The sequence below is a fragment of the Talpa occidentalis genome, unplaced genomic scaffold, assembly GCF_014898055.3.
Source record: "Talpa occidentalis isolate TD23 unplaced genomic scaffold, MPIMG_talOcc4v2.1 talOcc4.3, whole genome shotgun sequence".
NCBI classification, from domain to species: Eukaryota; Metazoa; Chordata; class Mammalia; order Eulipotyphla; family Talpidae; genus Talpa; species Talpa occidentalis.
This window is the reverse complement of record NW_023603184.1, coordinates 49,696,189-49,813,798: the sequence shown is the minus strand read 5'-3', so window position 1 is coordinate 49,813,798 and position 117,610 is coordinate 49,696,189. Positions and strand designations below refer to the sequence as shown.

At 36.2% G+C, this 117,610-nt stretch overlaps 1 protein-coding gene and 1 non-coding gene across 19 annotated transcripts; one reads left to right on the top strand and one right to left on the bottom strand.

Moving 5' to 3' along the window:
* The first annotated feature begins 21,004 nt into the window (after positions 1–21,004).
* On the top strand, positions 21,005–110,403 carry PICALM (phosphatidylinositol binding clathrin assembly protein). Of its 18 annotated transcripts, none has more exons than XM_037523083.2 (22): positions 21,115–21,276; positions 53,676–53,818; positions 56,853–56,928; positions 60,400–60,502; positions 64,655–64,748; positions 66,549–66,660; positions 68,077–68,183; positions 70,216–70,257; positions 72,433–72,518; positions 74,525–74,648; positions 74,913–75,049; positions 77,461–77,564; positions 82,430–82,558; positions 89,769–89,876; positions 92,037–92,168; positions 92,261–92,291; positions 92,461–92,560; positions 95,245–95,268; positions 96,648–96,707; positions 98,487–98,591; positions 107,526–107,628; positions 108,801–110,403. In XM_037523083.2, exons 1-21 carry the CDS (start codon positions 21,147–21,149, stop codon positions 107,616–107,618), a joined length of 2,040 nt encoding a protein of 679 aa, XP_037378980.1. In that variant the 5' UTR covers positions 21,115–21,146; the 3' UTR covers positions 107,619–107,628; positions 108,801–110,403. The 18 variants fall into 18 exon arrangements, with proteins under 18 accessions (XP_037378994.1, XP_037378987.1, XP_037378988.1 ...); XM_037523082.2 differs by having other exon boundaries at positions 82,409–82,558; positions 92,052–92,168; XM_037523081.2 differs by having other exon boundaries at positions 82,409–82,558.
* LOC119256368 (U6 spliceosomal RNA) lies at positions 52,887–52,993 on the bottom strand. The gene has a single exon (XR_005127709.1). It is a non-coding gene; the product is annotated as a U6 spliceosomal RNA (small nuclear RNA).
* Positions 110,404–117,610: the final 7,207 nt, after the last annotated feature.

Here is a 117,610-nt window from a genome sequence, read left to right as displayed (position 1 = left end):
TATGTCTTGTTACAGTTCACATATTCTTCTCAGCACTTTATTCAATAACACAGATGTTTTCAAGCACTGCAACCATTGTTCAAGGTGATTATCATTTTACAGATGAGGAAACTGAAGCAAAGAAAGTGTAAGTAACTTGGCAAAGTTATACAAATAAATAGAAAAGTTGGGCTATGAACCCAACCACTAAGTCTCCAGAGTCTGTGCTTTCGCTATTACATTGTAGCACAACAAATAGCTTAATTCTTTAATCCATGAATCAGTCCCTGTGTTTGAGAAGGCCCCACATTTCACAAACACAAGAAATAAATTTATTAAAAAGCACATGGACCCTTTTGTCACACTCAGTCTGGTGCTCAGCATTACTACAATGTGTCTTTAAACATTCATTTTCAAGCTTAATAACATTCAGTTCCCAGAGAAATGCTGTTTTATATCTCTTGTCCTCTATTTTTTTGCATCTTTTAAATGAAAAGGCAGTAGTGTCTAAATGCTGTGAATTCTCACTCCACCAAATTTGGAGATGAAGACCAGCAATTTGGGTGAATTTGAAGAGTAGAAACATCAATGTAGGAGAAAAACCTAACTTTTTAGATCCTTCGTCACAGACAATATGACTATGAGTTTTTTTTGCATAGTGCAGTGTCATTTTCCAGTGAATAGTGTTTGATTTTCTTGTTTTTCTTTATATTTTAATGTGTGTTTCCAGAAGTACTCATGAACTACTACATTTTTGCAAAATGTCAATTGAACAGGGTGGCTGAGAGACATTTTGCAATATAAGACAATTCATAATTCTTGAATGTGTGTATATGTAGGCTAGACAAAGCATACATGAAACATGATATCAATTCTTCACTTTGCTCACTAAGTGGCCAATGGCAGAACTGGGAATAGTTTTATTTTTAATAAAATATTTAAATAGATGCAAATAAATTTTCAAAAGTTTTGATAAAGCTTATTTAAAATCCTGATATTCAACAATTGCAAGATTTTTCATTTTCAGTTTTAAGAAAGATAATTTTGAATGCTTTAGAAAAATCATTTTAAACACAAAATAATTGTAATTTTCCAATTTTTTGCTATGTAATTGACATAACTTGTGTTAGTGTAATATGTACAAAATAATGATTTGATACATGTATATACTGCAAAATGATTAGCTCAATAAATTTAGTTAACATCAATCATCTCACAGTTACAAATTGTTTTACTTGTGATGAGAACTTTTAAAATCTATTCTCTTTCAACTTTCAAATGTGCAAAATAGTACTGTTAACTATAGTCACCACTGTATATTACACACATCTTATAACTGGAAATTTGTAATTTTTGACCACCTTCACCCAAAGATGATTGCAACTTTTCAGGTTTTTTTTTTTTTTTAATATTTACCCTGCATTTTTTATGGGATATATACCCCAATTCTGAACACTTGGAATATAATTGCATTTTTTTTATCTTTTAGAGAATTGAGAATGAGTGGAAGTTAAGGCCTAAAGGGAAATAGAAAATATAAAAGTGAAATTCAGAAAAGAAAAAGGCATCGAGGTGAAAGGACAGAAGCTATTTTTTTTCTAGAAGTCTGACATGTAATTTTTAAATATTTAGGCATATGATATGTAAGCCTCTATCCCACCTCCACAAATGTTAGGTGTGTACCTTATAGCACGGTCCAAAACAAGCACGTTGTAACCTAATTGGCATTGGCCTGTCTAAAATAATAGAATTATATCATTAACAGCACAAATAAAGAAGAGTCACAAATAAGGAAAATGAAAAATCAAAATATTCAACACAATGTAAGTAACGTGGGCAGGATTACATGATAGAGAAGGTGTTTTAAGTACTATATGGTTTTCTTGGAGAAAATCTCTACACTGTGTTCTGAAATGATTTCTAAGAAAAAAAATGATCTTCAAGTAGAAAAAGCTTGTTAAGTGGGTGGTTTTTTAAAAAAATATTTATTTATACAAGAACCAAGGTACAGGCCAGATGTGAGAGGATTCACCAGAGACAAAGCGGGGAGCAGAACAGGCAGACAGACTGAAATACACTGCTGAGGGGAGCAGCGGGCAAGACAGGAGAGGTCTGCTGTGCCATGTGGGACTCTCCCAGGCCAGTCGGGGATCGAATCCGCGCTGCAGAGGGTGGGGACAGCTTCACAGCTCTGCGCTCAACCGCCTGTGCCACCAGGGAGGCCCGAAGTGGGTTTTCTTGAAGAAATGTTTCTATTCATTTGATCAATAAATAAATGTGTAATGGTGCTCATGTAATGTGCTGCAACACAGCCAACAATGGGGGTGGGCAGTTGACAATCTAACTGAAGAAATAAACCTTGGGACAACTAGAAACTAGATGCTAAGAGAATCATAATATGTGAAGTCCAAACAAGTGTAATGGAGGGTCAAAGTAGAGAAATATTGGTATGATCCTGAATTGAGCCATCAGGAGGGCTTCACCAAGGAGTATAAGAATGAGACTACTAATTCAAGTCAATGGAGTTAGAAGGTTCATGTATATCCAGGGAAATCACATGAACTGTGGGCTCTATTTTAAGACAAAAAAAAATTGCCATCCTTCTGTCTTACTCCTCTCCTGTAGTAGTTCTATAAATGTTCCTAGTGTTATCTAGTCCTTTTTTTAATCACTGAGGGACCTATGTTGTATGTGTGGGGTGTGTGTGGGTGTATGTGAGTGTGTGTGTGTGTGTGTGTGAATATGTTAAATAGCAGTCTTTTTTTTTTTTCTACCTGACTTTGGAATCAGCTGAGAGACAGAGGAGACATACAAAGATTAAAATATTAATAACAGCTTTATTGGTGGTAAAAAAAAAAACAACTAAATTTGAAGATATGGCTTTAATTTGAAGTACAATTTCACCCCAGATTGAATACACTTACACATCTAGACACAGGTTCACCAGATACCCCCAGGCCTTCCAAGGCAAGCACAGGCAAGCACACAACCAGAGAGCAGACTACACATTGGTCTCTGCAGGCAAGCAGATCCAGCCACAAAAAGGTTATGCATAGGGCTAGAACTAGAATGAGGTAAGTGCAAATTTCAAGGAGGCCCTCATTTCAGGCTCATGAACACATCTGTTTCCAGACTCTCAGAATGAGGACTTCCTTAAGTTTTGTGCCCCAGGTGCCTCACTGTTTACACACTAGTCCAGACATGTCTTCCTTTTTTCTGAATTCACCATCAGGAAAATCCCTCCTCTGCCTGCTCTAGGAAGAGTGAGTATGGGGGTAAAGAAAAGCTAGGTGTGTTACTCTAATGGATGTCGCTGCCTTTGGAAAGAGGCTAGGGCAAAAGACCTTCCCCTTAAAAGGGTCATAGAACGAAGTTTTTTGCCAAAGCCATACAATGAGTGGAGGCTAGACCCTAGGATTCCTGATTCTTCCTCATTAAAAAATATGATATGATATAGCTTTGAGTAATTTAACCCATTTTCTAGAGCACTCAATTTTAACTTAACCAGATCTTTTATTAATACTATTGTTATTGTCATTTATTACTATTTTGTGTCCTTGACATCTTTAGGTGGCAAGTGTATACATAAACTCATGGAGCATACTGGGTTGATAGTGGTCCCCTAAAAAATAGGCCCATACTCTGGAACCTGACAATGTGAACTTACTTGGAACAAATGTCTTTGCAGTTGTAATTAAATTAAAGATCTGGATGTGAAGTCATCATGAATTATCTGGGTGGTCTCTAAATCCAGATAAGTGTCCTATGAGAGACACACAAAGGAAAGACACATAGAGAAGACTGTTAAATGGGGGGCAGAAACTAGAGGGATAGAGTCACAAACCAAACCAGGAACCACCAAAAGCTGGAAGAGGCAAGGAAGGCTTCTCCCCGAAACCTTCTAAAGGAGAATGTGCAGCCCTCTGGCTTGATTTTGGATTTCTGGCCTCTGGAACCATGAGAGAATAAATTTCCATTGTTCACAGAATGTTTGTAGAGTAGGAATTTGGGAACAGCTTAGCCTGGTGATTCTGGCACAGGATCTCTTTTGAGTAGTCAAGGTTGTAGTCAAGATATTCCCCGGGGCTTCTGAAGGCTTAGCTATGTTTGCTTCCAAGATGGCCCACTCACAAGTTGGCAAGTTAATGCAGGCTGGTGCAGGAAGCTTGAGTTTTTTGAAGGGGAACATCTCCATTGGACTGTTGGAATCTTCTCATAACAGGGTGCTTGACTTTTGTCAGAGTCAGTGAGCAAAAAGAGAACAGAGTGGAAATTGTGATTTTTTTAAAAGATCTAGCCTGAGAAGTCACATCATCGTGTTCTCAATATTCTATTGGTTAGATGGGTCATTTCTATTCATTGTAAGAGAGGACTGTACAAAGTTATGAATACTAAGAGGTGAGGGTCATTGAAGTCCATCTTGGAGTCAAATTAGCACAAATTCTGAAAATTCAGAGCAGTTATGAAGCCAGAATATTTTCTGCATAATCACTTGAATTGTAATGCTAACCTTTATTAAATACTATTTAGAATGATGAACTTGGGTTACTACAAGTTACTCCACTATTCAGTTCAATTTATTTTCACATTTTCATTTGGACATATAAAATATGCTATTTTTGTAGATAAAAAAAAATCCAATATTAGAAAGCTGATGTTTTCAATCTACTATTTATTTATTTATTTTTTAAAGATTTATTTATTTATTTATACAAGCACTGGGTATAGTCAGAAGTGTGGGAGGGTGAGTGAATTCACCAGAGCCAGAGCAGAGAACAGAACAGGCAGACTGATGAAGTACACTGCTGAGGGGAGCAGCGGGCACAGCAGGAGAGGTCTTTCGTGGCATGGGGGACCCTTGCCTGGCAGCTGGGGATTGAACTGGCACTGCAGAGGCTGTGGGCAGCTTCGCAGCCCAGCGCTCAACCGCTTCGCCACCGGGGAGGCCCTCAATCTACTATTTATAAAGGTGGGACTATGAGCTATGATACTTTAGATAAATTTTTAAGAAATCATAAATACTAAAAACCCTTTTCTTGCAAATCATGCGATAAATACCATTTAAAATGAACTAGACCAAACTATTCTTTAAACTCTCTGGTTATTTGAAATATTAGTATAGTTTTGATATTCCCATAAAGATCTGTCATGTATCAGTGTGAGTTCCATTCCTGGTAACAATTTGTCCTATCTGTAAATGAAGGAATTGGACTAGATGACATCTAGGCAGACTTTCTGGCAAGAAATTCTTTTTTTTTTTTTTTTTTTTTTTAAACTTTTTTTTTTTAAATAGAGGCATGTTTATTTATTAATTATAGTTTATACATGCACTGGGTACAGTCAGAAGCGCGGGAGGGTGAGAGAATTCACCAGAGCCACAGTGGGGAGCAGAGCAGGCAGAAGGACTGAAGTACACTGCTGAGGGGAGCAGCGGGTGGCAGGAGAGGTCTGCGCACCATATGGGACTGGGAACAGCCGGGGATCGAACCGGCGCCGCAGAGGCCGCGGGCAGCTTCGCAACCCAGCGCTCAACCGCTGCGCCACCGGGGAGGCCCCTGGCAAGAAATTCTTAAGTAGTCTGTATATGTATGTGTATGTGTATATATGTATGAGACGCCACCAGTTCCTTCCTTAAATTCATAGTGTGAAGTACATATTTTTAAAAAAAGTACATATTTAATTGATAGTAAGAAAATGTCTTTAATTCAATATGTCTGCTTATTAAGATTAAACATTAATAGTTAAATTTTACATTAAAAGTTAAATTCAAGATCCCTAATGTTTTGTTTGTTTGTTTGTTGTAACTAATCTGGAGAACTTTTTTTCTCTCGAAAGCATAGACTACCCACCAGTAAATCAACTTACTTAATTTGACTTCCTATATTTGACAACATTTTTGGGGTTTACATATTTTTTTCTTGTGCCAAGTACTGCATTTTTCATTTCCCACAGAATCAGGACAAACCGTACATCCCCTGCTGTGTCCAGGGCAGATCTGGCTAAATGTCAACTATGTTAATTGGTATAGAGAAAACAGCAGCCCTATTTTTATCTGATTAAAAATCCCCACAAACATTCTTCTCTAAACTAAAGCTATGTCAGTATGAAGTGATTTAATTATAATATAAAGTTTGGCAGATGTGTTCCTTCTGCCTTCGTATTACTGTAGCATGAAGAAATGCTGCTGTTTCCTGGAGTCTTTTAGCATCTAAAATTTTACTCCTACATTTGTGGGTTTAGAATTTGGTACTTAAAACTTTCTCCTGGCTGCCAGTTGAAATCAAACATCTTTGCTTTACAGTGATATGTTTAAACTGAAGATTTACAGGAGAATCTGTAGAACCTTATTTTAAAAAGCAGTTTGAAAAATGTAGTTTGAAATATTTTATTATACTTTTAAAAAAGTCTCCATGTTAAAAATTGCCCCAGGATGAACAGATTATGTAATATAATTACTTTAGTTAATTGAGGTGTGGGAGGTGTGGGTGTAAAGAATAAAAGGTAATGAACTTTGATAAATTTATATGAGCAATAACAAGGTACCAGGGAAAACTTAATTTTATCAGAGAGTGACTGTATTTTTAGTGCTCGTTCAATATTATATGCTACCTCTTTAATGTTGGAATTCCCCGGGACTTTTGTCTCACTCCTGGGAGCTCATTCCCAGGTTAACCTTATATACTCCATGTTTTCACCAACAACTCGTGCAGTCATTGTTTGGGGCTGTACTTCCAGCTTACTGAAAATCACATTAATATACTTTGGTATACTGGACAGCAACATTAGGGTATCTCATGAGCATCTCAAAAACATGTGTCCAGTCTTCAGATTTCTGGTCCCACATGTACACAATTTAGAAATCACCACTCAGTTGTAACAAGTAAAAGGCTGGAAGAAACTGAAAAATCAACTCTTCTTAGATCCATTAGAGAAGTGAGGTCACAGGACAAGCCACTGCTCCCCAAACTGGAAGACAGAAGCAGACACAGATTCATAACTTACTGAAACAGATACCCATAAGCAAAAACTTCCATAGGAACAAGTTCCAGATTAGGGAAGTCTAAACTATAATTGACAAATTGATGGAGGTAGAGTATGGGCGACTTTGAGTTAAAAACTCAAGGGGACTAGGTATGAGGGGAGGGACAAGCTTTTGTGAGTTTTACCTCCAGAAGCTCTACCAGGCACTCACAATAAATACCGGAGAAAATCTCCCTAATGCTTCCAGGAGTATGGGAAAAAGAACCATTTAGAAAAATACCAGAGTATTTTGTTCTTCTTAATAAGATTTACCCTTTGGATAAACTATTTTACCAGAGTCTAACCTGCTAGGGTTTTCTGAGAGCCTCACCTACCTGGGGAAGGAAAATATACAACTTCAATCCCTACTGGTCATCCTTCCCAGCTAAGGGGTAGGAAGTAGGACTGAGAAGCATTAGTAACATCCACAATTCATGGGCACAGACTCACCAAAAGACTGAGCCCTAATCATGAGATTATAGAACACTTTACCTCTCCCAATACCTCACCACATCATCCAAGGCCTCCTTACTGGAGTTCCTTTCACCCAGTACATCATATCTGGATTTCAATGAGAAATTCCAAAGAGCACTAACAGGCAAAAACACACTTTGAAAAGTCTAAACAAACATCTAATTAGAGTCAGATATGGTAGGTATGTTGCAGTTACCAGGCTGGGGGTGGGAAAAGATTCCACTGAATAGTGAAGGAAAAGAACAAAATTGGAAAACTGATACTACTCAAAGTCAAGACTTACTATAAAGCTACAGTAATTAAGATGGCATGCTACTAGAAAAAGAATATACAAATAGATCAACGGAACAGAATGGAAAACCCAAAAATAGAGTCACATAAATACAGTTAACTGATATATGACAAAGGAGCAAAGACAATACAATGAAGCAAAGATAGACTTTTCTATATATGGTGCTGACATACCTGGTCATCCACATGCAAAAAATAAATAAATTTACACATAGACCTTATACCCTTCACGAAATTAACTCTAAATGGTTCATAGACGCAAATGTAAGATGCAAAATTATAAAACTCCTGGAAGCTAACAGGAGACTATCTAGATGGCTGTGGGTATGGAAATGATTTTTTAGATATAACACCAAAGGCATGATCCGTGAAGGAACAAATTGATAAGCTGGACTTAATTAAAACTTCTGCTCTGTTAAAAACAATGTCAAGGGAAAAAGAAGACAAGACAGATTGAGAGAAAAATTATTTCAAAGAGACACCTGACAAAGGACTCATCCAATGCGTGTAAAGAACCCTTAAAAGTAACAATAAGAAAATGAACAATTCAACTTAAAAACATGGGCAAAAGACCTGAACAAGAGATATACGGATGGCAAGTAAACATATGAAAAGACATTCTACATCATACGTCTTTAGGGAATTGCAAATGAAAACAACCATGATCTACCTCTACACGCATGTTATAACACGCCAAATCCAGAACACTGAGAACACCAAAAGCTGGTGAGGATGTCAACCATAAGGAACTCTCATTGCTTGTTGGTAGAATGCATGTGGATGACCAGGTATGTCAGCACCATATATAGAAAAGTCTGTCTTTGCTTTATGGTATTGTCTTTTCTCCTTTGTCATATGTCAGCCATTTTGGAACACAGTTTGGCAGTTTCATACAAAATTAAACATACTTTTATCATAATCTTCAGTAATCATGCTTCTTGGTGTGTACTCAAGGAACTGAAAATGTCTACACAAAAACGTGCACATGAAAGTTTATAGCAGATTTATTCATAATTGCCAAAACATGGAAGCAACCAAGATGTCCTTTGTTAGGTAAATGGATAAATACGCTGGTACATCCAGACAATTGGTTATTATTTTGCTCTGAAAAGAAATAAGCTATCAAGCCATGAAGAGAGGAGCAAACTTAAATGTACATTAGTAAGTGAAAGAAACCAATCTGAAAAAGTTCCATATGGTGTGATTCCAACTATGTGACATTCTGGAAAAGGCAAAACTCTGAAAAGACAGTAATAAGATCTGTGGTTACCAGTGGTAGGAGTTAGGGGAGGGAGAGATGCACAGAGAATGGACAGAGCACAGAAGATGGTAGATGCATGCCATTCTATATTTGTTCAAACCTTTATAATGAGCAATACCTAAGGTGAATTCTCCTGTAAACTACACTTTGGTGATCATGTCATCTGTCCATGCAGGTTCATGGATTATAACAAATATATTACTGTGGATGTTGATAGTGGGGGAGGTTATACATGTGTGGAGACAGAGGCTTATGGTAACTACCCATACTTTCCACTTAATTTTGCTGTGAACCTAAAATTGTTCTTAAAAATATACATTTTATTGATGAAAAAAAATCAACACAATGAGCTGAATGCATCTTTCTCTCCCTGCCACCTTCCCTACTTCTTCTCCTACCTGTATTTTCCTTTCTAGTGAATAGAATCATGAAATATACAGGTAATCCAGATTAGAAATCCCAAAATCAACCTAGACATGGTGTTCTCCCTTATCCATTATATGCAATATTTTTAGCAAGCCCTATGCATTTTACCTCCTATCTCTAGAACCTATACCTTTCACCTCCTCTCTAATGCCGCTGCCACAGTGCCCTCTACCCACCAGTCAATTTTCCCTTGGCCAGTATTATGAACAAGTTTCAACTATTTTTATGAGCCCTTTGTTTCTGAATCTTCTATAAGACAACTGTTAATTGCCCAGTGCAGATATAAGATACAAAACTTAGCTCTCTGGAATTTCTTGATAGCTTATCTCATAATAAGACTGTAATTAAATTTTAAAAACAAAGCATTACATAGGTAGAGAAATGAGGGAAGTGCTGGGATAAAGGTTTATGGTTCAGGGATATCTTTTATTTTTTTTAATTAAAAAACTGAAACGGGTCATAAAGTTCAACTTGTCCTCTATGATGTTCCTGTACTTACAATCTTTTGATGTATTCTCATCACCTTCAGGACAATGTCCAGACTCCTTAACATGGTATTCATGACTCACACATTATCTTCTTTCCAACATCAGCTGCCCCTATTCTGCATTCAAAAGTTGTTAAGACCAAAGTCCTAGTAATCACCCTTTATGGTCTCTTCTTTAGTCACCATCCCCAGGTTTTACTCCCCACTACTCAATCCACCAGCAAAATAGGTTGATTCTGCACTAAAAATATATCTAAATCTCTACTTTACATTTCTAAGCCTTCCACTATAATCCAAGTCACTGTTGCTGCTGCTCTCCTGATCCATAGCAATTCCTTCTTACCTGGTTTCCTTGTTTCTGATCTTGCTTTAAATTCCATTCTACTTACAGCAACAAGAATGTACATACATTTTTTTTGAGATCATGGTCTTCCTCTTTTTAAAAAAAATGATTTCTGGGCCTCCCTGGTGGCACAGCGGTTGAGCGCTGGGTTGCGAAGCTGCCCGCAGCCTCTGCAGCGCCGGTTCGATCCCCGGCTGCTCCCCGGCCACCAGAGGAGGGTCCCACATGGCGCGCAGACCTCTCCTGCCGCCCGCTGCTCCCCTCAGCAGTGTACTTCGGTCCTTCTGCCTGCTCTGCTCCCCGCTCTGGCTCTGGTGAATTCTCTCACCCTCCCGCGCTTCTGACTGTACCCAGTGCTTGTATAAATAAATAAATAAATCTTTAAAAAAAAAAAATGATTTCTCATCTCAGAATAAAACTCAAATCCCCACCAAAACTTTCTGTATTAGTTTCCTACTGCTGATGTAACAAAACCACCACAAATTTGTGACTGAACAAAACAGAAATTTGTTTTATGTAGATCCTAATATCAACCCTTATGGAACTAAAATTAAGGTGTCAATGGGCTTGGCTACATATTAGTAGCTCCAGGGGAATCTGTTCCTTGCTTCTCCAGTTTCTAGAGGATGTTGGCATCCTTATCTTGTGGGAACATCACTCCAATTTCTGTTTCTGTTGTCACATGGCCTTCTCCTTCGGAGGTCCTGTTTCATCTATGACCCGTGATTATATCAGCCCCACCCCGAATAATCCAGACACATCTCCCCATGCTTAATAATATCTGCAATTTCCTCTTTACCATGTAAGACAACATGTTCTTAAGTCCTGGAGGTTAGGACATGGACATCTTTGGGCAGGTGAGGGGTCATTATTCAGTCTAGCATTCTTCATACAAACATCATGAGAAAACATGTTGATCATAAAATCTGAATTTGTTAAAGTTGCTCATAAGGGAAATGTCACAGTAACAGAATATGAAAAATGTCTCAAGAGGGAGTAATGAGGGAAAGATATTTAAAAGATTTAGGAAGGGGCTGGTGTTAATCATGGGGTGACTTGTGGGAGATACTACAAACGTACAAGCCTACAAGGTAGGGGTTGGTTAGAATTTGCAAATTAGTGCATTACTACAACATGAATCTGTGCAGTTACAGTCATATCAGTTTATTTATGGTCATATCTTGTAATATATGGGTCTAAACATGCTGAAGCAATAAGAGTTTAGATAGCTTGTATTGTATGTCATGGAATGGTACATTTGATCATTTCAGTTTTTGATTCATATCATTTTGCAAATCATTACTTCTCAGTTCTCCTTCCTTTGGTCAATCTTCAACCTAATTGAAAGAAAGAGCATTATTTTTCTGGGCCCATGATCAATGCAGACCTGCATTGCAATTTAGTAAGTCATAATTATATATTGAGTTTTTCATGGTAGTCATATTGACCTCTGGAAGTAGCAGGCCTTTTTTTTTAGCTTGTAAGTCATTTAGTGTTGCAGAGGTTTTGCAGCAATATTTAAAACTCAGATCATACATCTGTTAATTGTAATGCAGACAGATACTAAGAAATTATTAGAGTTTGCAAGGCACTTCAAGACCAAATCCCTAGATTTTAGAAATTGTACAATGAAACCATGACATATCTATTTTGATCTTCTTTATGTAATCAAGTGTCTTTTCCTTTTAATATGCGTAGCATTTGTTCGACTTTACCAGTGCATGAAGAATTAGTTTTTTATGTGGTAATTCTCAAGATATACATCTTGTATATTCCATGAATAAAGGACAGGGTGTCTATGAATAATCTAGCACCCCAGTCCAGGAGAGGGGAAAGTAAATAGCAAGGAGAATAAAGATATAAAGCCAAGGGGATAAGCATGCAAGAACATGGCAATGGGTTCCGAGTAGTTGCAAACAACCTACTTCATATAATCAGTGCTGTTCCAGTGACCTGGGGCTAGCTGTCTATTCTCATTAGACAAATACTTCTGGCTATTTTCTATGCTCCTCAACATGCCTTATAAAACCCTCCATGAACTGGCCATATCTCTGAAATCAACTCCTAAATTTCTTCAGCCTTCCCCTGGACTCATAGGCTTTGCTGTTCTGCAAGCAAGTTAATCTTGTTCCTGCCTAAGAGCTATTATATTTATCGTTTGCCTTATGCAAAACTATCTCAAACATTTGTGTTGCTGACCACCATAAGGCACTCAAGTCAAATACTACCTCCTTAGAAAGATTTTTCCTTGTCTTGCAATTTAAAATTCTCTTCCTCTTTTATTCTTGATTGTTTTACTTTGCTTCATTTTCTTCATAGCACTCTCCACTACCTGCACTTCTTCTTTTTATGTGCTATATGCTCTGCTTGAAAAGGCACACATTCAAGAAGGCGGAAAACTTTTCTGTTTTGTTCACCAGTGTGCTTTCAGGACCCAGAATACTGTCCAACACATATAGGTACTCAATATCTGCTTGCTGACTGGATGAATAGAAACCTCCCACAAGGTCTCAGTCATAAAACTATATGCAGTCCCACATGGCTCTTTCTTTTGCATAAGTGGTTTTCTTCTTCCTGTAATGATTACTCTTAGATTCCTTCACAGTTCCTAATCATCCTTGAGGACTCAGTTTGTATCACTGCCCCTTAGCAAATTTTGAGTCTTCCATGAAGAAAGGGGTGTCCTTTTACTCTATCCTAATAGTACTTTATGCATAGTTCTATGATATTACTTGTTACACTGTATTAATATTTGGTCTAATTGATCTTTGTATTCTGAGAGTGTAGCAGTGTGCGCTTCATCCATAATAAATTAAGAGTAAATGTTGACTGATTTTTTTTTTTATTGAGTGACAACTGTGTATCAAACGTTGTACTATTTTTTTTATGTATGTTATTTTAATCCTGGAAAGAAATCTGTGAGCTGGGTACTATTATCCTTGATTTATATATGAGGAAATTGGAATAATTTGCCTGGAGTTTTGAAGTGTGTCTGACTCCAAATCCAATACTTCTGTTGCCTTAAATAAGTTACTAAATTGTTCATTTTACCAAAATTTACTCTTTAAAATTCAATATACTAATTTTAACATTAACACTAAAGCTGTAATCTTTCTTTAGCTCAATGTTGCTCATTCTAATACATTTAAACTTTATTCAACCTCTCTAGGTTACCCCAGGTAACTAAATGGCGTAGGTATCTCACTTTTCATTCTGCTTCAAAATGAGAGTTTTTGATAAAAGAATTGGATTTAACAACTTTACATCATCTTTCAATAGACATAAAGGATCAAAATATGTTGTAAGTCATATTGGAATTGTAAAATTAATACATCTGAAAGAAAGGAAAGTATTATAGGAGTGAGTTAAAGAGAGTAAGGGAGCCTCATATATGAAGGGCACCCTGATAATGCTTTTCAGCATGCTAGGTAAAGAAGTATGTGTTTAAGATGACATGGAACTTTTATGAAGTTTTTAGAATTACGTGAAAAAGTATAAGAAACTCAAGCAGTAAGGGCTAAGGATCTAAAGTCAGACAAAATTGATATATAATCTTAGTCCCTCTACCTAATAACTAAGCATATTTAATAAGCAAGTTATTGTAACATACAGCAAAATTTCAGAGGAACTATTGAAAGTGGTGTGAAGATTCCTTTAAAGATTAAGAAGAGGGCCTCCCTGGTGGCGCAAGGGATTAAGACCTAATCTATGAAGCTATTAACAGCCACTGTAGCACAAGTTTGATCCCTGGCCAGGGAGCTCCCCACATGGCATGGCAGACCTCTCCTGACTCGCCCACTGCTCCCCTCAGCAGTGTGTTTCAGTCAATCTGCCTGTTCTGTTCCCCACTCAGTGTCTGGTGAATCCTCTTATCCCCCACACCTATGCCCTAATGCCCTATACCGCAGTTCTTGTATGCATAAATAAATAAATCTTTCAAAAAAAGATTAAAAATAGAAATAACATATGACCCAGCATACCACCCCTAGGTATTTACCCAAAGAATATGAAAACATCAATTTAAATAGGTATAAATACCTCTATGTTGCTAGCAGCATTAGTCACAATAGCCATGAAATGGAGTTAACCTAAATGCCCATTGACAGATGACTGGATAAAGAAATTGTAGTATTTATACTCAATGGACTACTACTCAGCTATTAAGAAATATTGACTTTTGAGACAACATGAATGGAACTTGAAGTGATTATGTTAAGCAAAATAAGTGAAAGTGAAAGACAAATACTGAATGGTCTCACAAGAACAGTTTTTAGACTCTGAACAAAATATGGTGGTTACCAGAGGTGGAGAGGAAAAGGGTTGGAGGAAGAAGTAGAGGGGGTCAATCTGCCAGTGGAAATGGTACTTTAGAAATGTGAAGGGGCCTCCTTGGTGGTGCAGGCGGTTGAGTGCAGCACTGTGAAGCTGTCTGCAACCTCTGCAGAGTGGGTTCGATCCCTGCCAGCCTCAGAGCAACCCGCATGGCGCAGCAGACCTCTCCTGTCTGGCCTGCTGCTCCCCTCAGCAGTGTATCGCGTCAGTCTGCCTGTTCTGTTCCCTGCTCTGTCTCTGGGGGTGAATCCTCTCACCCTCCCATGCATCTGACCTGTACCCTGGTTCTTGTATAAATAAAAGAAAATCTTTTAAAAAAAAGAAAAAAGAAATGTGAAGCTGTACTCTGAAATTTATATGGAATTGTGAACCAAAGGTAAATCAATAAAACTCTACTAAAATTTTTAAAGGCATAATTGTGTATAACTGGGGAGTACCCAGGGACCCCAAACTGCTAAGGGGTACATGCTTTAAAAGGAATTTGGTCGTCTGTATGTACAAAGGCAAAGGAAACAGACTTTTAGAGTAATAGGTTTTGAATAGAATTGGTGTGCATAGAATGAAGAAAAAGAAAACATTTCAGTTAATAGTTTCCCAATAAAATTCCAAAAATTTTCCATCTTCCTATAATAAATGCCCAAAGAAGATAGGCCCAAAGTGGGGCCACTGAGGCCAAAATCTTGCCACAAGTCTACAAGATCTCCTGGTGGGGAACCACAAGGAAGAGAGTAGGCAGGTTCCAGAGAGCTGTGTCAGGAGAAACTGAAAATTCACAATAAACCACATCAAGATAATGGCCGCCATTATCTATGCCAAGGACCTGGAACAGCCTTTTGTAGTGTCTCTCACCCCAGTATTTCTTCCAACTATATCCCCATGCTTTCTTCTAAATACCAGGGTGAAGTCACAGTAGGAACAGCAAGAGAACAAGAGCATGCATACGTTCAGTTATAATTCAAGCATGGCTGCTTCATTCTGCCCCTAGTTCCCAGCAGTCCCCCATTCAGGTTCATAGAATGCTGAAAGTTGTAATCCTCATCACCTGCAATCTCTTCTTTTTAAAAAATTTATTTATATATTTTACATCATTGGTTATTTTTGTGCAAGTTTTATTTCCCCCTTCAGGTATAATCCCTATAAAATTACACCATAGTCTCTTGTGCTCTTCCCTCCCCACTCCTCCCCTGTTGAATGTCTCTGATTTTTTGTTTCCTGCTAGTTTTATCTTTTCTTCACCCCATCCCTTGTCGGGTCCCCCTATATTCCTCCTACAGGTGAAACCATCTGACATTTTTCTTATTCCTGTAGATTTATTTTACTGGCTCCATCCATCTTGCTGCAAATGGCGTGCATTTATCTTTTTTGATTCTAAGTAGCATTCCATCACATCTATATACATCTTCTTGATCCCATTATGTTTTGGAGTGTTTAGGTTGTTTAGGTTGTTCCCATATCTTAGCTATTGTAAATAGTGCTGCAATAAACATAAGTGCAGGTTTCCTTTTGAATTAATGTTTATGTGAACTTTGGGCATTCTCCTGGGAGTGGAATTGCTAGGTCACATGGTAGCTCCATTTCTAGTAGTTTGAGGGTCTTCCACACACCTTTCCATAGTGGTTGTGTTGTAGAACAACCCCGATACAAAACGGGGTGCCTGACTATGGGTCCTCACCCACGCACTTAAAAGGACTTATCAATGCTCTACTGCAGGCACACGCGAAAGGTTAATAAAAGGTTTATTTACAAGGGAAGGGGAAATGAGGAAATGTACAGCTCTGGGAGAAAAGTGGGAGACAAAGTTTTAAATGGGTCCGACCCGATCCGCCGATCAGGAATCCCAAAATGGCACTCTGAGAGCTGGCCGCCAGCCAGGAGCCGTGAAGCCAGGAGGTGAGCGATAGCAAGAGCCCCCCAAGGCCCATGTGTTTGGTTTTTATATCCAACCTGGCTGCCCAACTCCACCCTCAGGTCCCAGCCACCTTCCCTTTGGTGGTGATGGGATTTGTCTTTCCCAATGTCTTGATGGCTTTAGTCTGGAGTGGGGGTGGGGTCCACAAAGCCTGTATGGGATTAACTCAGAACATCATTTCCCCCTAACAGTTGCACCATTTACCCACAACCTCTTCTACATGGAGATAAAGGTGGAGGCTGTGAAAACATCAGGGGGTGGAGTTTGTTCAGGATCTCCTGGTGGGGAACCATTCATGGCCTGAGAGTTTGCTCTTTATTGTTCCTTAAACGTAATGTAATAAAACAAGTAAAACCCAATATATTATCTTGGATATGCAGTTCTCCTGGGGTGTATTCTACTAATGAGATTAATTCAGATTTCTTCCATTTTGTGGTTTTCACCTTTTCTAAATTCTTTGAAGTCACATAGCCTCAGCTAATTGCAAAGGTATCTGGGAAATGCAGTCTGTGCTCTCAGGAGAAAAGGAAACAGTTCATGGGACACAAAGCTGTCTGTCACTGAAGGTCATGAGGTCGTTTTAGGGTTTAACTGAGATTAGGCATGTAGTATGCCTAGCACATGGTAAGTATATTAATACCATCACAAGTATGTACACTCAAAGCCTGAATAAAGGTTCCACAGTTGGAAGTGGTGTACTTGTATGCAGGTTCCAGCAAGAGAACCCAGCTACAATCAAAGAAAAGTCCTTAACTTTTTGAAGGGTTTATAAGATTATGATCTTTAAATGATCTGGCAGTATCAGGAAGTGTAAACATTGGAAGGTAAAGGAGAAAAGGGCTGCCAGGTATTCATATCAGCTTAGCTAACAGAATGTGAAAGATTATAATTCAGATAGCTGTAATGTCTAAGAAGAGTGGGAACAAGGAACTAGAAGCCTCCTTTGGGTTTGGGAATCTTGTACATAGAAGGCATAAAAAAAAAAACAAAACCATGTTGCTCCCCCTCCTCTCCCTAAACCCTACACCTTTGTGCAACATACTTTTAAATCTGGGAACCTAGGGAATAATGCATACTAGTGAAGTTTTGCCTTCTGTTTCTGGTTCAGTTCATTTGTAATTAGAGCCTTCAAGTTGGTGATCAAAGCTAAGAGCTGACTAGTTCTTAAAAGGAATGACGGGTTCACTGTTAGAACAGTATCCAGCACCTAGCACAGGGCCTCACATGGAAGATGTGCGGTCCAGGTTTTTTGAAAGAGTGAGTGAAATAAAGTCTAGATAATTATGGGATGGAATACTGTAAGTGTGAAAAAGTGGGGGGGGGGGAAGGATTTATCAAATGAGAAGTTTCATGTTTTGAAATGAGTAACTTCAAAGCGCTCTCATTTATTCAGTCAGCAGTTTATTATATGCCTACTATACTAGCAAGGAGATATCTCTGCTCCCTATGCTTGTGCAATAAAACAATTTTACAAAAATAATTAGATAGCAGGATATATCAGATACTACCTGATTAACAAAAGAAAGTCACTAACTGCCTATGGGGGGCGGAGGGAGATCAGGAAGGGCCTTGTATGCTAGGCTGAAAATTTCAAATTGTGTACTCTAGAGTAGCAGTGGGGATGCTATGGAAGGCTTTAATGCAAAGAAAACACTGTCATATTTTTGGTTCCCAAAGACCTACGGCATTTAAGAGTTGAGGTAAGAGAGACAGAAATCAGCTAAGACGTTATTAGAATAGCCTACGTGGGAAAGAGCTCATAAAGACCAGAACTATGGCAAAGAAGTGGTGGTAGAAGGTGGGTCTGAGAGACATGGAAGAATGAATCACATTTTTCTCATATCGACTTTTGGGCAGGTGAGAGGCCATTAAAGGCAGGTGTTTCCCATTAAGGGCAGACGTTTCCCATTAAGGGAAACAAGGAACAAAGACGATGAAGATGGATTACAGATATGGAGCTGACAAGGACAAGAGAAGTTTGGTTTGGGTCATAGTGAGTTTGAGTTACCTGTGGAAACTGAGGTAAAGGCATTTCTTGACTAAACCAAGGAAAGTGAAAGACAGAGAAACAACCATATACTACAGAGAGAACAGTAATTCCTACCCTTAAAACAAATCCTCATCAACTTGTAAATTTCTTCATATCTTTTAATTCACAACTATACATAAACCTTTAGAATGATGACTAATGTTTGCATATTTAGGAACTTCTAAAATGTACCCTTTAAAAAAGTATGGTGGGGGCCTCCCTGGTGGCTCAGCGGGTTGAGCACAGCGCTGTGAAGCTGTCCACAGCCTCTGCTGCACCGGTTCGATTCCCAGCCGGCCAGGGAGCTACTCACATGGTGCTGCAGACCTCGCCTGTCTGGCTCACTGCTCCCCTCAGCAGTGTCTTCTGTCCATCTCCCCGCTCTGTCTCTGGTGAACCCATACCCTCCCCTGTTCCTGGTTTGTACCCCAGTTCTTCTATAAATAAATCTTTAAAAAAAAGTATGGTGGAATTTCTGAGAGAAGCTAGTTTATTAAGGCAAACAGGGCCACAGTTACTGGAATAAATGTAGTTTGTAAGAACGTCTTTGGTGGAAGTTAACAAGGAAATACTTCCCTAGAATGTCATTCATAGTAGTATAAAAAATACAACTTTGCTGCTGTGTGTTTAGGAATAACTTTTACGTTTTCTCTAATGATGAAGTGCTTAGCTATTGATAGCCGAATAATATGCTCATGTTGACCTCACTGGGACTGGGGTGGGGGTAGGTGGGGTGTCCTGTTTATCAGTACAGAGGTTCTGGCCACCCCGTGAGTGACTCCAGCGTCCACAGACAGGTTCTAAGGATGGCTTTACAATGTGACTTGAGAGTCCGGCTGCCTAGTGGACACGGGGAAGCAACCTGGGCCCTGAGATGCAGGAGGATTGCAGAGGCATTACAGTTTTGTGAAACTTGGGGCTGCCTTGACAGAGAAGAAGCCTGCTGGTTTAATAACTATGTTCTTGGCAGAAGCAAGGGGCTGCAGAATTTCAGCAGCCATAGTGGGGAACAAAAGGGAGGAGGGGAGGGACGAGACTACAAAATACGAGATCCCATACATAAAATGTGAGCTATTAGCTTTGCGTCTTTTGAGAGTCACCAGATTGACGCCCTGTATTTCGGATCTGGCTGGCAGATGGTGCGCACAGCCTCTGTGAGTATGTTGGCATTTCATCTGCAACTAGCAGGACTACAGAGGACTGCCATGGCAGTTTAACATTCACGGAGGTTTGGAATTTGTCCCCAAACCCGTGTTAAATGTAGGGTCCTGGAAACATGCAAAGACTTTGTTAATAGGCTACATCTCAGGGGCGGTCGCAGAACACAGGAATTCCTCCAAACGTCCACAGGGCAGTGGCAGCGTCGTCTTCTTTTTGAAAACCTGGAACACCCCAGAGAACAGAGCACAAGGGGGGCAAGCTGCGGCGTCCGGGTTCCCCAAGGGGCTCCTCCATTCACCAGCCGGCTTCCTTCCCTGGTCGAGGCCTCTCCCCCGCGCAGTGGGCGTTGCGGGGTCAGGCTCTGCAAGACGGCGCTGACCCCGGCCGCACCCCCCTCCGCAGACTCCAGGGGGCCGCTGCCCGTCCCGGCTGGCCCGGGGGTCCGGCTGGCCCGGGAAGGTCCGGTTGGCCCGGGGGAGGTCCGGCTGGCCTGTGGGGGGGGGAGTCCGGCTGGGCCGGGGCCCGGCGAGGGGCTCGTTCTCGGGGGTAAACACGAACAGCGGCGTTTCCAAGTCGCAGGGGAGGGGGTGCCAGCCCGGCCCTCCCGGGGCGCAGGAGCAGGGGGGCTTAGCAGCTCCGTTCTCGATTCGGAGCCGGGGCGCTGCTGCCTCAGGGCAGGGGACGGCTTTGGGGGCGTCGCCGCCTCAACGTCTCCCGGGCCGGGACCGCTCGGACATCGCCGACGCCCCCTCCTCTGGGGGAGCCGCGAGGGTACCTGCTGCGCCTCTTCTTTGTCGACGCTGGTTTCGACGGGAAGCGCCGGGACACCCCGCGACCGCGGGGCGAACGGGAGAAGCTGGGGTCCTTCCGGGCCTTCCCCGGCGCCCCGCCCCCCCTCTGTGACCCCGGCCCGGCCCGCGGCGGCCTCCGGGCGGGGCGTCACGTGACCGGCCGCGCTGTCCCTCCCCCACCCTCCCCCACGGCGGCTCCTGTTGCGCCCGCGGCGGGTTCGACGCGTCACGGCAGGCGCCGCCCGTTCTCCCCGCGCTGAGCGCGGCCGGGCGCGGACGAGGAAGGGCAGGGCCGGGCGGGCGGCGGCGCGGGAGGCGGGAGGCGGGGCGGCGCCCGCGTCACGTGACCGGGGCAGCCCGGAAAGCTCCGAGGAGGAGCCTGGCGCCGCCATTTTCCCGCGGCCGCCGGCGCCTCAGCCCCGGCCCGGCCCCGCTGAGCAGGAGGGAGCGCCGCGCCGAGGCGGGGGTCGGAGCGCCCGACGCCGGCCCTGACCCCGCGGTGACGCGAGCCGCTGCTCCCCGGGCCGGCCGGCGGGGCGGGAGGCGGGGGGGTGGGGGTGCGGTGGGGGGCGGGGGGCCTCCGGCGCTCGGGGTCCGGGTCCCCGCCGGCCGCCGAGCGGGGGGCGGCGGAGGGGCCGCCGCGATGTCGGGCCAGAGCCTGACGGACCGCATCACCGCCGCCCAGCACAGCGTCACCGGCTCCGCCGTGTCCAAGACCGTGTGCAAGGCCACGACCCACGAGATCATGGGGCCCAAGAAGAAGCACCTGGACTGTGAGTGCCCCCCACGCCCGTCCCCGCCGGCCGCTCCAGCTCCACCTGCCGCCGCGGCCTGCGCCCGGCCTGCGTCCCCGACAGCCCCCCCGGCTCGGGGACCCCCGCTGCCCGCCCCGGCGGCGCGACGCCCCGTCACACTCCCCAGCCCCCCGGCGCCCCCCGCCCGCGCAGCCGCCGCGGCGCCCCAGCACACCCCGCGGGCCCGGCGCCCCATTGTTCCCGCGGCTCTTTTCGGGGACCGCGGCGCCTCTGCCTCCGCAGCTCGAGGGGCCGCCTCCCGTGGGGTCCCCACGCCCCTGCGCCCCGCGGGCCCGGCTCCCGGCGCCCCCGGGGTCGTGCCTGCGCCCTGGCTCCGGCAGTCCTGGGCGGAAAGTGCGGGCGCGCGGGCGCGGGGAGGCTTTGTGGGCGCGCGGGGCTGTAGTGGCCTCTGCTGGAAGGGAGCCTGCGCGCCTGCTCCCCTTGGGGGTGAGCGGAGCGTCGGCCGCCGCCCCCCGCGCCTCCTGGGTGTGGCGGGGTCGCGGGCCGAGCCCCGGCCGTGGCAGGTGGGGCGCGGCTGGAGCCCGGCGGTCAGCCTCGCGCACGGCCCCCGGGGCCGTGTCCAGGCCCCCGGCGTGGGGTCCCCCGCCCGCCCCGGCCCGGGAGCTCCGGCCTGCAAGTTTCCAGGGAGAAGCAGGGAGGAGGCGCGACGGCGAGTTCCTTTCCCCGCGGGCGCGGGCGCGGCCGGCTGGCGTCCGGCGTGGAAGCTGCCGCCGGGCTCCGGGCCGGACGCGTCCCCAGGGGCCTCCCGTGCGCTCGGGCCACGATGTTGGCATTTAAAAAAAAGTGGGTTCTTCCTAGACCCTGCCCTCCTGAGTGCTGTTCGAGCAGGTCCGTGCTGCGGACAAACCCTTTATTCCCTGGGACTTTCTGCTCCTCTCTGGAAACGTGTTTTTTTCTTTCTTCCAATCATTCCTCGTGGCGCTCTCGTGTGCAGATCGTGCTGCCGCTGCTTACACTGTCAGCCCTCGCCTGGAGAGAGAAGACTATGTTGAAAGGGTGGCCCTCTCTCCTATAAACAGAAAATACATCGTGAAGCCAGAAGTGACCTTTCTGGTGCGGGGAATAGACTCCTTCCCCGCGAGGGACGAGCTGGCCTGCAGGACCCTGTCCTGTGGCTGCTCTGACTCTGCTCGTCCTGGTCGTAGTTCCTTCCCCACCCTCACCTTTTTTGATGGGGGAGGGGGCGCAGGCAAAGAAACTTTTTGGGTCTGTGAACTAGTTTCCTCTTCCCTTAAAATGATAAGTTATTAAAAGAAGATAGAACTTTTTAAAGACCTTTCAAAGTTTTTTGCCTTCTTGCAGACGTAGCAGTGGTTCTTGTAATACATTGCACAACTAGGGTAGATAAGGTGAGGAGGGAGATATATACTTGTGGTTTCATAAATGCTCGCCTTTTCTCGTGATGGCCCCTGCAGGTGCTAACTGGGGTTAGGCTGGGAGATAACCTCGCGTTTGCAGTTCATTTCTCTCTCACTGCTGTTTATAAACTCCCACTTCTCCACATTGGAATGTTCCTGCTCCTATTATTTTTTGTAAATTTGTTTTAAGGTACCACTCTACCTCTTTTCATTTAGATTTTGAAATACGGTGATGTTGTTTTCCCTGTATTACTGCTTAAAATGCCTGTCCAGCCAGTCCTCACTAATGTGAAATCAGCGTATGTTAAGTCTGACCAGTGAGTGGTTTTCTAAACCCCTTTCTCCAAAATACACTTTAGCATGCTTGGAGAAAATTGAAAGGCTCTTACATACAGTTCTGGGTCTTTGAACATCATGAACTTTAGAGTTTCATTTAGACATAATTTTTCTCTATTTTAGGGATTTTTCTTTATAGTGAAAGCTTGGATCTCTTGCACCTTTATAACCCTGAAAGATTAATGTCTAATTAGGTGATTAGTTAATGAAAACAATTTCACTTTTAAAATGTTAGTATTTAACAAAATTATGCTTGGGACTATTGTTTTCCTGTAGACCTTTAGAATGTGGAGGTGGTTTGTGTGTACTTTGCCAGTGTCTTTCCATATTAGGAAGTGATTATTATCCATGAATTTTGGCTTAATTCATACTACATTATATACTTGCTTAAGAAAGATCTTTTGGTTTGCTGGTGGTGGTTACTGGATAATGATGTTAACTAGTATCCTTCGTGTGAAGGGAGTTGTCAAAATGGAAATGTTTGTAGAAATAAATATGATTTGCATTTAATTTCAGGCCTCTAATCAAGGTAGAAGAATAGCAGCCCTTAATATTTGAAGGATTTCAATATGCCAGGCACCTATTAACCATTATTTAATGTAATCCTCTCTGGTAGCTATGCAAGCCATTTGCACAGACAATAACTTCCCATGCCATATAGAGTATATAGAATATTTAAAATATCCACAATGACTGAAGTCTACACTAAACACAATTTTTAAGTGTTTAAATTCTTAAAAAACTTCCTCATTTCACAACCTTTAGTCTTTTCTTGTTATGTATGTGTTTAATTTATTGTTCTCTTGGATATTTACATTGTGACATGTTTTACTGAAATATATATATGTAATGACTATAATGGCTTCACTGTTATCCATATTTTCCTCTTATTTTCCAAGGGCACTTCATTCCAGTCACATGCTTTACAACAAAATCAAGATCATGTTCTCATTAAGCATCCATTTATAAGCGTATCTCTGTGGTAGCTACAGCATATAGCATGGACCTTTGTGTGTAGAATACTAGATCTAACAATTTTTTAAAAAGTAAGAATTTGTGAATGTGCAATTTCTGTTTGTGTTTCAAATGACCTTTGAAAATTATGTGAAATATTAGTGTATCCAAAATAATTCCCTATTTGAATAAGTGTGTTGATTTTAAATGTTGATTTTAATGTCTTAGTGCGATTCTTTGAGGGCTTTGTTTGCAGATTGTCATATAGGTAATGGGCTCTGATTGGCAGGAAGATGCATGTGAGGAAGAGAGTAAGGAAGATCTGCCCCAAGATGTCTCTTGTTGAGAAATAGAATAACTTGGACTTTCCACATGGGTCTTAAAGAGGCAGTTCTCTGGCAGTGTATGTGTGGGCTTACTGTTATTATTCCCATAAGAATTAATCATTTGATTGATATTTTTATTTTCCCTTTCCCATACTGCTGAAATATACAAAATGTCAGTGGAGTCATCAAAATGTTGTGATATTTGACTAGATAGGTCACGTATCTGAAGTATATGGCAGAACTCCACAAGTATAAGTTTTTTCCTTCCTCGATCTAGTTATGTTTGTGAATTGTATGTGTTTTTAAAAGTGAAGCTCTGAAGAGAATTTGTCATATGGTCTGGAAGATGCCTTATTAACTAGCAAATTAAATTTTAAAATTTATTTGTAAAGCAATTAGTCTTCACTGGTAGACTGATTTTAAAAAATACTTAGGCTTTATGCATGTAGCTTTTATTCTTACAGCGATGTTTTTTCTTTAGTATATAGTATATATATAAATGATTTTAAGATATCTATTTAGATTGGCAGGTGAGAAATGAAAACTTCAAATGAAATGATTTGACTTTTTTTCCTCATTTGATTTGTGAAACACTTACATGAAATATTTAATTAGATGTCTTAAAATGCATTGTTAAAAATAATCAATTTTAATCATTAGAATTGCTTTAATTTAAATGTAATTGTTTGACTCCAGTTGTCATTTGGAATATCATGTGAAAGCTTAACCATAATGCATTAACGTCTGTTTTCTTCAGTTTCATTTTATGATTTTCCCCTTAAAGTTAAAGAAGTAAGAAAAATAAACATTTCAAGACTTCTTGGCATGATGGTATAGCCCTATCAAGAAGTAGAGTTACATTTTCAAAGTATAGGCTTAGTATTCGCTCTTCCTGTTCTTTTGGTGGCAGAAGTGGCGTTTCCGTTACTTTGTCTTGTGGCTCAGTATGTTCCTAAACTGCTTTATGCGTTTCTCTAGAGAGTTGAAATTTTTGGATTTGACCTTTCAGTTTTGTACCTTCATTGTGTATATGGCTATTTTTATAGAGAATTGTTCCTGGGCAGTTGGATTTTACTAATGATTTTTTTTAATATATATTTTTTAAGATTTATTTATTTATGCATACATGAGCTCTGTGTGTGTGTGAGAGGGGGGGGGGGATTCACCAGAGACAGAGCGGGGAACAGAACAGGCAGACTGACTGAAATACACTGCTGAGGGGAGCAGGGGGTGAGATGGGCGAGGTCTGTTTTGCCATGTGAGTAGCTCCCTGGCTGGCCAGGGATGGAACTGGTGCTGCAGTGGCTTCTGATAGCTTCATAGGTTGTGTCCTAATCCCTTGTGCCACCAGGGAGGCCCTAATGATACCTTTTTTCAAGTGGATTTTGATGAGTACAGAACTTTTTATTAAAAATGACATTCAGAGTTGGATTTGGCAGGTTATCAGAATATTAAGGATTTCTCAAGTAATATTAAAATACAGTGGTGATACAGCTAGGCATATTCTTTGTGCTTATGCGTACACTGATTTTATATTTATTAAGCAAATATTTATTTGTGATTATTTATGCTGGGTGCTCACCCTACAAAGCACTTTACTTTTAGTAACTTGTTTGCTCATCTTAACAACTTTGTCAGAGAGTTTTGTTACCACCATTTTACTGAAGAGAAAGCTAATGTGCTGAGAAGTCGAATAATTTGCTCAAGGTCACTCAACCAGGTAAAGACTGGGATTTGAACCCAGGCAGTGTTGGCATTCAGCCTGTGTCTTAGTATGACTTTTTGCATAATGCTTTTTTATTCAGGGAAATAATAAACCACAGTCATTTATTTATGGCATTGGTTCTTAAAGTGTCCTCCTGGCATTTTGGGAATCCCCAAGACTTTCAGTATGGCCTTGAGGTAAAAACTGTATTTACTAAGAAATTATCTACCTTTTCCATTTTCGTTCTTTCACCACCGTACAGTGGACTTTTCCAGAAGCTGTGTGATTTATGGCATTGCAACAGATTGGATGTAGTAGCAGATGTTGAAGAAACTAAGTGTTTTCTATTAAGATAGTAAAGACTTTTGTAAAAATGCCATTCTAAGTTCTGGTTTTGGAAAGTACAGTATTTTTCACATTGAAAATATTAACAGCTGAGTTTTATTATTTTAAAATTAAGTTTTTCAGTTTTAATTTCTTAGCACAGTAAAGATCAATAGAGAAAACCCACATAACTAAAGCTCTTTAGGGTTTGCAGTTAAGATTGTAAAGGTTCTGAGAGGATTAGAAGTGAGAAAAGGATACTGTACTTACAAAGTCCTTTAAACTGAGGAGTAATTTTGGGTTTTACTTGGGTAACAGTGAGCCCAACAGTGGAGGATTTTGAGCAAGAGATATGGCATAATCCTTTGATTATGTCATATTTTTAAGTAGATTGGAAGGAATGTGCTGTGTGACCTGGAAAGGAGACTGCTGGGGGATACAATGTAATGGTAATGTCTAATTTTTCCCCAAAAGATCTTATTAATAAAGTGTCATTAATTGGTACTCGTCCATTTTTCATCACTTTTTTTTTTTTAATTATCCTGTGCCTTTTTTCAGCTAAGCGAGTTTTGTCCCAAATTGTGCCAAAATGAGTTCTTGGCTTCCAAAGTATTAACCTTTGCACATACCATTCTTTGGGCACAAAGTATCTTAATTTCTCTGTCAAAACAGCTGCTTCCTTTCAAACCTTCTTTGAACTAACTTAGTTGCATATAAAGTAACCATTTTTCATAAAGACTTTAACAAATAGCTCCTCCTCCTGGTCCTGTCATTTCAACATCATTTAAAGTTTAAAATTCAGTAAAACTATAGTTAGTATCTTGCTTTTATATATATTTTGGGTTCATGTTTGTTTTCTGATAGAATAGCCGAAGGATTAGGGTCAAAATAGGGGGTTGCAATTGTATGGGGAATATAACTAAAATGAAAATGCATACATTGTGCAACAATGAAAAATGATGTAAGAATTATATAAAATAAAATATTAAAAAAGAAAACCTAATCAGTGACCCTGTGAGTACTCAGTAAATATTGAATGATTGCACAGCTCAGAGTATTCCATGAACAATTTATGGACACAGGATAGAGCTATATTTCAGTAGACATTTGATATTACTTTTTATGGTGTTTATCTTAGTTGTAATGAATGGTGATTATGCAGTTACAAAATTATACATTAAGTTAATCAGTAGCATTAATGAAAACATTGCAACAAATTGCTATGTATTTCATGGAACCCATGAGGCATAGAGAAGTTTTGTTTAGAGAGTACATGTTGTTTTCCAAAATATTGTTAGATCAAAATTTTTTTTTTTTACTGTGGCTACTCAGTTTGAAAAGCAAGTTAAAATGTTTATGTTGAGGGATGTGTTCTTGAAAGTAGCAATATAATTCTAAGAATTAAGTGGGACCAGAAGTGGATTTGAAATACTTCTTACACAATTCCAAGAGGTACTGATCACATTGTAGTCCCTCCAGAATGTAGACTATATGGCAGACTCATTTGAGATGAAAGGAAGGATAAAATACACTTATAGATAATGTCAAAACATACAAAAAAAGAAATGACAGTTTTAGAATGAATCATTATGAGAGGCAAGGATTGAAGTAGGTATTGGGGTAGTGATAGTCATGATAGCAGAACCAATAAATCTAGACCATCAGTTGATTCCAGGGGCTAGAGTTTTGCTGAAAGGTTTTTTCTGAACACTAGGAATTTCAGCAGTGATTTCTGAAATGGTATTGGTGTTTATAGTCATAAGTTTATTACCTGAAAGCATCTTAAGGGCCCAAACATTACTCAGGGTCATTTCTTTGAAGTAGTGGTTAAGGAAGCTGGCATGTTTTCTAGATTCTTCACTAAATATTACAAGGACATTTGGTATACTCAGTTGCTGTATTTTAGTGTACATGTTTCTGTGGAAGTATAGGTTTCCTCATGTGACTGTAAACTGAGAAAAAAAATTGTGTATGTTTAAAATTTTGTGTGCTGGTGATAAAGACAATTACCTTGTGAATGCTTAAGAAGTACAGATGTACAATATTTTAAATATCTAATATGTGAGACTTATTGAAATTGCAGTATAGACCAAAAAAGTAAAAAGCAAGGCTGTATTCACATTGGAGGAGATTGGAAAAACTCTCTGTACTCGAAACAATTGTTTGAAAAATTGGATTCTTGCTTTGATGGTATTAAATAATTTGAAATATTATCAGTTAACTAATCCAAACGTAATGCAAAAAAGGGGATTGTAAGGCAAGGTGTTTTTTTTTTTTTTCATTTTTTAAAATAGAGATGTAATTCATATAGCAAAATTCACCATTTATAAGTGTATAATTTTGTTGGTTTTAGTAGATTCACAAAGTTGTGTGCAACCATCACTATTACCTAATTACAGAACATTTTCCTTCTCCCCACAAAGAAACCACATATCTGTTATCAGTCATTCCCAATCACTCCATCCCTATTTCCTGTCAGCCATCTGTGGATTTTCCTATTATGGACATTTCATATAAATGGAATCATAAGCTATGTGACTTTTTATGTCTGATTTCTTTCGCTTAGCGTACTTTCAAATTTCACCAATGTAGTGTGCAACAGTACTTCATTATTTTTTTATAACTGAATAATATTCCCTTATATGGATATGCCACATTTTGTTATCCATTCATCTGCTGATGGACATTTGGGTTGTTTACCTGTTCTGGCTGTTTAAGAATAATCCTGTTGTGTACAAGTCTCTGTGTATGTTTTCAACTTTGTAGTGGAATTGCCGGGTCATATGGTGATTATATGTTTAATGTCTTGGGTAACCACTAGACTTTGCCACAGCAGCTGCCCCATTTTACATTCCCAACAGCAATGCATGAAGGTTCCAGTTTCTCCACATTCTTACTAACCCTTGTTATTTTCAGTGTTTTTTTAAATGGAATTTGTCTTAGTGGGTGTGAAAGTGGTCTCTTGTGGTTTTGATTCCAATTTCCCTAATGTCTAATGTTTTATGTTGGGCTCCTTTAATGTGCTTATTAACTGTATAGCTTTGAAAAAAACTTTTCCGATCCTTTGCCCATTTTTAAATTTGTTTTTTCCATATGTTTGGGATAGTAAAGGAGTTCTTTACATATTCTGGATATTAGATCCTTATATGATTTGCAAATTTTTTTACTGTCCCAGTGTCTTGTCTTCACTTTTTGCTAATGTCCTTTGATGCATAAAGCCTTTAATTTTGTGGAAGTTTATTTTTCTTTTTTTTTTCTTTGTGCTTTTGGTATGATTTATAAAGAAACCATTGGCTATCCAAGGTTGTGCAGACTGACACCTGAACTGCTCCTAAGAGGTGTTTAGTTTTTTAGCTTTAATTTTTAGTTTTGATCAGTTTTGAATTTAATTTTGTATATTACAGCTTTTGTGTGTGTATATGTATAATTTTTGTATATGAGTTAATTTTTCTTAAGGTGGTTTAAAGGAAAATTGAGGATATTTGAATTATTTCCCTTCTTTTACAGTTGTCATGGAGTTCAGCTCTACTACCTCTGTGTAAAGTGGAAATAGAGATTAGTGAGAGAAAAAAAATTTCCTGCATGGTAGTCTCCATTACTGGATATGGTTCATTGATAAGTGGAAATCTGAATCAACCCATTCAGCTGGATGGACCACTTAATCTAATCCAACGTATATTTTGTTTTAAGCTCTCAGTATAGTCTTTTAAATATGTGATGAGATCATCTGTAGTTGCAAGAGTATCAGTATGTATTTTGGTCTATACAGAAGAGTGTGTTTCCATAGTATCTTGTACTTCACCACAATGACACTTTTTTTTTCCTTAAAGATTTATTTATTTATTTATACAAGCACTGGGTACAGTCAGAAGCATGGGAGGGTGAGAGAACTCAACCAGAGTCAGAGCGGAGAACAGAGCAGGCAGACTGACGAAAAACATTGCTGAGGGGAGCAGTGGGCAGCAGGAGAGGTCTGCAGGCCATGTGGGACCCTCACCTGGTAGCCGGGGATCTAACCGGTGCTGCAAAGGCTACAGGCAGCTTTGCAACCCAGCGCTCAACCCCTGTACCACCGGGGAGACCTGACAATGACACTTTTAATATGTTATAAATTCTCTATATAACTTCTATAATTATAGTTGCTTACAGAGAGTTCTTGTGTGCCATCTTAGTACATTAAGTATGGCATGTAGCAAGTATGCAGTAAAATTGTTGAACGAATGAAGGTGGAATGAAATTGTCATGAGGGGTTTCTAATAGTATTATCGAACAATGTTTTGGGAACTTTTACAGAAAAGAGGAAGATTGTAGAATTAATAGTTTTTGCTAGGAGCAGTGATTTTTTTTTTTTTTTTATAGAGGCATGTTTTCTTTCTTTCTTTCTTTTCTTTCTTTTCTTTCTTTCTTTCTTTCGTTTATACATTCACTGGGTACAGTCAGAAGCGCGGGAGGGTGAGAGAATTCACCAGAGCCAGAGCGGAGAACAGAGCAGGCAGAAGGATGGAAGTACACTGCTGAGGGGAGCAGCGGGCGGCAGGAGAGGTCTGCGCGCCATGTGGGACCCTCCTCTGGTGGCCGGGGAGCAGCCGGGGATCGAACCGGCGCCGCAGAGGCCGCGGGCATCTTTGCAACCCAGCGCTCAACCGCTGCGCCACCGGGGAGGCCCAGCAGTGATCTTTTTTAAACTTCCTTCTGTTTCCATGAAGTAAGTTTCTGTCCTTTATTGTTTGAAATGTGAGGAATTATAAAAGGTGAGAAATAGTTTTATAAAAAGTTAGGGCAGTTTATCATAATAAAAAATTATTTATTCCAAAACCTACACATTATTGGTATATTTGACTTCAAACAAATTTTCATTAAATCTTGGGTTTTCTTCTGCTTTGCTTTTCATTATTACCATGAGTGTTATTTGCTTTGTGTGTGATAGCTGAAAGTGAATTCCAGACAGACCTGATTTTAGATTTTACATTGTCTGTGATAGTCCACACCTGATAGCAGAATGTTGTAAGGTCTTGTTTGCTAAGCACTTGTGGGTGTTGGTAATGGACATTGGCAAAATACTTAAAGTAAAAATATAGTCAAACATGAAATATGTCTTTAATATTGAATGAGTTTGATTGGCTTTTTCCTACTACCCACTTTTGGTATGATTGTTCTCTGTTGGACTTAGTACTCTGGCGAATTGTCTGTGGAAATCTAAGTTAATTTTTTTTTGAAGGGGAATTGCAATTAATCTTAATTTCTGTGTAACTGGATACCTGAGAGTTTATCATCTTATTTACTTTATTTTTCTTGGCAAAGTCTAGGAAAAGGAAAATTCTAAGCAAATATTTTTAAATTTCGTGTTATTTTTGTAAAAAACTTGTATTAAATTTTTTTTTTTTTTGCTTGCTGTATAAGCAAGAATATGGGGCAAAATGTGTAAGATAAAGTTTTGTTCAATATTGAGCAATACTGGTAAAAACCCTAGTCAGAAGTATTAAGTGCAATGCAGGGAAAAATAATTACAGTCTATAAAAGAATGCAAAGATGAATGACATGTAGGGCATATGCTGAGATAAAGGCATAATACTCCTTATATAAAGTACCAAAGTAGGACTTAGAATTAGTAATTTTTTTAATGAACAATAAATTATTTTTTTAATTTTATTTTTATATTCCCCATACAATTGCATCCCCCTTATTTTGACCCCATTCCCTCCTTTCCCCGCCCCTCATAGTGTGTCTCTGGTTCATAGTTGTTTGTTGATTTTGATTTTTTCTTTGTTATAGTTATTCTTTTTCATGGTCCCATATTTAAATTTTCTAGATTCCTGCTATGAGGGAGACCATCCAGTATTTTTCTTTTTCTTTCTGGCTTATTTCGCTGAGCATGATCCCTTCCAGTTCCATCCATGTTGCTGCAAATTGCATGAGTTTATCTTTTTTGATTGCTGAGGAATATTCCATTGTGTATTTGTACTACGTCTTCTTGATCCAGTCATCTATTTTTGGGCATTTGGGTTGTTTCCAAAGCTTAGCTATTGTAAATAGTGCTGCTATAAACATAGGGGTGCAGGTGCTCTTTGGAATTGATGTTTCTGTGTCCTTTGGGTAAATACCTAGGAGTGGAATTGCTGGGTTGTATGGAAGCTCTATCTTTAGCAGGTTGATGAATCTCCACACAGCTTTCCATAGTGGTTGGACCAGTTTGCACTCCCACCAGCAGTGCAGGAGAGTTCCTTTCTCTCCACACCCTCGCCAACATTTCTAGTTGCTAGTTTTTTTAATGTGTGCCATTCTCACTGGTGTGAGATGGTATCTCATTGTAGTTTTGATTTGCGTTTTCCTGATTGCAAGTGATGTTGAACATTTTTTTGTATGCCTGTTGGCCATTTGTTTTTTTTTTTTTTTTTATAGAGGCATGCTTTATTTATTTATTTATGTGTTTGTTTGTTTTTTTTTGTTTATACATGCACTGGGTACAGTCAGAAGCGCGGGAGGGTGAGAGAATTCACCAGAGCCAGAGCGGGGAGCAGAGCAGGCAGAAGGACCGAAGTACACTGCTGAGGGGAGCAGCGGGCGGCAGGAGAGGTCTGCGCGCCATGTGGGACCCTCCTCCAGTGGCCGGGGAGCAGCCGGGGATCGAACCGGCGCCACAGAGGCTGCGGGCAGCTTCGCAACCCAGTGCTCAACCGCTGCGCCACCGGGGAGGCCCCTGTTGGCCATTTGTATTTCCTGTTTGGAGAAGCTTCTTTTTTTAGCTCTTCTGCCCATTTTTTGACAAAGGAGCAAAGAATATCCACTGAAGCAAAGAAAGTTTGTTCAATAAATGGTGCTGGGAAAACTGGGTCACTGCATGCAAAAGAATGAAGCTTGACCACTACCTCACACCATGCACAAAAACCAACTCAAAATGGATTAAAGAACTAGACATAAGACCTGAAACTATAAAATATATAGAAGGAAATAGAGGCGAAACACTACATGACATGCACCTCAAAGACATCTTTACAGACACATCACCCAAAACAGTGATTGTGAAGGCAAAGATAAACAGCTGGGATTACATCAAATTAAAGAGCTTCTGCACAGCAAAAGAGACAATAACCAAAACAAAGAGAAACCCCACCAACTGGGAGAACATTTTTGCACACAACACTAATAATAAAGGACTGATCACAAAAATCTACAAAGAGCTGACGAGACTCAAGAAAAACAAAGAAATAATCCAGTTAGAATTAGTAATTTTGAAGGAGGAGGTGACAAGAATTTTAAGGATTAATAGTAGTTTGCCAGATGGATAAAAGGCTAATCCTAAGATTAGCACATGCAGTGACATAGAAGCAAGAAAGTATATTGTGATATGTATGTAGAAAAATTCAAGTTGTTCTGTTTGGTGGAATGTAAAGTGTTAGTGAAAAGGGTTCCGGAAATGAAGCTGAAGGAACCCTTATGGCAAGGGGTTATTAATCTTCCTGGACTTTGGTCTTTTCCACCATTCTCTCCAAACCCTCAGGTTAGGTCCCCTTTCTTCCTGTTCATCAGCTGTTTTCCTCGCTGCAGATGTGGGTGCTAGGTATCACAGGGGTGGTTTTCTTCCTTTCCCATATAGACTGTAGTTGGGAAAGAAGGAGTGCACTATTTAGTTGCCTTTGGTGCAGGAGACTGCATAAACTCTAGCACCTGAAATTGGACCTCTGAATAGTTTGGGGGGTTTAATGCAAAATAAGTTATATCAGGTACACTGTGCTCGCAATTTTTGTGAGCTTCTTTGGAAGTTGAGTTTGAGTTCGCAATTTATGAATGAACATAAATGCAAACTCTTATCTGATGAAGCCCAGTGTGACTAGAAAGAGCTTGATAATTAGTAAGATTCTTGGGGGCATGCTTGACTTACATAATCTTTTCTTTTAAAGATTTATTTATTTATTTATATAAGCACTGGGTACAGTCAGAAGTGCGGGAGGGTGCGAGAATTCACCAGAGCCAGAGCAGGGAGAAGAACAGGCAGACTGACGAAGTACACTGCTGAGGGGAGCAGCGGGCCTCAGGAGAGGTCTGTGCGCCATGTGGGACCCTCTCTGGTGGCTGGGATGGCCGGGGATCTAACCGGTGCTGCAGAGGCTGCGGCAGCTTCACAGTCCAGCGCTCAACCGCTGCGCCACCAGGGGAGGCCCTGACTTACATAATTTAACTATGTCTGCAAATAATACATCAATTTTTAGTCATTCTTAGGTTTTTGAAGATGAATCTTTACCAAACTATTCTTAGCTGCTTACATATCAAATGACCTACTGTGAATCCAGTTATTGTATTGAGAATCGAAAATTAAAATTGCTGATCACGTTCTCAGTCTAGTAGGGAAGATGACATATACAGAGAACTGTATTTCCAGGCCATGTGAGTTAAGTACACCTTAAATGCCATTGAAAAATAAAGGACAGCGGTAACTATCTTAAATTGATGAGTAATGAGAAGCAGTCAACATTTTAGGTGGCATGAAGAGCATGAGCAAACGCCTTTTGATAGGAAGACTGCAACTGTGTTTGGGGAGCAGAAGAATCTGTTTAACTCTGGAGGGTAAATGGGGTGCTTCAGGCCTGGGGGAGGGACAGATTGAGTAAAAGGAGAAATACAGTCAGAGCAGTTATCTGAGGTTAGATTGTAGGGGAGTATTGGTTTAAGGAATAGCTAAAATTTAAGGTATTCTTTCTGTCTTGAACATAACATGATTTAGCACAATTAATCTTTATAAAAAACTGTTGAATAGGTAGTTATATTAGCTCTATTTACAGATACATAAACTGAGACACCACTAGTAAAAGAATGAGAATAAATTTAGCATTTAAATGACAAGAGTAATTTTTGATTGGAAGGCAAACTGGGAGATCTCTTAGGTCACAGAATTTTTAGGGAATGGGATATACGTAGGAGAAAGCCTTTCTTTGAGAACTATAATTTTGATAAATATGTTAACATTTCATTTTGAAAAATCAACTTTCTATATGTTTTAGAGTAAATTATTAATATGCTTCAAGAGGAATAATCCCTGAGTTGGAATATGGGGTGTGGCCCCCAGTTCTCTGCAACCTTAGGAAATTCCCATATTCACTAAAATTGATTATTTTCTAAATTGCCTACCTGCTCTACCATTCTGTGATTCTTATTGCCAAGGATAGGCAGCATTGTTTTAGGTTATTTTAAGAGAAAATGACCAATAAAAATGTGAAATTTCTTCCACCTTTATTAAAAATATGTAAATAACGTAAGATCTAAAAATACTTGATAATAGAAGTCTTTCTTTCCAATCTCACATACTTGTTTTTCTGAATTTTTCACTTCAGTCAGTCATGAAACAGACTATATTTATCTCCTTTTTGGATTGCTGCCTTCTGCATGTGTGACCCTACCCATTTTGGGCTGGATGTCCTTAGTGGGTAAGATAGGGAAGCCCTTCCCGACAGCCCCCCCAACACACACACACATTGACCATCCCTGGCGAGTTACTAGTGCAGGTATCCTGAGACTGCTAGTGGCAGGTGTCCTGAGACTGCTTCCCTTGCCTCTGCAGAGGCTTTTTCTTTTTGTTATCCCCGTTACCCAGAATGCAGTGCTTGGTGCGTAATGGTGTCCTGATAAATACTTTGCAGATCTTTGATAGTAAATTTAGTGTATGGGATTAGAGAACTATTTAGTCATCAGCTTTTTGTTCTTGGATAAAATTAATCTTTATATTGAAGATACTCAGCTATGAGCTTGGGCTTGAGCTAGTTAGTTCATGTGATCATGTCATAGTGATCGACAGCGCATTTATTGTGCAGTTGTTGACCATTAGTGGCCATAATGGGAAAGCAATTGAGGGTCTGTAATAGAGCATCACTACTCCACTGCAATAAGCTCATATGCACACCAACATCTTAAAATTATTTGGTTAAGTAATGAACTTATGAATTTTTGCTGAAATCTTTTATTTCATAGAACCATAGATATCTAGGCATTATCATTTCAAAGATCCTTTATTATTAGAAGGACTATGTTGGAGTTTCCATACATACTGTGAATGGGGTTGGGTGTATCTACTACTTATTAATGCTAGACTAGCTCTATAGCTGTTCATTTACTTTTGACTTGCAACCTTTTGTCTTCCTGTGACAATCTTTAAGAGAAGACTGGGGTGGAAAGGGGTGTGAGGGAAAAGCTTTTATTTGCAGTACTTGGCTAGGTAGCTAGTTTTGAATTAATTTGTCAAATACAGTATAAGCTGTTTTCCTCTTTGGCCATTTTTAACCTTTTCTGACTTGAAATTACATGAACATCTTATTGGTGTAATTTAGAAATCCTTCATTGTATTCTATCATGTAATTATACCAAGGATACATGTTTTAATAGTTGTTGGTACTTTTTCTACTGCTAAGTTTGTCATCCTTACTATCTTTGGAAAGGGAGGGGCAAGATTTTGGAAAGATGTAGCATTTATATTAGGTGAATAGGCCTTGATTTATAAGTCCAATATGAAGAATTGCTGGTAAATTGAAATTGAGTGGATTACTGTGCAATAAATTTGTTTTAAAACTGCATATTCAAGAGAGTTATTAATACAGCTATATTTGATATTATAGTTAAAGTGGAGGAGAAATCTGGTTTATTCTTTACCTATTATTGTGTCTTCTGTTTTCAGATCTAGGCGATGTAACCACATCCTATTCCTATTTGTCCATTTCCTTTTAAAAGTAAAATCAGCTGTTTAGTGACTGAGAAGTTAAGGTATAACATGTAATAATTCCTCCTGTTTTACTCCCCACCATCTTTGTAACTTTTTCATTCTTTTTTTTTTTTAATTGAGGTAACACTGGTTGACAACGCTGTATATGATTTAGAGGTACGGGGTCATAAATTTCAGGTTCTTATAACTTCTTTACAGAACTTTGTGAATCTGTATTAATTAGTAGGTTTGGAACTTAGTATTAATTCAGTGTTAAGATTTTAGATTTGGTATAGTATAAACCTTCATTTAGTTTTGTTCTTCAGTATTCTTATAAAATACTGATGACCTAAAATCAGCCAAGGCTTTGTTTTCAGGCGATTTCCGTCACACACCCCAGGCATACTGCGTAATATAGCTGAGAGGCAATTACGAAGAATGATAGATATTGACTTAAAAATTAATTAATGAAGAGTTACATTGGGCAGCTAAGTTAGACAGCTACTTACAAAATAGTTAAGGAGGCAGACACTCCTTGAGCAGCTACCATAGGTGTGTAGGAACCAGAAGCATTTCTTCAGGAAATGAAAACCTTTTAAGTGAAATCTTTTCTGTCTTTAGGCTTGTAGACTTGTCCTTAAAAGTGCTTTTCCTTTGACTTTCTTCATTCAAGTTAATGTTTAACTAGTGATAAAACAAGAAAGTATTGCAGCGTTTGAGGCCCCTTTTTAGCTTATTTTCTCTCTCCTGTTAGAAATGGGAATGATTGCATTATTGGCCCAGAGGGGCAGATGGAAAACTATGTGTATGTTTCTCCATAAAATCGTGTAAGTTCTACTCACCTAAAATTTGGTGAGTTGATTTTGTTTTATATCATTCTTGATTATTTTAAAGCTTGCAGTTTCTGAGGCACTAGAGGTGGGGATGCTCAGAACTCTTAAATCTGTTCCTTGTGAACTTGAGTTGAAGTATGTGATTGTCTTCCCCATAGCCCATCAACCTCAGTTTATTTTAGCCAAATGAAGATGATGATGCCAATGAGCAGAATGTATTGAACCGGACAAGGGGTGGGGGGTTACTGTCTTTTCTGAGAATTATATTTGTAAGGACTAAAAAAGAGAATGTGAACTTCAGAATAATCAGTTATTGATGACAAGACTCAAACCCCTTGGAATGAAGAGAATTGGGAGGAAAAAAACGTCTACAAATATCTCCACCCATCCCTCTAGTAGATTTGTTTTAAAGAATATAGTTCCAGCACAGCCATTTATGTTACTTTATTTAGGTAGGCTGTTTGTTTTCTTGTTGGTAGGCAAGTGTTCAAATCTTTACAGTGGTGCTAAAATAGAGCATTCCCTGCTTGTTCCAAGGCTATTACATGAGAAGAATGAGGATATGAAAGAATTGTGTAAAGTATGAAGAAATATGCAGGTATAAAGATTTTGCCACTCTTACGATCAAGTGTGAGTTAACTATTGTCATACTTTCCAGTTGAAGAAATGGGACTTTATAAATCTGCTAAGTAATAGGTTTTGTGGAAATAGAGTTTGAGAAGGAAGTTACTGAGTTTGAGGAAAAGGAATGAAACAATAATTTAAAGTGAGGGGAAATCACTAATATATGATGCTAAGTAAAACTAATATTTGTAATGCTGCTTTAAAGCTTACAAAGTACTTTTAAGTCTATTTAATCTTGCAATATATTTTGAAAATTGTTAATATTCCCATTTTTCAAATGGAGAAACTGAAACTGATTGGCTAATTAACATACCTAAAACCATAATTGTAAATGGTGAATCTGGAATTTGATTCTAGATCCTTTGTTCATTCTGGTACTACTTCATCCTGTTGTGTAGTACAATCCTGGCACACAGAAGTGGATGGGATCCTGCATAGAAGCTAGCATTCTCATCTTTACTATTTGAAGCAGAGATTGGGAAGGATTAGAATTTAGGGCACTCTAGTAAGTAAGGGTTAAAGAAGAGCTCTAATAAGGAGAAACTAACTTGAAAGGAATAGAAAGCGCTAAAAATAGAAAGAGTAGTATCCAAAATAATTTGTTGTTAGCTGACCAGAAGCTTTATTTGGGGAGCTTTTGTCACCATAGCAAAAATGAAATTGGTGAAAGATTAGTATTGTAGAATGAAGGAAGGTGGCTTTTTTTTTTTTTAAATGCCTCGATCATTTAAGATTTATCGTCTCATAACAAACCAGGAGAAAGATACGTTCTCTCAGAAATTTAAGACAGTATCTACAGATGGATCAGATAATATCCACAGATGGAATGTGCATTTTGAAAATATATGTGATCTTTTATTATGTGTTACTGTTATTGTGTTACATAGAAACAGGACTAAATAAAAATCCAGTTAAGTACCATTTGTGTGTTAAATGCATTTTTCTAAATTCTCTAACAGCAGGTCTGTTTATCAAAATGCCTTGTATTGAAATATACTTAAAGCTTATCTTTAGGAAAAATAATTATAACTCTGGTGTGCAAAATAATTTGGGATCATTTTAACTTCTAATAGAAGAGATTCTCTTAAATTATTTGCTGTAATATACTTAGATTGATAACTTTTGACTATAGACTGAATCAAATAATACCTTTACTTTGGAATTTAAATAGACCGTGCCACATATCCTACACTTGTGCATAATTTTGAAAGTTTTTCCCTCCCAGATTAGCAAACACTTTTTGATGACCAGAATTTGAATTCCTAGGTTTAAACAAATATCTTTCCCCGTTAACATTGAGGCATAATTTACATGCATTCTTTGTGAAAAAGTAGCATCTTCACTTTAATTTGGCAGTTTATGAAGTATATGTAATTACGTTTTTTTTTCCTTTTCGTATTAACTGAGAAATAGGCAAACATGGGTCATATGGAATTTTATAACAGTTGAATATTAGGAAATATTAGCAAAAATCTTTGGTTTTATTTAAGGTTATTATTACTATGTTAATAATTGCTCACATTTTTCACTTGTAGAATATTCTTTCAAAACTTTGAGCCTTAGAGATATAGAGTATTATTTGGTGCTTGCTTGCTATTTCTGGCTATCTCTCTACTGTTTGTAGTAGTTTTCAGAAATGGCTTTCATTTGTTACTCAGTAGCTTGGGGTGGGGGAGGCTTTCTTAATGCCTACCTACCTACCACAGTGTGATACTTCCTGAACTGTAGTAACGACTGGTATGACTTTTGATTCACGTAAGGTGAATAGATTATTTTGATTCAATTGCAGAGAGTGTGAAAGAATAGATGAGGTTCCCACTGTCTCTACTTACAGTCTACATAAAACTAGAGACTTAGCAGAATCATCAAGAGAATATCCTGTTCATTGTGACTTTGGTTTGGCAAGAATAGAGCAGACATGTAAACTGTGGAATGAATGGAATGCCTCCCTGCTTCCCCAGCATGTGGAAGATCGTCAGTTCCGTAGACTGCCAGGCTACTGTACTACATTGTGTAATATGCAGTACCAGTGTTACTGTAGTTTTCAAAAATCATCTTTATGTGAGATTTTTGATTATCATATATGAATAGCAGCCTCCCCTAAACGCATGCCCCATTTTTTTTTAAAGGAAAGTCTATTTTTTTTTTTTTTTTAAGATTTATTTTATTTGTACAAGAACCGGGATACAGGCCAGATGCCCGGGAGAGGATCCACCAGAGACAGAGCGGGAAACAGAACAGGCAGACTGACGAAGTACACTGCTGAGGGGAGCAGCGGGCGTGGCAGGAGAGGTCTGCTCCCCATGTGGATTGCTCCGAGGCTGGTGGGGATCGAACCGGCACTGCAGAGGCTGCCGACAGCTTCACAGTGCTGCGCTCAACCGTCTGCACCACCAGGAAGGCCAAGGCCCCACACATGCCCCCATTCTTAAGTGCAAAGAAATCTCTTAGCATTTATCACCATCTGACAGATACTCTCTTTTTTGACTGATTGTCTCTCCCCACTAGTTTATAAGCTTCATTGTGGAACGAACTTCTTCCAGTGTTAGATATTTCTAACTCCTAAGACAATTTGACATTATGTAATAAGGGGGATTTTTGCTCATAGTGAGGCACAGGAAGACGGAATTTAAAGATTCTGTTGTTCCACTTGCATTGGGGACATAGAATTGGTATTTTTCTGGGTAAGGGAGACTAGCAGAGAGGCTAATGGCACTTTATTTTCTCTGACTTGGCAGAATTTAAGAAAAGACACATTCTTTTGGATGCCTATAACTTTTTAGATATGACTTGGCTATTATAGAATAACAATAGCTTAGCTATGGGGAAGACTTTTCACCTGGTTTCTTCTGCTTTTCTCCCCTTGGATCTTGGGAGAATTGAGCTTTTATTTCACCTATAAAAACACAAATATTTATACCATCATATCAACACATGTATGGGGCATTGTGGCACACATTGTAGGAGATACGAGAAAATGGCACATTCTTGAACTTATTTTAATGAAGTGAAAATGAATCTTCATTCCTTAAAACAAAAATCGGACAGTTAGGTTACAGTTAGGATTATGTTCTTATTTTTTTAAGTGTGAGATATTAAGTGTGGGATAACAGGTAAAAAATTCTAATATAGTATTTCAGCTCCCCAAAGACCTTAGACTGATTTTCAGAGAAAAAATTTCAGAATCATTTGCATAGATTTTCCTTGACATTCAAAAATTAGATGGTTTTCTCAGGGTAGAACAAAATAGAACCAGAGATAAATGTTAAAAATTGTTCACAAGTTGGGAGTGGAAGGAGAAGAGAAAATGGATAGAATAAGAGCATGTTTGTGTTTTATAAGACTGGGGAAGGACCGGAACTGTCAGAACACCAGGAGTAGATGGTGGTGGTGTGTTGATTCTTTAGCTACATATAGGTTTCGATGAGGTGATTTTTATAACTAGAATGATGTGTAATTTTTATTCCAAACTGGGTCACTTCTGAGAATTAAGGGGTATGCTTGTCTGCATGTGACACTGAGGCCATAGATTTAACCAGTACTGTTCAGGAAAACCAGGACACTTGATCAGTCCTGCTAATAACATTCTTTTAGTAGTTCCTTGAACCTTTTCAGATAATCTTTTTTTCCTTTAGAATACTGTGATCAGTATTTGCAGCCTCTCACACTTTGATAACTTTTTCTTGGTATTTTTGGAGTAAAAGAATTCTTTACATTTTTTCTGCTCCCACCCTGGACTATTGTGATTTATAGCCTTGGTGGAGGTAAGTACAGTAGTCATAGTTATTGTCAGTTGATCTTTATTTTGCTAAGGAAATAGGGTTTTGTGTGTTTCTGATCCAGCATTTGGTTATTTTTGAGACTTCTTGGTTATTTCTCTTTTAATTAGCCTAATGAATTATTAGTCAGTTCTTAGAATGTAATAGAAAAATAAAGAATTTATAACTTTGGCATTTACTCTAATATTACTTGACACTTAATAGGGTCCCATCCCCTCCCCATGGGATTGTAATTCTGACATTTAAGATTTTCAAAGATGGGAAAGAGAACACCTTGTGTTTGTTTTATACCATGGACATTTTTTTTCCCCCAGTTTGAGCTTTGAAATGCTTTCATTTTGTTGCCCTATTCAGTTTATTTATTTATTTTAAGGATTTATTTATTTATTTATTTATTTATACAAGCACTGGGCACAGTCAGAAGTGTGGGAGGGTCAGAGAATTCACCAGAGCCAGAGCAGGGAGCAGAACAGGTAGACTGACGAAATACACTGCTGAGGAGTGTGGCAGGAGAGGTCTGTGCACGTCAAACCTGCGCTGCAGAGGCTGCGGGCAGCTTCGCAGCCCAGCACTCAACCGCTGCGCCACCAGGGGAGGCCCTGTCCTGTTCAGTTTAAATAATTTTTTTATTCTTATATTAAGTGATGTGTTTTTATTCAAATAAACAATTTTTTTATTCTACATTTTCTGGTACATTAGCAGTATCCGAATATAGAGTATAACAGTTACCTTTGAGACGATGCTTACCAAAATATGGTTCTCCTCATTCCTAAGGCTCTTATTTGGATTCTGGCATGGAATGAACGTGTCTAGGTTTGGAAATCACCACTTTGGAGTACTGGATGAAAACTTAATCTTAAAATTAAGGAGTTTGTTTATAGATGAGCCTAAACCCAGCTGGTTCCAGTGTTTCTCTGTGCAGTCCGCCATCTAGTGTTTTGAATGCAGAATACAGCAGACTACTAAGGAGAATCTCTGGGTTTTCAGACTTTTATTAAGAATGCGAACATAGTACGCGAAAACATTTTGATTTGGGGGAGAAAAAACAGCCCTTTCACTTGAAAATATGTCCGTGTCAGTGAATTTTGGGAGTTTTCCAAGGAAATATTTTTTTTCTGTAGGGATATTCATGACAAACTTTTTTGCTCTTACAAGATTTTATATATTTATGACAAATTTGTAGATGAAGAGGCAAATGCATAAGTAGTGATAGGAAATATTAAGAAACAGTAGGTTGGACTGATTTGCAAAGGATACTTTGTATATTGATTAAAATTTTAGGACAGTTACATAATGATTCCATTAATTAGAACAATTTATTTTGTGCTTAAAATTACACCATGGGCAATTCTGCAAACTTGGCTTATGTTCAGCTGTGACTTAAGAGGCTAAATTTCAGCCAGATATTAATGTAGTGTGTCTTAGGATTGGCTTTGTTTACCTACCACCATCTGGATTCTTTTCCTTTTAGGTTCCACTTAGTTCCACTTTTTTCACCCTTTTTAGTCCCTCTTCTTTCTTCTGCTACAAATATAAAGGAGGTCAGTCCTTTTTCTCTTGCTGCCTTTTTTTCCTGAAGATGCTCTCAGTACGCTTGACAGTTTGTGTAGTTATGTCCTCAGAAATACTTACCTAAATCTATGTCAAATTTTTATTTTTCTAAAGAAATTGAATGTTCAATTGTTTAAAATAAACAGCCAGATAATGAGAGAATTTCTGAACACTTACAGTAACTTTTCATTGAATAGTTTTTAAGAGGTACAAAAACTCTCCTTTTACGTGGTGATTTAAAAAATTGTATATAAAGAAAGAAAATTTATTACTCAAGAACCAGGTTAACTTACTATGCCTACTAAATTGTAGTTGTTTTTCTATTAGTTTTCACATGTGTGAATCTTTAGTCTAATTTTGCAGAGAACATATGGTGATGGCTATATAGTACATTTAATTATGCTGACATTGGTTTTCCTACAGCTGCAGTTCAGTCCCCCCCCCCCCCAACTACAATGGGACTTTTCCTTACTTCTTTTTGCATTCTAGGGATGTCTTAGTCTCATCTACCCTGGTGAGAGATTGATTTTGTATTCAAAATACAGTTTATCCTGGAATAACACTAGTTTAAACTATGGGTCCACTTAAATATTGTTTTTTTTTTTTTCTCCCCAATGAATAGGACAGCCCACCATGTCTGAGGGGGTGGTGTGGGAGTGCATTCATGTTTTCAGCCAACAGTGTATGTCATCGGTTGACTCTGTGGACACTAAACAGCAGATTATGGTCATCTCTAAGGAATTTGAATATCAACAGATTTCATTGTCCAAGAATATTCCTGAAACTATTCCTGTAAATACTAAAGAATGTCTATAATTAAGTTTTTTGGGAGAATCAGAAGTTACACAGGAGTTTTCAAATGTGTGGGACTCGGCACCCCAGCCCCCCCTTTATTGACCTATTTATGCAACAGTATCTAACAAATTTACATCTGTTAAACCATGCAACTTTTGTGCTTGTATCATCTCTTCCTCATGCCCTTGAAGAAGTAAGCAGCGTATCATAACTGTACTTTCTGTAATTTATCATGATGCTCTGAAGGGTCTGGAATCAAATTTAGTTCAGAATCAGTGCTTTTATGAGCTAAGAAGTACTTACTGATATTTGTAAGTTTATGGAAATAACAGCAATATAGTTTCATAAGATAATAATGGTATCTTAATTGCTGAATAATTTTGAGTGTTTACTTTTTTTCCCCATTACCATGTATTTGGACAAATGTAGTCTGTATTCAAAAATATTACATATTTATTTTTTAAAAAATGGCATCTTAGTCTATATTGTTCTTTAACATGGCTTTCATTTAATGTACTATATTATTCCTGTTAGCTTCCCCCCTCCCCTGTGCATTTATTGGCCTTATGGTAGTCCTTGTCAGATTGTGCTGTTATTTTTTTTTTTAATTTTATTTTTTTAAAGAGGCATGTATTTTTATTTATTTATTTATTTGGTTTTTTTGTTTGTTTGTTTATACATGCACTGGGTATAGTCAGAAGCGAGGGAGGGTGAGAGAATTCCCCAGAGCCAGAGCGGGGAGCAGAGCAGGCAGAAGGACCGAAGTACACTGCTGAGGGGAGCAGCGGGCAGCAGGAGAGGTCTGCGCGCCATGTGGGACCCTCCTCTGGTGGCTGGGGAGCAGCCGGGGATGGAACCGGCGCCGCAGAGGCCGCGGGCACCTTCGCAACCCAGCGCTCAACCGCTGTGCCACCGGGGAGGCCCTGTGCTGTTATTTTTAAACAGCGAATGATGTACTCCATTATTGGACATTCTCTTAGATTGTGACGTTCTCTTCGTTGCCTTGGTTCACGGTACCACCATCAAAATCATTTCACCTTTGCCATTTCTTTTTAATAAAAACTTGAATTGAGAATTTGATATTCTGTGATTCTTTCCTTGGTTTTTAGTTGATATGTTGATTACATTATTTTTTAAGGTATAAGTGTGAAAACCCTGTTTTTGAGTTAGTTATAATGAAAATTATGGGCAAGTGTAACATTGTGTTTTTCATAGAGAACCTCTCACAAAATTAAAAGATAAAATTTTAACAGTTACATCTTAATTTGGACTGTCCCTTCTTAATCCTAACACAAAACCCAAATAGAGTAAGATAAAAGATTTTATTACATTTCCCAGACATTTCACACTCATGACAAGGGCAGATTTGTCTCTATGTGTAATTTCTTCTGACTTAAGTCTGATTTCAACTTGCATGTTCTCTAAATATTTTCAAATTTTTGCTAAATGAAAAAGGCTCCTATTATGTATCAAAAATCCAGAAATTATTTTTTTACCCTGTAGTTACTATCTTGGTTAATATTTGCTCTTTTTATTTGTGCACCCACCTAGGAAAATTTCAAAGATCTAATCAGTGGAGCAATATTTGATGGACTACTTAATTTGTTTTCCAAATTGAGTGTATCTGATTTTTTAGGTGATTGAAGAAATCAATCTTTTGTTACTAAAATTGATTCTGAAGGCAGTTGTGAAAGATTATCTTTTTAGTGGCCCTCCTGAAAGAGAGACTATTTGGCTGATTATGATATGATGCATTTTAACGAATGTATTTGGCCAACCTTATTTATTAGAAAATTTTTTTAGGGGTCAGCATAATTTTGATGCTGTTTAGGTAGGAACTCAAGGTCTCTACATTCTGCTAATGGTGCATGCCATCATGGTGCACTGGTTAGGTTGCTTCTCTTACTGTGCAAGTGAACCTTAAGTGCTCCATTTCTAGAATTGGGAGTGCTGCCTGGTGAGATCTTCGCAGGCTTCTGGTCTGTAAGGAATATGGCTATATTAAAATTAGATTAGAAACCATCTGATAACTTACAAATTTTGTGCTTTCTTGAACATTTCCCCCTGAATATAAAAATACTTTTTTTTTGCATTTTACTGTTTTGTTTTTAAATTGATTAGAAATTTGGACTTGTAGTAAAACAGCTAATTGCCCATTCATTCAGTATATATATTCAAAGTACTCTTACCATAAACCTGCCATTTAGTAATGAGCTTCTGTGACCTATGGGACAAAGTCCTTATTTGTCTTAATGTAATTCACATCTGGTTAACTACTCCAGGCATTGTTTGTTGGAAGGGCATATAATAAAGTAAAAGTGAGAACTTTTTGTGTGCATAGTAGGGATTGGTTCCTTCCACTGTCTGTCTGGAAAACAATGTTCTTCACTTCCAGGATACGTCTGTTTTCTTCCTATCCCTAAATACTAGATAGAGCCCCTGATAAATTCTCACCTATATCTAAAACAAAGGACATATATGCCATGAGTAAAGTTGTTTTTTTTTTTTTTTTTGAGTCTGAGGTTTAGGACTTGTTAAATATTTGTATTCAAAAAGATATTACAGTTTTTATATTTCTAAGATAAAGGAAAATATGTATCTACCTTGGAACTCTTTTGACTGATGAGACAAGTTTGTGTTTCTTAATAACTACTCCTGAATTGAGAAAGGGAGGGAAAGCAGTAGCTATCGCTGTTCCCATTATGCCTTCAGTTTTTATTTGGATTAGAGTTGGAAGCATTTTCAGGTTACTTCTATAGTGCAAGCGTTGTGCAGAAGAAAAGAAAATGACTGGTTGAGTTAAATGTCATGGGAAAGTATATTCTGCAGAGTTTATGAAACTACTCAGTAATATTTTTCCAACATTATTAATATAACTTTGGTTTTAAATTTGGTTTAGCTTGAATTTATAACCTCCACATTAATTCTTATTTCACTTTTCCTGTTATATGTGCAATGTTAGTTTAGCTTCTGGAGTTAGTCTGCAATATGTCGTCATTTCTAAAACATACTGTATTTTTCACAATAAAGTCCTTTATTTGTTAGATCCTCCTTATCTTTTACCTTGAAATGTTTTCACATATAATATGGGCTCAGGCTTGTTTTTCAATATTTAGGGACTAGCAGGTTGTGCATATAGTTGTAGATTGTTGAGTAGTCTGTGTAAAAAAATACATTTTGGATCCCCCTTTTAAGAAAAATCATCTTAGGACTGTTCTGGAGATACTTTAATGAATATTTAAAAAGTGTGAGTGTCCAACCATGAATGCATGGTACTGTAGTAGGCCTTTGGGTGGGATACAGTAGAGGACAAAACAGTCTTTCCTACATGGGGCTTGTATTTTAATTGGGAGAGAAAGGTATTAAATAAATATAGATGAACTAGGGATAAGTGCTTTAGAAAGAAATAGAAGAGTAAGGTGGGAATAGTGAGGGTTTGGAGGTAGAGTTGTGTCCTAAGGCATTGTTATTCTGTATAATATAAATATTCAGAAAAGTCTGTCTGTTAGGATAACATTTGAGCAAAGATCTCTGGAATCTGTAGGAATAAAGTGAGGGAGCAAGAAGCATAGATAACTGAGAGATGAGAACGGCTAGTGCTGAGTACCAGAGGTCGCAGTTGGGCTGGTGGAAGGCATTGAAAAGAAGCCATCAGTGTAACTGAAGCAAGGTCATTACAGAGAGAATGTAGGGTAGATAGAATATCTATATTCTGATAAAATCCGATTGTTGAAATTGAATTCTCTATTTTCATTGAACATCAAATCCTGGCAATTTACTTAGCAACCATGATGAAGGGGACAGGTCTGCTTCTGACATTGTAGGTTTGGTTCCAGACCACTGTAATAAAACGAATCTGACGAAGTGAGTCACACAAATTTGGGGGTTTTCTAGTTGGTATAAACTTATGTTTCCACTATATTGTGGCCTGTTAAATGTGCAGTAGCATGTTTCTTTAGAGAAATGTACAATCCTTAATTTAAAACTACTGTACTGTAAGACATGCTAACCATCTTCTGAGCCCTCAATGAGTTGTAATCTTTGCTGGTGGAGGGTCTTGCCTCTGTTGATGGCTGCTGAAGTTTGGGATGACTGTGGTAAGTTCCTAAAATAGGACAATAATGAAGTTTGCCTCATCAGTTCACGCTCAAGAAAGGTATCTCTGTAGCATGTTATGCTGATTTAGAGCATTTTACTCGAGTGAATTTTCAAAATTGGGAGCCTGTCCTCTCAAAACACTGCTGCTGTTCTAGCCACTAAGTTTATATAATATTTTAAACCTTTTGTTGTCATTTCAATAATGCTCACAGCATCTTCACCAGTAGTAGATTCTACCTCTAAGAAACTGCTCTATTTGCGCATTCATAGGAAGCAACTTCTCATTATGAGATTGCAACCATTCAGTTATGTCTTTAGGTGCCACTTCTAATTGTTTCTCTTGTTAGATCAACCTCATTTGCAGTTACTTCCTTTACAAAATCTTGAATCCCACCAAGTCATACATAAGAATCGGAGTCAACTTCTTCCAAGCTTCTGTTCACATTTGGTAACATCTGTTAATATATGTTCTTAATGACATCTAGAAGTGGTAAATCCTTTCCAGAAGGTTTTTAATTCACGTGCCCACAATCCATCTTTTCTCAGGCAGCTATAGCCTAATGAAATTTGTTTATTCAGTGGTAAGACTTGAAACTTGAAATTACTCTTTTGAGGGAGCTGCAGAATTGATGGTGGTAAGCAGTCGTGAAAGCACTGTGAATCTCCTGGGACAGCTCCATCAGCACTGTTGGGTAACCGGGTGCATTGTCAATGGGCAGTTATAAAATTCTGAAAGAAATCTTTTTTTTCTGAGCAGATCTCAACACTAGACTTGAGGTTTTCAGTAAACTGTGTTGTAAACATGTGCTGTCATGCATGCTTTGCTCCTTTTACAAAATGTAATTAGATATACCATGATTCTCAAGTATACTAGGATTTTGAGATGGTAAATGACCGTTGGCCGCAACTTAAAGTCACTTGGTATATTAGCCCCTAACTAGAGAATCTTGTCTATTGAAGCTTTGAAGCTAAGTATTGATTAACTTCTCTCTAGTCATGAAAGTCTCAGATGGCATCTTCTGGTAGAAGGCTCTTTTTTGTTTACATTGAAAATCTTTAGTGTAGCCACCTTCCATGATTTTAATTTGCTCTGGATAACTTGCTACAGCCTCTTAAGTTATCTCTTGCTGCTTCACCTTGCACTTTTGTTGTATGGATACAGCTTCTTAAACGTCATGAACGAACTTCTATCAGTAGCTTCAAACATTTCTTACGCAGCCTCCTTATCGCTCAGCCTTCATAGAATTGGGGCCTTGCTCTGGATTTGGTGTAAGGGAATGTTGTGGTTGGTTTGATATTCTAGCTAGACCACTAAAAGCATGCTCCTTATCAGCAATAAGACTTTTCCTTATTATTTGTGTGTTCACTGGAGCAAAACTTAGTTTCCTTCAAAAACTTTTCCTTTGCATTCACAACTTGGCTGATAGATGCAAGAGGCCTAACTTTTGGCTTCAACAAGCTTTCCTTACTAAATCATGTCTTGTTTTCCATGGAAAGTAAGGGATGTGCCAGTGAATAATTAGAGGGCATCATAAGATTGTTAACTGATGGAGCAGTCAGAACACACACATATACTGATTATATGGATGAGGTTCATGATGTCCCCAAAACAGGTAAAATAGTAACAGCAAAGATCGCTGACCACACATCACCATAACAGATAATAATAATGAAGTTTGAAATATTTTGAGAATTGCCAAAATGTGACAGACATGAAGTGAGCACATTCTGTTGAAAAAATGTCATAGACTTGCTTCATACAGAGTTGCCACAAACATCAACTTGTAAAAGGATTGTCTGCGAAGCACTGCAAAGCTAAGTGTAATGAAGCGAAGGTATGCCTGTAGAGAATGTCTAACAAAAATGATTTTAGGCTCTTTTTTAAGGTCTAGTAGAAGAGAATGATTTGGAAATAAATTATGATCATGTAGAATAGTTCTTCAGTATATAATTATGAGCCAGCTTTAGTGAATGTTGGAGGGAACTTTAGCTTGTGGAGGGGAAGACTTCATGGATGGAAAATTTTTGTTTTGAAGAATGAACAAGAGTGGAAGGCTTGAATGTGGGAGCAGCAAGACAGATCAGAAAACCAGAAAGTGAGTCTCTGTTGGAAGCTAAGATTCAAGGAGATACTGACAAGGATGAAATGTATGCCATCCCCTAAGCAGTAGGGACATCATTGACTTTAAACAGTGAGAGTTTTGGTTGTGAATCTTTCTGTGGTCAATTTAGGAAATGTTTGGGGATTTGGGTGGGGGAGACCCCAAGTAGATTATCAGATGCAGAGAGGCCAGTCAGTGCACTGTTTCTCAATACAGACAATTTTGCTTGGAGCAGTTTTAAGTTGTGGAGTGCTTTGTATTATAGGACTATTAGTCTCTCTCAACCTTGATGTTACAGGCTGCTAACACCCCTCAAAAAGCATAATAATTTCCTACCCAGTTTCCATATACTCCTGGGAGAGATGGTACCCCTTAGTTAAGAAATAAATAAGGTCTGGACTCTTGCTTTGGTGGTAATAGTGGATGGAGAGATAGTGGAATTGCGGGAGGTACAGGAGACTCAGTTATGGATGGACTGTAGGAGAGTATGTAAACACACAGAAATAGGAGCGCCTTTGTGCAGTATCGTGGCAAGAAATTTCATGACAGGCCAATTCTGAAAACTAAGATTCTGAGGAGTGAAGTGACTATTAATGTCATCATGAGGAAATAGCTATTTAAGCATTGAATTAACTTATCAAGAAAGTTTCTGGAAAGATATAAAATGACACGTTGTATATAAACAAAAATCGAGGAATGTAACTTTACAATTAAGTTTAGGACTGGACCACTGTGTTTAAAGTTCTGATAGATTCAAAATGAGTAAGACAGGGTCATGCCCTCAATAGACTATTTGAGAAGGAGAGAAAGATTAACCTTGGGAATAAGGAAATACAATATATTCAGTGCCGTAGGAGAGAAAAGACAGGTCAAATTCTGTTTTTTACTTTAGGAAACAACCGTACACCCAAGTTGAACATACTATTTAAATTTTGTTGCAAGTAGTCTGAATTGTGAAGTCCTTGTGTCATGATCCTGTTTATAGGCATTCCTGACTGTTTTTTGCTTTCTTCAAGCTGTGTTGGATAGGGTAACTGCTTGTCTAAGATGCATTTGCCTATTAAATATTACTTTGTGTAATAATTGGGCCTTTAGAATAATGTTTTTAATGTGATAACGGTGGCTTACAACACTATATATGATTTTTAAAAGAGTAAGCAAATAAGTGGTCATAGTTATAATGATGTTTCTTGCTAGCAACTGAGGCTAAGTGACATCCACTGAATTCATATTTAATCACTGTGCACTGAAGATTAAACTGGAAAAATTGCTAATGATAGTTATAACAGATGATAGTTATAACAGGTATTTTTATATGCTTATAGTATATATTTTAGAGGTAAAACAACTCATTGTTTTCTCTGTTCTTTAAATTGCATCATGTTTTGTATTTTCTTTGAATTTGTCAATAATATCTCTTCAGCCACTGGAGGGAAATCTGAGGTCTGTTGAGCTTTTTTCATTTTTGGTGTTGAAATGATTGTGTGTATTAGACTATAAGTAATGCTTTCTAGTTTGAAATACAGAATTTTAGCTTAGATTGTTTTCCCTTTTTCACAGTAACATTGCGTAGAGCTTCCGGATCATTTCTTTCTTTCTTTCTTTCTTTCTTTCTTTTTATTTTAAAGGATTTATATATTTATTTATACAAGCACTGGGTACAGTCAGAAGCGCGGGAGGGTGAGAGAATTCCCCAGAGCCAGAGCGGGGAGCAGAGCAGGCAGAAGGACCAAAGTACACTGCTGAGGGGAGCAGTGGGTGGCAGGAGAGGTCTGCGCGCCATGTGGGACCCTCCTCTGGTGGCCGTGGAGCAGCCGGGGATCGAACGGGCGCTGCAGAGGCTGCGGGCAGCTTCGCAACCCAGCGCTCAACCACTGCGCCACCAGGGAGGCCCCGGATCATTTCTTTTTTTTTTGGTAATCATTTAATACCTTTATTTTTTTTTTTTTTATTTTTAAATTTATAATGGATCACTTTTTATTTGTCTCATTTCCTACCACCTAAACATTTAACTGGTAATCTGTCCTTCCAATATTTTTTTTTTAAATAATAGATTTTATTTTTATATTCCCCATACAATTGCAACCCCCCCATTTTGAAAAAATATGGAACGCTTCACGAATTTACTTGTCATCCTTGTGCAGGGGCCATGCTAATCTTCTCTGTATCGTTCCAATTTTAGTATATGTGCTGCCGAAGCGAGCACCCCGGATCATTTCTTAATTGGAAATTTATGCAGTAATAACTTTCAGGTCATTTTCAGTTTTTTTTGGTGGGTTTTTGTTGTTGTAGGTCAGTGTTAAAACTAGTTATAGGGGCTGACCAAGTGGAACTGAGTGGAGAAAGGAGAAAGTAACAGATTGTACGCCCACGCAGAGTGCATGTGGGTTCTCTTACCTTCCTGTAAATGTGAAGGCTGCTTTCTAAGAAGGATATTAGTAAAAATAGTTTGACCCTCAACTTGCTCATGCTTTCATATCTGATTTCTGAACTTTTTTGTTTAAGGTAGGGATGAATAATATTAGTATTGTATTTCTGAAGACTTGCAAATAGCAAAAGAATTGAAAATTCCTTAAGGCCTTGAAATACTTTTGAGATAAAATACTTCAGGTTGAATTACTCCTCAAGGGAGTTTATTTTCTCATTTTTGATCATTTGTGCAACTCTAATCAATACCTTGTTTACCTTGCAGGCTGATTATAGTGGTCTTAATTGTTCTGAGAGATTTTTAACAACTTACTCAAATTACCTATGTCTGTTCCTCTTTTATGATGTATGGTTGTTATATCTTTTATGATCTATGGTTGTTAGATGCACTTGTTACTATGCAAATCTGGCAATAACAAGTTATAATCAGAGTGTAAATTAATTTTTTTTTTTTATTGCAGACTTAATTCAGTGCACAAATGAGATGAATGTGAACATCCCACAGTTGGCGGACAGTTTATTTGAAAGAACTACTAACAGTAGTTGGGTGGTGGTCTTCAAATCTCTCATTACTACTCATCATTTGATGGTGTATGGAAATGAGGTAAGCAGAATTTCTAGTTAACAAGCATAATGTGTTGATTGATTATTCAGCTTTCTTTTCCCACTGAAATTTTAGGAATGGCTTCAGCAAATTAACTGAAAGATAGATTAAAAAGTGCAAGTTTCCTAGGTAGCAAATAAGAATGTGGGCCCCACAGTTTGAGGAAAGATTGTTTGTAAGTTAAATGACAAAAAGTGGTGCAGAGCAACAGGACTTCAGTAATGGAATCATGAAGCAAGATTCATACCCTAGAGGTAGGCTCTGTCACCAGCACTGATCTCTGTAGGCCTTGTATGTAGTGTATCCTTTGCTTTTTATTATAGTATTACAGTTTTTAGATAAATCATACAATTTGTATGATTTCATATAATTAATTGTTTGTGGAAGCACTTTGCCTAGCTCAAGTTTGTGATACTGAGCAATAATGGTATTTTCCTGAGAGAGACTGATTGAAGAATGCTCCCGTCAACAGAAAGTCGTGTTTGAAGTATCCGTTGCCCAAAATAGCAACAAATAAGATGCTTAAATTTTTGAAATTTAATGTTTGGAGAAATTTAGATTACTTTACATGATAATCTAGCAACTGATTTTGAGTACTTTTCTCAACCAAGTATACTTATTTAAAAAATTGTTTTTAAAAAAGTTAAATTAATGTATTTACTTTGCTTTCTGTACTTTAGAAAAAGTAGCCCACTGGTTGTTGGAAAATACCTCCCATATTTATGGGGAATAACTTCAGTCATTATTTTTTAGACTTCTGAGCATAATGTTATCCACCACTTTGTGTTCAGTATTTGGGCTTTTCAGTCATGAGACTCTAGTTTGACAAATACCAATGGAACAGAATTAAAGCAAGAATTTACCCAAACTATATCACCACAGCAGATCTGACTCTACATTGTGGTGTTCTCTTCTAGTCCTTACCCAAAAATATATTTTATAGCTGTAGTCATAATTTAGATAAAATGTTATACCTTAAGTTCCATATTCTTCTTATCTTTGATTACTATGTAGTTGACCATATATCCCATATTTTATTCACTGTCATAACACATTTTTTTATTTGTATGATTTTATTTGTGGTTTTTAAAGTTATTTTCAGAAGTGTTATCTGGAATATTACTAAGTCAACAGACATGACCATTTTCAGGACATATATTACTCTAACTTTTTTTTAATTGCTTTTTTTAATTCCTTATAATCAGTATACAGAGGAAATAGAAATGTTTGACTCTAGCGTCAATGTAACTTGAACCATTTAAATTTTAACTAGGTGATAATTTTTACTTTTATTAGCAATATGTCTGTCTAAGGTTATAATTTCACGTTCATGTATTTCTCATTTTTTTAAGATGTGGTTTCTTCTTTAAAAAGAAACGCTCATGAATAAACTAATGGCAGGTAAACTTCGAGTTTGCCTACTTGCATTATTTACTCATTTTTAAAGAAGCAAAACCTTAATAAAGGCAAAGAAATAGAAAGTTAAATGTTAATCCTTACAGTTGACTGACAAAAGGAGGAAGATAGCATTTCAAAATGCATGGTTTTTAGATAAACTCATGTTTAATTTCCTTTAGTCTGTGAGAGAACATGCGTAGGATTTCACTATACTGTGGTCATGGGGAGGCCATAGAATTCTCAAATTTTCAAATAGGCCAGAAAAGTACAGTAATTTTTTTCCTTTTAGGGAACATTTGTTACAATCGGAGAGAACGCAGTGGAACCTGTTTGTAGAGGCCAGGGATGCTCCTAAGCATTTCACAATGCTTAGAGTTGACAATTTCTGTGAAAACCAGAGCTCGATACTGTTTTAGCATATTTTAACATCTTTTTTGAAATGAAGTTGTTTAGGATAAATAGTGAAATGTAAGTCCTCGGTTTATAAAGTCTTTTTCACAGCCCTGGTGTTTAGTTTGGGATGCTCTCATGAGCCGGGGTAGACATCCTCATTGATGGGCACCCTGTGCGCACATTAAAGAAAAGAGAGCTCCTAAAAGAAAGGAAGTTGAAAGGAGTTTTTTTTAACATGAGAGCTTGCATGTAAAGGGAAGTAAGGAAATGTTTGCCGGTAAGCACTCTGAAGAACATATTGACAGTGTTTAGAGAAGAACTACTACTTACATGGTTAAGGAACAGTTCATTTCTGTGTGTATATCCTGAGAAACTGCACATGGAGACCAAGTAAGACATGTCAATGAAACATTGTTAATAATAGTGAAATTGGAAGAAGTACATGTTCATATATATAACAACATTATAGTTAATTGCAATACTGGACTATCTTTTGAAATGAATGAACTAGATCTTCATATAGTAAATGGATAATTCTTGGGAAAAGGTTGTTTAAAAGTGTACTGCAAAAAATAAAATGCATTTTTGTAAATTTAAAGTAGAAACAAAATTATATATGCTTTGTAGATACTTATAAATGTAGTAAAATTATGAAAACAGGTGTGGAAGTGATATATGCCTATTTCAGAGAAGTGATTTCTCTAAAGGAGAGAGAAGGGGAGACAGGTTTGAAGGTATATGTATTAATAAAGCCTATAATGTTTGAGTCTATAAGAGGATCTAGAGTGAATATGGTAATGTGCTTAATATGGATAGTGAGTAAAAGGATGTCTGTAATATTCTTGTTTGATTATAAGTATTTTGCTTTTTAAAAAAGTCATAAAAATTTACACCGCTAGGTAGCTATTCAAACTAAAGATGCTACATAAGTATGATTAGCTGGGGCCTCCAGCATGCCACAGTAAAGCAAAAATTACTGGTTAAAAATACCCATTTACTTTTATTTTGACTTTAGTGTCATTTTTATGAGCATTAGGCTTTAATAAGTTCCTGTATGGTAGTGAATATTATGTTTTATGTCTATAGGGTTGGTAACTAGAAGGGGGGGGGGAATAAAAAATTGAAACTAGACAGGTCTAATAGAATGTGTTAGCCACACCTTATAGCACTAATTTTTAAATTTGAGTTTGTTAGATGGCAATGGTTTAACAATTATTTGTGTGTGTGTGTGTTTTTTCCCCAGCGTTTTATCCAGTATTTGGCTTCAAGAAACACATTGTTTAACTTAAGCAATTTTTTGGATAAAAGTGGATTGCAAGGTAAAGACAACTTACTCATTATAGAAATCAGAAGTGACCCTTAAGTGGCGATTACTGCAGAGTTTAACTCTGTCCTTTATGCATGTATTAGTGGAACGTCCATTAACATCCACATTTCAGTGAAGGCCGTAAGAAAGAACAAACTGTCTTTTAGTGTTTGGATTGACTTTACTACCTGACACCCAGAACTCTTCGAGAGCAGTTCAGGGCAGTGACTAGAGAGTACTGTTCCTTGAACTGAGCTATATAGATTTGAATTCATCTCTGTTACTTTGCAGCTGGGTGAACTTGAGTAGGTTACTTCCCTCTCTGCATCAATAAAATCAGGAATATTGATCACACGTATCCTTTTTGGTTGTTATGAGGTTTAACATAAATATAAAGAGCTTATGACAGTGTGGGTCAAACAGGAAATGCTATGCATCTACTTTCAAAGCTAAGTATAGTGAGTTACTCAGATGCATTGTTGTATTGCTACTCACACCTGTTATTTTGTATTAATTCAGTAACTTGAAATTGCTGTTGTAACCTTCCATGAACATTGTCTAAACATTTTTGTACTGTTGTACTTAGTTTCAGAACCAGATTGCATATAGAATGCCAGCATTAGACATACAGAAGAACCTTATAAAAGGCTTACCAAATGGTTTGAGAATAGTCAACAGTAAGGCTCAATTTGAGAAGTGTCTTTAGAGAAGGTAATATTTTATGCTAAACTTTGAAAGATGAAGACATGAGTTGGCAGCTGGCTTACGCAGAGGTACATAGATGAGAAAGAAAATGGGGTATCAGGTTTATAGAGCAAATGAGAATGAATAAAATATATGATGTTTTGGAGAATATGTAGTGGCAAACAGCCCTCAAGAAGCTGTGCAGGGCCGAACTCAGGCATAGAATATTTTGAGTTGGGATTTTATGATGCAGGGAGAAACCACCGAAGTTTAGAGAGTTTGGGGAGATGGAGCATGTTATAAAACATCATAATTCACTGCAGGCTGGATTGGAGTGAGTAGTGTTAAAGACATTGAAATCATTCTGTTCATCTCTTGGAGAGTTAATGAAGACCTGAATTGTGGTTCTTGGGGATATAAAATTGAAATTTAGTGACTAGCTGTCTTTGGGTTTGGGGCTCTCCACTTTAATTTTGGCAGATGGAAGTAGTAAGTAGAAATAATTGAATACCCTATCTTTCAAGAGACTCTGGAAGACAAGTAAGTACCTTATACAGAGGACCAAGTGTCATCAGATTAGTTTTACTTTAACAAGAGATTTAATGCTCTAAGGGGGAAAAGTAAGCAGTGGAACCCCTTTTCAAATAAAATCTTAAATAATAGCCAGACTTATATAACTGGGACTGTTCTGGTTTTGGTAACATGAAGAAACTGCCTGCTTGTCTTTTTAATTCTGTTACCCTCCTTTATAGTTCATTTACTTTAAGAGTCCATGGAAAACAATATGCAAACTATTACTCTAGAGCAGAGTAATTGCAATGTGTCCAAGTGGGTTTTTGGTGTCTTCTTAGCAACTAATTTTCCATTTTCTTCTGATGGAAATTAAGCATGTCTGGGGATAAGATTTTAAGACTTTGATTCCTGTTATGTAGGAAATAGTTTTTAGGATACATATTTAGAGCTTGTATTTTAAAGAAATTATAAAGACTAAAACAGTAATTAAAAGCAATAATTCAGCAGTGCTTTTGAAAAGTATTTTGATTCTAATATATTTTGCTGGGTAGAATTCTGGTATATTTTATTAAATTCATACTGGATGTTTTCCTGGGTTCATATAGATACAAATTTCTGGTCTAGTGAGTTGAGTAGACACTATGTACACCTAACTGATAAACTACAAGCTGTAGTTGGAGTCACATAAATGGGCAGAATTCAGGGGCAGTTTCAAAGATTCAACTTTGAAGGATGAGGGGTATTTCCCATATCAGAGAGAATGAGCTAGAGTAAATAAAAGGGATCAATGGGACCAAAAAAAAATCTGAGGAATGTGTTTGTAACACTTTAAAAAAATACTCTAGTAGCTAGCAAAGACTATATCTATCTAAATATATCTGTTCAAGTGGGTTTTTGGTGTTTTCTTAGCTACTAATTTTCCATTTTCTTCTGATGGAAATTAAGCGCGCACGCGCTCGCACACGCTCTCTCTCTCTTTCTCTCTCTCTCTCTATATATAAATAGATAGTCTCTGCTATTTTATTTTCCATTTTGTTCACTGATTTTTCTCCAGTGCACTTAGTAGGCATTTAAGAAATATTTGGTGAATAAAATGAATTGGTTATGATGTTAAATCCAGTTACTTTTTTGTTGTTGTATAGGTATTGTCTTTTTAAAGTAGCAGAGATCGTCAGGTCATATCAAATTTGTTAGGTGAAGATGAGATATAAAATAAAATGGATCTACTTTTCCATGCAGAATAAAAACAGGTTTCCTTAACCAGGCAATAACTAAATTGCAATTTAAAAAAAATACCATTGATTGAATTCTGTCTTCTGATGTTTTCAAATCTGATGATTGTGATGAAACAAAATCTTAGAGCAATTTAGATGTTCCTTTAGAAAGGTTTATTGAGAATATTCATATAATTTTTTTATGCTGTAAATTTGTACAGCACCATTTTTTTTTCCAGCAAACTATGCAGTTTTGTTTTGTTTTGGTTTTTTTAGTTGAAGTACTATTGTTTTATCTCCTTGTTAGTGTTGAGGATTACCTCCTTGTTAATGTTTAGGCAGGATTCGATTTATGCCCTCAGGGGTAATTACCATAGCACTCTCACCACTAAAGCATCTGTAGTCCTCTACCATTCTCCATTGTGCTTTTCCCCCATCAGGATGGCTCAGACCTACAGTCAGTTTTTAAGATTTGGTTTTAAAGTTTGTCTTTGTCTGACTTTTTGTTTCGTTTCTCTATATCCCACATAAAAGTGACACCTTCCAGTATTTTTCTCCTTCTGGCTTATTTTGCTTAGCTTACTCCCTTCCAGCTCCATCTGTGTTGTATACAGTAATTTTTTTGTACTTTTAATAAAGCACACATAATTATGGTTCTAAATAAATGTAACTAAACATTTCATAATTATAAACATTACACATTGCTTAGTGATTTGATGAGTGCACTTGTAGTTCTACTGGATGTTAAATTTTAGGTATGAGGTAGGTTTTCAGATAGTGTAAAAGAACATGTTTTTTCATGTCCTGATAAATGAGAGATGAGTAAAGTTGATCAGAAGTAAAACATTATTTTAGTGAATTATGAGGGGAAAGTTTTTCAAAGCCACATGAGTTGTTTAAAAATATTGCGTGTTAGAGAATTTAATGTGATACTATTTATTTGTAACTTTTGTAAAGTTCACAACACTTTATTGAGTTGGGCTATCAAGGCATTATAGCCATTGCTTGACATTAGTTGATTTTCTGAGTAAATTGGAATTTTTAATTTATGAAAAGTTTTTCTTTTCTTACAGGATATGACATGTCTACGTTCATTAGGCGGTATAGTAGATATCTAAATGAGAAAGCAGTTTCGTACAGACAAGTTGCATTTGATTTCACAAAAGTGAAAAGAGGGTAAGTTGAGTATTTTATAATGTAAGCCACAGGAATTGTTGAATTTTGAATTATGTGATACTGGGATGTTTTAAAAGATGAACTACAGTTTTCTTTGAAAAAGTACATCAGATTTTTTTTGCTTTAGGATTTTTTAAGTTCTTTCAAATTTTATACCACCTTTATTGAGAAGCAATTCATACAACAAAATTCACCTTTTTGAATTGAATTATTCAATGCTTTTAGTAGTATATTTGTAAAGTTGTAATATCACTACTATCTAATTCCAAAATATTTTCATCTCTCCAAAAAGAAAACCTATTTCCACTTCCCATTTCCTTCATACAGACCCTGGCAACCACAAGTCTGCTTTTTGTCTCTATGGAATTTTCTGTTCTGGACATTTTATATAAATTGGCTCATATGATGTATGGCCTTGTGTGTCTCTTTTCTTTCAGTCAGCATAATGTATTCTAATTGTAGAATGTATCATTATTTAATTTCTTTATATTTTCTGTTGTGTGAGTTCTATACATTTAGTTCATCACCTGATTGGTATTTGTTTCTGTCTTTTGGCTATTAGAAATAATGCTCTGAACATTAGTTTATAAGATTTTGTATGGGATTATCTTTTGAGTATGTACTTAGGAATAGAATTGCTGCTTCATAATATAACTTAGGTTTAGCCTTTCAAGGGACTGCCAAATCCGTTTTCAAAGTAGTTGAACCATTGTACATTCCCACCAGCAGTTTGTACAGGTTTCATTATCTCCACATTCTTGTCAATACTCGTTATTTTCTGACTAGATTATAGCCCTCTAGTTGGTATGAACTGTGCATATCATTTTGATTTTAGTTTGTATTTCCCAGATGGCTAATGATGTTGAGTGTCTTTTAATGTACCGGATTGGCCATTCATGTATCTTTGGAAAAACATTTATTCAAATCCTTTGCTTGTTTTTAATTGGGTTACATGTCTTTTTAATGTGTTACAGAGTTTTGGTGGGTTTTTTTTTTTTTTTTCTTTCTGTATACTGGCCTATTATATATGTGATTTACAAATATTTTCTCCTCTCTTGTGGCTTTCTTTTTATATCATGTCTAAGAAAACTTACTGCTTAATACAAGGTCACAAAGATTTACTCTCTAGATTTTTTTTTCCCTAAGAGTTTTGTAGTGTTAGCACTTGCATTTAGGTTTTTGATCCATTTTGAATTGTTATATGTGGTATGAGGTGTAGGTCCAAATTTACTCTTTCATATAGGGATATCCAGTTGTCTCAGCACCATTTATTGAAAAGATTATTCTTTCTTTACTGAATGGTTTTGGCATCCTTGTTAAAAATAAACTAGCCACAGTGTAAAAAGGTATATTTTTGTACTGTAATTCTGTTCTATTGATATATATCTATCTTCATGCCAGTATCACACATACTGTCTCAGTTACTGTTGCTTTGTAGTCATTTTTGAAATTGAGAAGTGTGATTTCTTCATCTCTTTTACTGTTCAAAATTGTTTCTGGCTATTCTGTGTCCCTTTGCATTTCCAGATGAATGTTAGGATCATCTTGTCAGTTTCTGCAGAAAAGGCAGCCGAGATTTTGGTGAGAGTGCATGGAATCTGTTGATCAATTTGGAGAATATTGCCATATTTACACATTCCATTCCTAATTCAGAAACACGGGATCTCTTTCTGTTTATTTTCTTCAATTCCTTTTAGCATTGTTGGATAATTAAGGTTCTTTTAGCTTTTGAATGCAGAAGATAAATTTTTTTTTTTTGCCATGCCTTACCTGGCAGTCTTCGTGGCATGTGAACAAATCACACTAACGCTACATCAGTGCTTTTATACTGGATATGGAGATTTTTCCTAGGATACATGATGAGACCTTAGGAAAGAGCCAGTATAACTGTTCCTAAGAGGCTTATAGCTATCACAGCATGCCATCTGCAGGGAATCTAGCTTCAGAAATATTTTGGTGAGTTCCTTTCTGGACCTACCTGTTCAGAGATCCTGAAGATCTGTGCAGTTTATGTTTCTTGAAATTGAAATGTTTTATTACTGGAGTGGAATGGAAAATTTAATAACCTCTTAGTCAAGAAATTATTAAGTTGAACTTAAGTGATTAGTTTGGTACTTATCAAACCCTCATTCTATAGGGTTTTTTTTCCATATATTCAGGTTCTTTATAGAAAATTATAGTAGAGGAGTTCATCTCAGAAGTCTAATTTTTTTCTCTTTTATTTTTAATTTTTAAAGGAAAATAGCAAACAAAACACCTATCATCCATATACCCCTTTCATCCTTGCTCATGTGTACCTCTAGTAACCGCAGTTCAGTTTTCATTGTTAGAAATTTGATACTTAACCCCAGTATCTTGTCTAAAAATCATTTTCCAGTAGGGCTTATATTAATACTTGACTATAAAGTGTCTTCAGTAAAACTGATTTTCAGGATATTTGTAGATTTCAGATTAATGTTTTTTTTTTTTTTTTTTTTAATAGTAACTTTTTCTAGTTTGAGGGCCAATCTAGAAATGACAAATGCTGAAAGTTATATTAATTGGTTGACAATAATCCATGATTATGCACAATATATTGGGTATTGATTTAAAGGAAATTTAATGGTAATGGTACTTTTACTTAATAGTAATGAAAAGGAACAAGGGAATCATAATGGAGTGGAGCCAAGAAGAAACAAGATCTTGACATTATGAGCACACGTATTCTTACATGTGTATCAGATAGCATAGCTGTAAGATAGAGGATATAAGTTGAGTACCTGTAAGTAATAAAAATTTCTTATATTGGTGACGAAATCTCAGTAGACTATCAATTTTGGAGTGGACTTGTGTAGTAAAGACTAAAGTTTTACTTACTAGGGTAATTATTTTTTATTTTACAAAAGTAATGCACTTTTTAAAAATTCAGGTAATATGGTGAACTGGTCTTGCTGAAAATGTTGATATTTTGGTGTGTCCTGTTTTTTTGTATATAAATAGAAATAAATAAGTGTATGGAGACACATAGAAAATTACATAAAAATTGGATCACATTATTTGAAGACAGCTTCCTTCCCCACTGTGTATTTTAGGCATTTTCAGTGTGCACGCAGATGCATTTCCTTCTTGTGAATGACTGTAGAATTATTTTCTAGATGTACATTTGACTTATTCCCATTTTTCCTCATATTAAAGCAATACTTTGACTGTCCATTTACATAAGGTTGCATTCTTAAGTGAAATTTTATGTAGAATAAATTCTTAGAATTGACTGTCAAGGGATGTATATGTTAACATTTTAATAGAAAGCATCAAATTGCCCTTTATAGGCGTTACACCGAATTAAGTATTTATTTTCTATATGTTAAATAGTGTTAAGAGCTCATAGGCTGTTTGTTTAGTCAGATAAATCTAGGTCTGAATTCTAACTTTGCTCTAGTTAGATGAGGGATTTGAGAGAGATACTTCAGCCAGCTTACTAACTTCTAAAAAATAACTTTTATTTTGAAATAATTTCCAGAAGAGCTGCAAGGATAATATAGATAACTGTATATTTTACTCACATTCACTAGTTTTTAATATTTTATCACATTTGTAAATTCTGTATGTGTATATGCTTTTCTTTGGAGACTGAACTGCATGCATACCTCGTGCCTATTTGTAATTTATATCCTTTAATACATCAGTGTATTTTTTTACTAAGAACAAGGATCTTTCATTACACATCCATCAGCTTGCCAGGTTTTTTCAAATTGTGGCACATGAAGTGGTACTATTTGTATAATGCTATGGGTTAAGTGATTTTTTTTTTATTTGTAATTTTTCTTGTCTGTAAAACTTCCTTTGTAGATGTGAATGGTAAGAGGATTATATAATTTCTTCATGTGAAAAGTATACTACAAACCTAGCTATATAGTGTCAGCTTTTATTTTTATAGCTCCTGTTTTCATATCTTCTTGTTTTCTGTTATTGTCAAATGAGTATCTTTATGTTAGACATACAGTGTTCCAGGTTAGCTGTTTTCTGTATGATTTCTGCTTACAGTTTCAGGTTCAGTAATGACTTAAAAATATCTAACATTTTGTAACAATTTGTTCTCTGTTTCAATAGAAAGCCAGATGGGAATTCAGAGGGTAGATTTAATAACCAACTCACTTTTGTTTTTTCAAACAGGGCTGATGGAGTTATGAGAACGATGAACACAGAAAAACTCCTAAAAACTGTACCAATTATTCAAAATCAAATGGATGCCCTCCTTGATTTTAATGTAAGCTGACAACACAGTCTGTGTGTGTGTCTATTAGATAATGTCTATATTTACATTAGATCTACACAGTTATAAGCCATAAGCCTGTCTCTGTAGGCTGTCTCGTTAAGAAACGAATTGGGTGTTCAAAGGATACAGACACTTAAATTTTTGATAAATATTGGTGACTTAAACTCCAAAAAGATTGAGCCACTCACTTGTCAACAGGTACCTTCTTTTCTTCATCTTTATCAGCACTGAATAATGCCTTGATTTTGATAACGTATTGGCCTGGTGCTTCAAGAAATGACCTAATCTGATCATATTTTAATTTACCTGATAAATGAAATTGAACCTCTTTTCACATATTTTTAATTATATGTGTTTTTATTCTGTGAGCTGTTTTGTTGTTTGCATTATTATTTGGATTCTCTCAATGTAATGAGAATTGACCTTGTTAGATATTCTGCAAATATATGCCAATTTGTTGCTTGCATCATTTACCTTTGTGCTTATGTTTTTCTATACCTAACAACAGGCTAATATTCATGTCTTAGATATTAATGTTACTTACAAAAGAACTTAGTTAATTTGGTTTATCTTTTTGATTTAGTCCATGAGATAAAACTAAAGATATATCCAGTATTCTTGTTTAATAGACACTATTCTTTTTACATCGTAATTTAATAACAACAAATAATGATTATTTCTGTTAGGTACTACTGCAATCTAGGCTATTTTCAATCACTCTGTCACTTAATTCTCCCAGTAACTATGTATGAAGTAGAAATAATATATTCATAACTATTTTGAAGGTGAGTTTGTTTGTTATACAGTCAATCCCTACATTTCAGTAGTTCAGCTTAATTTTTTTGGCTTTATAGTGGTGTGAAAGGGATATGCTTTTAGTAATACTGTACATTAAATTTTGATTTTTGATCTTTTCCTGACCTAACAATAAGTGGTACTGTAATTTTGTATGGTGGCAGTGGCAGTCCTAGCTCCTCATTACCCCCTCACCTCATCAAGAGGATAAACAACCCATACTTTGCTAAGTTTTTTGTTGCCAGTGTTTTTGAATATTGTGTTTTGTTATTTTCATATCCTCTCAAGTCTACAAAATGCCCATCTGTGTTTGAGAAAATTCAGCACTTTATAATAAAATAGACTTTGGGATAAATTATTTTGCTTAACTGTAGCTATTATAAGTGTTCTTAGCAGATTTAAAGTAGGTTAGAGTAAGTTATGATGTTAAGGAGGTTAGGTGTATTAAATGCATTTTGACTTAATGATGTTTTCAACTTACAGTGGGTTTATGCAGATGTAACCCCATTGTAAATTGAGGAAGATTTGTATTGGGAAAAAGAAAAATTGATATATCATCTATTTAGTTAAGCTCAGTGCCTTGCTGATTGTAGTAACCATTTAATAAATACTTTGTAATTTAAACATGTTGAGCGCATCCTTCATGATTTGAAGTGAATTTCTACCTAGGAATTGACTTTATTTTGTAATTAGAAGTATTTGAAGTTGAAATGAACTTAAAATTAATTTCAGCTAGCCTAAGAATATTAAGAGTTAAAGTAGATAACATTTGTTCTAATTTCTCATTTGTGAACTAAATTAACTGTTGTAGGATATTTGTTTGCTTTTGACTTCATTGTGAATCTGAACTCTGGTTTATACTAACTGTAACTGATGCAGGAAATGTCTTTTTCCCTAATACATCCAAATATTTTACTTCACTGCATTTAATTTGATGGAAGTAATTGTTACTTGAAACATAAGATTAGCTAATATTTTCTCTTAATTTTTCCCCAGGTTAATAGCAACGAACTTACAAATGGAGTAATAAATGCTGCCTTCATGCTCCTGTTCAAAGATGCTATTAGACTGTTTGCAGCATACAATGAAGGAATTATTAACCTCTTGGGTAAATATTGGTTCAGCTTAATCTTTTTTATTTCTTGTCTTTTGTCTTGTGGGTAAATAATAATTGACTTTTTACTTAAAATTGGCTGAAATTTAGTGAAATATATTCGTTCATTGTAATAATTTGAGATTTTTTTGTCTGATTATATGTATCTATAAAATGAGCTGTATATTTTCAAGATACAGCTGTTTTTTCTATCAGATTTATTTTTTGAAATACAAAATCCCTTAATAATTAAGTTGTAATTTTTCTGTCCCAGCAAAACCTTATTTTCTCACAGGTTACTACTCTAAATAAACTAAGTATAAATTGGTGTTTTCTTCTATGCTTAATTTTTATATTGTTTTAAGTGCATTAATATTTTTAAGCATGCTAAAAAGCATTTTGAGGCATTTTTGGAATGTGTGGTACTCTGTTGTGTATTCACTGTACATAAGGAATAGAATTAATTTTACCTAGAAATGCTAATTTTTTTTCCAGTGGGATTTGGATGGAGTAACAGGTAGCTCTCTGCAAAGGGCATTGGAGTGTCAAGTATCAGATATGTTTACTCCAATGTTTTTGTTCTCCGTTACCCATTTTTTTTTTCTTAAGAATTTAAGGCGCAGCGAACCTTTCCTGACTCATCTGCTGCTCCTCTCAGCAGTGTATTTCAGTCAATCTGCCTATTCTGCTCTCCACTCTGTCTCTGGTGAATCCTCTCACCCCTGATACCTCTGGCCTGTACCTCAGTTCTTACATGCATAAATAAATAAATCTTTTTTTTAAAAAAAGAATTTATTTAAGTTTGATTTTTTTTGGGGGGGAGGGGGGTAGGCTAGATTAACAAAACCTATACAGAAATACTTTTATCATTCCATGGAGATAAGGAAATTAAATTGGGACTTACTTTTTTTTACAAGTAAAAAATGAAGAGATTTCCTTTCTACAGAGTTTTGAGGAGGCATAGTCATCCACTCTATGATTAGTATCAAGTTGGCTTCTTACTGCTTTTTATATATTAACATTAAGTAAGCTTTTCAAGTGACATTTGGATAAGATAAAGGTGCCTTTTTTATTACTATATCAAGAAAAATTGAATATAGAAATTACTGCTTTTTAAAATGTATTAGAAGGTACGATATGTGTTGTACCTTTGTATTGCAAAGATGCAATATGTATTGATACGCAATTATATATTTAGGTAATTGTGAGGGAAGAAATATATACTATGAGTAAGATCAACTGGCTTTTCTATTTTTAATATAATAGCACCTCTAATTTGCTTTATATATCTAAGCTAATTTGACACTGATTTTTTTCTCTAAGATGAGTGTTCTTTGAGATAAATATATGATCTCTCTGGAATTATTAATCATTTTCCTTGGGTGTTATATTTTAATGTGAATAAAAGTGTTTTACATCTACTTTTGATAGAAAAATATTTTGATATGAAAAAGAACCAGTGCAAAGAAGGTCTTGACATCTATAAGAAGTTCCTGACTAGGATGACAAGAATCTCAGAGTTTCTCAAAGTTGCAGAGGTAAACTATCTTTAAGTGATTAGGTTTCTTAACTTGCTTTTTAGGCTTTAGGTGTGGATTTTAATGAAATCAGTGATTATCCCAGTGAAAGAAATGTCTTAAATATAGTAAGACATAAATTCAATCATATCCTTACATTGAATTCTATCTTGTGCATTGAATATGATATAGTATTGAATAAAATATCTCCGGGATATTTAATTCAATATTAAATATTGAAAGTTTATCTATTTTTAAATTATTTCTCTATAAAAGTAAGTAGGTACACACATTGGTGGCAGTGTTTTTTTTATATTTGAATTAGGCATATTTTAGAAAATTCATTTTGTTAAATATGAATGTGAATATTCAGTATGAGTGAAAGTCTCATTTTTCCAGTTAGTCTTGCAACTGAGCCATGGTTTAAAATGTTTTTCTTCCCCCATAGAAGTCAATTTAATGTATTTTTGCTTATCTTTGGTTATGTAAGCCATGAAATATAAGTTATAGGGTAATGTAAATTTACAAATGTGTTCAAAAAATGATTTTCTAAATTTGGTCACAGAGGAATTTGTAATGCTTGTAGGTATTATCTTGCACAAAGGGCATTCTAAGAGTGTTTTTGTTTTGTTTTCCCTTTGTCTACTCTCTACCCATCTTACTAGGATAATTTGAAGTTGTCTTGCTTATGATGTATCAATTACATCAAAGTAGTAATCTGAAACTAGCAAGTTGGTGATTTTAAACTCTATTACCACTATGATATTCTGTAAACGATGGAGAAGGATAGAATAGAATGATGACTTCAAAGAAAATAGCATCGTGTTATTAATCAACTGTTGTATGAAGTTTACTGATAGTAAATTTACTTTGGATTTAAAGTGTCTTTCAAGAAGTCAATGGTTTTCTCCATTTCTTTAGCATCAGTCACATACTACAAACAAAAGAAGGTAGTATTTATTCTGTGATACCAGTAAATCCTTTAAATTAACTTACAATTTGTTGACTTTTACCTTTGCATTTACTAGCTGTAATTACTGATTTAAGTTTTAAACCCTATTTACTTCCATATGTTCTGGTCTTACTCCAAGAAGGAATAGATCATCTGCTCATATGTTCTGAGAAATTGGATCCCTGCTCTAAAATAATATTTTATGAGATTGTCTTGCAATTTCATTATGAAACTTTAGTTCTTGGAGTAAAGGTGCAAGTAAACTTTTCAAATGTGTTTGAATAGGACAAATGTATCAGTTATTAACAGTTAAGATCTTAGTATGAATAAGCTTGTCAAGTTTTCTACTGATACTGGCCCTTAAGTTGTGAAAAAGAAGAGTGATTAGAAAGTGAAGTATAGCCATTGGGAGGGAAAACAGTTTTTTAATTGGGATGGTAGAATAAGTAGCAACAGTTTTGATCTTTTTTTTTTTTTTTTTTTTTTTTTTTTTTTTGCTGGAAATTGACTCTCCCCTGAACAATATTGATGAAAATGTATTAGTATTACTTTGTGGAGACAGTTATATCCTAGTTAGACATCACTTGACTGGTGTATAACCTACTTCAAGAAACATAGGTTTTAAAAAATATTATCTGTGGTGATTGCCCAGGAAAGTTTATTTTATGGAGAAAGACATTCATTTTCATGAGGTGTGTTCCTTAACCGTTTTTTATGCCCAGGGGAACTTGTTCATGGTCATTCTTTCTCATTCTTATAATAGTAATTTTATCATTTGACACGGAAGTGATGGAGTCTTCAGATTGTGATGATAGCTTATATAAGTTCTCAAAAGTTGTGGCGAATTGGTAATTTAATAGTCCTGTTGAATTTCCAACTCCACCCTTCCTCTCACAATTTTTAGAGCCATCAAAGAACATTTAATCCCTTGAAAATGTTTTGAACAATATCTTTGGAGATTAAATATTCCTTTGACTTTAAACTTTAGAGAAGTTTCTCTAAAATATTGTTCATTGTACCAGTCATAAATATTTTCTAAATTTTATTTATAAAGCATCTTTAATTTTATCTATTAAATGCAATGTTCCTTCTTCTTAACAGCAAGTTGGAATTGATAGAGGTGACATACCAGATCTTTCACAGGTAAGTATATTGTTATACTATCAGTTCACTGCTATGTATTTCTAGGTGAGGAGGTCACAAGGTAAATGATACACAGTTTCTGCTGTTAAGGGAATCAGCGTAATTTTTCTTGACAAATTTGAACATTTTTGGCATATTGCTGATAGTTGTTTTAACATTAAGACCACATAAACTGATCTATCTACTCATTATATTTGTGAAGCTAGGTACTACTAGACCAGTTTCATACCTTTAATATCTCTCTTTCCCATCATCTTTTGTCTAAAATAGGAAAAAAATTTTAAAGATTTATTTATTTTTATTTATGCATGCACTGGGTACAGTCAGAGGTGTGGGAGGGTGAGAGAATTCACCAGAGCCAGAGCGGGGAGCAGAGCAGGCAGAAGGACCGAAGTACACTGCTGAGGAGAGGACCGAAGTACACTGACCGAAGTACACTGCTGAGGGGCGGCAGGAGAGGTCTGCGCGCCATGTGGGGCCCTCCTCCAGTGTCCGGGGAGCAGCCGGGGATTGAACCCGGCACTGCAGAGGCTGCGGGCAGCTTCGCAACCCAGCGCTCAACCGTTGCGCCACCGGGGAGGCCCGAAAAAAATTTTAGAAGTGAACTTACAGAAGATATTTTACAAATTTTTCACTTATAATATTGGTACATAGAATTATTTATGCAGGATTAATTTTTCCTACTTTAAACCTTTTACTTTGACTCTTTGGGTCAGGTAGGAGCCAAAGAGCTTATACCTTTAAATCAGTATAAGCCTCAAACCATGATACTAAATTAAGAGAGCAGATTTTTTTTTTTAATCTAAGTTTAAGTCCTGCCTGTACCACTAACTAGTCCTGCAATTTGGAGAAGTATGGAGAAGTAACTCTCTATAATTTAGTTTGATCATTTCTAAAATGGAGATAGAGACATCTTACAGTAGCCGTGGTGGGGGAGGAGGGGTGTTTAAATATTTTGATACCTAAAAAGCACTCAGAACATTACACTCTCAATCAATGTTAGCTATTTATTATTGTTTTTTATCATCAAAAAAATTCTAGGAAAGAAACTTTATACCAATAGTTTTTCCTAGCTTTTCCTGTGCTTGTGTGTGTGTGTGTGTGTGTGTGTGTGGTTTTTGTTTTTTTTTTTTTAATTATGTCCCCTTCTAGTCATTGTCTTCCCTTCTGCACATAAATCACTGTTTTAATGTCTGATAACATAAATGGAATCTTGCAGGTATTTATCTTTGTTTCTGGCTTTTTTTACTCCTCATAGTGTTTTGCAATCTTTCCACATTGTTGGTGATTTTTTATTGCTAAGTAGTTTTCCATGGTGTGAATTTACCAGTTTTCTTTATCCATTTTCAGAATGATGTACTTTTGGATTGTTCTCAATTTTTTACTATTGTTAAGAAAGCTACTTAGAACATTATTGAACACTACTTTGCATGGGGAGAAAAGTTTTTGTCTTTTGAACTTCTTGACAATTAGGATTGGAATTGGGTAATGGTATATATAGTTAACTTTATGAAAAACATTCTGATCCTATTTCAAGGTAGACATGCTCCCATCAGCATTGTATGAGAATTCAGGTGTTCCATCAGATGTTAGTACTTAACTTTAGTCATTCTAGTGGTAAGAAGTTGTATCTTACTATGACTTAAATTTTTGCTTCTTTGGTGCCAGTCTTAATTTTCACTTAACAGTAACTATTCAAAAACAATGTTTGCATATTTTCTGTTGCTCAACAAGTATTTATTAAGTATTGATACATACTGAACAATAACTGTCAACTTTTAGGGTAGGATTTATTTAAAATTCAAAATAAGTTAAACATAAAATATTTTTAGGATCCTTTTAATGTTTCTTATTTTACATAGTCTCAGTGTTTATATTTTTGATAGTTTATTTTTATAACATTTTCTTGAAGTAACATCACATTATAACATGTAAGTTTCAGGTGTGTTTCGTTGAGAACATGTAAATATACTATGTTAATTTCACATTTCTCAATATCCCTTACTAAGTGATACTTACGTAATAAAAATCATACTGCCATTCTTAACACCATTGTTAATTAGTTCATAAGGAATATACCTATTTATTTTTGCTACTCTCTCATGTTACATGATAATGGATTTGTTTTGACTAATGGCCTGATTATCCTGAAAGACTTAATATTTACAATTTCAGGCCCCTAGCAGTCTTCTTGATGCTTTGGAACAGCATTTGGCTTCCTTGGAAGGGAAGAAAATCAAAGATTCTACAGCTGCAAGCAGGTAAAATATTTGTTGGGCAAAGAGCATGAGCTATGTTTCTGAGAGGATAAATAAATCTGGCTCAAATTTCCAAGTTATTTCACTTCTCTTTATCTTGACTTAATCACTTACAAAATGGGTTTAGTAACGATAGCAGTGTCATAATAGAACTGCTGTCAAGTATTAAAATGTGTTAATACGTGTGAATTTTTGGAATAGTTCCTCATCCTCAGTAAATGGAATTGTGTTCACAGTGTCAATATTTTTGTGGTATTGATTCATAAGGAATTTTGTCATTACAAGTACAAACTTGATAAAATTCATAATAGCTCTCTAAAGTGTGTAGTAGTAATTCTGGCACTCAAGCTTAGGATCAAATTTCATTAATTTTCTCTAATGCCAGTTCATGGAGGTGATTATTGGACATATTAGATTTTGATAAGTCTCATAGACTTTGAGGTGATTTCTATGACAAAGATCAGTTAGTCCTGCAAATTGAAAATAACACTTATCTTCTGTCAACCTTGTAACGTGATTTTAAGTAGTAACTTTAGCAATTTTTATATTTTCTTATGAAGATTTCCTTTTCACAGTAAGAAATATATGTGTGAACCTTCCTGCATTTTAGAATTTTTAATTGTTGTTTTAGAACTTATTTAGCAATAAAATTTAATTTGTAAAGGAAATACTTTTTAATTTCAATTTCATTCTTTGAATTTTCTAGTAGGTTTTTAAAAGTATAAGTAAAAATTATAATGCTCATTATCATTTGAGGAAGTCGTAAAAAATATAGCCAGGTAGGGCCTCCCCTGGTGGCTCAGGCAGTTGAGCACAGCGCTGTGAAGCTGTCCACAGCTTCTGCAGTACTGGTTCGATCCCGGCTGGCTGGCGAGGGTTCCACATGGCGCGGCAGACCTCTCCTGTCTCACCCGCTGCTCCCCTCAGCAGTGTATTTCATCAGTCTGCCTGTTCTGTTCCCCACTCCGTCTCTGGTGAATCCTCTCACTGTCCCGCACATCTGGCCTGTACCCTGGTTCTTGTATAAATAAATAAATCTTAAAAAAAAAAAAAAGAAATATATATAGAGAGAGAGCGCGTGCGCCAAGTAATTCAGACATATCAGTTTACCTCAAATACTTTTAGTATAAAATTTCTTGCATGTCTTACATTTTACACAATCTATTTTCTGAGTTACAGTGACTCATTTATAAACTTGAATTTACAGAAAATTTAAAAAGTTTTTGTCACGTGATTAGAGCAGAAATTAATGACATTTAGTGTATGATAAAAGGAAAATGAGTAAAAGTCACTGAGGAGTAGTTTTCTAGCTTAATATTATTTACCACTTGTGCTTATTTTGTCTAGAATGAACATTGGGTATTTAACATTGGGGTTTATAGTATGGATAAGGTTTTTATATTAATGGGAAGGAAGTGACTTGCTGTGAATCTGCCAGTGAAAGGTGATGCATTGTCATATATGTTTGGAAAGGGAATTCTAGTTTGTCAAAAGGTGGCAGAAGAAAGGAAGTGTCAGATGGGCCTGGTGACAGGAATGGACTTGATCTTGCTTTGAAGGAACCTGTGGTTCTCTGAGAATAACATCTTTGGGGGTTACTACAGGGGAAATAGACCTAGAAACAAAATTACCTCTACTCACGATTTAGTGTTTGGTAGTGCTGCCAGAACCCAGCCTGTAAATTAGTAGATTCATTTCATGTGAGAAGCATTGGTTCTGTACCTTGGGACTTGGAAGAGGCAGTGCCTGTCCCTCCCCTTTATTGTGAACCTTTTCAAAGTCTTGACACTTTTTCACAAACAAGGTATTGTGAGTGTAAATCCGCTAATTGCATAAATCCTCTAGGTCACTGAGTGAAGTATTTCATCTGAAGTACTAGGTTTGAGTCTATAAGTTAGACTCATAATTATAGTGCCTATCCATGATAATGTTGACAGACCATTTCATAACTGAGTTGTAATATAAAATGTTTCTTAAAAAGCCAAATTATGTCTGTCGAATTATTCTAGGGCTACAACACTCTCCAATGCAGTTTCTTCCCTGGCAAGCACCGGCCTGTCACTAACCAAAGTGGATGAAAGGGAAAAGCAGGCAGCATTAGAGGAAGAACAGGCTCGTTTAAAAGCTTTAAAGGTAGGTGTGTGCATTCCCTTTTCTTGGCAAAACAAGTACAGGTGTTCATCAAGTAAACGAACCCCTATTTAGACTAACTGTATTTAGTGTATAGTTATTCGTGTGAGTTGAATCTCAGTAGTCCTAATGTTTAGCCTACTTTTGAATACTGATAAGACAGAGAATACCTTTCTACTCCCAAAACAAAATTGGAAAATACGTTTTTCAGAGGCCATACACACTCTGGGTTTCTGGATATCTCGTGGTCATTCCCTTTCTCCACAGGAGCAGCGTCTAAAAGAACTTGCAAAGAAACCTCATACCTCTTTAACAACTGCAGCCTCTCCTGTATCCACCTCAGCAGGAGGTATAATGACTGCACCAGCTATTGATATATTTTCTACACCTAGTTCTTCTAACAGGTAGGTGAAAAGGGTAAAGATCACCTTTGAATACGTAATACGTAGGTTTAAAAATGATGTATTTCAGATTTAGGTTACTACACTTGATCTAGCCAAAAGGCCAAGAAGTGATAGATTTAGGTTAATTTATAATTTGTTAATCATAAATGTACGTAAGTAAGTGTTGGTAGTGGTATAATAACTAAATATAAAATGATAAGTTTATATTTTGCATATCTAGGAAACGGAAGATGATTAAATTACAAATTCATACTAATTGAAATGTTTGAGCAAATGATTCATCATATAAAAATTAATTATAATAAAACATTTTTGAAGTATCTTATGGTTCAAATCCCTTTTAGCTTGTGTGTGTGTGTACATAGTATGTATTAAAAAATATTCTTTCATTGGGTATTAAGTGTTTTTAAAATGTCTGTTCCTTGATGTTAGCTCAGTAATCTGCAAAACAGTAAATTTAAATTGCCAGATTTCTGTGGTATTGAAGCCTACTAGACATCTGTAACTCCAGTAATCTGGTTGGCTAATTTAAACTTCTTAACAATGGAAATTTAATGTTACCAGGCAAATTAGAATAATGGACTTTTTGTAATCCTATCTTTTATTTATGGCTTTTCAAAGTAGAAGTTTGAGAGTCAGATCTGATTGACTCTTCACTCTGTTATTTTCTTAATTTGTTTTTTTTTGAACCTCAGTTTCCAAATGAGATAAGAGAAGATATGCTATAGGTTAGTGGTTCTGAATCCTTAGAAAGTATTAGAATCACCTGGAGGATTTATTAAACCACAGATTTCTGAACATTACTCTAGTTTCTGAATCAGTATTTATGGGTAAGGTCCAATAACTTTCTCTAACAGGCTCTTCCTGGCTGACTTATTTAATTAGCACAGTGCTTAGCACATGGTAAATACTCCATAGAGAATGATGATTTCTTTGATTTTGTTGTAGTTACTGTTTATTTTACCTCATTTTTCAAAGATACTCCCTCCCATATGACTCCTGTCAAAGCTCAGTGTAACTTAACTCAGTTGCTGCCTGTTCTTTCAAGTCTTAATGAACAGATTTTTGTTGCATTTAGTTTTATGGACTTTTTGGAGCTTTATTGTTTTTGCTTTGTTTTTTTGTATCTTGTCTTCTTCAACCCCAGTAAAAGAACATGAACCTGTTAAGTTTCAAATTCTTCACTAGGTGATGTTGGAAAGAAGTCTGTCTTACGGAAGTTAGATTAAGAGGAAAGAAAAAGAAAAATACCAGATGGTCTCACTCATAGCAGGAATCTAGAAAAACTAAATAAGGGACCAGGAAAAAGAATAACTATAAGAAAGAAAAAATCAAAATCAACAAACAGCTATAAACCAGAGACACACTATGGGGAGGGGGGGGAGCAGGGAAAGGAGGGTTGGGGACAAAATAAAGGGGGTGCAAATGTATGGGGAATACAAAAATTTTAAAAAAATTAAAAAATAAATAAAAAAGGTAAGCTTAGGAAATTAGTCAAACTTAAAAAAAAATAAAGGGAAAGAATAGTGAATGTTTGAGCATAAAATTGATTATATGATTTGTTTGACCTTTTCACTTATACATATTAGTAGTAATAAAAGGCAAATATTATATTCTTTTATAGAATGCTTACTGTATATTTTTGTTCCCCCCAGCACTAAATTCATTTGCATCTTTATTTATAAAACTTTTTTAACATCTAAACGATGTGTCTTTGAAACTTGTTTTTGACTAAATGAAAGTTAAAGATTATGCTTTATTTACATAAATGCTTCAATTTGTGGTAACTCTGGGATCTTTTTGTAAGTTTTTATTCTTTATCCTATAAAAAGTAGGGTGTAAGAAATATGTCCTATAAGTAATGTTACATAACTGGAGTTATATAATATGTGGTTTATTATAAATTTATATCTCTATTTTTAATTTTGTCCCAATATTTGTTGGTTTGTTTCAGATAATAAGCAATAAATGTGAGGTTAATAGGTGTTGGCAGGGTTATTGATAACTGCAATGTAATTGATGTTCTTTGTAGATTAAAAGTAAGAAGACAGATTTCCTTAAAAAAAATTAAACCTACCAGGATGTTTTGTGTTTCGCAGTCATGTTTAGGATATTCCCATAAGGATTTCAGTATTTTCCCGGGGAAATCCTTTCTGAGGGGCTATTATTTGAATCCTTTGTAAACTGAAGATAGGTACTTGAACATTTATCCAGACCTCAGATAATACACTGTTGTGTGAGAGGTATGCAGTTGTTACCTTGCTGAAATTGTTCTTCCTTTGAGGTTTACATTTTTGGCACTTTTTCTCACTGGTGTTCATAATGTTTTTATGTACTGAAGCAGAGGAGGGGAGTGGCTAGTAGCAAAATTTGCCTACTAAATAAACTACCTTTTCAAAATACTTTTCTAGCACATCAAAGCTACCAAGTGATTTGCTTGATTTGCAACAGCCAAGTTTTCACCCATCTGTACATCCTATGTCAAGTGTTTCTCAGGTAGCAAGTACATGGGGAGGTAAGCATTAATGAATTCTACTTTTGATGTTGTATTGGCATCTCGCGCCTCTTCCTGTGTTGTTTTACTTATTTGTGTAGTTTTGGTCACATTTATACATAAGAACTTTTAAAAAATGGCGGCAAAAGTAATTTTTTCCCTTGATATTTTTGTTTGTTTATAAACTTAATTTTGGAATTTGTATTTGAGGTTTAATGAAGATAAAGAATCAAATGTATGTTTATGTGTGAAATTATACTTTCAGTGTTGAATTACCATTTTGTAATTAGAAAATACATGAGTTATTTTACTTTGGTTTAGGAAAAAGAGTTTATTTGTTGGTGGGGGGAACTCATATGACAAATTTCTAATAAGACTCAAATGGTTTTATTAGACAATGAACTATTCTGCTTGTAACAACAAACTTTATACTACTTATATTTAAAGTGTTGATTTAATTCAGACCTACAATATTTTAGTATTCAGAAAATTTTCTGTTAATACCAACGGGAATGTTTGCTACATTAAGTAGTACTTTTATTATGAACATGACCTGGCATTTGGAAGGAATGAGCCTACTCCATTTCAGCTTTCGAGCAATTTCATTTAGTCATTTAATATACTTTCAATTCATTTCCTTTGGTTGATTTCGGTGCCTCTGTTTATATATAAGCATGATCTTATAAGCACTGAAATTGTTTGGAATGGAAAGGAGATACTCTATATATTTGTATTGGCACACATGTAAAATCTGAATTGATCAGCTTACCTCCCATAGCAGAATAATTTATTGTTCTAGTGAGTTTTTATGTAGTACATGAATTAGATTTTTTTCATCTTTATTTTAATGATTTAGCAACTATTACTTTTTTATACTTAATTTCTTAAGGCTCTATTTTGTGCACTGAAGTGCAATCTCTATGAAGTCAGGGGTTATGCAGTATTTTGTTCAGTGCTCTGTCTTTGATGCCTGGAATACTTCTTGAAATACAATGCTTTATAATGTTTGCAAATGTGTTTTGTAAATGTTTGTGAAAGAGTAGAAATTTTAATTTTTTTGGACAGATTATTTCTGGTTCAAGAGAGGACAGAGGAGGAATAGTGAAATATGGAAACTAGAATTTTAGTCTAATTTTGTGAGTTATAACTTGATTTTAAAAACCAGTTGATTTTCAAGGCTAGTATAAATTTAGCTAAATCTTAAAATCTGGTAGCAAATTCTAATAATAAAAGCTAGTTTAAAGTCAGTAATTTTTCAAATTAATATTTTATTAATTTTTTGAATGAACTAAGGTTAAGAAAGGAGTTTCTTCAGATCCTAATGATAGAAATCCTGATTTAAAATTTTTTTAATTTGACAAAACTTCAGTGCTTGTTTTCTCCTGATTGTGAATTGTCTTAGAAAAGGTTAGTAGAATTAAGATGAATATTAAACAGTTTTAGCTTGCTTCTCTTTTTAAGAGAAAATTAAGACTGAAAGTTGTTTTTCTAAATAGATAAAATTTTTTAGAAGGCTTAATGGGAATTAATGTAACGTTTCAAAGAAACTGAACTGTGAAATTGTTTGAGTACCTTGTTTAATTCTGCTAGTGACAAGTTAAAGTTTATGCTTGGAATTGTTGAGCTTATATATGAAAGCAGATAGACTACTACTATGAGAATAATTTTAAATACTTTAGCATTTAAGAATTGTCCTATGTCCTGTTAAGAGAAAGTATTCTATGCCAGTCTAAATGTGAATACAATATGTAGCAATACATTTAATCAAATTTTATTTTTCCATTTTAGGTTATTTTGCTTTATGTATTATTTCCATCGAAATTTCCCTCATTTTAACATTATTGCTGTTATTGATGCTGTTAAAAGCATTAAAAGTACAAATCAAGTATAGTGGAAGCAGAGACAATAGCAATTTTTGTTTTTTCTGAAAGCTTCTTAGTCTATAAATGGAAAGGACAATGATCTTTACCATAAATCTCTTAATTTAAGAAGAATTAAGTCTTATTTTGACTTTTCATATGAAGATATTGGGTATTCGAGTTAGGCGATAATTTCAGAGTTTTGACTTCTTCAGCACTGACAGCTGAGGAGTGTTTTAAACCAAGAATTTTCAACACTTCCTAATTCAATGACTCATATCCATGTCATTCAGATTAAGATTTTTTACTTTATTTTTAAGGTTAGACTAAGATAAATCAATAAAACTTATGTAGCAGAAGCTTTGATTATAAGTCAATTCTTAAAGATTTTTTTAAATTAACCATTTACCTGAATATTGGAAATATATAACATTTTTATCATACAGCTTTTATAGCATGTGACAAAACAGGTGTATTTTTTGTTATTCTAATACCTTGTTTTCTGGTCTCTTGCTTTCATCTTCTAAAAATGTTACTTCATTTAGTTGTTATATAAGACAGACTTAGATAAGAAATGAAGTGTCAGTAAGCAGCACACGAATAATGAATATTCCCAGTCATAGATAGACCTACAGACTGGATATAAGCCTTGCATGTTCATGGGAAAGACGTTCAAGATTCCATCTGAAAATGAACGTGAATGAGAAATGGAACGCAAGTACTCCTGTTCCTCTCATTGCATTTTTAATGAGTCTTTGATTTTTCAAGAAATAATCTGGAGTCTATAAACAAGCACCTGGTATTGAATGCTAATATCTGAGAAAATTTTTAAATGTTTTCATTATTTTGAAAATTTTGACTTACAACAGATGCAGTAATATACAGTCTTACTCAGCTTAGTAGTACACTGTTGTATATTTTAAGCAAGATTTCAAAATTTAATTCAGGCAAAAAGTTACCCATTTTGAGTTTAATTTGCAGTTTTCTTAGCTAACATGAAACATACAACACTTTATGAAAACAATTTTCATTGTGTAAATACAAGTTCAAGTACTTAGGATCTTTAAGCTATAATATGGTGGTAATGCTGATGTTTAATCCTTATTTTAATGCTTTGGATTCTATTTCTGTGACTCAAGTATAACAAATTTTCAAATGAATAATGATAAAAATAATGTAAAAGACTGTTTTATTATCTGTAATAGTGTCCACTAGTAGATTAACATCATCTTGATTATCCTGTAGTGTTTTGGTTTTTTTTCCCAAATAGATTAAGAGCTGGTTTTAGTTACTGTCCAACCTCAATACCATTGCATGTGTATACATTCCTGCACATTCTTCCTAGGCTGTCTCATATAATAGGAAATAATTGATACTCAGTTTTTAGATGGAGCCAGTGACAACAGAGCAGTAGATGGCTGGGTGGCCTTTTCTGAGCATGTCTTTTCTTACAAGCCAGTTGATCTGTTACAGAAACGTGTGTCCATTTTTTAATACAGCGTCCCTCATGGTTGCATTTGAATGGAAAACTACATTTTGTGTTCCTTGTCCGTGAAAGTATAATGTATTTTGAAAACTCCATGCCTCTATCAAGAAATAAAACTTTAAACTGAACGACTGACACTAAACTTACTGCAATTTCTTTCTTATGCAAGGAGTTATGGCAGGAGTTATTTTATACTTTCATTTTAGTCCAAGAAACCTTCTTGGACTTTTAATATCTGCTTTTTTACTTCTGAATTATTTTTTCTGATTCCTTTTCCCCATTATTTCATTCATTGAGGAGTGGAGAAGTAGGAAAGATGATTGAGTTTGGATTGCACATCAGTGAATTTTGGTATAGTTGTAGGGCTTTATTTTTCAGTGTGAATTGTTGCTGTATAATTTCCTAGAAAGTATTCTTACACAAAATTAAAGTTTTCAAAAAGATTTATTACATTTAAGCCAGTGACCTCAGTATTTTCCACCTTAAAACAGAGTGGGGTTTATGGATTACCTTGAGTTTATTGACTTTAATGGTAGTGTGCTTATGTTATGGTAAATGAGCTGGTCCTTAGGCCATGGCTGCCTTCTTTAAGTTCTATCATATATTCTTAGAGTAAAATACAGTGCTTAATATTGAGAGATTACCACAGTATTCTTCAGTAAGGGTCACAAACTAGACAAGAACAGGCTTCTAGTTGGAAGCACAGGAGTATCTTCTCATTTTTAATTATGTTATAGGAGAAAAAATTGTGACACTTGGTACTGCTCCTTTATTATTTTTCTTTCATTTAAGTTAGGGTGAATGACTTTCAGTCACTAGAATGTGGTATATAGATATAATAAATTTCTGACTCTAAAATGACTTTGGGTATAGGATTTGATCATAGTATGTATCTGGTACCATTTAGTAAATTATTTATTTAAAGTCTAAATGATTTGGCTTTAAAGCTCTTAGCTCAGTCTTCCAATCTGTTCCCAGTCCACTAAATGACCTATCTTTCTTCTTTGTTCTTATTTTTCTTAATATCCTTTCCCTATCCTGTGTGTAAGTTACCCGCACAAGTTAGAGACAGCTTTTTACCCCAATCCTCTTTGATTTTTGAAAATTTACATATACTATACACGTACATCAATTGTATCTATAAATTGAATAAATACAGTTATGCCACGAAAGCCAGTATCCTCCCACCTATTGTGGAGAGTATGGTTCAGGGTTATTAACTCTTACAGGAACATTTTGGCTATTCTCTTTTTCAACTGCCTGACCATTGGCTTCTTGGTATTGGAGAGTAGTTCTATGCTTAGTATACTGCATTTGTTAATGGACACAAAAGTTTTTTTTTCATTTTCATTTCAAAATATGTTAAGTGCAACTCTTCCATCTTGGTGGTTAGGTATTTTTGCATTAAAGCTTAATAATAATAAAGCTACTACTTTTCACTTTGCATCTTTTGACTAATTACTATACTAATTAATTTACTTCCTTTCTTCATTTTGCTGTAATGCACTTGGACTGCACAGATCCTTTCTCTGCTACTGTAGATGCTGTTGATGATGCCATTCCAAGCTTAAATCCTTTCCTCACAAAAAGTAGTGGTGATGTTCACCTTCCCATTTCTTCAGATGTATCCACTTTTACTACTAGGACACCTACTCATGAAATGTTTGTTGGTAAAGTACCATTTAACCTTTCTTTCCAATTAATGTTTATACTGCCTAAGTATTTTTTGTATATCCATTATTTTTAAAGCACTGCACTGATTACTTTGGATTTGAACATCAAATTTTAAAATAGACTAAATAGAAAAAACATAGTAAAGGTTTTTAAATTGATGTTAGTATTCCTAATTATATTTAACTCAAGTTTTTAGGAAAGAATATTTCCTTTGAAATAAGATTTTTTTGTAGTGTTTTGTTTCTCTATCATGTTACAGCACAATAATATTCAAGCTGTTTAAAATCACATACACGCCCTGTTTGTTTGGACAGTTGATCGAAGAGTAGCATCTCTTCAACCTATGTGTTTATATGTGGTTATATTTTTCTCTCTGTGCTTGGGAGAAAGGGTGGTTATCACTCTAAATAGGTAACTTAATGTTTTTTTCCCTTTTATACTGTGAATAGTATAACTTTAAATTATCTACAATCCATATATATTGTTCCATTCTTAGCTATCTTATTTCATTGTTAGCTTGGAGATAAAGAGTAGGACATGAAAAACATCTGGATTGAATAACCTTTAATTTTAATATTAAAAATACATTACAAAAACAAAATTTGACATCAGATTTACACAAGAATAAGTTTTTAAGTATATACTAAGCTGAAATATTTTTGATTCCTGCTAGAAATATGTCTCCTCCCCCCACACCCCCACCAAAAAAAGGGCATGACTTAACTGCTTTTATTCAAAGCAAGGTGATGCAGATTAAATCTTTGATTAAAGCAACACAATTTTGGTTAATCAAAAACTCATTTATGTACGATATATAGATCACTTGACATATTTTCTTAAGAGATATCTGAGAGGGAGGAAGGATGGTGACTAGAAAACAGTAGTAGAAGATTGAGAAAGTTCAAAGGCGGGTGCTCTAGTTATATGTAACTACTTTAGCAGCTCCATAGAGTAATAATTGATTGCAGTAATCCCTTCATGACATTGTAATACATTAAAAAGTATATAAAATGTGATTGAAATTAAAGTTCATATTTTGTTACTTTTTAGAGTATTTGTCAAATGGACAAATACTTATTTGCTAGGTAATGAAGGGTCATTGGAGGTATCCTTGGAGTATTGTGGTTTTAGGTTTTTTAATAAATTTATGCTTTTTATATTTACTGACTTCAAACCTAGTATGTGCTTAGCAAATATGGCTTCTTGTTTCTTTTTAAACCAGTTGCAGTTGCCTTAATTTGGGAATGTGAAAATGATGTCTTTGGGACTGTGTGTTATTTCCATCTTGCAGGTCACAGCAGTGCATGGTCTTTAGGTTGTTACATCTGTCTTGACTGAAGAGGGACAGAACAGAGCAGTAACATACCTTTAAAAGTGGAAGCTATTTCACATACAAAAAAAGCACAGTAGAAATATTTAAAAGCCATTGTGAGGGGGTTACTTACTTTTTGGCTTTTTAAAGGAACATGTGCATTACAAGGAATACACTAGAAATGTCATTTTCATAAGTTTAGATCTGGGGCAAGGAGAAGACCAGGAAAAAAAGCAAATTAGTAAAGTTCACGGCCATACAAGAAGTAAATAGGTCCATTTGGACATTGAACTCATAGAAATGTTGATTTAGAGTTTGCAAAGACCACCAGATAATGTTTGGTCCAGCTTTCTACTTTTATTGGTGTAAGAATATTATTTCCGTTTTATGAATGAATCACCTGATTCCTGGAAAAGTTAAATGCATCATGTTTGAGATTAGAACCCAAAGTTTGGGTTCCCTTACGAAAATCCAGATTTTCGTTTTAAACCATTATATCCTCTTTCTGAGGGCAGTATTAACAAAATAAAATATGAAGTATGCTTTTATCAACTTTGGCATTGGTCTAGAACAAGGATCAGCAGACTTTTTCTTAAAGGGTCACATTGTTTAGGCTTGTGAGTCACATGATCTCTGTTGCATCTACTCAACTTGGACATTATAGAGTGAAGACAGCTGTAGACAATACATAAACATATGAGCATGGCTGTATTTCAGTAAAATTTTATTTACAATAATATGCAGCTGTTTGTTGATCCCTAGCCTAGAAGAGACTTTTAAATAAGAGGTTTTTCAAATCAAGTTAAAAGTTCCTAAGAAGTAGGGTTGTGTAATAAAAATTCCAACAGTATCTGACTCAGTAGAAAAAGCATGAAAGAACCATCCAAGTTATGTCATTCCTAGAGCTACATTATCTGATTAGTCACAAACCTTCTGTCATTTAAACTATTAATTAAAATTAAATGTCAATAAAATAAAAATTTTACTCCCTTATTGTATTAACCACATTTCCACTGCTCAGTGGCACATATGACTAGCAACTGACATATTCGAAAAGGTGGATTTCTATAACATTTGTGATTAGAAAGTTCTGTTGGACAGTCTTGCTGTAGAACAGTAGTCAGCAAACTTTTCATGGAGAGTGCCAGATAAGTATTTTAGGCTTTATAGGATACCTAAAATCATTATCATTCTTCTTTCTTTCATTTTTTAAAAATGTTTAAAATGTAAAAGTCATTTTTGACTTATGACTATGTAAAAATAAACCACAGATTGTAGTTTGCCAACCCCTCTTCTGAAAGATAAGAATGACCCAGAAAAATCAGATAGCTGTGTAACTTTTTAACCCTTGCAGAGGAGGACATTTACCGGATAACAGTACTCAGAGTACTAAGTACCTTGTCCTCATTAAAGCTGTAAGAACACTGAATTGGGCCTCCCTGGTGGTGCAAGGGGTTAAGTCTCAGCACTGTGAAGCAATCATCTGCAGCACAAGTTCAATCACTTGCTAAGGAGCTAACCCACATGGTGCAGCAGACCTCCCCTGTCATGCCCACTGCTCCCCTCCCCTCAACAGTGTATTTCAGTCAATCTGCTTGTTCTGCTCCCCACTCTGTCTCTGGTGAATCCTCTCACCTTCCCCCCACCACCCACACCTCCTCCCCCTCACCTTTGGCCTACACCCCAGCTCTTATATGCATAAATTAATAAAATCTTTACCAAAAAAAAAAAAAAGCCCCACTGAATTGTAAGTCAAGGCAAGTGGGTTTGTAGTCCCGGTAACCTAGCTATGCCATGTGAGTGTCTGTGACCTTGTCTGGGCCTTCTTCCTCATCTGTAAAGGAAGACAGGTTAGTATTGGCTTCATATTTCTTATCTAAAGAGATACAGTGTTAGTTACATTTTAAAATTTTGTAAACATATATAATATATATATTTAAATACTCATAATGGAGTATTACTCATAATGGAGTATTAATCATACTCATAAAGGAGGCATAATTGCTTTTATTTTTTTTAGTAAGTTGTAATTTGAAGAATGCCGAGTTCTTGGACTCCCCTGTTTTTGTTTGTTTTTAATTACCCCATTTCATTCTTAACTGTTCTTCCTCATCTTTCTTTTTCTTTGTTTCTCTCCTTTCCCCTCTGCTCGTATGCCTTGTCAGATTCTTTTTGTGGCATTCAAGCTTATCCTAGTACTACCTTTTTGTGCCATGAGCCTTCCACTGTAGCTGGTTTATTTGGAGATAGGTAAAGGTATCTCTAAAATTTTATCAATTTATTTATCCCAGAGGGATTTCTTTTGTTGTCATTTTCCTCATAAGGGGCTTTCAAAAATTTGGGAAGAAAAAATAATTAGCTTTTGAAGAACAAATTTGCCAAATTTTGTTTGCCTTTTTTAATAAACACATAGTTATTTGCAAATGGATGCCTGGCACCTTTCTACATCAGTCTATACTCAAAACTAAAAATTTCAGAAGACTTTATAAGATTTTAATATTACCAGTTTATAGAATTTAAAGATCTTTGTGTAGATGTTAGTGGTGAACAGTGGAAAATTTTGACTTGAGCAGTGTGGCACAGGTGTGGCATTTCTTCTGGAAAGAAGCCTACATTTCTAGCACCTTGGAAAGTACGTGGGAAGTTGTTTGCAGGGAGGCAGAGGCAATTTGATCCTCATTTATATCTTTCCAAGTATATTCTAAGCCAGAATCCAGAAGATTTGTGTTGATTACCTTACTTAAGTTGACACTATAAGTAGGCTTGATGATACAACTTAAAATTGAGATTCTTGACTGCCAGTAAGAATTAGACATAGTTAAAAATACTTAAAAATGGAATTTATGAGAGCATTTGATGGAAAGGATATGTTTGGAATCCAGTGAAGTTGGGTTTAAATTCCAGTTCTTCCTTGACTGTGTGACTTTTAAACACATATTTGACCTTTATAAGCCTATGAAGCTTGGTGTAATAATAATCTTGCAGGGTTGCATGGAGTTTACACATATGACTAACATCTAGTACTGTTCTTGGCACATAAAATCATTAAAAATTGTGCAGATCATTTCATACTTGAAGTGCACTTCTTACCTAAATTATAAGTTAATCGCCAGACACAATCTTGAACACTGGTTATTTTTGCATTGCTTCTCAATTTTATTATTTTGGCCTGGGATTTTCTTTAGTCTGTTCAATCTGTAAAATGAGGATAATAATAACTATTCCATAGGATTATTGTGAGCTGTAAATAATAATGTTTATAAAGCCCTTGTAGCATTGATATTAAATTATAGCAATAACTTTCATCAAAAATACGAGGCCTGGGTCTCCCCCGTGGCGCGGTGGTTGAGCACTGGGTTGCGAAGCTGCCCACAGCCTCTGCAGCACTGGTTTGATCCCTGGCCACCGGAGAGGGTCCCACAAGGCGCGCAGACCTCTCCTGCCTTCCATTGCTCCCCTCAGCAGTGTACTTAGACGCTCTGCCTGTTCTCTTCTCCACTCTGGCTCTGGTGAATTCTCTCACCCTCCCGTGCTTCTGACTGTACCCAGTGCTTATACGTATAAATAAATAAATAAATCTTTAAAAAAATTTTTTTTCTTAAAAAAAAAAAAAATGAGGCCTAATTCAATAGGGAACGACTCAAAAATCTTATCAACAACCCAGCTAATTTTCTTAAAATTGTTTGGAATTACTATTAGTTCCCAAAGCTTGCTCATCTTGGATTTGCTCTTCAGAACAGTGGCTTGTAAATGAACTGGTGCTGGTGAGCAATGAAAGTTTTCACTGGGTCTTGGTGAAAGGAAAAAGTAGGCAGGATAATGTAGTGATTATTTCTAAAATTAATCTTAATTTGAAGAGCCTGTTCCCAAAAATTCCCTCTTGAAAATGTGATAGTAGTTTTGAGGTACTAGCCCTGGATTACTTTATATCCTTTCTAACCTTTTATACTCTAAAGGTAGTAATTGTGCTTCACAGACTTAGGACCCTAGGGTCCTGGAGATGACTATGGAAAGTAATAAAATTATTTTTGTATGACTATAAGAATAGGATTATCTCTGATAGCAACCAAATTCTAGAAGGCTGGGGTAAAACAGCAATTTTCTATACTGTCCTATTGGTAAATTATTGTTCCATGCATTTGCTAAAGTTTAGTGAAATTATAGCCAAGATACTATTTCCAGAATGATTTGAAGAACAATATGTATTCTTATACTGTTACGATGGCATGGACACATAATTAAGCTTATAAATTTCCCTCTTTTTTGAGTAAATATATTGGGTTTTTTTGGTAAGGACTTATAAAAAGAACCAGTAAGCCCATGGTATAATTTTTAAGCTGTTTGGTACACTTTAAAATGCTGTTGAATTGCTTAGTCTGTTGAAATCTAGGAACCTATTGATGAATGGTGTTATTTGTATACTAAATTATTTTCTATTTGATAGTGACTGTGTTCTCAAAATATGAGCAGTAAGTCTTTGAGTTAGAAGTATTTGAAGGGTTTAAGTAATTTTGGAGTGAGATCAAACTTGTACATTCTTAAAAATTTGTGCCCTATAAAATATTTATGCTGTGATATGTTTCTTTTACACTGATATGTAACAGTTTGTACAAGCTATTGTTGATAATAAATTGTTGCTTCTGTCTTCTCTATCTTTGAGGACCTTGTTGGACTGCTCACCAAATCTTGTCTTTTTATAGATCAGTCTTGTACAGATTGTACATTATATCCTAGTGGTATGTAGTAAAATTCAAAAGTGCTGAAGGACAAGATGTCTTTTAGCAGAAAGTTGAGAGAGGAAGAGAGAGCCTATGTTTAGGACTCAAAGGTTTAAACTCTTAATGATAAGTTTTTAATCTTACAATAATCAGATTTTTTTTTAAAGCAATCTGACTTTATAGGATTTAGAGATGGAAGAGAATTTAGGCTTTCCTCCTTTGTGATCCTTGCTAGACTGTTCTCTACTTGAATATATACTCAATGATCGAAATTTCCCTGTCAAGTGACAGCCCTGATCTTTTTAGATAAATTAATTCTTTTCAGTCCCTAGAAATTCAGAACCTGATCTCACAAATACATAACTTTACACAGTTGAAAATTTCACATTTTGTTACCTCAGCATAGGCTGGTTTCAGAAGACTTGGAGACTATGGACTTAAGATCATTAGTGTCATTATAACAGTGAAAGAGTGAAGTTTCCTATTTGTGTTCTGATATTTCAATGTAGAGTCAGTTAAATTAGCATGTTTAATTGTGTGCGTATCAGACCTACTGTTGGAAGTAGTAAGCTGAAGATAGAAGACGACGATTGGGAGTTGGAAATAGTTCGTTTCTTCTTTGAAACTGTTAAAGTACCGACACAGTGTGGGGCAGAGGGCACATGGATTAGTGGGCTTTAATTTTCAGAATCTGTCACTTCTTAAATGAACTGAAGCCATATAACTTTTGATTAACCATTGAAAGAGGGAGAAGTTTGGAATATAGGGAAAGACTCCTGGGGCTACTGAGTGAATTCTTATTTTAGACAATTTCATGACCAAATGATACTTTACAATGTATGTATTTTTTGCTTCATACAAAATCCAGAATTTTAGATGTGTTTATTAGTTTTTAAAAGATCACCAGTATGAAAAATTAAGGTAAAAAATAAGAAAGGATTTTATTTCTTCAATTTGACTCCAGTTGATTTTCTTTTCAGTGGAATGATTTTGTTATGAAAAATGTAATTACCACAAAATGATGTGGTAGTGTAGAAAATTTTTTGCTTTAAGGGTTGGCTTTGTTTTTTGTTAAGGGATTTATTGCTTTTTCCATTCTATTGTCTTCAATATTAAAGAACTATAAATGTGGAATTATTAAAGAATTAAGCTTTTTTCCATTTTGGTTTTTCTTAGGATTCACTCCTTCTCCAGTTGCACAGTCACATCCGTCAGCTGGCCTTAATGTTGACTTTGAATCTGTGTTTGGAAATAAATCTACCAATGTTATTGTAGATTCTGGGGGTAAGGAAAAAAAATGTTTCATTAACATTACTGTAATGTTCTAATTTAGATTTTGTGTAAGGACAGATAATGTTCTTTTTAACATGTGTAAGTAGACTAAATTGGTTTTACCAAAGAAGTTTTTTCCTCCCTCAATGACTAGATGAGAACTTCAAGGGACTATTGACCATCACCACTTACTGTCAGTTTTGACTTTAGGATGGTCATTTCTCTCAGGTGTATAGGAGAATACAAAAGGTATTTTGCTCAGATTAGACTGCTAAGTTGTTGCTTGTGATTGTGTATAGAGTGTTGTGCCTTTAAGGCATTTACAATTTTTACTTTTGCTGAAATTTGTACCTTTACTGAAATGAAATATGCTCTTTGAAAGCTAAAGAAATAAAACCTGTGGTATTTTTACTATTGAGTTATAGCCCATGTCTAAAGGGCTATTAAATATCAGAAGTGTGAGTGTAGGGGCTTATTTGAATTTTAAGGTAAAAAATACTTAGTACTTTAAGTTACAGTATACTTACGTGTCCACAAGGAACTTTTGGTTGAGGTTACATTGGTTTATCTCTTTGCACTTTAGAGGTATAGGAGCTCCGCCTGCAGGTGCTGTTATTGCCCCCTGCCCCCAGTCCATCCCCACAGAGCATTGTGCTCCCTCACTACTTTTGCACCCCTTCCCTTGCCCCCCCCCCAAGCCTCAGTTCTAGAGTCAGCTTTCTAAGTTTTGTGGTTAATTTCATTTTATCTAACCCCTTGTTTTGTTCCTGTATTCCATATATGTGATACCATCAGTATTTTTCTTATTCCTTCTGACTTATTTCACTTAGAAAAATCTCCAGTTCCTTCCATGTTGTTGCAAATGGCAAGAGTTTATATTTTTTGATAGTTGAATATTGTATTATACCACATCTTACTGATTTTGTGTACTTGGGTTGTTTCCATAGCTTGACTATTGGAAATAGTGCTATAATGAACACAGGAGTGCATGTTTCCCTTTGAAGTAGTGTTTTTGTATTGTTTGGGTAGATATATGGGAGTAGAATTGCTGGGTCCATATAGTAGATTCATTTTTAATATTTTGTGAAACCTCTGTACCATTTTCCATAGGGACTGGATTCAACCCAGTATACATTACCACCAACAGTGTAAAAGGGTTCCTTTTCCTCCACATCCTCACCGGCACTTAAATTTCCTTCACAGTTTCTTTCTCTGTGCAGAACTTTTTAGTTTGATGTAGTCCCAATTCTTGATACTCTGTTTTGTTTCCCTTGCTATTCGAGATGCATCCACAAAGACATCCTCTGAAGCCTGTGTTGTGGAATATTTATAATTATTTATAATTGATGCATTTTATTCTTTCATTTGAGTTTGCCTTGCTGGCAAAAGATACAGGAATAGAGACCAATTGTGCATATTTTTATTAGCCATTCTTTTTAGTAACTTCTTTTTCAAATAATCTAGTATTACTACATCATGCTATTGAGTCTTTTAGTGAGTTGGTTTGCTTCAGTTTCTGTTATCTTCTACCCTTTGGTAGAGAACCTTAGGGGATTTTACTTTATTTTCATTTCCAAGCACTGTCCTAATTTACTTAAGGTTTTTGTGCAATTGGAGTATAGTTTATCAACTTCAAGGGTATAATTTAGGTTAGCTGTTTTTACACAGAAGCGATAATCTAATTGTTCTTTTTCACTTGATTCTAATAAACTGTTTACATACCTCACATTCTTCTCTTGGAAGAATTTAAAATAGTAAACTTTATAATATAAAATATTTCTTAATAAGAACTTTTTAAAGTTGTAGAGATACATTTTTCAGCTATGTTGTTTCAGGTCTGAGTGGGTCTTCAGAAAATTTAACAATTTTGGAATTAGAATAGTTTACTTGAATGCCTTTCTTTTTATCCCCTTTAACCTTTCATTATTTTGTAATTTTGTCTGAAATAAGACAGATAATTTCTCCCAAAGCAAATATACTGCCCTCTCAGTCAACTCACTTTGCAAAGGTGACTTTTTCCTTTTTCCACTTAAGTTTATGTATTAGTGCCCATTCTGTGGGGCATACTTTTCCAATAAGCAAAAACAAAAGCAGCAGCAGAGACCTTCTTTAGAAAGCTACAGCTCTGTAAAAGTTCTTACAAATCCTATTTCATCTGTTTGTAACTTTAAGGCTTTGATGAACTAGGTGGACTTCTCAAACCAACAGTGGCCTCTCAGAACCAGAGTCTTCCTGTTGCCAAACTCCCACCTAACAAGTTGGTATCTGATGACTTGGATTCGTCCTTGGCCAACCTTGTGGGCAGTAAGTAGTCTTTGAATTTAATCTTCTTTGAAATAAGTTGTTTCATAAAAATGAGTCTGGTTTTCAAATGCTTTCTTTTGCTCTCGTCCTAGATCTTGGCATTGGAAATGGAACCACTAAGAAGTAAGTGTTTTGTTTTCAATTTCCTGAGGTGCCATTTAAGAGATTGACTTGGCTTCTTTTGAAAATATGTGCAGAGATGTCAAATTTGCATCTTAGTTCTTCTCAGTGTAAATATACAGTAAATGTCATAATTAAAGACTTTAATGTGCTCACTTATGTTTATTCAAAGTGACGTAAATTGGAGCCAGCCAGGTGAAAAGAAGCTCACTGGAGGGTCTAACTGGCAGCCAAAGGTGGCACCCACAACGGCCTGGAATGCTGCGACAGTGGTGAGTTGGAAAATATGTAACGTGGGATGATTGTTACAGAGTTTTAAAAATATAAGTAATTTGTATTTCTTTTAAAGGAGGCTGGTTAACTGTTTGCCAGGAACATTTTAGTAGTTAACATACATGTAAAGGTTATTTTGTGCCAGGGATAATCCTAACAAATGATACATAGTTTTATTTATGTAAACCTGAAATTAATTTTATGTGTTATACTTATTGGTGTTCCTACATTGCAACTGAAGAAAATGGAGATTAAGTCATTTGCCAGGATCACAGAATTCTTTAGAATCCAGGCGGCCTAACTGCAGAGCATGGATTCTTAATCACTGCTCTATAGCACTGGTCTTACATTTATTATTTATTTATCTAGACTAATAAAATCTTCAGTTTTCATCTGATGATCTATCACTGGTAAACTGCTTGCTGGGTTTCTTGTTCATGTTTTCATATAAATCATACAGCTGATTCTCCTTGTTTCTGTAGTTACGTTCTTAAAAATCACCTGAACATTGAACTGTTGCTAGCTTCGTACACAAACATGTATTTCCCCTAGCAGAGGTTCAGTATTCACTAATTCAGCGTTTGGGTAATTTTAAGAATACATATAGTAAAGGAGTATCTCTGTGTGTGTGTTTATGCGTGCATGTGTGCACAGATAGACACACATAATTTCACATAGCCTACGATTTTAAATTCTAAAAAATTCTAAAAGAAACTTATTGCAGTAGACTTTTTTTTTAAATTTTACGAAAGAGAAAAAATGAGGTCCAAAAGTGTTAAGTGACTTGCTGAGGCCTCCTACTAACAGATACTGGAATTGAGATTCCTGCCTAATCCACCTGGCCTCAGAATCAGAGCTTCTTGCAGTATATTGTTCCCTATTAGCTGAAACAAGGCAGAGCCTTGCCTTGTTTTTCCTCAGTTGGGAATGAATATATTGTCCCCAAATTTTAGCCGCTTCATGCAGTTCTGTGAATTACCTTGAAACCACCACAATATTGATTTGGATATTACAAGTAAGTTTTTGTGAGTAGGTGAATTTGCAAATACAGAGTCATGAATGATGAAGATTAATTATATTTGCTAATTAATTAAGTTGCATTTCACATTGAAATTACATTTTTAATTACTTACATTTGTATCTTTGTGACTATACCTCTATCCTTGGTCAACTGCAATTTTACCTATAAGAATCACTTTGCAGTAAGTCTCCCTGGGTCAGAGAAAAGCAGTTCCTCTTGTAGAAATTGAGACATGCTTTCTTATAACCTTTACTAATTACTATTAGTAATTACACAGGCTACACATTGCAGCTTTCCTGTTGTAAGAGCCCCACCCCATTGTTGTTCTAGACACTTTTTTTGTTATTAAATCCCTTTCAGAGCATTGCCATTTTCCGTGGGTAGGTCATACATTAAAATTGGTAGGGCTGAGCTCAAAATACTGGACTGATAAAATTTTGTATTATGGTCTGATAAGGAGTTTTGTTAATTTTAGTCTTTATAAGTGGAAAATAATACTGAAATTTAGTTACATTTTTTAATGCAATAGTTTTTCAGTGATGATGGTTATTACCATCAAAAATAAAACGTTGCATTTGAATAGTTTTATTTTTGCATTCTCTCTATAGAGTATTTAAACAGTGTATTCTTGAAAGAGTTGGAACATACGTCTTTCTAGTTGTAAGGGGAAAGCTGTGTAATTTCAAAATGTGAAACAAATAGAACCCATATTTAAATTGAAATCCATCCTTTTGATCCAAGTCCATTGTTTTTCCCCACTGTAACAGACCTCACTCTCTAGTGTATGGCAGGATTTAGGTTACTGGATTGTTTTTATAGCTTCAGGTATGAATTATGATTGATGAGACATGAAAAATACTATAAATCCAAATGCCGACATGAAAATATGAATATGTGCCCATTTTGCATATATAATCTATATAAAATACTATAATCAGTATAATCTATATAAAATACTATACATTTGTAGATAGCACTTAAGATTCACTACTAGAATCTAGCCTTCTAGAATTTGTGTGTCAGTTGATAAAATACTGATATTTATGGTAATGTGTATCATCTCTTGAGGATTTTTGTCAAAATATTTGTATATATATGTTTTATAGAGGTTCTTTCTAATGACCAGTATTTAGGACTGGTGATGTAATTCACTACTTAAACTTCTTATGACATTTCTTTACATGTCTAACCTTTTTATTAATCCTTAAGCACTGTCAAGGTTTTTAAATACATTTTTTTTATTTAAGACAAATTCATTGGTACCTTATTAAAATATCTAATGATGCCATGCTACAAATTCTTTTAATTACTACTTGATTTTTTTCCTGTGATGTGATAGACATTGTGTAATGCAACCCTATTTTATGGGATGCATTGAAATTTGCACCGTTGATATTACTGATAGATTTTCTATTTAATGGCATCGTAATCAAAGTATTATGTGTGTAAGGGTATGATGTTAAAGACTTAATTTCCCTTGTCAACCTTGATAGTGTTTTAGAATAGATGTTCTTTCACTAGATACTGGAAATACAGGGATTTTTAGGCAGTTAGTGAATGTACATGTGGACTAAAATGCTCTCTGTGTATATTCTGTTGTGTAAGTATTTGTTCTAATCCAGTGTTATTGCATTATGTAATTGTTCTCCCTGGAAAAAACAGAATGGCATGCATTTTCCACAATACGTAAGTGACCAAAAACTAGCCTTTTTGCAATAAATTGGCATGCTATTAACCACTGCTGTAGCAGAATCTCATAACCCTCCAGCTATTACTTGTTTTCACATTCAGATTTTCAATGTGCCAGAAATTCTTCCTAGCATCTACTGATTTTATGGGTTTGTTGCAGAATTGAATCTGATGGTAGCATGGAAAATATAAATTTTTTTTTTCTTGCTTAATATTCTGCCATTGCTGCCAGATGGCTGGGTGTCTGTGTGTGTAACTGTGCTGCCACTGTGCACTTGATGACTTCTGAATGAAGGGAAATGTTGACTGTGGCAATGTTGAAAATAACAATTGCATGAAATCTTACAGGCTTCTGCTGTACTTGGCAGTTTGTCTACTACTCTTGCAGCTCTTGGTCTTTAATTAGGGAGAGACCAATAAGTTCTACATGCTCACCCAAATATGAAATTTTTAACTATTCACTTTAGTTACGCTTCATTTAACTTCTCCATGCATATGTTCAAATTGCCATAAAATTTCAGTTGTGTTTTTTTTTTTTTAATGTTTCAGCAGTGTTATTGGTCTTTCACCTGTATTCAGTTTCAGTGTTTGTTTTAAGATAACAGAATGTTGTTAAGACAGCAGATATATCTAAAACGATTCTGTGCTCAGATTATATATTTAGAAAACTTGAGTTAAAAGGAAGAGGGGAACTTAGACATCTTAGTCATAGGTGACTCTTAAGTACTAAAGCATAAACAAATAAAAAATTATTGCTCCTCTTTCAAATTGTTGCCTTGCAGTAGATAGTTTAAATAAATTGTAGAATAAAATAAGAAAGAATACTAATACATGTATATAAGAACTGTGTACTTCATGAAAATAGACATATTCAATAGTGGTTTGAAGTCTTTGGAGGATCTTTGAACAGAGTGATTAGGGTTCTTAGAAGCTAATTTTCTAGAACATCAAATTATTAATTTGTTTGGGAACTTTAAATTTTATTCTTTGCTCAAAAAAAAAAATGAAGTACCTAGGAATACATTAATTAATACTGTTTATATTGTGTAAACAACTCGTATGCTAAGGAGAAACAAAAACTATTCTTAAAAATCTGAGGGTTTTTCAAGCTGTCAAAAGCACATAAAGATCTTAAGGCCATTGTTGTATCTAAATTTAAATGCCATTTTTTTTTCTTATTCTGCTTTTCTGCTTATTTCAAGATACTTTTTTTCATTAAACACTAATTGACACCGTTATTAACGATCACAAGTATCACATTTAATCACAGCTGTCTTAGCAATTCTTTTTAGTGGAACCGCAGCTATTAATTCCTTGAACTCAGTTGTCATATGTGAGTTATACTTCCTTCTTTGTTTTTCCTTTCACCATATCAGGCACCCCCTGTAATGGCCTATCCTGCAACTACACCAACGGGCATGATAGGATATGGAATTGTAAGTATTTTTCTGGACACTTTTTAAAAATGGAATTGATTCATATTTAACATGCTTATATTAACACACTTAACTGAAAAAAAGAACTTAGTGCCACATATACCCTTATTTCCTATCAGAACCTTTAACTATAGTTACTGGTTTTATAAATATTTCTCGAATAGTCATTATGCAACAGCTGTCATTTATTTATGTCTATAGTATCACTTGGTTTATTTTCCCCCTTATGACTTTCCTATACTTCATTAAAAACTCATTTAAACATTAAGGTTAATGTCAAGGCTTTATTGTTGTGACCTTACATTTATACCAATGAGGTATTCTAACTTTATACTGTCGGGAAAGGGAGAAATTCACATTTCTTGAATTGTAAAGGGTAAATTATTCTAGTAAAGTCCAGAGGAATTTTCATGTGACTGTGTTACCTATAAAAGAGACAACTAACCTTTAAGTTGCCTACAATCTTACTGCCCTTATTTCCTTCCCAACTCTTACTATATAGACTGATTTAGACAAGAAATGGAGGTGGTAGCTTCAACCCACTGTACATGTTTGAGGAATCGTTGCCAGAAGGTAGCAGTATTCATGCCTTGGTGATATCATTGTGGCTGCTTTGCAGCTACTTTATTTACATCTTTTGGATGTAGCTTTTTCCAATATGAGATTACACAACTTGTGGATTGATGGTCATTACAAAAGAAAGGGGTCTGCATAAAAAACTCAGGCCATAAGGTTAAAATGAGGTTTTTTGTTTTTTGTTTTTTAAGATTTATTTATTTATACAAGCACTGGGTACAGTCAGAAGCGTGGGAGGGTGAGAGAATTCACCAGAGCCATAGCGGGGAACAGAACAGTCAGAGTAATGAAATACACTGCTGAGGGGAGCAGCGGGCGTGGCAGGAGAGGTCTGTCGCACCATGTGGGACCCTCGCCAACAGCTGGGGATCGAACCGGCACTGCAGAGGTTGCGGGCAGCTTCGCAGCCTAGTGCTCAACCGCTGCGCCACCGGGGAGGCCCTAAAATGAGGTTCTTGATGCAAGTTGGAGTCTACTTGAAACAAATAGAAATTGTAGAAAGATAAGAGTTTAGAGTACTGCATTTTTAACCAAAATAATATAGTGGTCTTTGTATTCTCTGTTCCTTTTGTACTAAATAATAAGTGTTATAATAACATTTATAGTAAATGTTCATTGTATCACCTGGAGTGGTGATTTAAAGACAAATATAGTTGGTTGAGATTATAATTACTCAAGAATGAACTGACTGCATAATTTATTTTTTTTCTTGGTTCTCCTTAAAAATATCTAAAATAAAATGAAGGAACCATAGAATAAACCCTTTCAAAGGACGAACTGTCTTCACTTGTGATCACTTGCATGATGGCTTAAGAACTTGATTTGTTATACAAACACAGTTTACTTTTGAAATGTCTTAGCTTTTTATAATCTTAAATTTCTATACTATTAAAGTTGTTAAATTTGGAAATTTTGGAAGCTTTTTGGTCTGAATTATTTCACATCTTGTACTGTAATAATTAAATTTTACAACTCATTCTACAGAAAAAGGTAAACTTCTAAAAAAACAAGTTCATTATAGACTTTCCATTCAAAAAATACTCTTAGCATTTTATAACTCTCCATCTTACTTGCATTTACAGGATTTTCCCCTTGAGTCAAAGCAAAATTACTTGAATTTCTATCCCTTCATCCTTATTTATTTACTCATAATGAGGAAGATGTGAGTCTGTATTCTTTAATTTGATGTTTTTCTTTTTTTAGCCTCCTCAAATGGGAAGTGTGCCTGTAATGACACAACCAACATTAATATATAGCCAGCCTGTCATGAGACCACCAAACCCTTTTGGCCCTGTATCAGGAGCACAGGTAATTAACATGCTACATGTAGCTGTTTTAATATGCTTGATGTAGAAGGGCTATAATAATTAAAAGTTCTTTTATGCAATTTGAAAAAAATTTCAAATTATTTAGCATTTTTCCCCTTCGTGGTGCATGTTATTTGCTTTTTGCTCATCCAAGACCTTTGAGGAATATTGATTATTTGGGCGGAAATGGCAAGCAGCTTACAGACACTAAAGTTGGAAAACTTCTTGATTTGTGCAAGAAGTGCACAAATTCATTCTCTGGTGCATCCAGAGAATGTTTTTTCTGAGGTTAAGGAACCTACTTGCTTGCTGCTCGTGATTCTGTCATGCTCTACTTTGTGAAGCTTAGAAATCTTAATCCAGAGGTCCTGCCTTGGCAAGTGGCTTAAACAGTGCTTGTAAGAAAGGGGTTACCCTTGAGAGCTTTATAAACTTGACAAGTCTTTAAAGAGCTGTGAATGTTATTTTTTCATTAGATGATTTCCTGCCACTGAGGATTTTATTTAAAAACAAACCCAGAAAGGGGTAAATGCCAAGCTAACCTAATTTCTTTAAAGGACTTTCTTCTCAGATGTTTCTAAGCAACCTGTTAGTTCAGAGGAAACTGTCAGTAAAATTCATCCTGATAGTCAATCTGTTATTTTCATTATTGTTAGCATTAGAGGAAAGTGGATTTTTTTTTTTCCTTTAAGCTTCTGTCCATTATGATTAGAAGAGAAGAAATTTTTTTGTTAATTGACTTCTCTGGTGTCACACTATGTGATGAGAGCTTTGTGAAGTGATAGGTGGGCTTATCCTTCTATGTCTGTGGCTCTGCTTGAATCATTTAACAGTTAGGAATAATTAAATGTAATTGTTAAAGCACTCCTCCTTTTCTTACTTTGCTTCCAAATGATAGTTTAATTGTAAAATAAAATTTCATTAAAATAGAGATCACATCCCAGTTCTGTAACTATTGCCAGGAGTCTTTCCCTCTTCCTTGAAATGCGTTTCTTTTGGGAGCCATTTCTCGGGATATGCATACTTTTAAAGCTCTGGTCTCTTACCTGCTTATTAAGTGGGTTTACTATCTTGAGAGTACCTCAACCCTTCCAGATACATTGATCTTATTGTCATTTAATGAAGCGTTCCAGGCAATTGTGTGTTCTACATTGTGTCAAGGTATATTAAGTGCCTGCTAATAGGAAAATACTATTATCTTCCAGATGGTATTAACTCAGACCTCTTTCTGTTCTTTAGGTAATTGTCTTCATTATAGCTTTAATAGGCTGCACTTCAGTATTAAAGTTATGCCTTTCTATACACTTCATATACCTACCCTCTTCTCTTCCTATTTTTTGTGCTGGCTCATTGTTTTGTATTTTTAAGATATTTTTATGTGACTATTATTAGTTGCTTAAAGATATGCGCATTATGTTTTTCTCTCTCATGCCTAATGTTGCACTTTTTTCTTTTCTACCTGAATGCATCTTCCTAGGTGTTTTGAACTACATGGAAAATACCACAGGAAATTCCCTGTAGTTGATGCTATTTTTCTCTCCTGTGCTTCTTCACAGTTTGGCTCACTCTTTGATTACTTGATATAGGTTAAACTATTGTGTATGTTTGTTAACTTGGGGAAATTAGAACTCATTTCTTCTCTTATTACTAGCCACATAAGTCTTACTGGTACTTACTGGTACCTTGCTGACCAACAGTTTGTAAGCCCATTCTGCTTTGCAGTATGTAGTTACTGCTTTACAAAACATGAAGAAAGAACATGGTTAGTTAGTTTTAGTTAGTTAGAAAGAACATAGTTCATTTCAGGGTTTTTTGTTTTTTGAAAGAAATACGAGGTAATGGGCAGCAACACTTGTTTTTTAAAGGCAGTTTAAATACTGAAGATTTTTGGTGGAAAGGGTTGTTGTGTTCATTATTTATTCTTACCGATCCTTCACGAGAAGCTCACATTAATTCCATGTCAGTCTATTTTTACAAAAGCTATATGAAAACTACAGAACTTTACCTTGGGCATTTAATTTAAGAAAATAAATATATTAAAAATTTTGTTGCTTTGTTTATTGATACTGAGTTTGGTTTGGTTTGATTTATTAATGGAGGGCTTCCTTTATGGAGGGTATGGCCAAAGATACAAAATGGCTTCTATGTTTTTGTTTCCAGTGGCCAATATTAAGTAAATCTGACATCAGTGTCTGAAAGGAAACAATGGCTTGTTGTGAGTGCTTTTTAACCTTCTAAATGGGAGCACTGTTTGCTTTAGATATTGGAATAATTCAAACCATACAAAAATGTCTTTTTTAATGACTTTCTTGTGTCTAAGAACTAATGACTGTCTTTGCTTTTATTTGTGTGTGTTTTAACTTTCTTGGTGGGTTCATGTGAGTATTGACAGTGCTACCTTCTGTCAGCTGATCTCCCCAGAAGGAGATCTGTGAAGGCCTTTTGCCTTGTCACAGGGTATTATGCTCATTCATTCTTGCCTCAAAAAAGATTCCATGGAAGAATATGCTTTGGGAATTGGAATTCCATGGTGAGAAGGGAATGCCTGAATCATCAGAACGAAACTTTGAGCCATCCCACCTGCTGACCACTGTTATTAATAAAATAATTTGCACAATAAGATCTTTTTACTGAGCCTTCATTCCTAAAATGTGGAAATCTAATTTCTTAAGACCAGAACATTTTTAAAATCTTGGGTGACTCTGAAGTTCTACAAAATCACGATGAACATCAGTGACCGTGTATAGTACTGTGAATATAGAAAGTACAAAATGTTCATCAGCTAACATTTATTAGAAAAGTCCCTTTTAAAACAAATTACATTACATTAAAATTTTTCTGTGTATTAAAAAGTCATAAATTCTAGCTGAGTTGAAATTAATTGGGATAGAAGATTTTAGAGCGCAAACATCACCAGCTTTGGTGTAAACGATCTGTGTTAGAATCTATTATAAAGTGTCTTAGAGCTGTCATAACAGAGTACCACGGATTTTATGGCTTAAAACAACAAATTTATTCTCTCACAGTTCTGGAGGTCAGAAGTCTGAAATCAGGGTGTCGTGGCAGGCCCATGCTCTTTGAATCCTCTAGAAAAAGATATTTCCTTGACTTTTCCATTATTTGGTAGCCCCAGTCATTCCTTCATTTACAGGTGTAGCACCTCATGTTCTACTTCTGTCGCAGGGCATTCTGCCTCTCTCTTCACAGGATATTTCCCTCTTATAAACACACCAGTCATTGGAGTAGGACTCATACTATTGACCTCTCCTTAGCTTGATTAAATCTACAAAGGCCAAATAAAGTGACACTCATAAATACTAGTGGTTAGGACTTGTATGTATCTTTCGGGGCCACCCAGTTCAATAGAATCTCAGTTCTGGTCCCTGCGAATCAGGTGTTTGGGAGAAAGTTGCCTATATAATTTTGAAGAGCCTCATTTTCCTTGTGTGAAATGATAATTTTGCCTGTGTTTTTCATAGGTTTATTGTAAGCATTGAATGAAAATGCTTGAAATTGACTGAGGAATTAAGTTTGTTGTGTTTTTTAAATGAATGATTATAAGTTCGTTGCGTTTTAAAAGGAAATTTTACAAGATTGTTCTTTTCAGAAATTGTTCATATTCCCTAATTGTCCCCATTTCCAAATTCCAATATTATAATTTCTTTCCATGTGTTATCAATTATCTTGATTATAAATAACTTAGAGTTCATTATTTTGAAACCTTAATTATGACTTATCTAATGACATCATCCTTTAAAATCGTGGAATCCTCAGACTCTTTTTTTAAATTTGTCAGCTGTTTATGTGTCTGTATAACTTTAGGGTTACATTTTACTCCACATATGCACATGCTTTATTCACCCTTCACCAAACCTTCCTGCCAATGCCCTATCACTTTCCCCATCCCCTTTTATGTGTGCGCACGTGCATACACGCACATACGTACACACACTGTTCCCTCTTGTAATCAGTTTATTTTTCACTAAGTCTATAGATTATTTTTACTGTGCTTTGCCAGTATATATTTTTTGGTTACTTATGTTCCACAGATACATGAAACTGAGAATGCTGTCTTTTTTTCGCTCTCTGACTTACTTCACTTAGCATAATCCTCAGGCATTTTCAGTGGAAGCCCATTATACGTAAGCATAAGCTCATACATGGAACACAGTTTAGAATATTTTTTTTAGGCGAATAAGAGTGCTGTTTCTAATAAGCGACAAATAAATAGTGTACTGCGGACACATTTAATTTATTATATTGTTTTGTTATAGTGCCAATTGATGTAGATCTTTGCTTTTCATTTCTTTGGTTTTTTGAGGAGTAAGAAATTGAAATCTAATATGAATCAGTAGTGAACACTTCATTCAGCTGTGATCATTTTCCTAATTTTTATACAAGTAGAACTTTAAAAGGACTTCTCTTACCCTTGGAAGCACTTCTGATCTATGAAGCTGTTTATTTTCAACATAGGTCATTCAATGATATTTCTTCCCATAAGTTTAGAAACTGTTGGGATTTTTTTTCCCTCTTTCCAATTTGGTTTTCTTTAACTCTTTTTTCCATTCTAATGAGGTGATTTAAGGTACCAGTTTGGAATAACATATGGCATCTCTGTTAAGAGACTTCCAGTAGATGTTTTCAGTTTCAGATAAGGTTAGATACAATATGCCTTCAGAGAAGAATGTCACATGGATTATTTGATGTCTGGTGCCCCCTAAAACAAAATGAGTAGTGCTTTAATGGTGATGGGATAGTCCTGACATGAATGTGTCTAGTTACTGATGGGCAGAAGCCCAAGATGGCATTATTTTGAACACAAACCCAAAACACAGTAAACAAATGTGCTACAGGGCAGGCTCTCTACATTACACAGTAGAGAGATTCTCTTTTTAAAACCACACTACAGAAAGAGAACCGAGGAGGAGTAGCTTTATCTTAAATATAAAACAGTAGAATGAAACACTATATGATTTTTGTCTCTATGCAGCTGAATTCAAATGCATCACTAGAGACTGGCCATGTTATAAACATTATCCAAAAACAACTTTTCTGGCTCAGTTTTGTAGCCAGTATCTCTTTGGAATCCTGTTTAATTGGATTTAATTTAATTAGACTGTGGTCTCTAAATATTTTTACCGGCACCACAATATCAGGAAAATATTTTTTAAGTGTGTACCCTCATTGTGTGTATATTTATGAATTTAATTTGTATATTCCTATAATAGGTACATTAAAAATGTGTGAAAATGAACATTTAAAAAGGATGCAAATCAAGAAAAATTCTAATATTTTTGTCTACTTTCTCACTTTGGAGACCATTTTCATTTTTATAAAGAACTTGTCATCAAAAAGCTTTTTAATTTAATATTTTGAGAATGTGTACTAGATGTGAATCACGTTAGTCGCTGAGCAAGAGATAGGAAAAATAAGGTTTTTTCCTTAACCTAAAGGTCAGTATAATATGGAAGCATAAATGACGAACACTTCTAAGAGAAATGAAAGGTTGAGAACACAGTAGAAAAATTAAGAGCAACACAGATTGGATGACATTTGAGCTGCGCCACTTATATAAGAACAGATGAGCATTTGATTGCAGGTGGCAGGGAAGGTTAAACTAATATTTAAGCTACTAATAACAAGCCAGGCAACATGCTGGGTGCTTTATGTATACGTTTCCTTTAATGCCCTAGACAGCCATAAAAGAATCTCCATTTTATAAAACAGCCAGGATTAAGTTCAGTTCCATCTTCCTACAAAACTGCTGTTACCTCGGCAAAAGCATGCCCATTTTTCTCTTTTGACTATGACTTTGCTTCTCCAACAAAGACAAAATGAGTCTTTACCACTGCTGTTGGCAATCTGCTGTCCAGGCTCTTGGGTGACTAATAAATTCAAATGTAAAGCAGACATAGTGAAAGTTGCTTCTCCTGTAAGATTTTTGAGCACAGCTAATGATAATATCAAAGGTTTATCCTTACAGATCCAATCTTTTATTCTCCAATAAGACTTCATTTGTGTTAGCCTCACTTTTTGAGACTGCTATTTTTTGTTCTTACCTGAAATATTCTGTCTTTGATGTTGGAGTATAATGAAAGAGTAGCCACATTTGTTTCATGATGTTTAGTATCAGTAGAATACTTTTTAAAAAATTCCTTTACTCTAGTTATATTTGTTCTTAATTAAGGTTAAGATTTTTGTACTCTGTCCTTATTATATTAATATATATTAAATATACCCTATAACCAGGAAATCTTTAGGGGTAAAATAAAAGCAAAGTTTTTTTGGTAACTTAGAATTTTACTTTTTAATTGCACCATTTCCCTTTTTTTTTTTTTTAAGCATTCGATTAAAGTGGAATGAAGGGGAGGAGGAGTTTCAGTTAAGAGTTGCCATCATTATTTGTAAATTTTTAGTACTTTTATTTCTATGCTGCTGCTCCCTTACTGTTTCTTAATTTCATTTTCCCACAAGATGAGAAAAGATGACTAAACATGTCTATAGCAGGCTAGTAAGAATGAGCGCTTTGTTTAGGAAAAAACCTGGTAACTCTAATTTCTTTTTAGAACTGATTTACAGAATATTATTTGAAATAAGTGTGTACAAGGCTGACTTTTTTTGTGATAGCATATTTGTAGTGGGATTTTACTAGAATGGTCATTTATAATTTTAACTTTTTACTGGCTTGTAAAATTTGGTGATTTTATAATTGATGAGAGTTGGGTTTTTGTTTTAATTGTTTATTCTTCAGTACTTAGAAACTGCATGTTCTTTAATTTGGTCATAAGAATAAGTAAAGAAGGACCAATCTCGTCTATCATTTCAGGTCCCTTTCTGAGGTTAAATCATGCTCCTTTTTTACACACTATGGTCTGTTTCCACTTTGTGCTCTTTTGCTCTTTGTGTTTTCTTTGAGCATATGGAATGTAGCAGCATGTTGTTTTTCCTCTTTTTCTCATTTCCTCTCTGAACTGACTACTTTCTCACCAGTGCATGGTCCCACCGAAGCAGTGGGACCAGACAGTCAAGGGCTGCTGCAGTCAGCCAAACCAGTTTGGGCCATAGTTTCATCTGTTTGAGGTGGGTATTGATGATAAGAAATTTATGGCAGGGATACTAAGTCTTTTTTTCTCATGATTTAGTTTAGCTGCATATTTACAGATGTAAGACATATGTGTGTTTTCCCAGTAATTTAAAAGAATAGTAGAAGTATTTAGAAACCAGGGAAAATTGATGCCCTTTAACACTATTTGTAAGTTTCTAGGATGTCTCTTTTTTAATCCTCGCATACTGAGAATTCTCTTCATAGGTCCTTTAGTCTGGGGCTGCATTGTCCTCAGAATGTTACCCTCATGAAAACATGATTAAGAAGATATTTTTGTTGGGGCTTTCATAGGAGACTTGTGATTTTTGAATGTAATCTGTCGCAATAAGCAGGGTTTTTGTTTTTTGCTTTAACTTCAGTGAAAGAGGTAATCTGTTCTGGAGAGAAACCCATTTAATCTTGGAGATACATTAAATTCCCTTCAGCTTGGTGATTAATGATCACTTAAAATCATTTTGCTTCTGAATGGTCATCCATGAACTGGAGGAGAAAAGATGTCTTTCCAACTAATTTCCACCATAATTTGTCTCGGCATGGATTTTCACCCTCTGCACTCATCTGTAGCAGTACGTGTAATTCCACATTCCTCATTGTCACTGTACATTTACATCTGAGACTAAGGTATGAATTAAGAAAATGACTCAGCCACTGATACTTGAAGATGATTTCTAAACCTGTAAATTGATCCTGATATCAAAACAGCAAATTTACATACTTTTGCTATAATTACTGAAACTCACTGGCTATATAGTGCTTTCCCTAAAATAATAGGTAGAAATGAGATTACTTTGACCAGCAGTGACAGATTTTAAGGCAAAAAAAATTCTTTGTAGTATTTGTTTAAAAAAAAAAAACAAAAATCCTTTATAGGATTTGAATGTTGAAGGTATGAAACAATTTTCACTTGGTCAACTTTGATTTTATGTTCAGCTGAACAGCCCTGAAAGGACAGTTCTGTTTGATGATGTGCCTGTACTTGAGTGTCTGCAATACTCTGTAGGGCCATGGCAAGAAATTGAAAGTTTATTCTAAACTAAGATGACTCATGTAAGAGGCTTGGTAAAGGTGCATATATGAAAACAAACACTTTAGTTCTTCAGGAGCTTTCTTTAAATAAAAATATGTTATGGACTTCAGTAGTCTACTCGCCTTATAACTGTATATGCAATTTAAAGTAAAGGAACAAATTCCAAAGTCGAGCAAATACATTCCAGTGGGAAGCATTATCAGAGCTCTTGTGTATTCTCCCTACTCAGGCAGCACGTGGACAGTTGACTGCTAAGCTTACCTCATCTCCCGGATGATGCACGTCCATTGCAGGTGTCCAGCTAGCCAGGCAGGAATAAAGTGTGACCAAGGATGGGATTTTCCATCTCATATGAGGGAGGAAACAATATCTCAGCTAGATGTGTTGGGGCTGGCCTGAGGTCAGAGATTGACAGCTTTTGACTGAGAGCTTCACTCAGGAAGCCATCTTTCCTCAAGTGAAAAATGATTATGTTTTCCATTCTCCTCCCACGTACACATATAGAATAAAAGTCTTGGCTGTGGGTAAGCCTGTATCAGTCTTTTCGGGTAAGACTTTATTCTTTTAGAAGTTCAGAAAGTAAAATTTGTGTTCTGAGAAATACACATGCCGCTCCATGCCCTTTAATTTGACATGTGACTGAAACTATTATTTTAGCATTTCCATTTTCTTCAGAGGCTGCCTTTATATTTATTAACGATGACGAAACAAAACCACTTCTTCTTTCATTACATTTTCTGCTTTCATGTTCTGTCATTCTGAGATCTTTTTTTCTTTCCCTCTCCCTGTCTTCTTTCCCCCAGCTGTCGGCAGCATCCAGCCCCTCCAGTCACAGTCCTCACAGAGCTTCAGGAAAGGACCCTTTTGCAGAGCTCTCTTTGGAGGATTTCTTATAAATCACTTTAGGTATTGCTGCTTGTTGGGGGAGAGGGGCACTTTCACACTCGAAAATATTACTCAACAGGAAGCGCAGTTCTTCTCCTGAGTTTCTCTCAAGGACTGGGCTCCTTGTCTTCCTCCTGCTCTGTTCTTTCAATGCAGAATAAAAACAGGCCAAGATAGACTAGAAGGACGAACAACTTTGGAAAATATCTTTTAACATAATTTAGAAGGTGTAAAATCAAAGGAGCATCTCTCATGTTTACATATAAGTATCTGCTGTTCACAACGATGGATGAGATGGGTACCACCCTTAACAGACTTTTAGAGTGAAAAGATTTATAGAGACCAGCGCAATTTTAAACTTTGTATCGGAGCTTAAATGGGTCCATCTTTGGTTTTAATATGAACCAGAGTTAGTTGTGAAGAATTCATTTTACCAGTTTCTTAAAGGACTGTAGTATGTATTCCTTCTCAATAATAGTCACATTTAAGTACCTTTTTTTTTTAGTTGAGCAAGTGAATGCTTTAACACCCTTTTTGATGAATGATGCTACATGTGATCCACACTGCCTCTTATGATGGATGACACTGTAATTTGTTGTTCTTAGTGTGCTGGCTCCAAGTGCAATACACCTTTTAGATCTTTGTGAGATTGTATGGTTCTGATTTGATAGCAGCTTTTTAAAGCACGTCTACTTCAGTAGTCTTTGGTTGAGCATTTCAAGGGATAGCATGTGTACACTCAGTGCACAATAACATGCTATTGAAAAGTATTCCTTTGTCGATCTTTAGATTTTGATTTGTAACGAGGTGATTTTTAAGTAAATTACGTTCCCTTAATTATCTCTAATTTTACAATGACATTTGGAAATAATATTTCAAATTTTGCTTTCCTAAATTAGATTTTTATGTGAAATATTTGTGTTTATGAAGAAATTTTCTGAAATTGTTCATTCATCTTCCTTTTCTTAACCTTTTGTTTTCAGTAATTAGGTACTTTGGCCCTATATTATGTTTCAGAGAGTTCTGGCACAGTATGAGCTGTTAATTCTGGCTTTGTTTAATAGTCAGGGTTTGTGATAAACTTGCCATGAACACTTTTGGGCCATTTCAATGGTCAAAGCCACAAGCCATTTTTATTTGTGAGAAGAGACCCTACAATGCAATGAATTAACTATGCTCTTTTCTCCCCCCAGATACAGTTTATGTAACTAGATGGAAGAAAAAGGAATTATTCCAAAAAAGACAAGTGCTCAAGCAGCAAGTACTTACTTCCAGCAAAATCCAAACTGCTGTCTCTTAAACTCTCTTCTTCCATTAGAATGCTACAGTAACCCAGTGAAGGCCCATGAAGGAAATTGGGACTAGTCTGTAGGAGAACGTATCAATACCATTTATAAAGCCAAGAATTGCCATGATTTCAGACTAAGATCTGTCTTTTTTTGGTGACTAACCCTTCAGTTCTTTCAACTCCTATTAATACCCATAATCAGTAACCTACCAAGAAAAGCCCTTATTTGGAGAGTGTGAAATTTGTATATGGAAAAGCTGCCTGGAAAGAAGAGCTATGTCCTTTACTGTAATGCAACAGGACTCTTTTGGGGGTATCAAAATCATAATTCTTAATTATATGGTATCTTTCCTTTCTCCAGTCCTCACCAATACAGAAACATAACTAAAATTAACTTTTCTTTTTAAAAAAATTATATATTCAGTTTGCAGTAGACATTCCTTAAGTGTTTGTATTTATTTATAATTATCATTTTTCATAACATTAATATTGTACCAAACCTAAGAAAATGAGTATGGATGTACACTGTATGTTTGATTTTTTTTTTTTTTATCCACAAGAATGATTATAATTCAGAATGCTTTTCAGCTGACATACAGAGCACTAAATATTTTGAGGCAAGTCCATAGGTCTGAATCACTTAAGAATTCTCAGTCTCTATGGGATTTAGGAAAGCATTATAAATGCATTAATCCTTATAGTCAATTCTGTGCCTAGGATTTTGCAAGGGAACAGGTCTCTGACTAGGAAAAGCACTACATTTTTAAATTCAGCATTAGTGCATTGGGAAGGAACTTTATTGCTTTGTGCTTGGCATGTCATTATTTTCCATTTGACATTAGGCCTTTTCCAAAATGAATGTGAGGAATTGCTTTCACTTCAAGACTTTCCTTCTTTTCAGTAAAACTCTAGGCGGTGTTATGGGGGGAGGGAAGGGGACAAAAATCCTTGAACCTTTTATTTGGCTCATGCCATGTTATGATCATGTACCTTTTAAATAAGGGGAAATAGTATCTTTAAAGTTAATATCTAGCCAAGAGTTTAGTTAATGAAGAATTAAACTGCACTGTTGATCGGTGCTTTATGTAAATACATCTTAAACGTTTGGGTTGAGAGGGGCCTTAAGAAGGACAGTTCATTGTAGGAAAGCAATTCTGTACATGAGTTTAAGCATACTTGTTGCATTGTCTCTGCAGATTCTATTTTTGTTTACAATATTAAAATGTATGTTAGCAAAATGGGTGGATTTTCAAATAAAATGCAGCTTCCACAAACTTTTGTTATGGTATTCTGGTCTGAGGTGCATTTCTTTTTTTTTCTCCTTTTTCTTTATTGTCATTATCATTTTTTGCTAATAAAAGCATACTCAGGTGATATTTGTTGATTTAATAAAATATAAGATTTCTGTTTTAACTTAATTTCCAAAAAAATTTATCTTTGTACTTTTGTTACCTTCTAGACTTGTTTATAAACTGATCTACATACTAAATTGTTCATTTCTGTCTTTTTGATCAGATAGATGCCTTCAGTCAGGTAAGTTTAAGGAGAAAATGCTTTGAGTTTGACACATTGATATGTGACTCTGTCTGCCAAGGACACATTTGGCTGTATCATGTTTGCTACTGAGTAGTAAGTAGGAACATGCACATGAGAGAATGATTAAAAGCTTTGCATCTATAAATGTCTGCATATATTTGCCATGGTTGGAAAAAATAATCTTTAGCCAATATACTTTGTTAATTTTACCACTTTCTAAATTTCATTATTAAATCATTTTCACATAAACTGGGAAATTGTACTTTTGTAACTTACCTTCCTTAATATTACCGCAGATTTTTGATTTGTCTCTTCTGGTGTTTGAATAGACGTTATATTTGAAATCTATGGCTTATTTCCTTCTATCGCCTTCCTTTTTTCCTTAGTGTTTATGTGAAGGTGCTTCATAAATATTTCCATCGCATTGTCAAAATAAGTTTGGACTTGGATAGTTGCTAGCCACATTTTAGGCGTTTCACAGACTGGAATTAGAAGCTAGAAAAGATACTCGCCTTGGTTGATAAGTTAATGAGTAGAGGAGTCAGCTCTAGTTTTAAATTCCATTGTTCTCTCTGTGACCTGCTGCTGTCATTAAAAATACAAACTGAAAAGAAATTGCGTGCCTCTATGGGCTAGACTGGCGACCACTCTTCATTCCAGATGGTCTTTTGTGAAGCACAGGGGGTTGCCCCTGCTCTGATGCACAGACATGGACAAGAAAAATTGCAAACCACATAGTAATATTAACTTGAGTCAAAATGCGGTAAATCAGCTATTGCACTTCATAACTAGATAAGGCTATATAAACCCATGTATTGCCAACACCATCTTACTACCCCGGTAACGAATGGCTGGAGAGATCAGTGAGATTACTAGTAGAGGGCAACCATACCTGCTTCAAATCATTTCCAAAAATATTTTACTTTTGTTTTTAACATCGTATATCATTTTGTAAAAAGATCTCCTTTTCTTTACCAGTGACTTTGAGATCCGATATTGAGGAGGAGACTTAATGTAGTTTACTTGGGGTGAAAGTACATAGTGACTATCCCATTTGTTACTGACCTGGTTTGCAGCTAAGGGTTTTTTGTTTTGTTTTGTTTTTCTGAATGAAACTACCCACATTGGCAAAAGTTGTATAAAGTTTCTTTTGTTGGCATATCTTTTGGGGCAGGTGTTGACCATGTTGAAACAGCAGGTTAATTGATTGTAGGCAGACAACCAGAAGAAAAGGTTTTATGGGAACTTTCTTAATAAATTACCATTCAAAAATAACTTTATCTGCTACAAAATTATGAATTTTAGAGTTGGTTTTGTTGTAAAATTTGCCATGTGAGATCACCTGGGGAGCAAAACTTCATCTTGACTGAACCTTTCACTGTCAAGCGCCCTGCATGTCTCCCTTGAGCCCCGGGCATTTGGCAGCAATTCTGTGCAGTGATTGGAGCACAGGAAAAGAAAGAGTAAGAGAAGCAAGCAGCACCCCCTGCTCTCCTATACTTGAATACCAGGCTGTCTGCCTTAATGGGAAGCACTTAAAATCCAATTCCTTGGCTTCCCAACAACCACTCAGGCTCAAGCCTTAAGCACACCAAACTGGCATCGCTTAGTGCCCAGCTTTCAAAGGGCACAAAATAAAATCTCCATTGCACTGATCGTCTTTGTCCTGTAGTGGCAGAGGAAATACCCTTCACTTAACGTCGCTTTTACTGAGTGGAGGCTTCAGGGCCCTGGAAGAGGCAGCGGCACTGCTGTAAGAGGGGAAAGAGGGCTTTCGTGAAAGGGTCTGAGAAATCCAACTAGTAGATCTTAGGAGGCAGGTGCCGTGATGTCGGGTGGGTGTGCCCGGCGTTCGGTGTTCATCACGGCTGTCCCAAGAAGAGCTTGCTGACAGCTGCTGGTAGGCAGAACGAAGAGCTCTTGGACAGAATTTATATCATGGATGGGTCCAAAGTAGAAAAGAAGGAATTGATGCTTCCTTTCATGTTAACAAGGGTACAATACATTGAATTGGTGTGATCCTGGCCTAAAAGAAACATGAACATAATAGAAGAGTGTGGGTTGACAGTAAATACAGACAACAGTCTCTGTCCCTGACTCCTGGCACAGCGCTGTTTCCTATGTTGGACACTAGGAACATCTTTTAGCTAATAGTTGTTCAGAACCACACATCTGAGGTGTGCAACTGTGTGGTAGACATGGCACTTCAAAAGATTAAAAAGGAGTATTTAGTAAGCCTGTTTTGCCAATATCTTATGTCTATTTGGGCAAGGGAGGGGGAGAATTCTCCAACATATACAAATACAAAATCCAAGTATGTTAAAGAGAAAATGTAAGAAATTGAAGAAAATAAAGGTGAGGATCTTCAGGGAAAGGATGTAATTTTTAATTAACAGTTCACTTTAGAAGGAATACTAATGAGATAGATGCAAGACAGGGACCTCATGATCCCCTCTGGAAGTGAGAGAGGGAGGGCTCCACAAACAAAGCCAGGGATCCTGCTGTCCCCTTCTGGAACTGAGTAAACATGGAGGGGATCTTTGGAGACAGCGCCCATCACCATACCCACAGCATCACTGCCTTTGTGGAGTTTTGGGTAACATGGCTGGACTCAGTCTGGCCACCAGTTCCTGACACCCCAGAAGGAGCACCCCAAAGAGATGACCACCACTACCAGTGGCATAGTGTCCAATGCATAGAACCAAATAGAAAAGAACAGGGAGAAGGAAAACTCCAAATAACCAAGCAGGCCCTCAGGGGAAGGACACCCCACAAAAAGAAAAACATCCACCAGAACCCAATAACAATGATGTGGAAGAACTCTGCCTGCCAGATAGAGAATTGAAAATCATCATCATTAAAAAACATGAAGATGAAAAGGATAATGATATGAAAGATGTAATTAATGAACTAAAGAATGAAACTTGAGTTCCTAAAGAAGGAAATGAAAGAAACATGAGAGGTTAAAAGATTAATGGGGAAGCTAAAGAACTCAGGGAAAGGCAATGAAAACAATTGATGAAATGGAATAATGAATCAGTACTCGATACAGAAATAAAAAACCAAGAGGGAAGAGAAGTATGAGTGAAAAAAGTTAAAAACACTTCGAGAACTATCTGACACCATGAGAAAAGGAAATATAAGAGTTACAGGAATCCCAGATGGTGAGGAGAGAGACCAAGGAGTGGAGAAACTATTCAAGGAGATAATTGAAGAGAACTTCCCATGCATGAAGAAGGTGAAAATAGACAAGCGAGAAGAACACCAAATTACACAATGAAAGGAAACTACGGCAAGAGTCTAAGACAAGGAAGAAAAAATGAAGCTGGCAAGGGCGAAGAAACAAAGGAAAGCCAATCAGGCTGACATCAGACTTCTCTGAAGAATCGCTATCGGTAAGAAGAGAGTGGAGGGACATAGTCAACAACCTCTGTGACAACAAATGGCCACCAAAAATACTGTACCTTGCAAAGCTCTCCTTCCTCTATGAAGAAAGATTAAAGACTTTCTCAGAGAAACGGAAACTCCAGAAATTAGTTATGACTAAGCCCCCACTCCGAGCAGCACTATTTACAATAGCTAAGCTTTGGAAACAACCCAAATGCCCAAAAATAGATGACTGGATCAAGAAGATGTGGTACATATGTACCATGGAATATTACTCAGCATTCAAAAAAGATAAACACATGCAATTTGCAGCAACATGGATGGTGCTGGAAGGGATCATGCTCAGCGAAATAAGCCAGAAAGAAAAAGAAAAATACTGGATGGTCTCACTCATAGCAGGAATCTAGAAAACTTAAATAAGGGACCAGGAAAATGAATAACTATAAGAAAGTGAAAATCAAAATCAACAAAAACTATGAACCAGAGACACTTTTTGGGGGGCGGGGTGGGAGGGGAGGGATTGGGGTCAAATTAAGGGGGTTGCAATTGTATGGGGAATATAAAAATAAAATTTATTATTTAAAAAAAAAAAAAGTCCTTAAACCAAAACCAACAGAAGAATGAATAAAAAGACCAGAATAAGGCAAGGAATAAAATCACCAAAAGACAGACAAAATGGCAAGTACAGATGCCAACGTATCAATATTAACTCATAAATGGACTAAATTCATCCATAAAAAGACACATTAAAAAACAAAATCCAACCTTATGCTGTCTCCAGCAAACACACTTTACTACAAAAGATAAATCTAGACTGAAAGTAAAAGGTTGGAAAACAATCCTACAAGCAAATGTGTCAAAAAAAAAAAAAAGAAGGTAGAAACAGCTGTACTTAGATGAAACAGACTTAAAGCTAAAAAAGGTGAAAAGACACAGATGGACACTACATTATGATCAAGGGGACAATCCATCAGGAAGATGTAATGGTCATTAACATATACTCACCAAATGAAGGAGCACCAAAATATATGACAATTATCAACTCTGAAAACAGACATTACAGAAAATACATATATAGTAAGAGACTTCAACACCCCACTCTCACCAATGGTCAAATCAACAAGACAGAAAATACACTAGAGCCCTAAATAAAAATCTAGACCCCATGGGCTTAATAGACATCCACACGACACTGTACCACCGCCCCCCCCAAAGTAAAAATTCCAAGTACACATTTCTCTCAAGCGCACATGGATTATTCTCCAGAATTGATCACGTATTGGGCCGTAAGATAAACACAAATACGTTAAGATCAAAATCGATGGCACAGTGGGTGAGCCGGTGGCGCAGCAGGTTGAGTGCCGTGCTGTGAAGTTGTTCACAGCCTCTGCAGCACGGGTTCAATCCCCAGGCGGCCAGGGAGAAACCCACATGGCACTGCAGACCTCTCCTGTCTCCCCAAATCTCCCCTCAGCAGTGCTTTCGGTCCGTCAGCTTGTTCTGCTCCCTGCTCTGTCTCTGGTGAATCCTCTCACCCTCCCGTGCCTCTGGCCTGTGTCCCAGCTCTTATATAAATAAAAAATCTTAAAAAGATCAAAATCATTCCAACTATCTTCTCTGATCATAAAGGCATCAAACTAGAAATAAATCATGAAAAGAAAGCAAGGAACCCTCCCACGTGATGGAGATTGAGACCCACACTACAGGAAGACCAATGGATTAAAGAGGAGGTCAAAGAAGAAATTAAAAAATACTTTGAGTTGAACGACAATGAGGACACCCCTTTCCAGAAGGTATGGGGCACAGCAAGAGCAGTAATGAGAGGAAAGTATAGAGCAATACAGGCTCACATCAAGAAACAAGAAAGAACTCAGAAACATCCTAATCTCCCATCTCAAAGAACTCGAAAATGAACAAACAAAAAAGCCAAAAACCAGTAGAAGAAAGGAAATAATAAAAAAGCAGAAATAAATATAAATTTAAAAAAAAATGCGAAAGAGCAACAAAAGTTGGTTCTTCGAAAAAATAAACAGACAAACCTCTAGCCAGGCTCACAAAGAAAAAATGAGAAAACACATAAATAGACTCATAGATGAAAGGAGAAATTACAACACACAGTAGAAATCAAAAGAATAATCAGAGATTACTATGAACATTTATATGTAAACGAATTCCATCTAGAAGAGATGGACAAATTCCTAGCATGATCGAATCACCCACAGCTAGACATAGAAAAATAGAACACCTAAACAGACCAATTGAAAGCAGCGAAATTGAGGCAGTAATCCAAGCACTCCCCAAAAACAAAAGCCTGGGCCCAGACGGCTTCACAAATGAATTCTACCAAACGGTCAGCAGTGAATTAGTGCCTCTCTTCCCTACACAAACGCTTTCAAAAAACTGAGAAAGAAGGAATACTACCAAATACGTTCTGTGAAGCCAACATTAACGCTAATACCGAAACCAAACACAACACAGAAACTACAGGCCAATCTTCCTAATGAACATGGATCAAAAAATCTTCAACAAGATCCCTGCCAACAGAATCCAACAATGCATCAAAAGAATAATAATACACCACAGTCAAGTGGGATTTATTCCAGGAACACAAGTTTCAACATCCAAAAATCAATGTAATCCAACACATCAACAAAAAGAAAAAGAAAAGCCATAAATGAAATAGAAATTAAAAAAGCAATCCATATCGATAGATGCTGAGAGATCATTCGACAAAGTTCTACAACCATTATGAAGGCCCTGGAAATTTTCAGCATAGAAGGAATATACCTCATATTTCTTTGAAAGGGAAATTAGTTCTTAGAGATTTTGACCTTGAAGGCATTGTGCTAAGTGGAAAATAATAGGGAATGACAAATACCATATGACATCACTATATGTGGAATCTCAACAAAAAGCTCATAAAGACAAAGATCAGACTGTGGTTACTCGGTAAAGGGTGGAGAGAGGAGGTCTTGGAAATAGGTGGTCAAAGGATAGAGACTTCCAGTTATTATAAATATGTGCCATGAAGACTAGAGCTAGCACTGCTGTATGAGGCATCGTTGGGAGAGTAGGTTATAAGATTTCTTAACACAAGGTGAAATTTTCCCCCTTTTTTCTTTATATTGTGTATGTGTGAGAGGGGGTTGCTTGCTGAATCTATTAGAGAATTCATTTCACAATACTTGTCAAACTATTCTGTACATCTTACGCAGTGATATATGTCAATTATTTCACCATGAAACTAGGGAGGAAGAAACTCAGACCTGTGCATTGGCTCTAGCAGCAGGAACTTCAACTTCTAACTATACCTAGTAAATGGGAGGGGCAGAAACCAGATTACGTTGAGATGGTGGAGAATGTATAAAATTATCCAGAAGTTTGGCTGTGATAATGAGCAAAGGCACACAGACCAAGGGAGAGTTTGAAGTGAGAGTACACTCACTTCTTTGTTAAGTCCCTCAACAGAGTGTCCTCTGTGGGCCAGTAGTGTAGGTACAAGAATTAATAAGAACGATTTTTCCTTCATGGAGCTTAGTTTTCTTGAGTGAGTAGACAGCAAGTGTTTCATGGAAAGTGAGGCGAAAGTGGCTGAGAGGGTAGTGTGATGTGAGGAGAAGGTGCTGTTTTGGATGGGGTGTTGCTGTTGAGGAGGTGACCTTTGAGCAGAGAGTTGAATGAAGGGCAGAAGCAAATGGTAAGATGTGGAGAGTAGCTCTCCTCCCCCACATGCGGACAGAACAGAGCAAAGACCTTCAAGGAGACTGCGCTTGGTTTGTGTGCCATGCAGCA

Coding starts and splice junctions, on each gene's coding strand:
- PICALM (XM_037523081.2), top strand. CDS start 21,147: ATGTCGGGCCAGAGCCTGACGGACCGCATCACCGCCGCCCAGCACAGC. Junction 72,519..74,524: donor GATTCTACAGCTGCAAGCAG/GTAAAATATTTG, acceptor GAATTATTCTAG/GGCTACAACACTCTCCAATG. Junction 92,561..95,244: donor CCTGGAATGCTGCGACAGTG/GTGAGTTGGAAA, acceptor TGGAAAAAACAG/AATGGCATGCATTTTCCACA.